We start from the raw sequence: 119836 nt of genomic DNA, 5'->3' as shown, positions 1-119836 counted from the left end.
CTTAAATACGAAATTTCCTTTGGAATATAATTACTTAAGAGCCCATGGTTTGCTGCCTTTTACGACTAAACCCCCAGGAGGAGATAGCCACACTGACCAACATCAAGGTAAGCAGAACGCTGAAGCTCTGTTTTTTGTTTTGTTTTGTTTTCTTTTAGTTAATTTTTATTCCTCGTATAATCTTTGTCTCTCAACCTTTAAGTGTTACCATAAAAAAGGAGAGATAGACGAAACCCGTCGATCTAACTTTCGACTTTTTCAGGTTTTTCTTTTGTATATTCAGATGGCTATTGATCAGCGCTGTGACAGTAAAACTATACTGACACTTTACTTTGTTCGATAATCTCTAAAAAACATGCTTTCAAAAAAGAAATGAAAGTGAACACGGAAAAGATATCCCAAAAATCCAGCCGTGGCATCTGGTTTGGTTCTTCCAAAAAAAGACAGCCATGATAAAAAGGTAATGGGTTGTGAAAAAAATGATAAAAAATAAAGACATACTGATGTCTCGTGGAGGAAATAATTGCGAGACTTAAATACGAAATTTCCTTTGGAATATGTTTACTCAGGAGCCCATGGTTTGCTACCTATTTCGGCTTAACCGCCAAGAGGAGATGGTTACGCTAACCAACATCAAGATAGGCAGAGCGCCGAAGTTCTGTTTTTTTGTTTCTTTGTTTTCTTAACCAATTTTTATTCCTTAGGCCCAGGTGGAACACATAGTTAACCCTGAATCAGAATTTGGCTTTTTTTTTTCCCTTTATAATATTTTTTTTTTCGAAATTACTCTGAAAGAACTGCGAAAGCTCTGAGTTAGAAATACTTTTAAACTGAGCGTGAAAAAAGCGTGACGTCACAACTGTTTAAATACTTTCATCTAAACTAATCAGTTGACCAATCAGAGTGCACGTACTATCAAAATTATTTAATACTTTAAAATCTCCTTTACTTACATGTATCAAGTAAATTGTAACCAACACACTAGCCTTAGAGGGTGCTGACGTATGATATCTTGGACGAATTAAAGCGAGAGTCTTAAAAAAAATGATTTATCGTTTCAAACGTAGCAAAAAAAACAGGAAAAATTCGGCTGACAGTTGAGCAGCATCGTCATGAAAAAGACGAATTCATCAATGTATTTAAGGCTCCCTCACATAAATTTCATCGTGAATATGACAGGTTGAAGCCTGAACATGCTTGGGTGCTTGTATGGAAAATATTGTAGCCGTTCACTTTAAGGGGTCTTCGATTTTTGCATTTTTATTTTATCATCATTATTTTGTGTGAATATTTGATTCATTTTCATTAAGCCCAGATTGAAAAGCGATGCACATGTCATTAACTCATTTTGTTTCTTTTTGACAGTTGAATGTAGAATCGACCTCCCCTCGTTTTTATGACACTAATTAGATTTTTCAATAATTAGATTTAATCCAAAAAAAAATAATGTATGTATGCTCATGCAGCAAGATTTTGATCGAACAATTTTCCAATCGCACCCGTTGAATATGCAACTGGTTATTTGCCATCTCGTTAGTGTTAGTACGATCCAACGCACGCTCAGAAAATAATTTCTAAAACGTGTGTGCGTGATTGCTGCAAGGTAGTCCGCTCTACAAGTTTTTGCTTGTTTGGCTCTTTGTTTGTTTGTTTTGTTGTTGATGTTTTGGTTAGTTAATTAATTGTTACGTTTAATTTTTCACTTCTATATTTGCAATTGGGTGTTGGTGACAGTGGGTGGAAAAGCTTCTTCGCAGTTTCTAAAATGTCAGACACAAATACATCCTTGCAACGAGTTCAGTGTCGGAGACAGCAACAAGCAAGACTGGGATGTAAAATTAAAGATAACAGAGGCACCTAGCATGACCTCTAAATGCTACAAATGCAGTAGGGGCGACCTCTCTCAGTAATGTAAGCTGACTCTCTTGGGTCAAGAATATGGTTGTAGTGATGCCTGCTATATTATCACCGATGATCAAGTTAAAAAAAGTTTGGAAAGCACATTAAGAACATGCTTGCCAAACGAAAAAGCCAAATTTGCAGGTACCACAAGGAAGAAAATTACATTGATTTCGGCGTATTTCTAGGGCTAACTATCGGTTTGAAATCAAATGGTTTTATATCAAGAATTTTGTGGATTTTCAAACCGAAAATAGCTTTCTCGGACCAGTTTGACCAATTTTTTTGGGAGGTTTGGCACAAAGAAAGGAAAGTTCTTTTCGATCCCATCTTCTTCCACTATCTCTGTCTCTGTTTAAAGGTCCGAGCGAAAAGATCATTTTTTTTTTAATTTGTGAGGAAATGCTTCGATAAGAGACACCCTCTAACAATCACTTTTTTTTCAGTTTTTTTTTTTCGTTTTTGCCTTTGGTTTTCTCTGATAAGGAAGGTATACGTGCTCGCTGAAGCCGCCGGAGCATTTTTTTATATGTTGTCGTTTCTAGAATTGAGGTGCCTTGGAATGCTTTTATGTTAAAAATTGCCCTGTTTACAAAGACTTCCAGCCCAGAGAAAATCCTCAATAGCTCAAGTGAAAATGAAGATATGACGTGTGTTTGATATCGTCAGTCTGTTGCTGACACGTCACTCGCCTTTCGCGCTAATGTGTCGGGTCATTGCATAAATGGCAAAGCCTTCACTGTTCTCATTTCAAGGTTGTTTGTCAAAATCGTGTCGGATTATGGCTCTTAAAAGCTCAATCATTTGAAAAGAGGTACTCTCAACTAAATAGCATACTTTGTGCTTTTCGTAGTTGAATTTTCGTTATCAAGTTCATCGCATCCTCGATAACATAGACAAAACGCAACGCAGCCATTTTAGCGCTACGGCTATAATCTCCCTGCGCGAGATGATTATAGGAAGATATGACGTATGCATCTCTCTAATCACCGGAAAAATTGTACTAATCTTCATTTATTGCCACTCGAAGAGAAATTGTACATTTTCATTTTCTAAAACTTACATATCTCTGCTATTTTGAGTGCATTGTAGAGCAAAGTTAAACATTTTGGTTAATTTTATCATCACCTGTTTAAAGGAAGGATTTTTTGGACTTGACGCTACCGTATATTTTTTCATTCATAAGTATTTTTAAGGGAAAAGGTGTCGATCAATCTATTTTCAACTAGATTAGAAGTTAACTTAAAAGACAGTCTGTATGTAAGCCACAGTTTTAATCTTTTGACGTTTTCTCAAATATTAATTTGTGGCCATAAATATCATCCGCAGCGTTACTATCATTACCGTTAGAGTCGCCATGAGTGTTAACAACAACAACAACAACAACAACAACAGCATTTATTTAAACAAGATAAAAAATTCAGCAAAAGCTGATGTGGTCGTGTACGGACAATAAAACTAAATTCCTAACTAAATCCAATAAAACTAAATTCCTAACTAATTATAAGAAGACTAATGTAAGATTTCTACATATTTTCAACAATAAAAATTCTACATAGTACATCATTATAACATACGTGGCTTAAAAATACACTTGAGTGACTTTTTAAAAGCGTCAACGTCTTGAATTGATCTCATTTGATTTTCCAGAGCGTTCCACCGAGTAATTGACTTGTATGAGCATGATTTCTTGACCATATCGGTCTTAGGTCTAGGTAACTTAAATGTCATTTTCCTCCTGAAGTCGTAGCTGCTTACATACTTTTCAAAGTGACGGCTCATAGGACGTGGCAAAAGATTATAATAAGCCTGATGCGCTAAGATTAGTAATCGTTTCTCATACATAATCTCTAAGGTATTCCATTTTACTGTGGCAAGAACCTCCTTGCTTGGAGTACACCAATCCAAGTTAAATATTATTTTCGCCGCTCTAACATGTATAGATTCTAAGCTTGAGAAAAATACTCGACCACAAGAGCCCCAAACTAACATACCATATGTCACAGACGGCAGAATAACCTTAAAATAGAAATCAATTCTTGCCTGTATAGGAAGGAAATACAAGGATTTAAGTAAATTCAACTTCTGCGTATATGACTTAGCTAATTCCGGTACATGATGATCCCATTTAAGAGCATTATCTATCTGAACACCTAGGCATCTTGCAGAAACAACCTCCCCGACAACATAATCACCCATCTTAATAGCTTGTTTTGGCCCAGTAAATTTTCCGCGTCCACCAAGCAATATACATTCCGTCTTGGTGGGATGTGGAGTGAGACAGTTCTCGCAACACCATGTATATAGCCTTGCTAGTACTTCATTCAACTTGGAGGCCACCAGATCATAGGTCGGAGCTGAGACATAGACGGTGGTATCGTCTGCGTACATGTGAAGCTGTGGGTCACCATCTATTCCCTCAGTAATATTGGGCAGATCATTACAGAAGATGGAAAACAGGGTAGGGCCCAGCACCGACCCTTGAGGTACACCAAAAGTAACTGGCATAGCTTGAGATTGACACCCATTAATCGTCGTTACTTGCGTTCTTCCAGAGAGGTAATCTCTTATCCAACACCACAAGTCCCCAGCTACACCAAGACTTTGAAGTTTTCGGAGCAGAATGGAGTGGGGAATTGCGTCAAACGCCTTACGAAAGTCTACAAAAACCACGCCTACAACATGTTTCTTGTCGATCGCTTGTCTCCAGTCATCCGTTATTTTCACTAACAACAGCTCGGTGGAATGACCTTTTTTATACGCCCACTGGTGAGGGTTCCCAAGTCCTTGTTCAGTGACATGCGTGGTAATAGTTGACGCCACCATAGACTCCATCAGTTTTCCTGGTACACTTAATAGCGAGATAGGCCTGTAATTTTGCTTAACGGTTTCATCGTCACTTTTGTAGAGAGCTGAGATGTTTGCAGCCTTCCAAGTAGCCGGTACACTGTTGCAGGTGGCGCTTATTTGAAAAACAGACAATAAAGATGGAATAATTGAGTCACCGGCAAACTTTAAAAGTTTTGGAGCAACTCTGTCGTGCCCAGAGGCTTTATCGGCTCTCAACTTAGCCATCGAACTAACAATAACCTCCTGCGATAAATTTATGTTCATAACACAAGGCGCGACGGTAGATACATGAACGTTACTTTGTGTCGAGTTGGTATTCGGCAATTCGTTGGCCAGTTTTTCGCCTATAGTTGAGAAATGTTCATTAAGTATGTTCGCTTTGTCCAGATCGGAGGTGACAACTTTTCCATCCGCATTCCTGATCCCTAATATCGGGGTAATCGATTTGCCGTTTGTCGCATTTTTTACCAGTCTCCAGTAGGATTTACAATCCTTCACTTCATTGAACAGTTCCAAATAGTATCTGCTCTTAGAAAGCCTCACTTCCCGTGTCACTCTATTCCGCAACTCCGAATACTCAGCCCACAGGTCTGGATCACCCAGACGTTGTGCCATTTTAAGCATTTTGAAACGTTTATTCATCAAGTGCCGTATTTGCGGTGTTATCCAAGGTACCGAGACGCTCCTAATTTTAACTTCCCTGTAAGGCGCATGCACCTGACAGATATCTTTGAATATGCGTAACCACGCCCAATAGCAATCGTCTGGATCGTTAAACACTGAACATACTGACCACGGGGCACTCTCGATATCCTTCACAAAAGTAGCTTGATCAAATCTTTTGAAGGTGCGGGCCCTGACTATCTTTGGAGGCGGCCTTTTTATTTTGGACCATATTGTAGCAAGAACCAGCTTATGATCTGAGATTCCCAACTCAGTTGTTTTAATAGTTCCTTTGATAATCTCCGGCTTGCTGGTAATAACCAAGTCAATCAGTGTTTTTGTCTCACTTGTAACTCTTGTTGGCTGGCTCCTATCGTTCATTACGCTATAGCTGAATTGCTGGAGTATATCTTGTAATCTTCTACCGGCGTATGATGTAACACCCTTGTAGCTACGAAAATAGTCCGAGTTAAAATCACCGACAAGCACCACATTCCTGTGCCTAAGCCACATTTTCTCCAGACAATCACAAAATCGTTCGTAGAACTGGAAGTCAGAAGGAGGTCGATAACAATTTCCTAATATCAACGCAGACGAATTATGCATAATTTTGATCCAGATTAATTCAACATCAGGGGGCTCTAGGGATTTGAGCCTTGAATAACAAATATGGCTCGCAATGTAAATCAAGCAGCCACCTCCATCCTGTCCCGTATTTCTGTCCCTTCTAACAATCTTATAGTTATCCACATGTAGTTGCTTGTTCGATATTCTCGCGTCTAGAAATGTTTCGGTAATTGCTAAAATGTCGAAACGACACACTTTAAGTAATAGCTTGATTTCATCCATCTTATTCCTCAAGCTTCGAACATTCAATTGTGCTATACTGAAATTATTTGAGCCACGGTTGATTTCACTCGCAAAGTTGAGTAAATAATCTTCACCTTCCGTAGATATGCCTCGCCATCCAGGATTTAGCTCTACATCACCAGAAAGTAAAAGTATCTGTGTAGTAGCCACAGAGTTTGCATAGTACAAAACTCTGCATGAACTCCAGGAACCCTTGCGTTTACAAAAACCGCCAGAAGTCGCGGGCTTGAAGTTGTTGTCGCCGGCAGGAGTCCGAAGACAAATAACGCCCTCAATTGCAGTACTTAGTGTTTCTGGTACAATCAAGGTAGTGTACTGATGAAGAGGATACTTAGCTGCATTATGGATGACATTTAGATGTGTTAAAACCAAGCCTAAAAGTAGAAAACCTCTTTGAACCTTGGAGCTACAGCAAAACGTGACCGCCATTATGCGACTATTATGCTAATTATATATATATCAACAGCAGCAGCATTATTACCCTTACATGCAGTGTCATCGCCACCAGTAATATTATCTGCAGCAAAATCGGCCCTAGTACCATCACCGGCACGGGTATCAACAACATCATCCATCCGAAGAGTATTATCGGCAGCAATATCATCAGACTGGCCTTCCTTCTGACTTTCAGGGAGATTGCATGAGTAACTGAATTATGACGGACAATGCAACTTAATTGAATGAATTAAGTTTGTTAATTTTACGATTCTGAATATCGATGTTACATTTATATTGAATATTTCCCTTTCTTTCGTAAGTCCTTGCTATTCAAAATGGTTACAGACGAAATGCAAGTGACTTCTATCTAGAGGAGCAAGAATGGCAAGCTTCTATCAATATTTCCTCAAGAAATTTTCGAGACAATGGTTTGTATACACCGCAGCTATCTTCCAACATTCAATACTCCTAGGTTCTTTGACTCGTCAGTATCTTATTGAAATGCAACTTGAAACACGATAAACAACTCATGGCAACTTTATACCATCTTCGATAGAACGCAATCATTTTAAATGTGAGTTAACTGACATCTAAGCTAAATGGTGTTTGCTTTGCTTCCTTTTAGGATCAGTGATAGTAGGATGTGTGTACAAGGATCTACATGATTATCTCCAAGCAAAGTCTGACAAAATATGGTACGTGAACGGCTTAAATATCTAACATTATATAGCTGCTGGTGCATTTGAGAATATTCAAGGATTCATTCGGATTTTTTACTCAGTCAGAGACTAGTTTTATCTATCCGATCAATCAAAGGACGTTTAGTCTTGAATAATATACCCTCCGTCCGTCTTATTAAAAAGCCCATCGATGAAAAATTGAAATAGTGGAACGTGCAGTGATAAGTAGACCCCACCATAAAAAGTACATTTAGCCTTACAGATCTTGTCTGTCTCGCTGAGATGGACAAGGATTCATTCGGTTTTTTTTCCCTAAAAAGAGATTACTTTTATGTATCGGATAAATAGTTTCAAAGGACGTTTAGTCTTCAATAACATACCCTCCGTTCGTCTTATTAAAATCCCCATCGATGAAAAAATTGAAATAGTAGAACGTGCAGTGGTAAGTAGACCCCACTATAAAAGTATATTTAGCCTTACGGATCTTGTCTGTCTCGCTGAGATGGACAAGCAAGAGTGAACGAAGTAAGGAAAACGATCAGTATTACTGCCTATTACCTGAACGTCAAACTTGAGGTAAGAACAGCCATTATAGGCGTTATGAACTTACCGAAGTTTCAGAATCCCTGTTAGAGCTTCCCCGAATTTGTATGTGTCTATAACATTTCAGAGATTTTAATTAAAACTGACTTTTATGCTAATAGCTCGTCATTGCCCACACAATTAATATAAAAGTGACCGTTGCTTTTTACTTTTTGATTGATATCTCATATAGAATATTTTGTTTAATTAGGCATGTGCAAACTAGGATTATGATGGCAGCTATGGATCCCAAACCTATAAAGTTACAGGAAAATGTAATTTTGACTTTTAAGAACCTGAAGGTAACGACGAAAGCAAAGTTATACTTAGTGGGTTCAGTTTAGATTAGTTTCAATTTCAATGAGATCAGGTTTAGTTGATGAATCATTTAAAAGAGATTAAACTTGCATCAACTTCCAGAATGATACAAGAGAGAAGCACTGCATGTTCTGGAGTGGCCTCAGCAAAAGGTAAAATGGGAAAGCAACTGACATCACCATTTGATATTATTGATCACACGATCACGCGTTCGTGTAACGGTCCAACTGGTAGGAGCGTTCTTGAAAAGAAGTCGACAGACTGTGGTTGTTGATAATAAATAACGTCTCATCAACCAGAGCAGGCGTCTGACCGATAAGTTTTTACTGGATATCAATGAAGGGAGTCTGCTTTATGAGTTTATCTCTATTTCCTTCGACCGTTATCACCCCATATTACCCTTCTTTCTGAGTGGTGAACTCAAAATATATCAAAGCCAAAAGCCAAGCGAGACGTTAAAAAGACACAAATGAGCCATGTCGCGAGTAGGCAAATTGATGCTACCTACTGGCTCTAAATCCAGTCTTCCAGTCCAGTCTGTCGTCAACTTATGACTTGATCTAGATATTTGTCACATTTCTGACGGCAATTAGAGTTGTAAGCTATGATCAGATTTTGCGATTCAATATCAAAACTATAACATTAGAATAAGATACTTGACCTATTTAATACACACAACCGTTGCTTCATTGTCGTTTTTTCTTTCTTTCCTTTTCGTTATGTTTATTTATTGATCTGGTTATATTTTGTTTTGCCTTGATTTTTTAGCTTAGCAGTTTTATACTCGCACGTGTCACAAGGAAGTTGACCGCAAACAGAAGCCAACAAGATTCAGCGAGTTCGGTTAGATGGAGCTTTATATTGTTCCTTTTTTTTTTCAAAAGGATTTTAATTGGGCGACTGTCCACTTCAGTAGCAGTTAACTTATCTTGCAGACTTATTTGCTGATAACATGATGAAAATTGGCATGTAGATATGCGAAATATTAAATGACATGTGAGATGTGGTTTAAAGGTTGATATTAGCTATGGGAGGATTCAAGCTTCTAAGTTGAAGTAGGGGGGTATAGTAGACTCACTATTTATTTTCTGATCGAGTCTTATTTTGTATTCTTCTGCCAAGTTTGATAATGATGGGCAAGCCAAAAACTGAAGTGCAAAAGTGAGAAATCTAAAAACGTGCACCATGTTAAATGGGGAATGGGGTCACTACCCTTTCCCCGCCCTGGCAGTGACATTTACATATGTATCCTATAATTTCAACATCATCTTGTAGACGACCCGACAGGCTATTTATGAAAAGTAAAGACTTTTCGAAGTAGCGTAAAGTAAGGGTTCAGTGTCCCCCCGCCTTCTTGTAACAAAGTTGGGGTAAGGTTGTGCCTGTACGTCCGAGGGTTAAGAGGGCACCATTTACATGATTTTCTGTTTGGTTATAACGATGAGAGCTAAAGTCATCTGAAAACTGGAATTAGCGATCATTTGTCCTCTTTTAGACTTGGCATCAAAGCATGTGTCCTGATGATTCCCCTTTGGTTTGGTCTTCTGTCACCACTGCACAAGGCTTTCGCCTACATCTTTACCATTCTCAACTCTACTTAGGTTTGCTATAAATTTCCTTTAGCTTTGCTGATAAAAGTTAGAGACTTGAACCCTCTTAACAAACGAAGTAATTCTATCTATCAGTCAATCAATGTAGCAATCAGGCCGTCCGTCTTTAGTCAGTCTTTGCTCCTACCCATCTATCAGTCATTCCTTCAATTTTTTTTATCATTTGATAGCTATTTTGCCGTTTAGCCGATGAATAATTTCATCAGTCCGTCAATCCCTCAACCATCTGTTTTCCTCCCTTCATAAACTTACAAATTAAGTTCTGATGAGTTAATAAAGACTCTGTTCCGCAAAGATCTCTTTACTTGTCATGATAATATGTTTAAAAAAAATAACTTATTATCCATAATTATATTTGTATTGTAGGGTGTCCTAATTTTCATCTTACACTGTATGAGAAATAGCGAGGTAAGATTAAAACTTTAAAAAAAATACCGTAACATTGTGCAAATCATGACGGAATACGGCCCACTTAAATAAGCGGATTTTAAAACTCAGCAACTGATTAATGCAAACCTTAAGTTTATTAACAGATTAGGGAGCGATTGGAGGGCAGCATTAAAACAGAGACCACTGGTCAGGTTAGAGCTCGAATGAAAGCTCGAACGAACGCTGTTTTCCCATCTCCGAACGACAGAAACTCACAACCAAAGAATGTAAAGATAAATCCAACTGATGATGGTGCAGTGTGGGCAACTAATTGCACCCATTCAGCGAATATGAATTGAAATAGGAATGTCATTAAGTAATGGATTCAATAGGCGGCGGATAAAAGCCGATTGATATGTATAATGATTTTTTAAGCCACGATCAGTTTCCATTGTCCTTCTGCTTGGTTGGATTATTTTTGTAAATTAGTAAAAAAGAAAATAAGTCTTTCATGAAGAGGTAGAGGCTGGTGACATTTATTTATCAGAGTAATTAAGTGATCCGGCCTATCGCAGTCTTAAACTGAAGCAAGTTTGAGGATTAGGTCTGAGTGAATAGAAAAGTTAACCACTTGGCAATTCAACATCGTTCATTTAGCTAAGTATGTGAAAGCTAGATACTTTACTTGTATATGAATCGCAGCCAGATGCTAGACTAGCTACATTTTAGGATAGACTTGTAGACATTATTATACAGAGCAAGACTCCACCACGCTTTGAAAATCTTTAGGTTATTATTATCGTTAGACAGGAAAATAAAATGCTACTAAATAGAGAAAAAATTGACGGTTGTCTGTAACAAGAGTTTACCCAGATGCATTTATTTCGTAAATGAAGCATGGTGTCGGTAGTTGTCGACTTCTCTAGAACACTGAACACTGAACACTGAGTAGCGTCGCGGTCTATAGTGTAGTTTCCCCTGTCGTGGATTTTATCAGGATAGGTGGGTATTTGTTTTTTCTTAAAAAACGTAATTTGAAGAAGGAAATAGTAATAAGAAGATTCCTTAAATAAAAATAAAAACGAAAAAAAAAAGAAAAACATTTGCCTTGCAATTAAAACCATTTGGGAATGAAGTAAAAGTCATGAAATCAATTGATGTGGTACTTTTTTTTTAAGTTGGTGATAACTCAAAAGTAACTTCTTTCCCCACTCAAACGGTATTCTTGTCACTAAGATGAATGAGTTGCACTAAATACGTCACAAACGAGACAAGTCAGTCGTTACACATTCCTTTTTATTGAAATCAAAGATCACCATCGCAATGCATGTGAAAAGCTTTCAATCTACTTGTTTAAGACTTTACAACTTCTTCATACCGATTCAAATAATTTCTGCGATAAGAAACAAAAATTGTTTTTTCCTCTAAATTAGATAATCCTTTTCGAGCCTGTGAAATAAAGATCCTATGCGTTAAACAATAATTTCGTTGAGAGTGATTACTAATTCTTAAAAAGCTTTTTTTCGAAAAGAAACGATTCTGAATGTTCTAGTAAGGTAACACCAGTGTAAAGTGATTTTTTTTCCTTTCGAGTCTGTATCTGGAAATTGTTTAGAGTTAAAAATAGAAGTAGTGATATGGTTTTTTTCTAAACACAGTTGAATGCTAGTGGCAATGCACAACATATTGGGATAGACACTTAAGGTGATAGATCATTTATGGCATCTGCTCCTAAACTTTGGAACAGATTGCCATCAAATATACGAGCAGTAAATGATCTTAATTGTTTTAAAACACTTCTTAAAACACATCTCTTTAGACAGGCATTTTCATGTTTGCTTTTATAGCTCGTTTTCATACTTTTTTTCTTAGTTGGTCAAATTGTATATTCTTAGCCTTTTATAGTTCGTTTTCATATTCTATTTTGTTTAGTCTTATTGTATAGCGCATTAGATCGAATTGCACAGCGTTCGCCCCCTATCGAGTTCGCCCCTTCGAGTTCGCCTCTACCTTATGCCGTGTTCGCCCCCACACTTTTCAAGTTCGACCCCATCAAGTCGAGTTCGCCCCTTGATTGAGTGATATCTAGATGAGTTGATTTGTGACGAAGGCACTAGCAGAATGTGCCAAATGTCACGTCAGCGACGACCATTTTGAATTTCGGCAATTGCGTGGAACCTGCTTGGGAACTGGCTTGACGGAATCAACCAAATACTCTGCGTGGGATCTGGGGTTACCAGAAATAACTGGATACACTGAACTTGTGATAAAGAGAACCACACGGTTTATCTAACGAACACGAAATGTGTTGATCGTAACAACCAGACTTGAGAAGATGCAAACCATGCTTTCATCGCGACAGCATTGCTTAAGTTGTTAGACTTGTACCCGTTTAGCTTTATTTATGAAATTAAGACTGAAGAATTTACTCATCAACTTACGAATCAACTCATGTGGATATCACTCAATCAAGGGGCGAACTCGACTTGATGGGGTCGAACTCGAAAAGTGTGGGGGCGAACACGGTATAAGGTAGGAGGGAACTCCAAGGGGCGAACTCGATAGGGGGCGAAAGCGGCGGATACCATTAGATCATATCCGCATGTATTTTGCGCTAGATAAGTAATAAATCACTGTTATTAAATTATGGGGCCGAACAAATAGCTTGAACCTCGCGAAATGTTATCGGAAATGATGTAGTTTTTATTAGAAATTAGAAAAACTGTAAATATTGTAATGTTCCCCTCACTTCTAGTGACTTGGATTGGAATGCTTTAGACGATGACTTCACTGAAAATATACCAGAGGTTGACGAAAGCGTTAGCCCGGATACTTATGACAATGTAGAAGACCCCAGACTACCACGTCTTCAAGGCGTTAGGAAAAGTCGCCGCCGCCGAAGTAGTTCACACCGTCGCCGTGGTTAGAAGCAAAGCTTAAGCATTTCAATCGGTATTTAACCAGAAAGCAAGTATTACTACGTAAAAATAGTATCCGCTGCTACCTCCGCAAAGTAATTTGTCGAGATGACTATGTTTAAAAACTCTAATAATCTGAGGAAATTGTCTTTGGTTATGTTTTGTGCGGATTTATGAACAAAAACAACATCAAACACAAGAAAGCGTTGGATTTTATTCGAACTCAACTTTGACACACGATTGGTAACCCAGAGTTCTTGGGCGTTAAAAGCGCAAAACAAATGTATCGGATCATTTGTCGGTTCTTCTAATTCTCAACGAATGTTCAACATTTCCTTCGCGAAATAAATATCTAGAAGGTTACTCGTTCTTTATTATTTTCCTTATCAATCTTTTCTCCTATTTTCCTTTTGCTTTTCACAGAATAACAAGGTCTATCAAGGGTGGCCCAGTTTAAAAGACTAATGGGAACTTCAGCTACATAAAACTATCCAAGTAATAATGTTCACGATGGAGTAATTTTCAGAAGTTAACTTTTATAGTACATGAACCGTTCGAACGTAAGTCAAAATCACCCTGGATTTGAATGTCAATAAAGCGCTAAGTTTTGCATTTTTTTAATATAAATTTGTGATCATCACTATACTGCTATACTGTTTGGTGGTCTTATATTTCTTGTCTTGGTTACCGAATCAAATGGCAGGTTCAAAATAACTTCACAGGAGAAGTAACTGAACAAAATTTTGAATGTCTGAAGAATTAGAGGAAGTCGGGATGTTTTTCGAGCGCGGTTCACACGCGATTCATGCTAATGCATTATCGGTCCAGCCATTTGATGATTCTTGCATCATTATTCGACATACTTTCCCAAGTGAGAGAAAGACTAAGTTTGATGTAGGAGAATCGCTCACTTGAAAAATTCTCGCCAGCATTGCTAAGCTTTCAATTGCAGTTTTGAAAGATTTTCTTACAACTTCATACTGTTCTACAACAAAGCCTTGGCTTCAAATGTGATCTGTTGTTTTCACTCTGTTTTCTCTTAAAGAAAAAAAATATGCATAATGAAGTATTGTCTTATTTGGTAATCTAGCCACACTTTGTTCATTCGCAAGGTCGAAGCAGGACGAAAGATCTCTCTCTGGAAGAAACTAAATTAACAGCCGAAACCTTTATTTGGGGTTATGGGATATAGACGATAGCTAGCGACTCTATGCTAGTGCACGAAACGTTCGTAATTTTTTATGTCAGTTGTTATATTTTCATGCTGTCATTCACATGTTCTTCTCATCACACTTCAGGTAATAGATCTACCAAACTATTATAGCCAGGATAGACATAAATTCAACCAATCCGGGCCGTAGACAGTTTTGTCTATGCCATGACGTCATGAAACATGACGTCACGAAATTTGTGTGATTTTTTTTGGAAAAAAAACAAATATTACCGTGAAACTCCATATATGTTCTTCCCATTTATGAAAACAGAAGTAGAGTGAAAGTTTGTTTAGTCGGCGTGCACGACCGTGGTTGTTGTGACAAGTTGTCTTATGTCGTTATGATGTCATGGCTTCCGCACCCGTTGAATACGCGATTGGTTATATGCCATTTCGATTGAGTGTTAGAACGATCCAATGCACCCTCAGGAAATAATTTCTAAAACGTTTGTGCATGAATGCTGCAAGGTAGTTCCGCTCTAAAAAAATTCGAGAAATATAATTTGTTCCCGTTATTTTAATTTGTTGCTTGTTTGTTTGTTTCTTCGTTTGCTTGTTCGTTTTTTTGTTGTTGTTGTTTTGGCATGATCCATGATTAATATTTCATTTCTGTATTTGCAACTGTTTTTGGTGCCAGCGGGTGAAAAAGCTTCTTCACAGTCTGTAAAATGCCACGGACAAGTATATCCTTGCGACGAGATTAATGAGCGAGACTGGGATGTAAAATGTACGATGAAAAAGACACCTAACAAGACTTTTGCGTACTACAAATGCAGCCTGGGTGAACACTCTCAGGGATGTAGGCTGACTTTCACGAGACAAGAATGTGATTGTGGTAATGCTTGGTATCGTATCACTGATAATCGAGATCAAAGCCGTTTGGAGTGCAGAAAATGCTAGCCAAACAGAAAAAGCCAAACTGGTGGATACCACAAGGATGATAATAAGATTGATTTCCGCGTATTTTTAGGGTTAAATATCAGCTTGAAATCAATACATAAGGATTTCGTGATTTTTAATACTGAAAATAGCTTTCTCGGAAAATTGGGCCCCAATTTGACCCAATGGTTGGAAATGGGAGGTTTGGCACAAAGAAAGGAAAGTTCTTTTCGATCCCTAAGCTATCCTCCGAGTATGCATTTGTCATTCACTTTTAACAATCATTTTCCTTTTTTCGTTGTTGTCGTTGTTGTTCTTGCTGTTTTCTTTTTTTCTCGCTTTCGCCTTTCCTTTTCCTTTGATAAGGACGTTTGTACGTGCTCGTTCGAGCCGCTGGAGCATTTTTTTACATCTTGTTGTCACTAGAATTGAAGTGACTTATAATCGTTTTATGTTATAAACTGCTGTGTTTTACATGGATTTCCATCCCTGAGAAAACCCTTAATAGCTCAAGTAAAGTTATGATATTTTTTTCAAGCGTGTTTGACCTCGTCAATCAGTTCCTGACACGCCACTCGCCTTTCGCGCTAATGTCTCGGGCCGTTGAATAAATGGCAAAGTGTTCGCTGTTCTCATTCCAAGGTTGTTTGTCAAAATTTTCTCGGATTATGGCTGCTCAATCATTTGGAAAGAGATACTCTCCACCAAATAGCATACTTTGTGCTTTTCAGAGTTGGATTTTGGTTATCACGTTCATCGCATATTCATTTGTGGCCATAAATACCATCCGCAGTGTTACCATCATTACCGTTAAAGTCGCCATCAGTGTTAACATCAACGGCAGCAGCATTATTACCCTTACATGCATTATCATCGCCATTAGTAACAATATGTACAGCAAAATCGGCCGTAGTACCATCCCCAGCACGGGCATTAACAAGATCATCCTTCCGAAAAGTGTTGTCGGCAGCAATATCATCACCGACATTTTCGTCATTAATATTAAAAGAGGAAGAAGCAACGTCTATATCAACTCCATCGTTATCCTTAGACACAGCAGATGTAGCATTTACACCGAAATATTAGTCGTCAACAGTATCAAAAACAACGACATTGACACCAACACCCTCGTCTTTTTTAGTATTATTGGTAGCATTATTATCAACAACTTTGTCATCGGTAGTATCATCAGCATCAAAGTTGTTGCCAAAACCATCTTTATCACCGGTATCATCATCACCAGAATTATTACCAACAACTCAGCCGTTGGTGGTATTATCGGTAGCAAGGTCGTTATCAACAGTATCAACGGCAGCAGCATTACCACCAACATCTCCTCTCTCCACGGTGTCAGCAACAGCAAGGTATCACCAACAACTCAGTCATCAATAACATTTTCAGTAGAAATGCTGTCAACAAAACCATCGTCATTAATAGTATCATCGTTAACGTTATTGTCGATAACATCCCCACCATTAAACATCTCAGTAGAAAGATCATCAACACCGCCCTCATCAGTACTAAAGTCTGCATCATCACCATCACCAACACCGACATTTTCTTAACTCCACCATCAACATCTTCTTCATCAGGGTTGATAGAAATTCAGAAGCTGGTAATATATATATTTTCTTATCTATATATCATAATATTCCCTTTTTTAATATTCTATATACAAGGCTAAAAGGTTAAAAAATTAAAATTTTCAATTCCTTTTTTATTTCATGGAATTTGTGGTTCATATACCTAACTACCGTTTTCTTTATTTTAGGCAAACGATTCTGTTTCAAAACTCAGCAGCCTAAATATCACCAGAGATAATTCCTTGCAGGTAGGTGATTTAAACAATAAGGTGTAAAAGCCATCAACTCTAAATGTGTAACAAAGAGCAACTGCTGGCCTCAAATCGATTTGCAGGTGTTATGAAATACCTATGTTATAAACGAACAAATTTGCACGCAACGACAGAAGCTCTTCTACCTATGGTTGCATAGTAATTTGTCCTCTGACTATTCCCGGCTGGTAGATTTTTTTCGCTTTTTCCATCGAGAGGACCTATGTTTTTTGTTTGTTTTGTTTTGTTTGGTTTTTTTGGGGGCTTTTTTTTCAGGGATAAAATTTGCTCAAAAGAGAACAGTAAGAGCTAATGCCAACATGCATCAGACAATCAGCGGCAAGTCGCCCGAATTCATTTTCTCTCCTACTCTCATACATTTTAACCCAATATATCCTAATAATTGTCGTGTAGTTTTCTTGGGAAAATATATTTTAGTTTTTGAGAAATGAGTTTTTTCGTTCGACCGCTCAAATATGCACATTTTCACCCTGAATATTACCCGAGTTTGTCCATCCCGGTTGCCACTTGATACCAGAGTAAAATTATTCAAAACGAGTCATTTCTGAATGAGTATATTGAGGTTTTAATTCCAGAATGAAGCACGTATTGTGGACGACCTTTTGTACCTATACAAAGTGAACGCGGTACGATACACATATCTGTATGAATCCTCTTTAGGAGCGAGGGAAGCATAGAAAAAAGCTAAATTATCTTGCATGTAAACGCGGTATGAAATTCATTTCGTTCCGGAACGAAACCCATTTTGGAATAATGTAAAAGGTACCTTAGGGACGGTCCATTAGATTTTTGACGCGGGGGGGGGGGGGGGGGTCTTTTGCCAATTGCACGATGTGTTTTCTTCCATTAAGCCTTTGCTCCATTTTTTCGGGGGTCCAACACCCCAACATCTCAACACCATCCCCCCGGTATCAAAAGTCTAATGGTCCGTCCCTAAGATGTTATCAGGTCAAGTAAGAAGCAGCAGCAAAAGGATTCCTATCAAAGCGAGGTGCCATTTTCAGTCATATCTGGTCGGACACCTTGAAAACAAAGGATGACACGCAAGCAGTTTACTACAAATTTGACATGAAAATAATTTTGACGCCTCTTTGAAAAGAAAAAAAGGCTTGAACAGTAGAAATCGCAAGATCTTTGGCTATGTTACAAAAATGAGAATACTTAATGCACTAGAAGTGCACATATCGAGTTCTGGACGCACTTGAATAGTATATTTAACAAATGCAGACGTACAGTTATTTTCATCCCTACCAAATTATGTCAAGAGGAACAAAACAAAAAAACCTATAGCCGTTCTGCCTCGAAGCAAGACAGATTTTGTCAGCAAAAAAATCTGACAGATCAGTGCCTAAAAGTTTTTATAAGTAAATAACCAGTTCACGTGAATTTTATGAGGTGAGACTGACAGCCCTGCTGACAGGGTTGGTGGTTGAAGGGGGGGGGGGGGGGTGGGGCCGGGGGAAGGGGGCGATCGGAAATGGGTAAGAATGCGCGTCGTGCCTTTCAGGGGTCAAAATCAGTGATCTGGTACCTTTTACGGTGTCTCAAACTTTAGTGGACTACCAGAGACCTAACTGGTACCTTTTAGGGTGTTTTTCGCTCAATAAAATACCTGAACTATGCATTACTAGGACGATTTTAATAATCTGACTTGAGCCTCTGGAGCACATCGTTAAAGGAGTTCTTATGTTACCAAAAGGACGTAAAGACAGCAGAGTGGCAATAATTCTTAATAAAGAAACCACAACTTTTAGTTTGCAAGACATGTTTCGACATTCTTATGTCATCTTCAGTTGTAAATGCGATTTTAACGGTTGTACATTTGAATTTATATGAAATTACGTTACAAATTACGTATTGTTTACGTACGATTTGAATATTAAATACGAAAAAACGTGACAAAGCACGTGCTAGATGGGGAAAGAAGGAGAAAAGAAAAATAATGATAATCATAAGAAAAATTATTATGATGACAGAATCAAAAGGAAAGAGACAGCTCTAGATGCTTCAATTGCTGATTAAGGATGGGTTTGTCCCACTTAATATGCAATGCCTCTTTGATCTTAATTTCGTATTTCGAAGCGGCAGAATCTAAAATGGTGAAACATTCTGTACCACAAGAGTCGAGACAGGCCTTTGATGATTGTAGGTGCTTGTAAATGTGTGAAGTTTTTTCAGACAAGAGGTGCTCACGAACCCGTGTACAGATGTGGCGAGTGGTCTCACCAATATAACTGGCATTACAGCCAGCACACGAAAATTTATAAACGACACGCGAACGTAGACCTGGTGGTACTGAATCTTTCACACTGAACAAGTTTCTGAGCTTAAACGTATTGAAGACTAACTTAATATCTAAATCAGGTCTACAATAACGTTTCAGTAGTTGCCTTAACTTGGTTTGAGCGATGTCAGAAAACCGCCCAACATAAGGAAGTTTAAAATAATGCGAAGAAGGTTTTCCGGAGTTTAATGTGGCGTTATGCGTGGGAGAAGGATTATAGCTCTTGGCCAGATGCCTGGAGATAATCCTGTCTATGACGCTGGAAGGGAAACAATTTTTCCGTAGCAAGAAAATAAGTTTTTGTACATCCTTGTGGAAACCAACCCAGGAATTATTGATCTTATATACTCTGTCAACCAAAGTTCTTATTAAACCTAATTTGTACATCATAGGAGTGAAGCTAAAATAATTCGTCAGAAGACCAGTAAACGTCTTCTTGCGGTAGACGCTAGTAATTATGGATGGATTACTGTTGTCAATCAATATGTCTAAGAACGATAATTTCTCATTAATTTCCTTTTCCATTGTGAAGCGAATACTAGGGTGTCTGGTGTTTAAATAATCAAAGAACAATACCGCGTCCTTCTCATTATTGAACAAACAGAAGGTGTCATCGACATAGCGTCTGTAGAAAACAACTTCAGATAATGAATAGTTGTCTAACCAGGTTTTTTCATGATGTCCCATAAAGAGATTTGCAAGTACTGGAGCAAGTGGGGACCCCATGGCAACTCCATCTATCTGATCGTAAAACACTCCCTCAAACAGAAAACCGGTTTCAGTTGTCGCAAAGGCAAAAAGCCTTCTTAGGTCAGCGGCGTTTATCTTAAGACCAGGGTTACCTTGATAAATGTACCTAATCGCAATATCTATGCACTCATCGAGAGGTATACTAGTGAATAAGCTCTCGACATCGAAAGATACCATGTGTTTTAAACATTTCGATTCATCCAAATATTTGACAACTTTGAGGTCAAATATCTCCCGTCGCCAGAAAGCTACAACACTAATCTTAATTACCCTTTATAACCCACTATTTTCATCTCTGAAAATCATCAAAAAAATATTTGGGCATTACCGTATTTTTCTTTTGGATACCTTTTAAAATCTGTGACTGTGACAAGTGTCTCTCAACTACACCTGTCGCGCAATTCTTGCTTTAGGCGGTCACTTGACAAAATAAACCTACATTTTTTAGCTCTTTATACAAGATAATTGATCAAGAAAGGTGAAAAATGGGAACAACATTCGATATTTTTTGTAGAATGGAAAATTGCACGTTCAGAGAGAAGCAAGCAGGAGAAAAATCGAATATAAAATCTTATAGAAAAGCGTTTCTTTATTCAGTCGTTTATTACTTTGGAGAGTTCCTAAAATCAGCAGGTATAGTTTTTGTACGGCATAAAATATTCATTAGTCTACAATTTGATTATTTATCATCATCATTGCTCTTTTTAGGAGATTTTAAAGTCAGATGCTGCCTGTTGGTTAACATTATTACAAGTTCTAGTGTGCTACAACTTCGGCTTTTACAGACGAGAAATTCTGCGCTCTCGCTAGAGAGCAAATATTAATAATTCTATCAGACTAAAAACTGTGCTTCTATCCCGAAAATAAAATTAAAAAAGAGTTTTCGTTGTCACTTACGGCCATCGAACATTTCCATGCAGAACTCCGCTAAGCTAACATCTTTTGCGTGACCCGAAGACTCTCCGTAGGAATTATTCAAACGCGTTGTTCATGCTGTCTGCTAGATATCAATTTCAGAATTTCAGAATAATCTCTATCATTATTTGCCTGCTTCGATCGTAAAATATCTAAATGTTTTTTTTTCAAGCATTCTACTACTACATATAAATCTACATCTCTCGAGTGTTGCCAGCATTTAATTGCGTGACTTGTAAAATTTATTAAGAATGAGCCAGCAGTATTTTGACCAGTAGGCTTCTTGCAAAATTCCCTTGATAAAATCCCAAGACATAGTCAGTTGTTTTCGTGAGCAAAGACAATAAATATGAAAGAAAAGTGAAATGCAAATGTCTTTCCTTTTTTTTTTAGCTTAATAGCAGCTGTACCCTCTCCTGCAGTCTTCGTCTAAATTTTGCAAGATCTCTCCTTATCTTCTGCCTTGTTCGGTCAGCTTCGACTTCTGAAGCTGGATCATCGGCATCAGCCTCTTCGTCCTCATACTCATAGGGGAGCTCGTCAATAAACCAATTGCCTTCCTAGTTTCCTCCCCTGTCCAGCACATGTCTAGGAGATAATTCTTTGCTCTCTGAGAAAAGGTGGCTGTTTTTTGTGTTTTCCAAAGAGCCCATCCAAAGTCCACTCGTAATCTCTAAGCTTCTTCTCGGACGAAACGCATATTACAAATAGTAAATAAGTTGTCTCTTTACTCTTTAAGCTAGTGGATAGAATTCGCCAGGTGCGCCTACGGTGTTACACATGCGGAACATTTTCCGGACGTTACATGTACGAGTACGTGATCCGTTTGAGGGTCACAGATTTAGTGTATATATTTGACCCCTCAACATCACGCAATTTCTCTAGTTTAGAGAGGTCTTAGAACGTTTCGTTACATGGATTTACAATATCACAATATCCCATGCCGATTAAAAAAAAAAGCCCCGATTATATCTCATGTACAAATATCACATTTATTTTGATCATTTTTCATTCTTTTTATTTTTTACGAGACAATTTTAAAGGTCACCCCAAAACTGCCCAATTTGCCTTTTGTGACCCCTATAATTAAGCTATAAATATCGAGCGCTACCCAATCCTTATTCTCCGATCTAGAAAGCTGATTATTTGACATATTTAAGAATGACTTTATTTCAATACTTCAAAGGTAAAATAATTGCATTCTACAAAATTTTTAACGAGTTATACAACTTTCAAAATACCTTATCGTGAGCATTGAAATTTGTGAGGAGTGAGGTACATGCGGTTGAGAGCTATTTTCTCTTACGTGGGACCTGATCTAGAGTCAAGTCAATTGCAGCTTAAAAGTACTTAGATACAGCAAGTTAAATATAGAATAAAACTTTTGGGCATTCCTTACCTGCGCCGTAGAGAGCTTTGTGAATTTCATAAGTATTCGCCATCTTGATCAAAACCAACGTTAAGGCGGTCCGACCTGCAGGCAGGTTTCTAAAGCGTAACAGCCCTAAAATACTTGAAGGTGCCGCAGCGATTATCTGATGGAGTATCAAGATCGATATAAATCATCGTTTTGGCCAAATTTTCTAGAAAAATGCTTCGTTAATAATTCCTATATGCAAATTAGCTTCATGTGGTCGTGTTATAATACACGTCAAAAATAGTTTCCGTAACAACATTTAGCCATTCAAAGAAGTGTTCCTATAAATGTGAAATTCATCTGTTGTATCATTTTTTGAAAGCTTTACGTAAAATTTCAAGAGCCATTTCCTTTGAACACAATGCGCTAAGGGAATCCAGTTTGTTTTGACAACTAAGCTGTTCATTTCGCTCAAGTGTTTTTATCTTGTGCATAATCTTTTCAGACCTCTTTTGCCGTTTTTCTTTAGGGAAATAATTCACTCTTACTTGGGGAAAAATCTTGTCTCACTTCCTGTGAAAGTTTTTAGATTGTGAGCTAGTAGGTTCTCGTGATTAACAAGAAGGTGGAGTTTTTTTCAGCGTGACTGTGGACTGCCGTGAACAAGCCTAGTCACGCAATACTAGCATTAAAAGATTGTCCCACGGCTGGTGAACTCAAATTAAAGAAACATTTAGTTCGGCATTTATATCGTGATATGTTGATGTTTCGCCATCGAGAGTATACAAATCTCCCCAGAAGAAGTTGAGAAGTTATGCAACCGATAGAAATTGGTATATTTAATTTAATAAGCGTTTCCAGAAGTAGGTGAGCGAATTTAGTAACTTAATTTAAAGGCATAAATCATTGAGAAACTATCGTGGAGGCACTAGAGAAAGTCTCTTATGTAAATGCTCGTACATGCTATAGAGTGAGGGTCAACATGACTCACGGTCACGGTAGGCTTGTGATTTTTTTGTTTTTTGATTAAAGGCACGAGTACAAAATAACAGGCGCAAATTTTAAAATTATTTTCACGGGTTTGCTTACATGTTAATGCTTTAAGCGCCTTTATTCATCGATATAGAACTGTACATCAGAATACTTAGAGGCGGTGCACATTGCTCTTCAACAAATTTACTCTAAATGTCCTATCATTGGTTTGCCAGGGCTCCATGCTTACAGTCGTCCCAACCGTGGCCCGTGTGTTACCCTTCATTAAAGCATTGACATTCTTGTATGAAGGACATCAGTTGTTCTATCGGGTCTTTTCTCCTGTCTCTTGATTTAAATAGTACTTCAAAAAAGCGCAAGATTTCTTTAAGCAGTGAAATATTAAAAAGACTCAGCTTATTGTCCCTCGCATATTCGCACAAGTTAAAGGTGTCGTAAGACAAAGGGTGTTGTGGCCTCGGTTCGTTAGAAACGTGCGCCATTAGCCGTTGTCTTTCAGCTTCTTTTTCCTCCAGAAATAGTTCCTTTGGATTGTGCTCGATTTCTGAGTGTGCTTGTTACCTTTTTCTGCTTGCTGCAGGGCGAGAAAAGAAACCCTGTAATTGGCTCTTGGTTAACCACTTGTCTCGTTCAAACAACCTTCTATTCTGCTCATCTCTTGTCTTGCGCATACCATTTGAGACTTTCTGAGGGTCAGCTTTCAGCCCTGATTGTTCCCCCAGGTCAACTTTGCAGTTAGATATTTCTTAACTTTACCGGTGAATCTAATGGATCCTGCTCGAGGCCTGTGTAAAGCCCAGCCCATAATGGAAGTGTGCAACGCGGCTATTGAGACATTTTCACTGATGATGTATCTTCTCCTCAGGCACTTGACTGGGACCTATCGTTCCTGTAATTGTCGCGTAGACAACTTTCCATATGGCGAGTGAAGTTTTTTTACTTAATTAATTTAAATTTTGTAAGCGGTCATCAGAAATTTCAACACATCATCGGCTTCTGCTGTCTCATCCTTTTCCCCACCTGGAGAAGACAAGGCGTGAAAGACGGTCTTGCCGCCGTTTGGGACTATAGAATCCGCCGCTTCCAAGTTGACTGAACCTTTGGTAGAACTGTGCCATCCCAAAACCAACAGTCACTCAGAATCCTTCTTCCGACAAGTGGTGCAAAGAACTATAAAATTGCATCAATACAACTGATAAATAATTCGTCGTCTTCATCATCGTCATCGTCATCATCTAGCTTAGTCTAAATCCTTACTAAGAGAAATACCAGGCGTTTCAAACACATCTAAGAGGCCTATAGTTTCTATCGTTTGGGTGTGAGATAAAGGAAAAGTGTTTTCGAACCATAGAGATGAGTAAAAGAGGGGCGACATCGCACGAGGCATGGGGAGGAGATGCCGATGCACCGCTCAAGAGTTTATTTGTTTCCTTCATTGCCACTAGCCAGGCTGGCCAGTAGTCTAAGTGCAGCAATAGCATAAAGGAATTAAAGAAATTTCCTTGGTTGATGATAAAAAACGCATTTTTGTATTTACGACTGCAACACCAATAATTAACCAAGGGAAATGGACATGTGACCAACAACAACAAAAACTTATAGGAGTATTGACAATCGAGGAAACAGAACTAGAGAGAGGCACAAAGCTATTGGTACTTACGTGATCCTACAGCGGCGATTTCTTTAAATATAAGTCTTACTTCGTCAGCTATTTGGAAGGTAATGACGTGGCTGCCCGCCACACTTGTAACTTTCCAGTATGGCCAGGGTATTGGCACGATCTTAGACCTCGCCAGACTCTTCGTAGTAAGTTTCTGTGCCTCGGGCAAATGTTTATTCCCTCGAGCTGAATTCTCGACAAATGCTGAATTCCCGCTCTTGCCGCGATTAACTTGGCTTCTGTAACTTCGATGCATTTTTACAAGTGGCAGCTAGCCAAATGGACGGATATATCTGCGTTACACTACTAGAACCGCACGAACCTTACAGTATTTCGTAAAGAGAACAATTTGAGGGACAGCTGAAGAAACACTCTCTCGGATTTGTCTGAAAATCTTGCCGAATCTTTTTGTTCCCGACAGATTTTAATTGAATTAGGAAGAAATAAGCAAGTTTGTCAAATATTATTTGGCAAAAAAATAGAAATGCCACACAGAAAAGTTAAAAAGTTTAATGCAGTTGCTGTCGAATTTCTTTATCAAAATTAATTAGTACTTAATTGAATTAGGTGAAGCAGAAACACACGGCTCTTTTTTAGCGCCTCATAGAAAATGAAAATGGTCATAAAAATATACTACAAAATTTTTGTCTTGAAAATACAAAAAAAAAAATTTACAATAAAAATAGAAACAACTCTTTGTCATCAAGAAAACACCAAAAAAAAATGTCCTGGACTACACATTGCATAACTTCTGTAGCTAATTTGTATAATAAACTAACCGTAAGAAAGCTCTCCCTCCTTGTTTGTTCTTCAGCACACCTATATCTCAAAACAACGGCCTAAACGTGATAGGATACTTATTTCCAATGTACAAACCAACCTCTCATTACTTATTATTTGATTTTAAGGTCGTTCTTGGTCCCGATATTAATAAACTGTCGGACAGTGTTTTATCGAGATAAAAACACTTGAGCGAAATGAACAACTTTATTCATCAAAACAAACTGGATTCCGTTAGCGCATTGTGTCTAAAGAAAATGGATCTTGAAATTTTACGTAATGCATTCAAGAAAGGATGCAACAATCGACTTTCCACATTCTTAAAAACACTTCTTTGAATGGCTAAATGTTGTTACGGAAACTGTTTGTGACGTGTATTGTGTTAGAATTGATTTCTCTAACACTCGTTTGTGGTCTGGTTAATCCTTCTTTATTTGCTTCTCTTCTCAAGTTGTTACAATGGGGACTAGCTTCAATATATCAGGGAAAACTAGAGTCTCCGCTTATAAAGGTGTCACTGCGGATGACATTTCTAAGCCGTCAATCTTCTTGTGTCTTCATCTTACCATCTCAACCAGCGAATCACGCTTGACTACGTATCATAGTTCCCACATACTGAGTAAGCACCTTAGGGTTGTCTACGCAGTTACAAAATAAATTTCTTCCCTAATTTTCATATCTTTACGGTTGAGATCGGCCAGAACAGAAACGAGATCGACAATATAAAAATTACAAATAACCTTGGTGTAGAGTGTTATTTATACCTAAAAGTGTATCTTAAGAGAAAATCACCTTTAAAGATTGTTACATAACAACCGCCCCCAAATTGCTTTTTGTTTTCGAAAACATGAGGGACATCACCTGTTTACCCTTAAATTACCTCTAGGAACACGAAGGTGTCGAACGCGACCTATTACCAGGGAGATTTACTCTTCCTGGACTAACAAATTAACTTGTTTAAGAGCACGGCCCATCACGAGTTCCATGTCAACTTCACGATCACAACGAAGAAAACGTGATTAAACTCACTAGGTGAACGTGGCCAAACTCACAAGAAGAACGTGATTAAACTCAACCTTTAAGATAAGACCACCAAGAAGGCGTACGAAGTAATCAACCTGCCCTTTTTATAATTTACATTAAATGACTTAGAATAATATAATATTTCCATTCCATTTATTTATAACACCAATACAGAAAACCCTTACGATATGATAGATTAACTATAATTGTAATTTTATCATTTAACAATTGTATATACACGACCGCTGCAGCCAGGAGGCTGCAGTTAATTTGTATATAGGAATTAAAAAGTATTTTCCGGAATATTTGAGCCATTTCGTTAAAAAAAGGCCAAAATGATGATCAATATCGATCTTGATACTCCATCAGATACTTGTTCCTGCACCTTTAAGTGTTTCAGGGCTATTAAGCTTTACAAACCGGTCTGTTAGTCGGACTGTGTTATCGTTGGTTTCGATCAAGACGGCGAATATTCCTGAAATTCACAAAGCTCTCTACAGCGCAGGATGAGGAATGCCCAAAAGTTTTATTCTATGTTTAACCTGCTGTATCTAAGTAATTTTTAGCTGCAATAGACTTGACTCTAGATCAGGTTCCACATAAGAGGATATAGCTTTCAACCGCATGTACCTCACTCCTCACAAATTTCAATGCTCACGATAAGGTATTTTGAACGTTTCATAACTCGGTTAAAATTTTACAGAATGCAATCGTTTCACCTTTGAAGTACTGAAATAAAGTCATTCTTAAATATGTAAAATAATCAGCTTTCTTGATTGAGAAATAAGGGTTGGGTAGCGCTCGATATTTATGGCTTAATTATAGGGGTCACAGAAGACAAATTGAGTAGTTTTGGGGTGACCTTTAAAATTGTATTACTACGTAAAAATAGTATCCGCTGCAACTTCCACACAGTAACTGGTCGAGATGACTAAGTTTAAGAACTCTAATAATCTGACAAAATTGTCTTTGGCTATCTTTTGCGCGGATTTATGAACAAAAACAACATTAAACACAAAAAAGCGTTGGATTTTATTCCAGCTCAACTTTGATACACAATTGGTTACTCAGAGTTCTTGGGCATTAACAATGCAAAACAAATCTATCGGATCATTTGTCAGTGCTCCTTATTCTCAACGAATGTTCAACAGTTCCTTCCCGAAATAAATATCTAGAAGGCTACTCGTTCTTTGTTATTTTCCTTATCAATCTTTTCGATTATTTCAAGCGGCTAAAGCTGGTCGAAGTGTGTTCCTCCAAATTTTTACCGCTTTTGATACAAGACATTTCTTTTAACATTCTTGTGGAAATTTCAGATGAGATTGCAGTAAATACGTTATTTGATCGGTCACTGCCTTCCATGAGGTGTCTCTTAGACATCTCACCAGAATGGGATAGAATTTAATAACAAACATTGCGCACAAAATACGTGTTCGTGCATCACGTAGCGAGGCGTGAGAATAGAGTTAACATGTCTATCGAAAATGGGATTTGCAGTACAGTAATATAGAAATGAATAACAGAAATAAAATAGACGATGACTCTTGATATTTTGAATTCTGTTCTGCCGTCTCCTTGGATCACTATTTGTTTCTGGGCAACCGAGCTCGATATCGATTTGTCGTACTCGATTACCATTCCTGCTCGATAAGCAAACTACGTAGTTGGATCACTATTTGTTTCTGGGCAACCGAGCTCGATATCGATTTGTCGTACTCGATTACCATTCCTGCTCGATAAGCAAACTAAACAGAAATTTTCCCAAAGCACGGAAACCCCAGGTCAGGTGTAGTCATTTCGGGTATAGAAGGATAAACTTAAACTTAAACTTAAACTTCGCTGGAATGGGACTTAATACAGACAAGAACAAACTTTTGGTAATCCTTAGTTTATTGTAAAATGTAAAATTTTTATGGTTAACTACGCAGGGGAATACTTGTGTCACTTTTAGATAAACTTGTGTCACTTTTAGATGAACGTTCAGTGATATATGTATACTTTTTTAAAAACAAATAAAACAACTTCTGGTTTAGAGCAAGATTTTATAAACCATTCAACCACTCTGCAACGCAATTCCTTTCCTTCTTACCGAACTAACCAAAAGTAGCAACCTTTTAAAGCAAACTTGTATCTCAAAAACCTCGAGCTGGAGGTAATACTTCTGAGCAAAGTAATATGGCTACTAAACTGTGTTTTTCAAACTCTCATTCCTAAAGACAAAACACTCAGCTGAATATTTAGGCTTGCAGCTTGGGAAAAGTACTTAATTGCTTGTAAACATGAGGATTTTTGTCTTTCACTGGATGTTCCTTTGGCCTTAGCGAGTTGCAAAATGTTGAGTTGTCTCACTATTAAATGTAGGCTTGGTGACATCTAGCCCATCTACACTGACAACTAACAAGGAATTCTGAGGCATCCAGAATTAGATCTTTACGGCTTAAGAGGCCATCTCTCTTATTTCCACCCTGCCAATTTCACCTTAAACTCTGTCAACAGAAAGACTATACTTAGGAAAGAACTAAGTTAGATTTGGTTTGATTTGAAATAATTTTCTGGCTGCATTAGGGGCCATAATTATTTCACCAGTTGGTAGGGACTATCACAACATCTCGGAAATTGAATAATACGCATATTTTGTAACATTGTAAAATATTTGATTTGCATAGTTAAGCCACGACATTTATATCAGATCCCTTAACAACCTTTCTAGTTTGCTAAGAAAGTTAGAATTTCCCTCTCCATATATTTGAAAAGGCAAACTTTAACATATTCTGACCCCTATATATCAGGGAAAATTATTTTTGACATGAAATTGACCGGGTGGAAATAAGAGAGACAACCTCTTAAGTATTTCAATTTTTTTTCTTTGTAAGAGATAGTGATGATCCTTTAGTCAAGATCTTAGCAGAAAATCCTTATAGCCTTATTGATAACTTTTTAACTCCCAGAAGTGATTGACATGTAACTTCTCCCTATTAGTAACACTTATACATCATTTAGCAAACAGGTGATGAGAATACTCAAACTTATCAGGTAGAAGTTGTCATCTTGATCAAAACACCAAATTCTTGTAACTAATACACAAGGAAATATGCAGCAGCTAGAAAGGAGAATTAACAATCAGATCTTGGGAGTCAAAGGGTTAAGATTCTGGACTCAGTCAACATACTTACTGCCTAAATATAACAGAGGCATTGTGTAATGGATCTTAACTGAACTGAATGAACACAACTTTATAGGGAATAACTTTCTTAAAAAACTTAAGGGCTATGATTAATCGTTTGACCCCTATGAGTGACTAGCATCAAACTTCTCCTTACAACATCACCCCTGAATTACACATTCAGGTAACAAAAACAAAGGAAATGTTCACCAGCTTAAGACACTCTTGATTGTTAAACTAATTTTTGTTGTTAACACTTGGGAAATGTATAAAGACTGGTATTGAGAATATCCCCTCCTGATGTTAGGGTGTAAAGGGTTAACAGTGCACTTTCTGAATGAATGTAGACATTGTTGTACTGTAGGCTGTGTTGTGTTCATTCAACATTAACCCTCTACACTCTAACATCAGTATGCACACTCTCCATACTGTACTTACACATTTACACAGGTGCTGACAAGGAGAGTTTGTTTAATAATTAAGAACTTCTCCAGTTGGTGATCATTTCCTAGACTCTCATGACCTTATGTGTGATTGAAGGATGATATTGTCAGGAGAAATTAGATTCTAGTCACTCTTAGGGATTAAAGGGTTAAGTAGGAAATAGTAAGTTAATGGTACAGTGGAACCTTGATTTAACGAACCTCTATACAACGAAGTTCTTGATATGACAAACAATACTTCTGTTTCAGCCCAGCTAAAGTTACAGTAATATAAATGCCACAGAACCTCGATATAACAAACCCTAAATATAGCCAACCAATGTCTCCAGCCCCTTGGCACTCTATTAAATCAAGTTTCTACTGTACATGTTATCTATTTCTATATACTACTTGAAATGAAAAGGTGGAGAATAAAGTTGTTTACCTTTACACATAGCCAGTATATCAAACAAACAAAAAACCCTTAAATTATAATAGAATATCATTTAATGGCTTACACTTGTGAACTTATGGTTAGGTGAGGTACATATAAAATGAATTTAGTAGTAATTTTGGATCTGCCTTTGTCTCGGTATGATCAAGTTTACTGGTAGTACTGATCACGAGTGATGGTATACAACTTATTTCTAGTGTTTGGCATCTTCCCTTTTTCTCTTTCCCTTTCGATTCCTGTGAGATCTTTGGTCCTTTCTCTTTTTTTTCTCCATCCTGGCTCCTTCATCTTTCTTTTCATGGTCTTCATCTTTTGTTTCCATGTGAAAAAAGGTGAAAAAATGAGAGATTAGTTGAATGTTGTAATGTGCTCACTGGAATAAAGGCAAAAATATGGGTTGGTCATGTGTAGATACTAACAACTGATGATAAAAATAACAAACTAAGGGGCTTGTTGGAAATATTTTGGGATGTACCCTCAAATAAAATTAACAAACAATTTAAATGTTTTTGGTAATTCACAGGAAGAAACAGGTACCTCACTGTGCTTCATCATGGCACAAACATTGCACAAGGAAGTTTGATAAAGAAGAAGAGTTATTATGAGTAAGAGTTATTAAGACTAATTATGAAGTTGGTGGTGTTAACATTGGTCATCATAATCTATTTACTTTTGTGTTTACCGTTCATTGTCTCTGAGAGTTCCAGTGTTCTCCACAGATTTTGGAGTAGTCAGCCCAATTTGTAAAGTAGCCGGCGGGTGTATGGCGAGTGCCCTTCGGGCACGAGCCCCTAGGGGGGTCCGGGGGCATGCTCCCCCGGAAAATTTTCTAAAAATAGGTCTCCGGAGATGCAATTTGAGGCATTTTGGGCACTCTGTGGCAGGAAAAAATGTGTAATTTTCCTGTCAGTTTTTGTTTATATTTGGAGTCTGTAGTGATAAAAGAAATTATTTATTTCACTTATTTGTCTCCCAATACCAATACAATCATTACTTATTAGTTCACAGCATTTATCCTTTTACTTCTCTCAGTGAATTCAAAGTGAAACTCGATTTACATAAGTTAAGTTGATAAAGTTTTGAGATAACTAATCATCTTCCATATCAAACTCAAAGTCTGAATCAACGCCAGATTCAACATCTCCCATATCCATGGCATCCAGTGCGTCATGACACAAATCAGTATTGCTGGCAACTGCCTGAGCTACAACCTGGACGTTAGCATCAAGTTCAGTTTCCACAGATACTTCGTTGTCTTCCTGGGCTGATCTAGAGGCCTGAAGGTCATCTGGAAATTCGACCTGTACTCCAATATCAGTCTTTGTGGCTGGATGGTAAAGACTGCCTTCATGGTCTGATCCTCCTACCATTGGGAGCTTCTTTAGTGATGGTAGATTTCTGAAGTGCGTCTTTCTCCAGACTTTGGTTGCTTCTACAAGCATCTCCTTGCACTCTTCGTCACCATGATCGGGACCATTTAGAGAAATGTGGAGCAGGCTGGCCATCATGTCATTCTTGAGTCGACTTCTCAACCTGCTCTTTACCCTCTTTACTGCACTTGCACCCCGTTCTACAACTGCATTGGACATGGGCTGGGTGAGGCAAATCTGAACCGCATCCACAATTTGTGGGAAGTTGATTCTGTGAGCCACCTGCTCTTTAACGACTTTTCTCAAAATGAACTCAGTTGGAGAGAGGTCATCTTTTCCCCTGAGAACAGCAGAGGGTACCTTCCATGATGACATCAGGTACTTGAAGTTGTACCACTGCGCAAGTGTGTGATCTTTGTCAAACTGGAACTGCTTGCACAGCACGTTTACTTCATCCACACCATACTTCTTGAAGGCTGGATCTTCTGGCTTTGGGAGGCAGGTCGGATCGAAGATGGAAAATGCTTCAAGAACGGGTGCAGCCTCTTGAAATCTTCTATCTAGGTTCCTCTCGAGGGCAGTTGTGTAGTTTATTACTAGATTTTTCAGGAATGCCTCTACCTGGCCATCATCTTTAAGCTCCAGTTCCAAAGAAGCATAGTCTCCACCTGGTTGAATGGCTGTTTGCAACTCTGGAACAAGGTCAAAAGAGGACCGGATTTCAGAAATTCTGGATTTGGTGCTATCAAGTGCAGGTCTGATGGAGGTGTAGCATGTGTGATCTTTTTGGAACAGCTTGCTAAGGGTATTAAGATGAGGTAGAACTGCATTCAATAGAAGCATCGTGCCAACAAACTTGGTGTTGTTCATTCTCTGGAGAAGACCTTGAGCTGTAGCATCAGCTTCCTTAAACTGCCTCAATGTCTGCATCAGGGCAACAAGATTTCGGCAGACGCTTGATACACTTTGGCCAGTTGAAAGCCACCGCGTCCTGCAAGCTTTCTGTATCTTGACTGCCAGAGACTTTGACAGTTTTTTCTGTTTTACAGGGTCATCATTAGCATTAGCCAGCTTTATTTTCTGAAGTGACACACAGACCTTCACAAATGCTGAGCAACGTTTTGGATACTCCAGCCACTTCCACAACTGACGAAGGGTAACTTCGATGGTCTGGATATACTTCACAGTGTCATTAGCATCACTGCATGCCAAGGCAAGCCTGTGATTAATGCAGTGACTGCGCACCATGATGCTACACACCTTTTGAAGCCTGGCACCAACACCATTATTTTTGCCAGTCATGACACTAGCACCATCTGAGCCAAAACCACAAACTAAAGCAAGGTTTGGACCACAGGCCTTCAGCTCCACAGTGATGATCCTTGTGAGAGTCTCAGAATCTGCGGATTCTGATGTCTCAAGAACATCTTTCACCTCAAGAAAATCAAAATGTGTCTTCCCTTCCTAATCAACATAACCAACATAGATCAACAGCTGCTCTAGGGTAGCACAATCCGTCACCTCGTCAACTAAGATACTAAACCACTTGGCATCCTTGACCCTTTGAATCAGTTTCTCCTTGATAAGCTGACCAAGGAGGAGGCGCATCTCCCGCTGACTTCGTTCACTTGTATTTTTGAATTCTCGCATTTCCGTGACACCAATGTGCTTTTCCAAATCAATCAGGGAGAGAAGTTTCTTGTTAGCCACTTCTTCTTTTCCAAGCCAATAAGAGCTCAGGAATGCATTGTAGGTTACTTTATCAGCCACCTCGTGAGCCACTTTATACTGGTTAGCCAAGGATGAATTCCTTCTCTCCAACTCACAGATTACTGTCGACGTATGTCCACTGGCTCTTGCATGGTCACTAACAGCACTATGCTTGTAGTTGGTGGATGGTGCTAAGTTGAATATGTTCTGTTTGTTATACTTGTTTTTGGTGTTATGAACACGGCACAGTAGGCAGAACATCCCTTCCCCTTCACAGTACACCAACCACCACATGCCTGAGATTAAAAAAAACAAAAACAAACAAAAAAAAAAACAGGCATTGTTTTTTGTAGTCATTGTAAAAAGCAGAACTGAATTTATAATAAAGTAAACATTTTTTTCAGAAAATGTTTTAATATTGACAAAACACTGTGTCATTTACCTGTTTTGTCGCAGAATGAAGTTTTTCTGTCAGTGAGCCATGAGTGTTTGAACATGTCCACTCCTTTCTTTTTCCCTTCTGTTGTTTTTTTCTGGCTTTGAATTCTGGCTCTTTCAACTTCAGATACGTCTGAGCATTTGCCACAACAGGTGTAGAAGCTATGAAGCTGCTTCTTTTCCATCGCATCTGAAAAATACTCTTCTAACAGAGAGATTGCTTCTGGAGTTGGTAACATGTCCGGCATTAGATTTGTGCTTTCTTCAAGAGAACTTGGCCTTTGCTCTCCGCCAGCACTGCAGGAACTTTGTATGCATTGCTGTTCAGAGGTAGTTGCATTTTCAAGAGAGAGCTGCTGAGTACTAGATGAAGCTAAAATGGAATGATTTAGAGTGGGGAAAAACAGATGACGTTTATTTTTTAACTCTATTTTACAAAAATTAAATTTGTTTCAAAATTGAAAGCTTTCAAATCGAAGTTTTTGATTCTCCTTCTTTTTAATTTTACTTGATTAACTTGAATTCTTTCGTCAGGCGCGAAAACCAAAACTCTGTAGATGCGAAGAGACTGGGTCCGACTTTCAACATGGCCGCCATTTCTTGATCGTGTGCACGTGTGCTTACTCTTTACCGACAAGGAAGGAAATGTAAACTCGTGAATATCTACCTTGGTTTTTGTAATATATTGTGTTTCTTAACCTATAAGAGTTTTCACATGCTTGCAAACCACCTCGGGATGAAGTTATCTCGAACGAACCTACAAGTTTAACATTGCGCGACCGAACAGCTGATCGGATGGCACATGGTAATGTATGAGGACTTAAACCTCCTTTTAATAAACTTACCGATTTCTCTTGGTTCCTTGGGAATAAGGAAACTTGTTATTTTTCCTCTTTTCCCACTCATTTGATTTTCCACGGATTTTCGCTTTGACATCTCCCTAAGACTCAATGTAAATTTTCTTGTCGTAATGACGGGATCGTACTGTCGATTTGTTCGCACCCACTCTTTCCGAAAAACGAACTGGAACGATGGAAATTACGAAATATTTTGACAGAATTGCGGCAAAAGTTGATGTTTAATTGACAGCTTCCGGCCAATGCACTTTAACACGATTATTTTCGGTGTAGATGTCTGTCTTCAGGTAAATAAAATAACATTTCCATTGTTATCTTCCTGGAGCGTACTAGACTAAGCTATTGTTTATCGTTTCCTTCGGAAATAACATGAACGCGTACTGTTTTTGGTACTTGACATTTTTAGCCGAAAACATGCAACGTGCGAAATTATTTTACAGAAACTAAAGGATAATTTTTCTTTGTTTTTGTTTAACGTGAGTAGCCGGCGCTTGATACACGAGTAGCCGGCGAAAACGCCGGCCGCCGGGGCTTCTGGAGAACACTGAGAGTTCCTCTTCATCTGAGGGGTAGTTTCCTTTGAATGACACCTGCAATGAAACATAGGCAGAGGGTAGTATGCCACTCATGGGATGAGTGGCATATCACCCTCGTGTAGGTGCCGCTAGGAAGTATTATCCAGAGAGTTTAAATAATCTAATGGCCCATTTATGAACACTTTCATACAATTTGGACTCCTTAGGGTTGAGGAGGTGGGAGGGGTTGGGTCCGAGACGAGTCTACAGAAAAATAATGGCTTTGAGGGGGAACCATCCCCCTAAATCAAATGTTGGAAGGAGGGAGGTCACACTAAATATCTCAGTAATTGTAGAGTTTTGTATCCTATTTATGTGAAACTACATGTTCAAAAATCAACAAAAAGTATATACATGACAGTTTCCATCCCAACAATTTTCAAAGTATCTGAGTAACTGTAGAGTTTACATGATTTTACACTATTTAGATAACACTACATCCCTTGCGAAATGGCTTTTGGAATTCCTAGGAATTCCTAGGAAAATCCTAGGAATTCCTAGGAATTTATTCCTAGGAATTCCTAGGAATTCCTAGGAATTCCTAGGAATAAAGGTGTGAATTTTCACGGTAAATTCGGACTGGGAATTCCTAGGAATTCCTAGGAATCCCCAACCATAACAACTCTGGTTCTAAAAACCTAGAAATTCCCAGAAATTCCCAGAAATTCCCAGAAATTCCCAGAAATTCCCAGAAATTCCCAGAAATTCCCAGAAATTCCAAGTTTATAGCCAACAGGACTTGGAATTCCTAGGAATTCCTAGGAATTCCTAGGAATTCTAACTCAGAGAACCAATGACTTTCCCTGAAAAGCTGTAAATCTAAAAAATTCCTAGGAATTTCTGGGAATTTCTGGGAATTTTTGGGAATTTTTAGGAATGTTTAAGAATTACTGGGAATTTTAAGCAAAAATTTGAGGCTATGATATAAAATAAATACTTTAAATTAAAAAAACCCAGCTAAAATTCAAGTATTCAATGAAATTTATTTAAAAGCTTGATTAAGGCGTACATGTAAAATATTTTTGATTAATTATTAACATCAATGTGTGGTAATATTAGGATGGAATTTGATTTATTTTTCTTTTCTTGAAAACTTCATACGGATTAATCCTCAATTATAGCTATTCGTATAAAATAGTTCTAATCAATCATTAAATTTGGTTTGACACAAATTGTGAATAAAATCTGTTGATTCTTTTCCAGAAAATACAATATCCTAAGTTATATTTATATAGTTATATTCTTGGGAGTGAAGGGGCTAATTACAGACAAATAAAATTGATTTTTTGATTAAAATCTTGTTATAACTGTAACAATAAATTAGAATGAAGTTATCCTAAACTGCAAACTTAGCTGCTGTTTGTACTGTTTGTATTTTTTTTCCTGAACTCACAATGAGTTGGCCTTGAATGAGGTTATCAACAAGAACCTTGACCATTTTGTATCTGGATTCCTTGACATCTGAATTTGAAAAAAAAAAAAAAATTAAAATATGTATGTTTAAAGCTCAGACCAGGCTTTTAAGATGGCTATGAGGAAAAGGGCATTCATTGGATTCTCAAATTGAGAAATCTGTGTTATATTGAGTGACTTTTATATTGGAGTTAGTACATCTCTCTCATGGATTTTACTAAAAAAGGGCTGAATACATTATTTTGTTTTTACCAAGGAGGGCTTCTTTATGTACTAAAGTTTGTTATGAATCTTGAATGTTCCCAAACGTGACTAGAGGAATCTTGAAACCTTACTGATAGGTTTATTTCATTGTAAAGCATAAGCTTAAGAAACTGCGGCATGCAAGTGACCGATTCGATTCTCAGAATTATTCTAGTTTCAGTTGCGCCGAGCGTTATGTAAGCTTAATTCAACCCGCTACATCTATTCTTTTATAAGATTTTGATCACAACGAATATCGCAATTTTTACTCACCACAAACTTTCAAAATCGTAGCTTTACAGATGGCCACTCGACCCTTGTTTGTACCGGTCCATATGTCAACTGTTGTCCCTACTTTTAACTCCACGGCGCCAACGACTTTCTTCTCTTTTACAACACTCATGCTATTCTCGTTTTCCCATTGAACCAGAATAAAAGCTATCTTTAGAAATGTTATATTAAGCAAAACAGTTGAGAAAAGCGATCAACCGATGAAAAGTACATTCAAAGATGAGCGCCAAATGGAGTCTTCTTTGTTTCCGATCACGGGCATGATCACGTGGATCTTTTAGGACTTGTCATTGGCTAGCAAAGTGAATCCGCTGGCTTGCCGATTGCAGTGTTAAGAGAAGCGCCGAACTTCATTTTGACTTCTCCGACCGGTTCTCTGCTTCTAGAAGATGGATAGCTTGGTGATATAAATAAAGATGTGAGCTCACTCTATGTAGAAATAATCGACAAGAATCGATCGTATTACAAAGGCACGATTTGTGGCCGAAAGTTGTCGAGGAAACAAAGACTCGAAACTCAATTTGAGTTGTGTTAATGGCAAAGGTGAGAAATAACACAAGCCAATCACAGTTTTGAATGCTACTACAAATCGTCTTTTACCCTCATATTTATAAAAGAAGGATAACACATTCGGAAGTGTAAGAGATACATAGATGATCCCAGTGTACCAGTACCTAAATCTACAAAGCTTGACCGTAGCAAGCGTTCAGCAACACGTTCCAACACCGCCATCTCGATTCCTCAGTCAGTCGTTTCCACTGAACTTAAAGCAGTATTGACAACAGAGTAGAGTGCGTCTTACAAAGGAGAAACATTTGTACAAGAGACAGGAGTAGCTATATGCGATTACAGAGGTGCGTTGGAACTCTGGTCCACAAATAGTTATGCACTGCCCGAAGTATAAAACAATTTTGTTGATAGCTGACAGACAGAGAAGAACAACAAGTAAACTTAAGAGCTGTTATTACTGAAGTGTGACTAGCATTCTTCATTTTTATATAAAGAAGGACTTGTAATTTGCACCAAAAATAAAAGGATGTAATATTTTTTTGGGAGATCCAGTGATTGGGACATTTAAGAAATTAAGTTATGAAAGGAAACTTGGTTGGTACTTCTCACTACTAACAAGTCTTGTTGACAAATATTTTCAGATCAGAGTTTCAAATAAAGTAAATTGAAGACGTCATATAAAAGGTGTTTTTCCTCAAAGGGTACATTGACTACCTCTGTCTTGTCTGCATGCCAAATGTTTGCAAAGTGTGTGGATGATCCACAAGTATTGGAACTCTTACAAAAATGTTTTGTGAGAATAAAAACAGGAAAACAAATTACAGCAATTAGTCATGAAGATAGAGCAAAAAACTGAAAAAAAGCAGCAACAACAATCATGAAAAAAGAAAGATTAATTAGGTGTTGAATTTGTTGGTCTAAGGCATGAAATTTCTACTAAAAGTATTGTCAACAAAAAGTCTCTGACAGCGTTTGAGGCAACTGAGCTTGACTGTTCCAAGGTTTTCTAACAAAGGCAACCAGTAATGTAGGTTAGGGAAGTAAGATAACAATGTAATTATTGTTAATTATTGTGGAAGTTGGCAATTTCCATTTAACATAACTGACAGCTGGTTCATGAGAAAATCCATATTAATATAAAGATTTACTAAAACTTAGTTTGAGTAATAAATTCCATGATCTTTAAGTTATAAACATGTACTTGTATGTATATCTCTTGGTAAGTTTTGTATAGCATACCTTTTATTGAGCCAAAGTTTTAAGCCTCTGAAATTACTCTTTTTCTTAAAACCTTCACATTCAAGGTATTGAGAATTTCTTAGAATTTATGTGGACCTCAGGGTATTAAAATTACCTCAAATTCAATTCCCAGCAATTCCCAAGAGTTCCACACTTCTTAAATTATAGGTAGTTAGTAAAGCTGAGAATTCTTAGGAATTCCTAGGGATTCCAAGTCCTCACAAAACTGGAGTCTTCCTTTCCCAGAAATTCCCAGTAATTCCAAGCTTTTTAAATCAGAGTTAATTTGCATAGATGGGAATTTTTGAGAATTCCTAGGAATTCCTAGGAATTCCCAGAAATTCTCAGAAAACTGGGAATTCAGTTTGCAAGGGTCATTTGCATAATTGGGAATTTTTGAGAATTCCTAGGAATTCCTAGGAATTCCTAGGAATTCCCAGAAAACTGGGAATTCAGTTCGCAAGGGATGTTCAAAAATAAACAAAAAGTATATGCACGACTGTTTCCATCCCAACAATTTTCAAAGTATCTGAGTAACTCTAGAGTTTACATGATTTTACACTATTTAGATAACACTACATGTTCAAAAATAAACAAAAAGTATATGCATGACTGTTTCCATCCCAACAATTTTCAAAGTATCTCAGTATTTGTAGAGTTTACATGATTTCATACTATTTTGATATATCTACATGTTCAGAAACAAACAAAAAGTATAGAAACATGCTTCTGCTCATATAATTATACATCCTCTGCATTTGCATGACTTTTCATCCCAACAATTTTTAAAGTATCTTAGCAATTGTGGATTTTACATGGATTTTGTACTGTTTTCCCAACAATTTTTAAAGTATCTTAGCAATTGTGGATTTTACATGGATTTTGTACTGTTTAGATAACACTACATGTACTATATGCTTTTGTCAGCTTAATAATATGTGTTCTGCACTTATATGGCTGTTTCCATCACAACAATTTTCAAAGCTAGGTACTCTTATTAAAAGACATTTTATCGGGTTAGATGTGCGCAATATCCCTCATCTTTAGCATTGTCGAGCTCTTCCTCACTGTTGTGCATCTGTGAGAGTTGCTTTTGTACTTCTCATCTATGCCATACTCTTCAGGATACATGAAGGAGTACTCTTAATCTCTGACTTCTTGAGGTTTGAGGTAGTTTGACCCTCTTGGCATTACTGAAATGGTATCTTCATAAGAGCTGTGTGAGGTATGTCACATCTTGAATTTACTGCTAAGTTCTTGCCTGATATTTGTGGTAGTTCTGCTTTCTTGGCATAACTGAAATGATATCTTCACAAGAGCTGTGCGAGGTATGTCACATCTTGACCAAACAGTAAGCAAAAAACTCTCAACATCTACTCTCTTTCAGGGACAGCAAGGCAAGGAGGGTGCAGTAAACATATTGGAAGATTATTACCCAGCAGGTTTCCGCCTCAATTACTTTGTTCTAGTAACATGTCGATTTCGAACCTTTTCTTTTTCCTTTCGATTTTCGATAGTTTTCTTTATTACTTCTTCTCTTTCTGATGTGATGTCTTCGCAGATTTCTTGAATATGCTTCAATAACTTTGGCTTCTCTCTCCAAGTGTCTGTATCCTGTGTTGCATTTAACATCCTGAACTCGACACACTTCATCCGCTCTGCAAGAAGTGAGGAAATTGTTATCCTTGCCTCAAAATTGAAAAGCAAGGGATCATGAAGGCAACATGTGTGGTTGATAGCCTCCAGCATATCAACGTAATGCAGTTCAATAAGAAGAAAAGAGCAGAGCAGCCAAAGGAGAACAAAAAAGAAACCACCACAAAAACACAGGAAAAAGTCTCCCTGATTATGCTGGGAAAGATTGGTTTGAAGAATGTACAAAGGTAAACAATTTTGCAAGAGGGGGTAAAGTGCCTCAAGAAACATTGACTTGACTAACATATCTACAACACTAAGAACTACACAGTGGAGGTTTTTGCAAGGTATTGGCTTTTCCAAATGAATCCTGAAGGCCCTGGTTTGCAAACACAACTGAAGGAAAGAGATTTAACATGTAAACAATCCTTGCAAGACAGTGAAAACCCCAACATAGCTGAAGATAAGTAGAGCAAAGTGAAAGCCATACAAATAGTAACAATGAGAATTACATCGATTCCATCAACTCTGGAGAGGAAGATAACTCCACAAATGATGTCCTTCTTGCTTTTATCAATAACTAGAGAACAAGTTGAAAGGCCAGCTGCAACACACCCAGGAAGATTAAAAGGACCCATAAGAAATTGAGTCATAAATCATTTGATTCTTAACTTTTTTAATCCTGGAACAGTGAAGAAATCTCACAGCTAACAAACCCAAATTACTTTTCAAATTAATGTCTGAAGAATGAGTTATGACCATCATTATAATGAACAAAAAATAAAAATAATAAAGCACACTGCAAAATACATGAGTGGACTAAGGGGACAAGGAAGGCTGGGGGGTGGGGCAATTCATCAGGAAAAAAGCTTTACATTGTAGGGAATAACCATAGCAAAAAATGACATTTGTCATGAAGTATCCGATTAAGTATTAATATTAACCACAAATTAAAAACATCAGGTTAGAGTTAAGGTTAGGGGATACTTCATAACAGTTTTTTGGGATGAGGAGAAGGGTAAGGGGACAACGTATAGAGCTTACTGTCTAGCTGGATTTTGAAAAAAAAAATTAAGAATACATAAGAAGAGCCTGGTCAAAGTATACCAGGATATCTAAGGATACCAGGTCGCACTGGACACTTCTCACGAAGAGCTGGTCAACAGTGGCCCCGGAGGGATTACAAAGGGGAATGATCTAAGGATACCAGGTCCAACTGGACACTTCTCACGAAGAGCTGGTCAACAGTGGCCTCGGAGGGATTACAAAGGGGAATGATCTAAGGATACCAGGTCGCACTGGACACTTCTCACGAAGAGCTGGTCAACAGTGGCCCCGGAGGGAATACAAAAGGGAAATGATCTAAGGATACCAGGTCGCACTGGACACTTCTCACGAAGAGCTGGTCAACAGTGGCCCCGGAGGGATTACGAAGGGGAATGATCTAAGGATACCAGGTCCAACTGGACACTTCTCACGAAGAGCTGGTCAACAGTGGCCCCGGAGGGATTACGAAGGGGAATGATCTAAGGATACCAGGTCCAACTGGACACTTCTCACGAAGAGCTGGTCAACAGTGGCCCTGGAGGGATTACAAAGGGGAATGATCTAAGGATACCGGGTCCAACTGGACACTTCTCACGAAGAGCTGGTCAACAGTGGTCCCGGAGGGATTACAAAGGGGAATGATCTAAGGATACCAGGTCCAACTGGACACTTCTCACGAAGAGCTGGTCAACAGTGGCCCCGGAGGGATTACTAAGGGGAATGATCTAAGGATACCAGGTCCAACTGGACACTTCTCACGAAGAGCTGGTCAACAGTGGCCCCGGAGGGATTACAAAGGGGAATGATCTAAGGATACCAGGTCGCACTGGACACTTCTCACGAAGAGCTGGTCAACAGTGGTCCCGGAGGGATTACAAAGGGGAGTGATCTAAGGATACCAGGTCCAACTGGACACTTCTCACGAAGAGCTGGTCAACAGTGGCCCCGGAGGGATTACAAACGGGAATAATCTAAGGATACCAGGTCCAACTGGACACTTCTCACGAAGAGCTGGTCAACAGTGGCCCGGAGGGATTACAAAGGGGAATGATCTAAGGATACCAGGTCCAACTGGACACTTCTCACGAAGAGCTGGTCAACAGTGGCCCGGAGGGATTACGAAGGGGAATGATCTAAGGATACCAGGTCCAACTGGACACTTCTCACGAAGAGCTGGTCAACAGTGGCCCCGGAGGGATTATGAAGGGGAATGATCTAAGGATACCGGGTCCAACTGGACACTTCTCACGAAGAGCTGGTCAACAGTGGCCCCGGAGGGAATACAAAAGGGAAATGATCTAAGGATACCAGGTCGCACTGGACACTTCTCACGAAGAGCTGGTCAACAGTGGCCCCGGAGGGATTACTAAGGGGAATGATCTAAGGATACCAGGTCCAACTGGACACTTCTCACGAAGAGCTGGTCAACAGTGGCCCGGAGGGATTACGAAGGGGAATGATCTAAGGATACCAGGTCCAACTGGACACTTCTCACGAAGAGCTGGTCAACAGTGGCCCCGGAGGGATTACAAAGGGGAATGATCTAAGGATACCAGGTCCAACTGGACACTTCTCACGAAGAGCTGGTCAACAGTGGCCCCGGAGGGATTACGAAGGGGAATGATCTAAGGATACCAGGTCCAACTGGACACTTCTCACGAAGAGCTGGTCAACAGTGGCCCCGGAGGGATTACAAAGGGGAATGATCTAAGGATACCAGAGGGGAATGATCTAAGGATACCAGGTCGCACTGGACACTTCTCACGAAGAGCTGGTCAACAGTGGCCCCGGAGGGATTACAAAGGGGAGTGATCTAAGGATACCAGGTCCAACTGGACACTTCTCACGAAGAGCTGGTCAACAGTGGCCCGGAGGGATTACGAAGGGGAATGATCTAAGGATACCAGGTCCAACTGGACACTTCTCACGAAGAGCTGGTCAACAGTGGCCCCGGAGGGATTACAAAGGGGAATGATCTAAGGATACCAGGTCCAACTGGACACTTCTCACGAAGAGCTGGTCAACAGTGGCCCGGAGGGATTACGAAGGGGAATGATCTAAGGATACCAGGTCCAACTGGACACTTCTCACGAAGAGCTGGTCAACAGTGGCCCCGGAGGGATTACAAAGGGGAATGATCTAAGGATACCAGGTCCAACTGGACACTTCTCACGAAGAGCTGGTCAACAGTGGCCCCGGAGGGATTACGAAGGGGAATGATCTAAGGATACCAGGTCCAACTGGACACTTCTCACGAAGAGCTGGTCAACAGTGGCCCCGGAGGGATTACAAAGGGGGAATGATCTAAGGATACCAGAGGGGAATGATCTAAGGATACCAGGTCCAACTGGACACTTCTCACGAAGAGCTGGTCAACAGTGGCCCCGGAGGGATTACGAAGGGGAATGATCTAAGGATACCAGGTCCAACTGGACACGGCTCACGAAGAGCTCGTCAACAGTGGCCCCAGAGGGATTACGAAGGGGAATGATCTAAGGATACCAGGTCACACTGGACAGGGCTTAGGAAGGGCTTGTCAACAGTGGCCCTGGAGGTATTAGGAAAGGGGAATATTGTAAGGATACCAGATCAATGTTAAAATAAGTACAGTTACAAATAAAAACAGAGGTCATCATTTAACTCTTTAACTCCCAGGAGTGATTAACCTCTAACTTCTCCCTATAATATTCCTTCATGATCTAGCTAACAAGTAATGAGAATACCTAAACTTATCAGGTAGATGTTGTTATGTTGATTTAAAAACACCAAATTCTCACAAGTGGTTTACAAGGAAATGTGTAGCAACGAGAGGGGAGAATTCGTAATCAGATCTCTGGAGTTAAAGGGTTCAGATCTGAAATCGAGAATTAAACCTCTATTTTTTAATTTATGACTTTTGCACCTACCAGTGACTGCTCCAAGTTAGTCATCTCTTCAGTGTTCTGAAAATTTGTCAAAAAAAAAAAACAAATTAGACCATAGCAATGAAAGTGTCTGTCACGAAGACACATAAAATAACTTATTATGCTACCGCAGCTCACGCTGTTTTTAAGTGTTTAATAATTTTAGAGAATTTACATAAGTAAGAGTTAAATGTGACCCTCCACGGGAAAACGGACACTAACGCTTTTCCGTTAAACGGTCTCGAAAAACGGTTGTAAACGGATAGTAAACGGTTAACTCGAGCGTTTAAACGGATGCCATAACCGCTTAACCGGATGGCAAAAAATTTAAACGGTTGACCAAAGTCCAAAAACGGATAGCTTAGGTCTTCAAACCGTTGACCAAAAATAAAAACGGATAGCACGAAACGTTAAACGGTTGACCAAAGTTCAAAAACGGATGGCTCACACTGTTAAACGGTTGACCAAAAATAAAAACGGTCAGCCCGAAACGTTAAACAGTTGACCAAAGTCCAAAAACGGATAGCTTAAACCGAGAAACGGTTGACCAAAATTGACAAACGATGAGCTTAAAATTAATGTTTAACGGCTGTGGTTGAGCTGGCGAGATCTTCTGCGGAAAAACTTTCAGAGTGACAACGGATAATTATCCTTTAAAGCGAAAATATTGAGCATGATAATTTGAAAAGTAATAACTAGCATATACTTGCGCATTTTATTTCTGGGTTAATTACTGCCGCTTTCGTGTGACATTCATGAAATAAGCGCAATTTACTGAGAATAGTTTCGCTGCTGAATATCCTGAACGGCTACCGCGAGAAACTCATAATCTTCTCCTTTGTTTATTCTTATTAGTATTGAAAATGAACTTCATTTCTTCCTGTTCGGAAGTTTCGCGAAACAAATTTGCATATGCAATGCCGCCACCTTGTCTGAAGCCGAGACCTTTCAAGGTCAAATAACGCAATGAAGTTCCAATGCAAATAAAAGGTCGAATCGGTGTCACGCACCAAGCGGGGCCGTTAAAATGATTGTCAATAAAACCAAGAATGATGAATCAAGATGATATAAACAGAAAGAGAGTAGCCGATTTAACTTGTTTGTCAAAGGATGCGACGGAAACTCGCTTACTATGATCACACAAAAGATAACTTGTAGTTATCGAGCTCGATTATCAAACGTCGTTTGCTTATCGAGCAGGAATGGTAATCGAGTACGACAAATCGATATCGAGCTCGGTTGTTAGTTGTCAGTGTAGATGGGCTATATGTCACCAAGGCTACATTTTAATAGTGAGACAACTCAACATTTTGCAACTCGCTAAGGCCAAAGGAACATCCAGTGACAGACAAAAATCCTCATGTTTACAAGCAATTAAGTACTTTTCCCAAGCTGCAAGCCTAAATATTCAGCTGAGTGTTTTGTCATTAGGAATGAGAGTTTGAAAAACACAGTTTAGTACCCATATTACTTTGCTCAGAAGTATTACCTCCAGCTCGAGGTTTTCGAGATACAAGTTTGCTTTAAAAGGTTGCTACTTTTGGTTAGTTCGGTAAGAAGGAAAGGAATTGCGTTGCACAGTGGTTGAATGGTTTATAAAATCTTGCTTGTTTTTCACCATACGGACCAACCCTTAGCCGGTAAATAACATATTTTTTTTTTAACTTGACGAAATTCTTTCCGAAAGAACCCGAATGATTTAGGGCTGTAAATACGGCAAGATCTTCCATAAATTGAACAATTTTTTAACGAGTAAATGGTAGTAAAAAAAGAGGTGATGCAAATTAAAGAGAGATGCCTTACCGAAACATTTTCATTTGCGTAATGATAAAGGTGATTTAAAAGGCTTCCAAACAAACTTTTAAACATCATTTTTACCAGTATCTGTCACTGTCAGACACCTGTCAATTAGAGAGGGCGTAAGAAAAGAAACAAAAAAAAAGTAAGAACATTTGAAAAACAACGGAACTAGTTTGGCAAGGACTGTCACGACAATGTTTCCTTCAAAAACATTCAATGACCTAAGGGAAAGTATTATTCACTGTCATCTACCATTCATTCATGTACGAAGATTTACCTCTGTTCATTAAGTAAACGGCGAGGAAGGTCATTGTGAGTAAATTCAAATTTTTTCTGTAACAGCGCCGGTGCTTGCCCTATTTTAGTCCTATTGAGCCGCTATGAACAAAATCCTTATTTACGCACGCCCGTGCGTAAATAAGATGACGTGAGCATTTTTTTTCAACCTGGCTTCAGAGTTTCCATCCTGTTAAGCTGCGGTGCAGTTTTCCTTCTCTTTGAAATATGGAAGAAACCAGAGAAGAACTGGCCAATTTTTCTATCGGCATTGACCGTTTGGGTCTTGATCCAACAAGCAACAGAAATAAAGCCGAAAAAAACTCCCAAGTTGCACGTTTCGCAAATTTGTCGTAAGACCAGCTGGAGCAAATTTTGGCCGAAAGACAGACATTCACTGGGAATAAAAAATAGTCACCAATTGGTCATAAACGACATTCAAAGGTAAAATTTCCGTTTTTTACTGTCGTTTTTAAATCTGTTCAACCTGGGAAATAAAATACACAGTTAATTGGAAATTTACCAAAACCAGAACAATCACAATTGCACTCTATCACAATAAAAGGTTTCTTTGCGCAGATTCTTGCTGTTGCTCTGTTATAAAAGAATTTGCTCATGCTTTTAGCTGTGTGTATATCAGTTGAGTTATGGATGCACTTGGGAAGTTTGGAGAGCACTCAAAGAGCTAGAGTTGCTCTTGGCTGCGCCTCGAGCTACTCACGCTCCGCATGAACAAATTCTTAAATTTTGAAGTTGTGCGAGTTATGGATGCACTTGGGAAGTTTGGAGAGCACTCAAAAAGCTAGAGTTGCTCTTGGCTGCGCCTCGAGCTACTCTTACGCATTTTTCGTGCTCTCCAAACTTCCCGCGTGTATCCATAACTCGATATACGCACGCTCAGCATGAACAAATTCTTAAATTTTGTAGTTGTGCGAGTTTGCTCATTTGTTTGCTGCAATGTCGTGTGTAAATCTGGTCTTTCCTCCACAATAACTAAATTCGAATGGCACACTCCAAGGGGATTTAATGCGCCATTCTCTCAATAAATTCCTTCAGTTTCTGTTGTGCAATTTACGGTACAAATGTCCAAATTGAACGGACCCGGGAAGACTCACAGAGAGCGTATATTTGTTGTAGAACTGAATGTAAAACTTCGCTCGCTCTTTCGCTACGAACAAATTGTTTGAGAAAATTCAAATATTAAATGAATGAAAATTCCACCGTTCAGTTTAACTGTAATCAAATACCTCACGTTTTAACGTTTTAGGTACTTTTTGTGAACGATTAAAATTAACTGCTGACGGTTTTTATGCCGCTTGTCAACCAACGTAATGACACTATTGCTTATACAAATTCATTCTGAAACCAATATTTTTCTGTCAACCAAACTGATTTGAGAGAGAGAAAAGAGAGGATTCATAAGTTATTTATCGGCTTGAGGTAGTGACCGACGTGTCTGCCTAAAAATACTACCCAGACGGAAAAGCGAGATATATTTATAAAAATGGCAACGAAATTTGGGATGTACTCAGCGATTCACGAATGCGTCACCGTGGCCCGTGGGCAGAGATAAGAAAATACTGACCGGGTAAAGAACCAATCAGACTGCAGGATTCGTTACCGTGCCCTCTGAAAAAAAAGTAAAGGAAAAGTTTAAATTTCAGAATTTCTTTTTTTTGGCTCGTGTAGCTGAGTGTGTCCGGGCCGGACGGGAAAATATTTGGCCCTCGATCATGAGACACGGACCTCGTTGCGTTCGGTCCGTACGTCATGACTTCGAGCTAAATATTTTCCCGTCTCACCATAATACTGATTTAGTTTTCGATTTTGGAGGCACGACTGGATGTGTCCTATGGTTTCCATGGTGACAATTTTTTTCTTTTTTTTTGTTTACTTTATTTTCTACACGTTCCCACAAGCTTGCAGCTTTAAACCTCACCATGTTTGAATAAGGTTTATTGTAGTGCACATGCATTGTATTTTTAAATTATCTGGGGAAAAATGATGTTATGGTGTTTCTTTTATTTCTGTGCCAAATTTTATACTAGTAGTATAGTTTACTACTATACTTATTACGAAGAGCCAAACTGTTTTGAGAAATAATTTGAAGCACTTTTCTCGAAAAAGGGCAATCTGTTTTGAGCTATCTTAAAATGAAACGCTGTAAACTCCGTTAAGAGAAAAATTTGCTTAAAAAAAACCTTTTAAAATACCTTAACCTTTTTCAGGGAGTTTGACATACGAATCGGTCCCTGAAGGTTAATATTGTTCACACTTTAACACTGACAAGAGCTAACCCCCCCTTTTTTTTTTACTGAACAGTGTTTTCAGTAAATCTGGCACCTGATACCCGGAGCTAAAATTGGTCACCGTAAAGGGTAAAAAAGATAACATTTCGAGCGTTAGCCCCTCGTCAGGGCGAAGGGCGAAGGGCTCACGCTCGAAACGTCAGCTTTTTTACCCTTTACGGTGGCTAATTTACGTTTTCAACTCAGTTGTTAACACTAAAGTACCTGCTATACTCTCCCACCGACGCAACACCACAGTTTCTCTAAAAACTTTCTCCCTGTATAACTTTATTCTGGTTTCTGTAAGAGATGTCTGAGCTCGCAAGGAAAGCCTCCTACTTGAAATCTTATAGAGCGTTACCACTCACGTTGCATACAAATTTATTGGAACTAAAGAAAGTGTTCACTGAAGAAAAAATTTCAACTCCCACGGGATTGGTTTGCTACACCAACATGGCCGCCGTTGGATTGTTTTGGAACACCGATATATGATAGGGTTGGGGGAGGGTTAGTCATTCTTAATACTTACTACTGTATTTAAAGATCAATACTAAAAGGCTTGTTCTTGTTGTGTTTATAGCACCTCGAGCATGGGAGGTAGCAGATAAGACGCCCGCGGCAGACACAAAAGAGACATCATGTTATCATCAACGGGTTTTTGGACTGGAAAAGCACTTCTACAAACTCAGCGGAACCTGTAGCAAACTAAACTGTAGAGACGTTTAGCCACCTAGGGTTTCATGAAATGACAAACAAGTTCAGAAACTTTGATCTTAAAGCGTTTTCTTGTAAAATAATCCTTTCTTCAAATAGATCTGTGCAAATTTTCTCATATTTGTTATCTTGGCTAAATTTGAGCATACGCCTGTCTGAAAAAAAATGTCTTATTAAATCCGCTTCAGGAGCTCTGTGCGTATTTGAAATCATGTTGTTTTTAAGAATAGTGTGCCTTAAAACCAATAACGTTATATTGGTATAGCTTTGGAGTACTTCAGGGTTGTCCAGTGATCTTTGAATTGACCGTATATCAATTTATTGTAGTCCAGTGTAAATCTTCAAAGGGCCGCTACTTTCGGAGGGGACGGTTACTTTCGGGGTTCAATAGAAAGGTAAAAAATTAACGTTACTTCGGGGAACAGTTATTTTCGGGGAGGGCGTTTCTTTTGGAATTCCGCGGTATCTTCGATTCATATGCAAATCGTTTTTGGAGTTCCTCCTACGGCCGTCCATCGAGCAGCAGCGCTTTGGATATGACCTTCTGTAAACGTACATGGGGGCTACGTTTTGGTTTTTTAGATTTTATTAAACATGGAATAGTCGTAAGTAAAACATTTAACAGTTACCGCTGGATCACTGGATATCATGATTGAGTTATGCGAAAATTGCTTTTTGAGTGACAATGAAAATCAAATTTATTACTTTGCGAAGACTCAAAAACGTAAATGAACAAACACAGTCTTTAGTAATATGATTTGACATTTTTCTTTCCCATTGGTCACAGGAAAGATGCGAAAACGTAATAAAATCAAATCTGACATAAGGAATCTCGTTCGAATTAAAAACAAGTCATAATATGTTGCCTACATTATTTTTGGTCCACCTACACTCAAATTGTATATGAAATCCTAAGGCGGAAATCTAGGGAGGCTGAAAGGCTAGTGTGTCGACCGTGAAATAAACGTAATTCTAAAAAATGCTTTTGGAAAGTTACTTACCACTGACCGATGTCAAATTTTGCAAATTTTAGCGATTATAACTTTTGGCAAACGTTGAATTGAAAAAATCCGCTTCCGTTTTGCTGATCGTTTTCATATAAAATCATCTGTCTAAACACGACATCCACAAACTCCCACCAGTCTGCTATGTCTGTAAAAGTTGAGCTCAGTCGCATCGAAAGTAGCCAAGTTATAGAAGTTTTGAAAGATTTAGCAAAAGAAAAATGGGATCAATATCAGTATCTGGGCAACTGCCCACCTACCCCTCCCTTAACCCAACATTCAACCCTGACTTGTTATCAATTGACTGTTGTTGAGTTAAACAAAGAAAAATGGGATCAATATCAGTATCTGGGCAACTGCCCACCTACCCCTCCCTTAACCCAACATTCAACCCTGACTTGTTATCAATTGACTGTTGTTGAGTTAAACAAAGAACGCAAACCCGAACAAAAAACTCAACACAATGAGGAACAGAAAAACAATAGCTCCAAAGGAAAGGAAAAAGTTATCACACCTTGTTTTGCATCATCTTTTGACTTATTCATTAACGTTACAAAGCAAAGAGAACAAGGCAAAGTCCGCGAAACTCTAAATGCAGCTGATATTAAAAAAAAAAACAAACAAACAAACGCGGAAAAAAGATCGCACTTTCCTTTCGACAAGCTTCTAATAAAGTAGTTAAATAAAAAATTCAGAAATAAACGTAGAACTTTTTCAGTTGGTTGAACGGCTTGTCACCTTCGTGAGAAAATCAGGCACCTTGTGGAATGCGCGCTTGTTGAGATTATATTACAGTTTGTTCTCTAAATTCTTGTAACATTTCTGGAGATCAAAACTTTAAGGCTGAACGTAATGATTTTAGACGGGTAGAGGGTTCTTTTTTTCGGTAGGCCGCGGTGTTAGGCGAAACGTCAGTAATATAATATGGCACAAAAAGGTGATTTTTTTAAACTCATTTATTCCTGTTATAAATGGTTGCCATAATTTTTGTGTGCCAATAGTGGGCAAGTTGCTCGGAGGCGATTAGCAAAGGATGTTCAAAGTTTGAGTGCAGGCCGAGTGCAGGCGATCTACGACGCTATTTCCCGTGTTAGTATATACTTGAAAAAATAGTGATTTTTAGCTTTGATTAGTTGTTGAATTTACTCTCGTCGCATCTTACACCAGTCCAAAGGGCGTGATTGGCCTGTCCTGAAGGTTTCTTGGGCAGCCATCCTGTAAGCGCCTACTAATTTTCTTACCAAGCTTATATTTAAATCCAGGTACCTGGAAATTCGTCGCTGGGAGTCCTCAGCAGAGAAGAAATAAACCTTCTGCAGGAGTTTACCAAGTGGCACTCTGGGGAACTCCTCGAAAAAACTGTTTGATCTCACACTTCTTCTTTTTATGCATCCTCAGCAGCGCCTGTACAGTATTGTTAAGGAAAGACCCTTTATCGTTTTTGAACAAATTAAAATGGCCGGTTTAAGCATTCTTCTCCACTGAATATATAGACGCGTATAGATGTGACTTTTATGGTGGATGCTCTTGCTTCTAGAAGTTTTGAATTAACATCAAAGAGGTCTTCTACATCGAATGGGAAAAGTGCGTTCTAAAACACCTTAAGTACGTCGATAATTATTATTGTAACCCACGGTACTTTTAGTGTTGTTTTGAGGTTTTTTTTCTTAAGTCGGTGTATTTATCACGTAGCAGTCAAGTGAAAATCCAAATTGTGCTATGAACACTTGCAACTTATATGACAGTTTTATGTAGCGGCATGCAGACGCATGTAAAAGTTGTTACTATATAAGTTGAAAAGGAGATAGATTAAAGGACGTTTGTGCCAATGCACACGCCCGATGAAAGAGGGACTAAAGCTAGTAATCGATAGCAATTTCCCTTATAGGTTATCTCCGAAAAGCGCCTTTTCCCCGTTGTTGTTCTTCAATTAAATACGAAATACATTTATGTCAGCCCCGCGCGTTAAGATGGTAGCTGCGTTAAAAAAAAAAAAAAAAAAAAAAAAAGATGACGTTTAATTAAAATTTACCGTGCCCACTAAAAAGGAGAAGTTGCAATATTTGTGCGCACAAACTAAAAATAATTCATTATAATTGAAATGGAAATGCGAATTTTGGGCATATACTCAGTTCTATAAGCGGAGAGGAATTGTACAAAATAATTACTTTACTATCTCGTGCGGTAAAAAAACGATACGTTCGTTCACAATTTATAGGCTGCCATCTTTGGATAACGCCTTCATTTTAATCTCTTCAATAGGCCAAGGTGATTACCGAATTAGTCCCATTTTAAGTGTGGGTTGGATTTTTATGGAGTTTAAACGATGACGCGTTAACTTCGTGCCGTTGCAACAGTGTTCGGCAACCGGCCTACCGGCGTTGATTGAGGTTGAACTTTCAAAAAGAAATAATAAATGAACAACAGTAATAAAAAGATGTACCAAATAGTGGAGGGTTCCAATGGGGTGATGGCTGGTAAGTTTAAAGGATAAAATTGTGGCCACTTTACGGCTAACGGTTAGGTTTTTTTCCCTTACGGTGGTTACCAAAAATATTTTTACTATTAACGTTTTTGACCACTACCGTTTAAAACTTTATCGTGAGGCCTTGCTCTAAAGCTGCATACTGACGTAAGGACTTATTATTTTCTTCTCCTTGTTGGAGTCTAGTCAGCTAGCAATAGCGAGAAACGGGTCTAAATTTCGATGATTTTGTGAGTTTCTTATTTTGTAATTGACTACATCACACTTATGCGAAGTATCTTTTTTTCACACGGTTGTTTAGAACAAATGAATAAAACCCCTTAGGGTGACCTCATCGTTAACAAAAGGAATTAAATCATTGCTAAGCGCAAGGTAAAACAGCCTATTGTTTAAACTTGCGACTTCCTCATCAGTGCCTTTTGTAAGGTAAGTGTGATTTTTTTTTCATCCTTTGTTATAATGGAGAAGTATGTTTGCCGTGGTCATAACAGACCAGAAACAAAGGGGGTAAGTTTCTAAAGAAACTCTGGTGCTGCGTCAGTGGGGGTAACAAGGTGATTTGATAATATTAACTAAAGATAGAGGGGCCGCAGCCAGGATAAAACATCTTGTAAAATTTAAAAAACGATCTCTGGCTAAAACTTTAAAAATACGAGCTTTCGGCTGTTTGCGCTACAGCCTTCAACGGGTAAAATGATAAAAAGGTAAGAAATACTAGGTGTGAAGTTATTAGCATTTTTAATTTCCTACTTTGTACTTCACACCTAGTATTTCTTACCTTTTTATCATTTTACCCGTTGAAGGCTGTAGCGCAAACAGCCGAAAGCTCGTATTTTTAAAGTTTTAGCCAGAGATCGTTTTTTAAATTTTACAAAATATTAACTAAGCTGAAATTGTAAATTGGCCACCTAAAAAGTTCGCCTCCGAGCAACTTGCCCACTATTAGCACACAAAAATTATGGCAACCATTTATAGCAGGAATAAATGAGTTTAAAAAAATCACCTTTTTGTGCCATATTATATTACTGATATAGTATATACTAGGCAAATGTTCACCTCCAATCATTTCAATATTTTTGAAATATATATATTTTCATAACCTTACTGTTCCTTAATTTTCTGGAACATGTGGTTCGCAAGCCGAAGTAGGTGGGAATGTGACAACAAAAAGCACTCAGGGCGCTTTAATATCAAAATTATTTCATACAGGTGAATGATAATTACACATAGCTGGGATAAAGCCTAAAGCAAAATATTAATGGGACAAAAATCATCCATCTGAAATATATATATTTTTTCATTATTTCAGAACAACTGGGGAAGACGTGCACAAAGGTACACATGGGTTTGTGGGATTGTTACGACACAACATTTACCTGCAAAAAGCTACTTCGATGAAGTGGAAAGACGAGATATGGCCACCCTCCATCCCATCATTTCAAGGTGTGTTCTCCCTGGAACCGAAGTGCACTCGGATGACTTGGCCTCCTACCGGCAGACGGACCAAAGAATTAACAACATAAGTGCACATCAAATGATTGTCCACCGACTCAACTTCGTTGACCCAGTCATTATGGGGTTGACACCCAAGAAATCGAATCCTGCTGGAACAGTTTAAAATTGGGCCAGAAAACACGCCGGAGGATAAGGAGGGAAGACTTGCAGTCCTACCTCGACGAGCAAATGTGGCGTCGGTGGAGAGCGGGAACCGCTCAGCAATCCATGCAGAACTTTTTGGCCGTTGTAGCCAATCAATATCTAGTTGATAATCCGGTTTTGTAAATACGCTACGGTTTTTACTTTCAGTTTTGGGAGAGACAGGTAAATAAACAATTAAGCTCTGTCCATGACTATGTTGAATAGGTTTTACATAGGTTAGGTCTACTGACCACACTGGTCCAGAAAGATTTTCTAACGAAACGACGTATTTTTAAAATATGCGATTTCAACTTGAATTTTAACTCATTATGAAAACCGACCTTTTCGAATTCCCCGATGTTGATTTTTCTTGTAACACTTTTTTTGACGGGATGATAAGGGCTTTACTATACACATCATCTAGCTGCATTTCTTTTTTTTTTTGCCGTAGATGACAATTATGATAATGCAAAAAAAAAAGAAAAAAACCAGTTTATTCATTTTCATAGATAGAGGCAAAGCTCTTTTTGGATTGTGAGAGAAAAATAACGTTTTTCAAAGCACCTGCGAAAGTGTGGTCGGGGCTTTGATCTTGGAAGTATTTAACGCACAACAATCACAGTGTTCAAAAATAAAACTTGTCCTGATCTTAGGGAAGAGAATCGCTTAAACAAAAACGGCAGCGTGGGAAAATTTATTTTCAATATTCTCCCCACTTACTTCATATCCTCTCTATGAATCCTGTCTCTGAATCTCCTAAAAAACTTATGAAGCATTTCGCCGTCGGTATCGAGGTTTTTTTGCACACTCCATCGCACTCCATAAGGTTGGACTCTCCACCAGTCTTTCTCGTCAGTACTGTAACCGAGCTCGATAAACGAATTTTGTCGAGCTCGATAACTAATCGAGCTCGATAACTAATCGAGCTCGATTAGTAATCGTACTCGATTAGCGATCGAGCTCGACTTGTAGTTATCGAGCTCGATTATCAAACGTCGTTTGCTTATCGAGCAGGAATGGTAATCGAGTACGACAAATCGATATCGAGCTCGGTTGCCCAGAAACAAATATTGATCGGACCACATTTGGTATCTGGGCAACCGAGCTCGATTCATGTTCACCGTACTCGAATAGCAATTCGAGTACCATTTCAAACCAACCTCGGTTCAACGAGCTCGAAATGCAGTCAATTCTATTCGAGCTCGATTCAACTATATCGTGCTCGATTAAAAAGACGAGCTCGACGAACTCAATCTGCTCTTATCGACCTCAGTTATTTTTATCGAGCTCGGTTTGCCACGTATTCTATCGAGCACGGTTTGCCTCGCATTCTATAGGTTTCATATCGAGCTCGATTTGGTATCGAGCTCGGTTTAATCTTTAATCTTCATTCAGCAAATGAGAGGTAATCTGGTACCAAGACTTGGGAGGGAGCATGGGACGAGCGAGAGTGGCCATGTTTCTGGCAAATTTGTCGAGTTTAGTTCGTGAATTCGGTACTTTTTAGGAGTATGTTTTCGGTCGAATTCGAAAGAAATTAAGAAGAGTGACAGAAGAAGAGCAAAGAATGATTTATACTGCTAAGGAGATGAAGGAAATGACACTAAGGTGAGCATTGGCTCTTTACGGGAGGGTGTTCCGAGTTGCTGGTTCATAGTTTGTAGTAACGTTTTGTTCAGTTTCAAACTTAAGCTCAATCCTGGAGTGAACGTTTCTCGGTTATTTTAAGTCTCAGTTGTGTAATAAGAAAGTGTCTCCCTCCATTTTACCAGCCCCAAAAACCCCACAAAAAAGTATACATAACAACATGCAACAGTACACACATTCTATTTTTATTATATGAGCTCAATACACTTTGATTCGTGTTTCTATTTTAATTCGTCTTTTGTAACAAGGAAAAGGAACAGAACTCTAATTAAATATGAAAATCTTTTGGAGAATATGACAAAAAAAAAGGGAAAAATTTCCGCACAGCCCCATACTTAATTATGCATGTTACTGGTGATACACTGAAAAATAAAGCCCCACATATGGATGTATAATGATGTATGAAATTTTTGCCAAAAAAAGTCTGAAAAGTAATGAATGTTCATCCCTTGCAATCAAATATTAAGAGCAAAGAGGTTTCCATTATTAACAGGTCTTAAAATGTTCAATCCAGTTATGAATGTGTTCATAGATCCACCAAAAAGCCATTAAACAACTGCAACAGTTCACTTTTAACAAAATAATCAATGCTTGTTGATTCTACCTTGGTTTTTAAACAGCCTGACCTAGCCCTCTTTATAGACTGCAAAAGCCATATCTTTAATTGGCAGTCATGACAAAAAATAAGCAAGAAATTTATGACTGTTAAGTAAGAGGTTAATAAAAATGCCAGTTGAATTTTTTTAATAACTGAATTGAACATTTTATGACCTGTTCATGAAATTAGTACAAGTTGAAGTAGTAAATAATAAATTTAACATCAAGGCTGCCATTTCCGTCCAGTAGACTGTCCACATTTGGTATTCTCCTACCCCACATTTCTCCTTCCTTCAGGGACACTATGTCCGAGTCTAGCACTTGCTCATTGTCACTTCCAGGGGCCATTACAATTCTTCAAAAAGAAAATAGAATATATATTTACATATCATAACATTGTTCCACTCAACAATCATTGTGTATTTTTATGCCAGATATCCGTATTGTCTCTCAGCTTAAACAGGAGTAGTACATGGGTGGGTTCGGCTTTGAACACATGTATTTTGTAGTTCTGGTTCTAGTTCTAGTTCTGGCACAGTCATATACAAATAGGTACAATGAAATGTTTTTTTCATGCAACACACAGACAGCAAATTTAGTGTTATGCATCATTTCTTCAAAAGCCCCCTTAGTTATAAAGGTGATTTTTTTCCAAACATAATATCAATTTCCCTTTGACAATCTATGAACAAATTCTCATAACCTTTTCTCCTGGTTTAGTATAATTCGATTTGTGATGAAAATAGTGTTGGTCACTCTTGGGACATGAAAGAAGGCAAAGGTAGCATTTTCCTTTAAGTGCACTCACAAACACTCTGCATGAAATAATTAAAGTTCTTACTGAATTTCCCCAGTAACTGGATGGGATGCTGAGAGCAGCTGCAGGAACAATTTTTGTTGTCCGGAGTACAGTCCTCTCCATCTGCAGTTGAAACAGAAATGGATTTTATGGATATTATGAAATGCACCAGAAAAAGATTTTCAATGTAAGATTTTGAAGGTAAATGCAACAGTTGCCATCCTTTTTTCCACTTACTTCGCTGGTTTTGGCATTTAAAAGAGTGCATGTTTTATTGATTTTTAGGTTGGTGAAAAGGCAGCTTACCTTGTAGTATATTATTCCTCGCAGTCGTTTGATTTCTCCTGATTGGAGCGCAAAATGCGAGGTACTTGCTTCCTTCAAATGGACATTCATGTCCTTCTTTTTCACAATTTTTTTGCAGCCAGGTACTTGGCACATTGAAGCCTTCTCTGGGCATTTGTGTAGATGTAGGTTGATGTTCATTCTAAAATTCAAAAAGAGGTATGTGTTAGTTCTAGATCTTCCATTTTGACTGGTATCATATATTCCAACAGTGGTTTGATAAAAAAAAAAAGTGGGAAGAACATGACACCTCAAGGGTCACGCCAATTGGCTCTGTAGATTAATTGACCTTGATATAAACTTTGGGGCTTTGGGGAGAGCGGTGGTCAGGGGGACTTAAAGTAATTGGAAGTATCACTAGGCCCCTCTCTTAGATCCCCACTGAAAAATAGGCATTATTTCTGTTTCTCAAATCGTTTCTTGCTTATGAAATTTAATTCCTCTCTGTCAGTTATTTTTAAGGAATGCAGCTGATCGCGTGGCACCAGACACAAGTTAGGACTGCTCGTAGTCCTCGATTTGGATAACAGAAGGATAAGTTTGTCACCTGCTATTGACGATTGAAATGATAAGAGAATACAGCAATACTGCAATTCATGCTAAAAATTACCGAAAAATACTTCACTTATGACAATCGCCTAACACCAAAATATCGCAATGCTGAATTATCCTAATTAATACAACATACCGTGGTAATGATGCTCCACATCTCAAGGGACATAGAACTGCAGAGTTTCTGCATAAAGATGTACGGTGGAATTGGAGTCTTTCCCTGGTTACGCTCAGTTGGCATCCTGAACATGCGATCCTTTCTTTTGGGCAAGCGTGTGCTGTCATTTCTTCCCGTGCCGCCACGTGCTGGCATCCTTCGTTGGGGCACCTCTCTCGTACTTTTGGGCAATGTCTGAGGTGATCGTTGGCATCGCTATAGTTGCCCTTCCACTGGCAGCCTTGGCTGTTACATTTAACAGGCAAATCTCGGGTCGCCTTATCCATTGCCACATTTAACCTCAGCTCTTCTTTTCGGAACGTTGCCCGACACTGGGGACACAACGGTGTGGCTGTCGATTCTGCCCAAGTTTCCATGCAATTTTTGCAGCCAGAGTGCCCGCAGGCAAGGGTAACGGGCCTTGACACGATGGTATAACTGAAAAGGAATGTGGCGGTATAATAGCACTGGAAATGAGCGGTAACAAAAACGATGGCAAAATATGACAGCTAGCAATGATATTCAACTCACCAAATACAGCATTCCAAATCCACTGTCCTCAGAAAAGTTAATTCGTTGGACTTGGAAACCACTTCGGTCTTTTGATGAGACATTGTTACGGACTAAAGGATTTTCGATCACGGTCTGCCGTAATAAAGTTTCCTTGTCAGTGTAAGCTGCTCAAATAACCTCTGATGACAACGGTGTGACTTTTAAAGGTCAATATTTCCGTTGTGCGGTTAATAAATTAATTTCCTTTGTTTAGGTGCTGGTATTGGCGGTAATTGGTACCCTTATTATTGAAATCTTCATTAAGGTCGTGAATTTAATGGGATGCTTTGTCTAGTCGGCTTAGTCCTTCATATTTAGGTCGTCACGTTAAGGGGTTCCTTAGTCTCTTACCTAAACCTGCTCCATTATTGATGTCTGTCCTTTGTAATAATAACATTTTCACGGAGGGGACACCACGCTAAAGGCTCGAAAGAGTTTCAGTCACGTGACGTCATCAAAATTAGAAAATAAGAAATTATCAATCCCTTTTGATAGGGCATTTTACGGAATATGAGATCTTCGATGACGTTTTTTCACAGTAAAAATTTCCTTCTTTATAGTATAAGCTGCTCAATTAACCTCAGATTACAACTAGAGTATGATTAGCTTTTAAAGGTCAACATTTCCGTTGTGCGGTTAATTAATGAATTTCCTTTGTTTAGGTCGTCTTCTAAAGGGGTTCCCAAGTCTCTTGCCAAGTCTCCTAGGACCTTTCTGAAAACCACAGTGATGTAATGAAATTTTCCTGATGAAAGATTGCTATTGTTATTATTAACCCACTCCATTATCGATGGCTGTCCTCTATAATGACATTCTCACTGAGGGGATGCCACGCTGAAGCCTATGAATAGTTTCAGTCGCGAGCGCGCTTTATCTGGTTTTCACGTCACGTCTTCAAAATTAGAAAATAAGGAATTATCAATCCCTTTGAGATTTTAGTTCGGTTAGTTATAAGAACTGTTGAAGACTTACTTTTTACAAATTTCCAGCTTGTTAGGGTTTTTCGTCTTGTGAGAAAGCAAGATTGAATTTCTAAGCTTTGGCGCGAAGCGACATTAAAATGGCGGCCAAGAATGCTGTCACGTAGGTTTAAAAAAAAGTGACATCCGCTTAGATTTCGCGATCTGAACAGTCCTAGTATGAGAATAAGTACTCATATAGATGATTATAAGTCCGCTGAAGACGGCTACAGGATTTTATGTCTTTTTGATTCTTGACTTTATTTGTTGTACGTTTTGATGATGGCGTGACAATGAAAACCGGCAACTTGTGATACAAATCTCGCGCGTGCAGTTGAGGCATATTCGTAATTATCGTATGACCCGTCTGGCCCCGCTCGCCTAATCCCCTAGAAAACCACAGTTAAAGCTGACGTGTACAGGGCCGGACGGGTTGACTTAAGCCGGTCAGGAAAAAGCCGTTTTTCAAGAAATTGGGAGTTTCTTGTTATGACTTGAAAAAATAAATAAATGTCAGTTTGCCGGCCGGAAGGTTTGTATGGTGAAAAACTATGATCGAGGTCTTGATGTATATGCAGCATTTTCATACGATGGCCCACAAGGGACTCGCTGCAAAGAAAAAGAAACGCTGCAAACAAAAAAGTGAACGCTGCAAACAAAAAAGTGAATGCTGCAAACAAAAAAGTGGTGTTTATATTTCAGCCATTCTGGGACATGTTGATTTCTGTCAAGGAAGCCTTTCCACTGTCCATATCTCAATAATCCCTTGGAATGCAAACTGACTGCTGTCCTTTCCCACTGTTTGTGGCTTTAGAAAATGTGATCTATAGAACAATATTGATAACCACAAATTTCAAGTAATGTTTATTTATTCATATGTGCAGATCAAAGCTTTTACATGCCAAAATGTTACACCTTGGTAGTATTGATTGTTAATACTGTAATAAAATTATCAAATTGAATGTAATTTTCAGACTTTGGATGGTGGCCTTAACATGCATGCTAACTGTTGTGTTGATGAAACATTAAAAAAGTTATGCCAATTTTACAACGTCATCTTTAGTTATTTGATTCAATAGACTGATAAGTGACAAGCCTTTGAATATCACATTCAATTCACACAGGAATTGCTTCGCTGTAGAAGAAATGTCCCAAGTCATTAATTTTTTTTTCAGTTAATCATTCTGCAATTCTGTTATGTGTTGATATAATCTTATGGCCTCTCTTGGTGTACTAGGGTAAACCCAGCCTTTAGTTTCCAAAATATATTCAAAGTATTCAAGGTAGATATTGTCTTCCCTCTCACTCTGGCAATGCACATCCATATCCTCCACTAGTTGTTCTGGCACAGAAACTAGACATTCTTCATGTCTATGATATTCTGGTAGGAAGTACATAACATCTGGTACCCCATGAACAGAACTATACGGAGACTTGGAAATCTTGTGACTATTCCAACGATCTTTCACTTTGTCCAAGTCATCCTGAAGAAGCTTTGAAAAACAGAACCACAAGCACTCCATATGAAGAGTGTTTCCCACACAACGCAATCCATAATCAACCATGTCCTTGAAAAGGCTTATCCACCAGCTTGATCTATTTCGCCTGAAAAAGGACCACCACCCTTCAATTCGTTGATTTGCAGGTGATGAGCAGTACCTATGAGACTTCACACCGGCCAGTTCATCTTGATCATTGGTACGAAACATGCACTGAATAGAAGCTGCAATACCGTTTTCTGAGCCACAATCAGTCACCAGGAGCAAAGGGCAACCACCTAGTTCCTTTACTTGTTTTAAGTAGAAGGCTGCAGCTACTTTAGGGTCATTGTTAGACCGGGTTACTTCTAACCATAAAATTCTTCTACTAAAGCCATCCACTGCACCATGAATAGGGAAACCATAAGGTTTTAGTTTGTCATATCCTAAAAAAGATAAAATTTGTAAATTAGAAATCTAAGTAAATAAGTCGTCTAACCAACTAATCTTGAAGTGGAAAGGGCATGAGGCTAGATGCAAGATTTTACATTCCTACATGTACATTTACAATACACCACTATGATTTACGAAGTAAAAAACAAATACCGTCTAAATGCCACGATGCATTGGCTCCTTTTGAGCTGAACGTTCTTCTCTTTAACCTTCGAGATCTCCTCTCCTCTACCCCATCAGGATCAATTTCCTTCATTATTTTTGCGACCAAATTACGTGGAACATGAACATGGTGCCGCAATCGCAGGGCGTGCCAAATACTTCTGTAACCTGATAAACTTCCGGGGCCTTCCATTTCTTCACGAATGACATTTCTTATCTCTGAATCGTCCATTATCTTTGCATTGCCCTTCCTTTTTAACCCGAGACATCTCAGACGTCTCTTCAGTGTTCGCACACACATTTGAAGTCCTTCTCGTTTCTTGAGAAGACCCACAATAGCGTCATAAGGATAGCCACGATGAAAATAGCGCTTTATCACTTCGTTTACATCTTTTTCTGTCACACAATTATCGCAGATACTCTCTTGAGCATCCCCAATGCCACAATGGCTACAAAACATTACGAATACTCTTTGATTAGTTTTTCAACGAGAACGGACGTTTGAAAAATGGAGGGAAATACTCGTAGGCTCTGGAGACGAGCAAAACTCTATCCAGTCCCTCGGGCATAATGCGCACGCATGATCTGTTCTTTTTTGTTTGCAGCGATCACTTTTTTGTTTGCAGCGTTCACTTTTTGTTTGCAGCATTCACTTTTTTGTCTGCAGCGTTCACTTTTTTGTTTGCAGCGTTCACTTTTTTGTTTGCAGCGTTCACTTTTTTGTTTGCAGCGTTCACTTTTTTGTTTGCAGCGTTCACTTTTTTGCTTGCAGCATTCACTTTTTTATTTGCAGCCATCACTTTTTTTTATTTGCAGCGATCACTTTTTTGTTTGCAGCATTCACTTTTTTGTTTGCAGCGTTCACTTTTTTGTTTGCAGCGTTTCTTTTTCTTTGCAGCGAGTCCCTTGTGGGCCATCGTATTTTCAAGACCGAGGTCACAGTTTTTCACCATAAGGACCAACCCTTAGCCGGTAAATAACATATTTTTTTTTTTAACTTGACGAAATTCTTTCCGAAAGAACCCGAATGATTTAGGGCTGTAAATACGGCAAGATCTTCCATAAATTGAACAATTTTTTAACGAGTAAATGGTAGTTAAAAAAGAGGTGATGCAAATTAAAGAGAGATGCCTTACCGAAACATTTTCATTTGCGTAATGATAAAGGTGATTAAAAAGGCTTCCAAACAAACTTTGAAACATTATTTTTACCAGTATCTGTCACTGTCAGACACCTGTCAATTAGAGAGGGCGTAAGAAAAGAAACAAAAAAAAAGTAAGAACATTTGAAAAACAACGGAACTATTTTGGCAAGGACTGTCACAACAATGTTTCCTTCAAAAACATTCAATGACCTAAGGGAAAGTATTATTCACTGTCATCGACCATTCATTCATGTACGAAGATTTACCTCTGTTCATTAAATAAACGGCGAGGAAGGTCATTGTGAGTAAATTCAATTTTTTTCTGTAACAGCGCCGGTGCTTGCCCTATTTTAGTCCTATTGAGCCGCTATGAACAAAATCCTTATTTACGCACGCCCGTGCGTAAATAAGATGACGTGAGCATTTTTTTTCAACCTGGCTTCAGAGTTTCCATCCTGTTAAGCTGCGGTGCAGTTTTCCTTCTCTTTGAAATATGGAAGAAACCAGAGAAGAACTGGCCAATTTTTCTATCGGCATTGACCGTTTGGGTCTTGATCCAACAAGCAACAGAAATAAAGCCGAAAATAACTCCCAAGTTGCACGTTTCGCAAATTTGTCGTAAGACCAGCTGGAGCAAATTTTGGCCGAAAGACAGACATTCACTGGGAATAAAAAATAGTCACCAATTGGTCATAAACGACATTCAAAGGTAAAATTTCCGTTTTTCACTGTCGTTTTTAAATTTGTTCAACCTGGGAAATAAAATACACAGTTAATTGGAACTTTACCAAAACCAGAACAATCACAATTGCACTCTATCACAATAAAAGGTTTCTTTGCGCAGATTCTTGCTGTTGCTCTGTTATAAAAGAATTTGCTCATGCTTTTAGCTGTGCGTATATCAGTTGAGTTATGGATGCACTTGGGAAGTTTGGAGAGCACTCAAAGAGCTAGAGTTGCTCTTGGCTGCGCCTCGAGCTACTCACGCTCCGCATGAACAAATTCTTAAATTTTGAAGTTGTGCGAGTTATGGATGCACTTGGGAAGTTTGGAGAGCACTCAAAAAGCTAGAGTTGCTCTTGGCTGCGCCTCGAGCTACTCTTACGCATTTTTCGTGCTCTCCAAACTTCCCGCGTGTATCCATAACTCGATATACGCACGCTCAGCATGAACAAATTCTTAAATTTTGTAGTTGTGCGAGTTTGCTCATTTGTTTGCTGCAATGTCGTGTGTAAATCTGGTCTTTCCTCCACAATAACTAAATTCGAATGGCACACTCCAAGGGGATTTAATGCGCCATTCTCTCAATAAATTCCTTCAGTTTCTGTTGTGCAATTTACGGTAAAAATGTCCAAATTGAACGGACCCGGAAAGAAACACAGAGAGCGTATATTTGTTGTAGAACTGAATGTAAAACTTCGCTCGCTCTTTCGCTACGAACAAATTGTTTGAGAAAATTCAAATATTAAATGAATGAAAATTCCACCGTTCAGTTTAACTGTAATCAAATACCTCACGTTTTAACTTTTTAGGTACTTTTTGTGAACGATTAAAATTAACTGCTGACGGTTTTTATGCCGCTTGTCAACCAACGTAATGACACTATTGCTTATACAAATTCATTCTGAAACCAATATTTTTCTGTCAACCAAAGTGATTTGAGAGAGAGAAAAGAGAGGATTCATAAGTTATTTATCGGCTTGAGGTAGTTACCGACGTGTCTGCCTAAAAATACTACCCAGACGGAAAAGCGAGATATATTTATAAAAATGGCAACGAAATTTGGGATGTACTCAGCGATTCACGAAGGCGTCACCGTGGCCCGTGGGCAGAGATAAGAAAATACTGACCGGGTAAAGAACCAATCAGACTGCAGGATTCGTTACCGTGCCCTCTAAAAAAAAAGTAAAGGAAAAGTTTAAATTTCAGAATTTCTTTTTTTTGGCTCGTGTAGCTGAGTGTGTCCGGGCCGGACGGGAAAATATTTGGCCCTCGATCATGAGACACGGACCTCGTTGCGTTCGGTCCGTACGTCATGACTTCGAGCTAAATATTTTCCTGTCCCACCATAATACTGATTTAGTTTTCGATTTTGGAGGCACGACTGGATGTGTCCTATGGTTTCCATGGTGACAATTTTTTTCTTTTTTTTTTGTTTACTTTATTTTCTACACGTTCCCACAAGCTTGCAGCTTTAAACCTCACCATGTTTGAATAAGGTTTATTGTAGTGCACATGCATTGTATTTTTAAATTATCTGGGGAAAAATGATGTTATGGTGTTTCTTTTATTTCTATGCCAAATTTTATAATAGTAGTATAGTTTACTACTATACTTATTACGAAGAGCCAAACTGTTTTGAGAAATAATTTGAAGAACTTTTCTCGAAAAAGGGCAATCTGTTTTGAGCTATCTTAAAATGAAACGCTGTAAACTCCGTTAAGAGAAAAATTTGCTTAAAAAAACCTTTTAAAATACCTTAACCTTTTTCAGGGAGTTTGACATACGAATCGGTCCCTGAAGGTTAATATTGTTCACACTTTAACACTGACAAGAGCTAACCCCCCCTTTTTTTTTTACTGAACAGTGTTTTCAGTAAATCTGGCACCTGATACCCGGAGCTAAAATTGGTCACCGTAAAGGGTAAAAAAGATAACATTTCGAGCGTTAGCCCCTCGTCAGGGCGAAGGGCGAAGAGCGAAGGGCTCACGCTCGAAACGTCAGCTTTTTTACCCTTTACGGTGGCTAATTTACGTTTTCAACTCAGTTGTTAACACTAAAGTACCTGCTATACTCTCCCACCGACGCAACACCACAGTTTCTCTAAAAACTTTCTCCCTGTATAACTTTATTCTGGTTTCTGTAAGAGATGTCTGAGCTCGCAAGGAAAGCCTCCTACTTGAAATCTTATAGAGCGTTACCACTCACGTTGCATACAAATTTATTGGAACTAAAGAAAGTGTTCACTGAAGAAAAAAGTTCAACTCCCACGGGATTGGTTTGCTACACCAACATGGCCGCCGTTGGATTGTTTTGGAACACCGATATATGATAGGGTTGGGGGAGGGTTAGTCATCCTTAATACTTACCACTGTATTTAAAGATCAATACTAAAAGGCTTGTTCTTGTTGTGTTTATAGCACCTCGAGCATGGGAGGTAGCAGATAAGACGCCCGCGGCAGACACAAAAGAGACATCATGTTATCATCAACGGGTTTTTGGACTGGAAAAGCACTTCTACAAACTCAGCGGAACCTGTAGCAAACTAAACTGTAGAGACGTTTAGCCACCTAGGGTTTCATGAAATGACAAACAAGTTCAGAAACTTTGATCTTAAAGCGTTTTCTTGTAAAATAATCCTTTCTTCAAATAGATCTGTGCAAATTTTCTCATATTTGTTATCTTGGCTAAATTTGAGCATACGCCTCTCTGAAAAAAAATGTCTTATTAAATCCGCTTCAGGAGCTCTGTGCGTATTTGAAATCATGTTGTTTTTAAGAATAGTGTGCCTTAAAACCAATAACGTTATATTGGTATAGCTTTGGGGCACTTCAGGGTTGTCCAGTGATCTTTGAATTGACCGTATATCAATTTATTGTAGTCGAGTGTAAATCTTCAAAGGGCCGCTACTTTCGGAGGGGACGGTTACTTTCGGGGTTCAATAGAAAGGTAAAAAATTAACGTTACTTCGGGGAACAGATATTTTCGGGGAGGGCGTTTCTTTTGGAATACCGCGGTATCTTCGATTCATATGCAAATCGTTTTTGGAGTTCCTCCTACGGCCGTCCATCGAGCAGCAGCGCTTTGGATATGACCTTCTGTAAACGTACATGGGGGCTACGTTTGGTTTTTTAGATTTTATTAAACATGGAATAGTCGTAAGTAAAACATTTAACAGTTACCGCTGGATCACTGGATATCATGATTGAGTTATGCGAAAATTGCTTTTTGAGTGACAATGAAAATCAAATTTATTAGTTTGCGAAGACTCAAAAACGTAAATGAACAAACACAGTCTTTAGTAATATGATTTGACATTTTTCTTTCCCATTGGTCACAGGAAAGATGCGAAAACGTAATAAAATCAAATCTGACATAAGGAATCTCGTTCGAATTAAAAACAAGTCATAATATGTCGCCTACATTATTTTTGGTCCACCTACACTCAAATTGTATATGAAATCCTAAGGCGGAAATCTAGGGAGGCTGAAAGGCTAGTGTGTCGACCGTGAAATAAACGTAATTCTAAAAAATGCTTTTGGAAAGTTACTTACCACTGACCGATGTCAAATTTTGCAAATTTTAGCGATTATAACTTTTGGCAAACGTTGAATTGAAAAAATCCGCTTCCGTTTTGCTGATCGTTTTCATATAAAATCATCTGTCTAAACACGACATCCACAAACTCCCACCAGTCTGCTATGTCTGTAAAAGTTGAGCTCAGTCGCATCGAAAGTAGCCAAGTTATAGAAGTTTTGAAAGATTTAGCAAAAGAAAAATGGGATCAATATCAGTATCTGGGCAACTGCCCACCTACCCCTCCCTTAACCCAACATTCAACCCTGACTTGTTATCAATTGACTGTTGTTGAGTTAAACAAAGAAAAATGGGATCAATATCAGTATCTGGGCAACTGCCCACCTACCCCTCCCTTAACCCAACATTCAACCCTGACTTGTTATCAATTGACTGTTGTTGAGTTAAACAAAGAACGCAAACCCGAACAAAAAACTCAACACAATGAGGAACAGAAAAACAATAGCTCTAAAGGAAAGGAAAAAGTTATCACACCTTGTTTTGCATCATCTTTTGACTTATTCATTAACGTTACAAAGCAAAGAGAACAAGGCAAAGTCCGCGAAACTCTAAATGCAGCTGATATTAAAAAAAAAAACAAACAAACGCGGAAAAAAGATCGCACTTTCCTTTCGACAAGCTTCTAATAAAGTAGTTAAATAAAAAATTCAGAAATAAACGTAGAACTTTTTCAGTTGGTTGAACGGCTTGTCACCTTCGTGAGAAAATCAGGCACCTTGTGGAATGCGCGCTTGTTGAGATTATATTACAGTTTGTTCTCTAAATTCTTGTAACATTTCTGGAGATCAAAACTTTAAGGCTGAACGTAATGATTTTAGACGGGTAGAGGGTTCTTTTTTTCGGTAGGCCGCGGTGTTAGGCGAAACGTCCGGTTACCGATGCATCATGCATCGAGCGTATTGCTCGTACGATTTCAGGACCAGATAACGCGAACGACTGTGCGACTTTTTATGCCGCGACTAAAACTAAAACTCATGGCAAATTTTGCATAACAAAAGGTAACTAAACAGGGTTACAACGGGTAATTTTCCGCCGTTCCGTGCTTTAGGATTTGGGGTCATTTTCCGCCGTTCCGTGCTTTAGGATTTGGAGTCATTTTCCGCCGTTCCGTGTTTTAGCATTTGGGGTCATTTTCCGCCATTCCGCCGTTCCGGCTTTTAGGGTCGCCCGTTTTCAGCACAGTTAATAAGTGACTTCATTCACTTACTTGCCATAAAAGTCTTTTGTAGTTTTGTCTTTTAAAACACCGCGCCGAAAATAACAAAAGGCGTTCAAGTTACTAATTAAGTGGCATCAGTTTTCTATATTCTCGCATACTGACCCCACGCTTTCAGAGCGTTGCCAGACACAGATTTCTCGTTGGGTTGTTTTGTCAGTCCTCCTGTGATTTACCAGGCAAGATCGGCAAGATCGTCAACATGAGCCACGCGACTCGTTCCCTTTCTAGAACTTTTGTCCTTTTAGAAAAAAGGTTGAATGCTGTACCGAGCAAAGCTGATTTGGGTCGAATGGTGACCACGGGAAAAGTAAGAGATATTTCTTTCTCAAAGAGCCAGGACGTAGATGTCATCGGCACCAACCTGACTGCCGCATTTCCTTCCTTAGCGGGGAAAGACTTAGCAAGGTACGTACAATTCTTCACAGTATTCTAGGAAACGTAGTTTGAAGATAGCAGTCGCATTAAGTAAAACACCATGGTTTGAGTTAAGAGTAAGCAGCTTTCTTGTAAACGACACAAACGCGAAATGACAAGACCTTAGCATGACGCCACAGCTCGTTTAGCAGAAACGCTACAGCTTTCTCGGCTTTTATGACAACAGCAAAATCACAGTTGCCGCTTACAGTTATAACCAAGGCAAAGGATGGTCAGCAAAATAAGGGGGAAAAAGCCTCAAAAAAGTTGAAGAAACTAAGCAGAATCGAGGATTTCCAAATCATTTATTTGACACCTTTAATGTAGCAGAAGTTGAATAATAATAAAGGGGTAAGTTTCTAAGGAAACTGTGGTGCTGCGTCGGTGGGAGAGTATAGCAGGTAATTTAGTGTTAACAACTGGGTTGAAAACGTAAATTAGCCACCGTAAAAGGTAAAAAAGCTGACGTTTCGAGCGTTAGCCCTTCGTCAGAGCGATTAGCATAATAGATTGCGGCTGCTTCGTTCCCTAGTCGTCTTCCAACTAGGTGCGCATGGTGAGATGGGTAGGACCCTTTGCTCACCTTGCCCATGATGCCTAATCTTTGCTGATGATATAGCTCTCATCAGATGTTGTTTTTTAACAGCATATACTTCCAAAATGTAAAAAGAGTTACTTCGACCCATTTACAGGTCTCATTATTCGACAGGCACCGCGCAGGTGGGCTACGGTTGACGCCCCGTTTTCGATTGATAAAATGTAAATTAAGTGTAGTTCGAAAGGATGTATGATTCCCTTGTCACTTCTTCATTTTCCATTTCGTTTTCCTTTTTTTTTCCCGAGACAGCTCGGATATTAACGAATCCCGGCAAATGTTTAAAACGGTCGTCTCATCTTGTCTCACCCTTTGTTTAGGAGATGCTATACTTGCAAGATTGACAAATTCTTTCTTTGCCAAGTTTGTTTCTGCATTTCTAAATATAGCAAACTTGAAATAAAGTAACAAGAAACCCCCTATAAAGTTATATTTTTCTAGACTCATAAGCATAAAGGAAATTTGCCTGTGAACTGCAACATTAAAAAAATCAAGGCCTTTTTCTTTACCTTTAAAGATGACAAGGACAAGGGAGAGCACAGAGATAAGGTTGAGGAGAACAAGACTTTAAGTGAGGGTACGATTTGACAAACACAATTTATTAAGTGTCCTGGCTAGTGAATTTCTTCAGCTTTCTAATTTGCTCAAAGCATTCCAAAATGGGAAATTCCACTCCCAGATGACCAATAGCAAAACCCTATAAACAACTCACCACAACAATTTCTTCTTACTATACCCACAGAACTAGAAAAGAAGAAAAAGAAGAAGACACGGAAGAGAAGAAAGAAGAAAAATATTGCATCTCTGCAAGAAGGCAACAAAGAAACTAGTGAAAGTGTAGAAGTTGTAAATGAGAGCAACAATTAGCCTTTAGTGACAGTGCAGTGCCTTGTACTTAGCCTTAAGTTTTCTTTTCATTCCTGTCATAAAGTTTTCTTTGTAAATATGATGAGAATAAATGATATCAAGTTTTCCAACATGTATTAGTTGTTTGGTATATTTGACAACATTTTCCAGAGGCAAAGAGATCATTGAGCTATAATAAATATGCTACAGATAATAACAATTTTTGTTTTGGTCATCATGGTCATTAACCAAATATATTCCCCTCATTATTTGTTTCTTAAAAACTATAACAAAATCATTTTATAAATCAAAGCTCTCTTTCTAAAACTATCCTTTTTTCTGTGTCGTGATAGAAAGATTGGTGATCCAAGACCAACCGAAGCAATCTCATCTCTGTAATAATCTGGAAAATTTTCTGAAACATTAACATGTAAGAACATTTTTTTGTAGCGAAGTTAGATTTCTCATTTTAATTTGTATTTATTTTGATTATATCCCTGAGATAAAAAGATGGTTTACGAGGAAAAACTCATTTTAAGAAAGAAATTATCATTCATGTCTTTAAGGAGGCAGTTAACCCTAAAATTCGAAAAAAATGTTAACTCCGGTCAAACTTGAAAGGAAGGCTTAGAAGGAAGTTCATAATATTGGCTTTTTAGTTCCGAGAGCGTTTTACAATATTTTTGAAAATCCCGCCTAAAAATTGATTTTTAATCAATGGAACTCATTAGAAACGGCCTTAGTTACCACTGTTTACACTTTGTTGATTTTGGTTGCTATGGGGCTTACAGATTTGGGTTTTTCGAGAAACGATCCAAATTTGTTCTCCCGTAATCCATAAGTCCTATACTCCGTGACTTAGTCCAAATTTTCCAGCCCAGAACCCTTTGCGCGTATTCCGGTCGATTTTCTCACCGAGTATTGCGAGCGAGTGCTGGAGTGTCCATATTGTCGAGGTTGTGTAATTTTAAATTTGTCAATGGAAGTCGAGGGAGAAACCGGTAATAAGAGAAAAGGGAAGTTTAGATCGTGTCGAAGGAAGAAAAGGAAAGGTTTTCACGGGAAAAAAGCGTGGGAAGTGCGAATGGAAGCCGAGGAAAATGACAGAAATGACACCAGCGTGGAATCACACGTGGAGCCACAACCGAGCACGTCCAAGGCTCAAAGTGAGTACGATGACTTTCTAGACCGTACTGCGCCGAAAAATATGTCGGAATTGAAACTTATGAACAGTTCTTTTGAGAACTTCGATCGCCAAGAAGCAGTTACCACTCGTTCTCAAAGTAGTTCAGCAGAAATTTGTGTTAACGAGGAGGCACATGGCTTCAAGCTACAAGATGCGAAGCTACTATCAGAGTGCTTTGCTGTATCAGCTATTTGCAGCTCGTGCCGAAATTCAAAGTCAAAACTGCAGCTATTTCAAGATAGCGCTAGTAGAAATGGCCTTGCTGAATTGATGTATTTGAAATGCTCGTATTGTGGTATCATAACTCCTCTGAATACAAGTACCAGACTAGGTGGCAAGGGTGGTGGGCCACATGAAGTGAACCGAAGGTCTGTGCTATCATCTCACCAATGGGGTCGTGCTGGCCTGGCAAAGTTTTGTGCTGGAATGGAACTTCAATGCAAAAATATTATGGAAGAGCCATACGTGAAAATGCAGGTGATTTACACCAAATGAAGAACAGTGTATGGGCAATCTATCATCACATGATGAAAGATGATTCATGTACCCTAGAGGAGCAGCATAAGCTATGCCCCAAAGGTGAAGGCACCTGGTGCAAATTTTGGAAGGCTCCAGAAGAATATAAAGAGGACAACCGCCTTCCTTGTGTTTTTATTGATGAACTGAAGCCAATTTTCATTAGGCTTACTAATGATGATTTATTGAAGAGGTGTTTGCAGGGACAAACCCAGAATCGAAATGAGAGCATTAATGGACAGTTATGGTCAAGATGCCCCAAGAGCCGTTATTGTGGAAAGAGACGAGTTGTCATAGCAGCTTGTGAGACTGTTGGGGTGTTTAACACAGGAGCTGCAAGTAAAGCATCCTTTCTGGAATCCTGTGGAATCTCTCCTGGCAGGAATATGTTAAAAGCATTGAAGAAGGAGGACCAGGAAAGAATTGCCTCAGCTGCTCACAAGATCAGCTCAAAATATCGAAAGCGGCGACAGACCATTCGGTCTATGAAAAATTCAAAGGCTGACAAGTTGGCTTATCAGGCTGGAGCATTTGGCACAAGTTTCAAACCAGAGACAGATGGAAGAAAGAAAAAGAAAAATCCTCCTAAGAAAAAGAAGTCAACAGTAGCTTTGCCTGCTCCATCTTCATCAAGTGGACTTGACATTGTATTTGTTGTCCCGGATGTGGAATTTGTAGCTAAAGAAAGAACTGAGCAAAAGTAATCTATTCAAACCAGTCTGTGCCCTATTTGGTTGAGAAAACATTCACACATCAAATGTGGACATGCTAGACCACTTGTATCCATTAAGACTATGCTTAGTGTTTTGTTGGAATCATTTTAGTGCTCTATCACTATGTGTTGAACTTTGTCTTGCATTTTCTTCAATTAGCATTTCTTTACACACTGAGTACTAAAACAGACATAGTTGGTTTGCTATTTACCTGTATTATACAAAATTTCCAGGGCTTGTTCCTGGAGTGATGTTCTATGCAATGAATTATAATTTTTTTAATTTGTCGCTTTCGATCACTGTTGCTATGGAAACAAATATGCCAAGCCTTAAATGGCGAGGATTTTTAAGAAACAAAAAGTTAGTAATTCATTGCATAGAGCACTGTGTTTTGATAATTTCCAGCAGTTTTTGAGTCAAATAAGTGAATATTCCTTGAGAAATACATGTCTTAAGGCACAACCTTCTCATTTGTTTATCGGAGTTGCTATGGAAACAACAGGTTGTTGCGACATAGAAAGTACATTTATTGATGCTGCTGTTGATGCAGCTTCCATTTGCCGAGTTTTATTAAGTTTGGTCGATTCTAAAATAAATTATGAATTTTTATCTGATTAGACTGATTTAGGGTTAACTGCCACCTTAAGATCGAATATCCTATAAATACAGTCTTCATTAAAGAAAAAAAAAACTAAAACAGCACAGTATGATAAAATATTCCTTGCATTGACACATGAAATTTCAGGAACATTTGACCTTTATTTTTCAAAATTTATATCTTTGAGATGGTTATAATTTCTGCCATCCCTCGTTGTGGAGGAATGAAGTAACTTTAGGGAAGTGGAAGCTTTGAACTTTATTCGATACATATATTCAATGCTTTTTTCTATGTGCTGAAATATATGCTACCAGCCATATAATAATATTGGTTAAGGCCTTCCCTACCCGTTTACCATACCAAGACATAGAAAATAGAACTTACCTTTACGTATTGTACGAATATCTCAGCGCTAACCTTCCGACCCTACAACAACCTTGGGAAAAAAAAATTAGACATCTACGCATGCGCCGAGAGCCGACGTTTGCCGAACGAATCTCGTTTCGTCAAACGAGTCTCGTTTCTTCAAACGAGTCTCGTTTCGTGAAATGAGTCTCATTTCGTCAAATGAGTCTCGTTGTGTCAAACGAGTCTCGTTTCGTGAAACGAGCCTCGCTTTGACTCGTTTCGATTCTCTCGAACAAACGAGTTTCGTTGAAAATCGTTTATCGAGTGACTCATAAATCGTGACGATTAAAAATCGAGTGGTTTCCCAGAAACCGTGAGTGATCCTTTGTGGATCACTCAAGGTTTCTGGTAAACCAGACCAAAAACTCTCGATCTAAAACGACCACGATATCTCGTTTTGCCACTCTGCGACAAACGAGGCTCGATTACGCAATCGAGCCTCGATTACGCAATCGAGCCTCGATTTTCCAATCGAGCCTCCATTTTTCAATCGAGCCTCCATTTTCCAATCGAGCCTCCATTTTCCAATCGAGCCTCCATTTTTCAATCGAGCCTCCATTTTCCAATCGAGCCTTCATTTTCCAATCGAGCCTCCATTTTCCAATTGAGCCTCCATTTTCCAATCGAGCCTCCATTTTTCAATCGAGCCTCGTTTCTTAATCGAGGCTCGTTTCTTCACCCGAGGCTTGTTTTTAAGAAAGAAAGAACGAAAAAAAGGAAGGAAAGAAGGAAGGAAAGAAGGAAGGAGGGAAGGAAGAAAGAAAGAAAGGAAGAATGGAGCGAAGAAAGAAAGAAAGAGAAAAAGAATACTGCAAATTAAAAAATTAATAATTTAAACCCATATGCTTTTGTAACGGCAAACTTAGAATCCCTAACATTGTGTGATCGACAGTATGCACCAAGCAGCAATAAATAAATAAATAAATAAAAACAAGAAAAATAACGAGAAAATGACAAAAAAGAAAAGAGTAAAAACACCAGGATTAATGAGAGTTTTTATCGTGGGCGCAACAGGTTATTTTCGGCACATTTGAAAAAAGGTATAGTCTGCCTTTAGAAGACTGTAAGCATTCCCTCTTCGTTTAAGAAAAAGTGAAAAGAAAAATAGAGGAACGAAAAATTGGCCTGGCAGCGAATCTGGGTTTCTGGGCGGTCATTTATAACACGCACTTTTTTTTTCACAGTTTAGGTATATTTGAGGGATTCAGTTTTCGTTCATCTTTCCTTTCTTTCAATAATCGTTATCACAGTTTATTTCATATTATATATCTACAAACTGGAATTTATATTATTTTAAGAACTTAACTAACTCGTGAAGCCCTAAGTCTAACAATCATAGAAATCCGTTTACAACACCGTAAAAAAAATTAAAAGTTTTTATCGTGGATAGAGTGAGTTCCATGAACGAGTTAAACTTTAGTGAGAACAGCAGCAACCTACCATCACTTACTTCGCCAATGTAGTTCTCTTTAGTGATCGCCGCGACATAAGCATAAGCCGACATAAGGACAATAACAAGAGCTAAAAATGTTCTTCTTGTGATTATGCTATGCTTGCCTTTCGGAAATCGTAAGAACATAAGAGAAATAAGCGTTTGTTCTTCTTTGTGCCTCTGCGCTAGTCAAAAGTAGCCCTAACTCTCAACAACCGTCCCTTGTGAGATCATTCAATTCTCGTTAAGGTTCCGTACGAGAAAGTTTTCCCATGTGAGTTGTCACTGGACGTCGAGGCTTTGCTTGTGCGTGCTAGGGAGAATTGGGAACTTTTCCTTCTCCAGACCTGTCGAGCTTCATTGCGAAAGAAAAAAGAAAAGCTGACGACAAGGGAAGAGTCAGTTTAACTCCAAGTTCGGCAAAAAAGAGAATACAGATCAATCGCTAAGAAGAAGCCCCAAAACAAGGGAAATTTATGGCAACTGTGTCCTGACCTCAAAACTCTAGCGACTTGGTTCAATGCGTGCGGTGCAAAGTATTTAGTGGAAGTGCATAAGAATTCCTATTCAAACCTTAATAAGAGTTTGAACAATTCACAGTTCACATTCTCTTTTGGCTTGTTAACTTGGCAATGATTCGTAGCTCATTTACGATTAAAATTGATCAGTTTGTTTTTTTTCCCTGGCGCTCACTACCGATTCCTTTTCCGAAAGCTTTCACCTTTAGTCCGGGTTAAGTTAAAAGACGCAGTAACCCAAGATGCGCCGATCTAAATTGTGCCATAAAGGCGGGAAAAGTCATTTCCTAGGCTCGTAAAAGTGTTACTTACATAAAAACAAACACTTCTCTGTCCATCATGAAACACTTAGCCCGGTGTTCTTTCTAGTCTAACCATATCTTTGAATTTTTACTCTGGTAATTTTAGTCGCGGGTCTGGTTGCTCAAGGCAGATTTACCATTACTTTTAGGGAGAATTTTGATCATCTTTTGTTAAATTCATGAAGTATCCAGCAAACATCTTGTGTTCTTTTGATTTTTGTGCTTCTTTCATATTGGGTTAGTGCTAGTCGGTTATCAAAAGACGCGATTCGGCTGATTACGGTAGCCAACGCTTGCGCTCATGTTTAGGTTTTTTGCATTTATGCGTAGGTCCCCGTTGCGGGGCATACGCTAGGTGCCACCCTTGACGGGATCTGATGCCAGTTGTGTGTTTATAAATATTTACGTGGATCGAAAGCTGTAAAATGAGTTCACGTATTTTTTGCTGATGGAATCCCGCTCTATTTTTTAGAACAGACCCGTGTCCTTATTGTGCGGACACAGTGGATGCCAAGAATGTATACATCAGCTTATTTCAAATCAATCCGGAGGTGGACGGGAAAAGGCGTGTGCAGTATGTCGGGAGCCAATCAACGAACACATGTTGAACATCAGCATACCCCTCAGTTCAGTCATTTCCAAATTGAATGTGAAATGCACAAACGTTGGCTGCTCGTGGGTCGGTGAGCATGGTTCTAAGGAGAGACATCAAGAGACCTGCTCATTCCTCCTTCTGGAATGCCCCAATGGCTGTCCTGGATCGCATTTGCGAGATTCACTTGAGCGTCACTTGGAGATCTGCCCTCAAGAGAAAGTACCTTGCAAGTACTGCACTGCTGAGGTGGAGAGGTATATACTAGATCAGCATGAACCAACCTGTCAAGAAAAGCCCGGACCATGTCCATTAAATTGTGGCCATAATTTGGCCAGGTCAGTTATCATTCAGTTATCGCCATGAATTGATTCACAAAATTTTGTCATCATTTTGTTAAAGAAAAGAGCATGGAAAAAAAAGTAATCAAAAGGACCAACACCCGGTTTTGCCCCAGTAGTAAAGCGCAGTTAAGGTAAAACTTTTTAAAATTTTTTTTGGCCTCTTAAAGGGTTAACCCGGTAATAGTAATAAAATTCCCAAAGAAGCCCGATAACGTAAGATCCATGTGTGTCTATTTCAGGTCCCATGTTCACCTTCATTTGGACGAATGTCCTAAAAGAATGATGAAATGCAGCGTGGCCGGTTGTAACAATTTCTACCAGTTAGGGATGGAAAATGCCCACAACGAACTTTATCAAGGAAGCCACCAGGCGCTACTTAAGAGTCAAGTTGAAAGTCTTCAGCGCGCGATTTATGACAAGGTTTGTTGATCTCATTTAGGAGACTCGTTTTCAAGTATAACAATTGAGATACTTTTCATTCAGTTAGAATTTCGATGTTTTCGTTTTTATTTGCTTTTGTTTCTTACTTTCAACAACAATAATAATAATAATAATAATAATAATAATAATATTGTTATTATTATTATTATTATTATTATTATTATTATCGTTGTTTTTCTAAATATTGTTATTATTATTATTTGCAGTCTCAAGTTGCCGTGAAAAGGGAGTTTTCTAAGCGAAAGTGCTACCGGTGGACAGTGCCGAAGTCGTCAATCCGAATTCCAAAGGATATTTCAAGTCCACTGTTTGGGTTTGAAAGTCACACATTTCGGTGCCTGTGGAAGAGGACCTCTGGCCAAAATAGGCTGTTTCTAAATGCAGTGTTTGGCTCTTCGCCAATCACAGTTCAAACAAGGTATGAAAGTCAAAAGGCACTCCTACCCTGACTGTTATTAAGTGAAATGGTAGTATGGTAAATCAACTTGTCATTCATGAATGCAGAACTTAACAATGACAGTATAGACATCTTTTAATTTAAATCGTTAATCCAAACCTTCATTTATAACTTTTCACATTTATCGACTGTTTATTTGCGATCTTTAAAACAGCATCATTCTATCAAATTCTAAACACTAATTAACCTACCCTTTTCTATCAGATTTGTTTTGTTAAACGAGGACGGAGTAATGAGAGTCTTTGATACCGAATGTGAAACCCTTATGGAGGATCAAATCATTGGGGCAAAGGAAGACTTGGGCCCGATTGAAAAAGAGCAAGATTTAATTATAAAACTAATTATAGCTATCTACAAACATACATAGAATACATTGTAAATTTTCTTCAGTAGTTTCTTTTCACTAACTTATTTACGAAGATGCTGTTTCTTTCGTCACGTGTTCAATTCAACTTACAGGGTGGCCAACGCACCACTAATTTTGCTGCCTTTTGTTACAATCGTTTCGTGTAGGTAAAACTGGAATGTCGCGCTGGTTGGTAAAGGGTTACACTCGAAGGTCGCTTTAATGTAACGCCGCTTAACATGAGCTTAGCGCAAATATTTAGCTCGCTTCAAACAAAAAAAAATGTCCGCTCATTTCACTAATCTATGTTCTGAGGATTTTTGGGTATTTTTAGATATAGATAGAGATATTTTTTTTCAAAGGATAAGTAAAATTGAGGTAAATAAGAAATGCTGATGATTTGATATAGTTTTTAAAAATTGGAATTTGGAAAACAGTCCCTACTTACCTGGGGTTAGACTACGAGCAGTCCCTCCTTTTCGGCGAAGTACGTCGCGTAAGTCAAAAAAGAAAATCGGTGAAAAAAAAATTGATGGTAGCGCTGAGGGGAACTCTTGGAGTAACTAGCCACATTTTTGACCGCCTCTCTTATAGAACTCCTGCGACGCATCGGTGTCACTCCGAGGGTTTCAGTGGCGCGCTAACAACAATTTTTTTTCATAATTTTTTTTGGGACTCGCGCTACGGACTTCGCCTAAAAGGAGGGACTGCTGGTAGTCAAACCTGAGCTGCGCTTTCGGTGGAGTCATCTTTCTGGTGGCGTTTAAACCATTTTTTTTCTTATCAGCCCCTTCTTCAAAACTTCTTAACTTTTCACTAAAATTTACGTATAGCACGCCTTAAGGAAACGTCAGGAAGCAAATTTGCGGTTGCAGCGCAAATTAAGAAATGCCTATAGACTGATCAAAACCTTCTAGAGGCTAGTCACGAAACAATGTCCATCATTCATTCACTCGCTTACTCTTAAATTCACCATCACATTCAAGAAAAGAGAAAGAGAGAGGGAAAGAAAGAATTATACATGGCGAACTTTGCACCGGGAATAAAAAAAATGGAAATTAGCTGTCTGGACATTCAATGTGCATAAGTAATTCAGCATATGCAGGGGTCGCACTAGTGCTTTTGGTGTTTACATTGGACATAGAATCTGTCATAGCATGCTTGCGACAAGTGCGACCCTTTTGTCGCGTCCAGACATAACTATGTCCGAAGGACCTAAAGATCACACAAGCCGATGTCCTGCCTCAAAGCAGGTCATATCTTGTCTAATGGCCTTAAAATAACAATTTTTTTATTTTTCTTCTGTCGTCAACGTCAATCAAATCTGAAATACGGGCAGAAATTGGAGTTTTGCAATTCTGCAAAGGCAACACGTGTGCACTGCTAGCTACAGCTATCGGGTTAAAATTTTAGTCATCGGTTTTCTCTTCAATGCGTACAAACCAATAAGGTTTTGTACATTGAACAAATTAAACAGAGATTGAAGAAATGTCGCTAATAAAACTAGCACCAGCCTCATGTCTAAAAATTATATTTGGCGCTCTTTTCGCGCGTGAAATATAAAGAGTTGACAGACTGGTTTCAAATATCATTTATGTCGCGCAAGTGCGACCTCCATGACTCCCGTGGTGTAAATGTCGCGACATATTTATGGGACAACTAATGACGCGACATAAGAAAAATAAGGCCACAGTGCGACCCCTGCCTAGTAGGTTTGGTAACTCTCGGTAGCATGAGGTGTTCGCTAAACACTCCAGGATATCCGATAATCGCCACAAAAAAGTAATTAAAGCTTCTCACGGCTGAAATGAAAGAAAACCGCAACTTCCGATACAACACTAATTTGGTCGCACATTTTCCAGAAACAATAGTCCAGGGAAATTTCGGGTCTAATTCGTAATAACCTAAAGGGCGGTTCACTGAGCTCATTTTCTTGGTCATTGCTCTCTTTTCGTATCAGACTACATTACGTTTGTTTTCTTGTCGGAAACTTCATATAGTGCTATGGACTTGAGTTATTTTACTACTCTAAGGCAGTACCCTGTATCAAGAATGATACGGTGGCTGCAGAATCGTTCGCTTCTAGCGAATCCTCTTCACTGCGGCGCTTGTCACGAGGACATGGTTATGGTTGGGAGAACCGATGGCCACATCGACGGTTATCAATGGTTAGTTGCTGCAATAAGTATATTATATGCGTACCATATATTTTATTCACGATTTCTCTTTTGGAAGGTCATATTTGGAGCTTTAGTTGCGCTATAAAGGAAGGCCGATAAGTGTTACCTTCAAAGTTCGCCTTATTACACTGCTCGGAGTTCAGAAAAACGCTTAATTTTACCTTATGTATGTTTTTGAGAGTTGATTTGGTACAAATGGTCGAAGATTACTTCAAATTCTGCATTACTGGGGCAAAATTTAAACTGATGGAGTAACATAAAAAATATCACAAGAATTAACAATGGAGTTGGACTGCCTAGGAGTTAAATTTTCACTAAAAGTTGATAACATCCCTCGCTTTGGAGGAGGCGCAAGACACGCGAGTTCGTGTGAACTTTGAAAAAATTAACTTACGCAAATATTTCCCTTTCTGCGTCCTCTAAAGGCTTTCGTGCGCGCTGAAGTCTGAATCGTTTCAGAAAAAAAAAAGTTTCAGTACAGGCTCGTAAGAAAAGGCAAAACGAAGGTTTTAAATTATAAAAGTAATTAATAATTTACACTTCCGTTATCTATTCTTTTTTTAACTTAAGGAGATGCAGGACATGCAAGAAAAAGCGAAGTTTAAGGGCCAATAGCTTTTTCGCTGAATTCCCCAAAATTCCTCTGGGGGAAATGATGATGACACTCTATTTTTGGTCCATCGATGAATCATGGCGAGGTCTAGACAATATCATTGGTAATTTTTTGCCTGTCTTAGCCTCGCAATATAGGGACAACGTAATTTAAGTTTGTAAATTGAATTGTGAGGCCACGAAATAAATAAATAATAATCACCAATCTCAACATTACAGAATCGCGTCCATTGAAAAATGTCGCACGGGAAAATGCAAATAAGCTAGAAAAGAGAAAGAGAGCATGCGTAACTTCACGCAGGCCTGTCAATCCGACTGTCAATCATGTAATCCCCCGTGTACGCAGTGTTCGAAAGTATTGTTTCTTGTGCAGACAACCGAAACGTAGCGCTTTTCATCGAAGAAGAATAGACGTAATTAGTGGCGTTATCTTGATTAGGTTATATTGTTTAAAAATCGGTCAGATGTAAAATTAAATTACCTTTCAAATGCCGGGTTTTCAATTTGTGTTAAGACTCAAATGCGGCAGATTTGCGAGGTTCGACCATCAACTTCGCCAAGAAAGCAAAACATCACAGAAATATTCCTTTTAGTAAAATTTCCGTACTGCCCCATACTATCGTAAAACAAATCTGTTTTCCCAATGGTAAAGTATTGTTTTTGTCACTCTATCCAAGAACTGAACGTATAATGTAGTGTGGGGCTGTGCGGAATTTTACCTTCCTTTTTGGCCCGTTATTGCCGTCAGTTTCAGATAACACGTCGGTAGTCTAATTACTTTTCGAAAAGCTTAAGTATACGTTGTAGATTTCCGCTCCACGTAGGTGCACGCTCACGCTCAGAAGCTTACGGATGAACACTTCACGCTCTTTTGATATGCAAACGCGGCCCTCGCTCTTTACCGACGAAAAGAGTATTTCGTCACTTTGAAACAATGCTAATTGCTCCAATTGTATCTCCATTGTCTCTAAATATTTGAGTTTCAATATTTGATTTTTTTCACCGTTTCGTTGTTGATTCGTGTAAACTTGAAGGTGAGAAAATTGTTTATGAATAGTTAGTTATTGATCAACCGATCGATAAAGGGCTTCAGTTTTCTTGTTCGGTGGGGTTCTTTTAACGATTCAGTAGGCGCGTGCAGCTGCAGTCCTTACATTGTGTTTTCCTGCTTTAGTAACATTCACTGTAAAGCTACATTATGAGCTACAGCAAGCGTGCTTTTCAGAGGACCGTGGTGTTATTGGAAAAGAAGAGGACTGCTGTTCCTGTGAACGCAGAAATGAGTCGGCTTATAAATGCCAGGCGGGTGATGGACATTGCCTTTACAAAAAACCACACCGCTTCTCAGATAGGCGATCTTCTTTGCGGCGCTTTTCCTTCTTTAGTTGGAAAAGACCTCGGTGGGTAAGTCTTGTTTCTCTTGTCACTCTCTTCTTCTGAACCAGTTCGCTTCAAGGTGTAAGTTACTTCGGACAAATTCGCTATATGAAGTTTCTGTCGAGTTGATGATACTTACTGATAATTGTCCTACATTTCCCATACGACAAAAAATTGAATTCAGTCGATTTAAATTGTTCAAGTGGAATTGGACTCTACTTGTCCATCTAATTTCTAATGAACCTAATAAATCTTTTTGTCTTCTCGCAAATTTCGTTTGGTTGTCTATAAAACAGAAAAACTAAAAATCTGTCAACCTCTAAAGTTGTAATTTGGTGCCTCATTCACTTCGGTAGACACAAAGCAGAAAATAATTTGTGAGTAGAAGGCACGTGCGGGATTCATGAGACGTCGCTTTTTCTCGCATAATCACTTTTGGCTTGAGATTTAAACTCTAAAGATTTCATTTTTGGCTGACTTTCGATGTATTTTCATGAAATTTGGAGATAACGTCCCCCAAAAAAAGGTTCCTTAACACTTCGCTCAAAAGCTCTAGTTCGGAGCGTAACCGCACAGTTGGCAGAAACTCTTTTCGAATTCAATGTGTTGACCACGTTCTCAATGAAAAACGAACGTCAAATAAACTAATCTTGTCAACAGTTCAGGCGTTTAAAAGCTCCCTTTCCGCTTAATGATAAAAATTTTAAAAGTAAATTATGTAACCCAAGTCATTAGTTTGTATGTTATTTCCGCTCATGCGCTAATTTTCCTTCTGTGATACCTTGGAACGCCGGATGTACTCTGCTAAATAGTAGACGCGCTTACTCAGCTATTTCAATGCTTGCACAATCATTGAAAATAACCAGTCATTCTTAACTTGCTTTTTAATACTGTTATCATAAACTTTGATGAAGAGGTTTGAAGAGTGAAAACCAAACTTTTCCAGGAGGAAAAAAAAAATTTCTCCAGTCATTTGTTACCCTTCCAGATAAAATGTAAATTTCACACTGGTCTTTTAAGAATATTGGCCCCTATGATTACAGTATGTTCTAGTGTCTTTAACTTTCTCTAACAAATGCCACCTATATGTAATTTCTGCAAGTGCCATGTTTTAAGAAAATTTCCAGTAAAATGAGGGAAATCAATTCAAAATTACAATATAATGAATTGTTATGATTGGTGATACTAATACCTAATATTTCCTTACTCTAGGTTAGAGTTATTCGCATCATACTGTAGAGGGCATGCCATGTCGAAGGTTGCGACTGGCCTCCAAGATGGTGTGAAGCTACTGGAATTATTCGGAGGATCAAGGAAAAAGAAAATTTTCCTGTGGCTTCCAAATCCAGGTAAGTGACTTAACTTTTATTACAAAAAACTATTAGCATGATGTCTTTCTTTCTCAGTCCTCTTCATTCCGCTGAACCTTTTTGGTCTCATGTCCTCCACTTCATGCCATTTCCAAAAATTTTTTTCATCACATGTTATAGTTCCTTACTGTTGACATCTATCCTCAAAATTGGCAACTTATAGAGTTTGAAACCCATCTACATTTTATATCCCAACTCTCAAAATATTTCACTGGTTACCAATAGACCCTTGGCAAACCAGTACAGATGTTTTCTTGCTGCTGTGAATTTTTAGCAAGTTACATTTGTGCACTGTTCTAAACTCTCTCATTGTCTAAAAAAATTAAAACTTTCAAAGAAAACATGTTCCTATTTAGGTAAACTATCGAAGCAATCAACGACCATGTTGAAGGCAATCAGTCAGAAATTCACAATTATGTCAAGAAAAATGTCCCTCAGTTGCAATATGTGATTGACCCCTCGTGACAAGAATCTCATTCTTGATTTCAGCCTCACATACCTCGACATCCATAGTATCAACTCCAGTACCTTCATCGACCCAACCTAACCCCATTCCTTCACTAGCCCAAACTAACCCCACCCCTCCACTAGCCCAACCTGACTCCACCCTTCCACTGGCCCAAAGTAGCCCCACTCCTCCACTAGCCCAACCTAACCCCAATCCTCCACTAGCCCAACCTAACCCCGCTCCTCATTCATCTCGGCCCAGCTTTGCTCCTCCATTGGCTCACCCCAACACCACATCATCCACTTCAGAAATTGGAGGTAAGGAATATTTTTTCCATACACACACTACGAAGGACAAAAAAAATAACAGTACTGAAGAAATACAAGCGCAATTGATTTGAATTGCAGTTCTTTAATTAGTGATATCCAGCATACACCTTAACAATATTTATGTTTATTATCACGAGAGATTATGACCAACTGCAGCAATCCATGCATGATGGTAAGTGGGTGTAAACATTTTGAGGCTGCAGCTTCTTAAATTTAATTGTCTAACATATTCCAGGTCATGAATGATTTATGAAAACTATTATGCTCATGGTCTGATACCAAGAACTTGTTTAAACATCCCTTACCGAAACATCACATCAAACTAAACAACCTGTAATGGTTGAGGTTGTTTCCTTGTTAAACTGTCCATTGCAATTTTCATTTGTGCTGATGTTCATACATTTCAACAGATGATGATTTACCTGAAATGTTATGGCTCGCAGATGATCAACCCCAAGGTATTACCAGTTGATACAACAACCCACTCGTCTGGGTTGTTGTCATTATTTGTTTTTAATTCTTTACGTTCAAAGAAAATTTACAATTTTAACATTCTTCCCACTTATTCTTTCAGTCAGAACAGATGCCCTTCAAACAGGTAAAAACTGTGATATCTTGCCATTGATTGGTTAAGATTAATTGCGAAGATTATGATTGGAGATAAATTGTACCATCATTATATATGTGTGCCATATTAACCGGACTTTATTTGTGGATAAGTATAAATATTTTAATTTTTATTGGTATATCATCTTTACTATCACTGATTGCTGCACTGGCTTTATGGTGACAATTATTTACAGTACAATACATCAATCATGGTCAAATTCAATGTTCTAATGGGAAAACATTTAAATGTAGTTGGTGTCCTTCGAGAAGACTTAAGCCCAGTGGGAGCTGTTCGTCAAAACCTCGGAAAAGGTACCATTAATTGTAAAGGTAGATTGGATACACAGGATGCATGCTTCAACACAGGTTTTACAGTAGTTTGCCAGGCTTCATTTTTTTTCATGTAGTTCAGATTGTAAAGAGAGTGGGCTTTACTACTTGCCCTGAGGGGCAAGCCATGACTAGCATGGTACTGGCCCTTGAGTGATTTTTACTGGCCCAAAATGATGTGATTTGAATGAATCTTGAAAAAATCTGCCTATCCATTGGGCAAGTGAGAGTAAGAATTCACTAGCCTAATCAGAAAATCCACTATTCCTGGGCTATCATACATAACTTTCTTTGCACACTGTAGTTGTAGAGTTGAGTCAAAGTATTCATAAAGGAATTTAAGACCACTGAAGCTTAATGTCTTTCTTTCATGTGTACCACTTAACAAATTCAATTGTGTTGGTTATTTGCTTCCCTAGTGGCATTAGGGAGACTGGACAGGGTGGAGGAGGTACTTCTATGTGAGAGGGAACTTTAACAAAACTATGCTGTGCTGGAGTCCCTACCTGTCTTCTTAAATCTCACCTTTGAAGAGGCTAGTATTGAATATTATAGCTCCACTATACATGGAAGTCTGTGTCTAACTAGTGTGCTAAACATATGCGAAAAATGCAAAGATATGTGTGGAAGGTTCCATACATGTACATTTTTGTCCACTTCCTTTGCATGTGGCTACAGAAAAGTGCTACACCATAACTACAAAACCTAGTGTGCATGTTAGAGTTGCGACTAATGTGGTTATAGGGGCTCCCTACTCTAAGCATACAAGGTATTTGAGTGAAACTACATAAAGCTCTAAGTAATGCTTCAATTTCCCTTTCACTGAGGGGGGGAAAAGAAGAAATAGGACTTAAATTTTAGTGATTTGGCTTTCAACAGGTTTCCATTAAGCTCCTACCCAATCAAAACACCCCAAAGAATACCCAAAAATAAATTGTCCAGCAACAACCCCTTCCTCTGCATTCTTAATAGCATTTGCAACAAGGACCACTATCATTACAAAGAAATTTCAAATCAAACTCTCCTTCCAAACACATTTCAATTCTGTTAAAGAACTGGAAAAGTAGATTTCTCTGAAAAAACCAAATTTTCCTCAATCAAATGCTTCTCTTGCTTGCTTTTTTGCAGATATGCTACCAGGCAAAGATGGATTTTAAAATGTTTACACTAATTATCATAAAACTGGGCGATAATTTTGATCCTGTGCGAAGGTTAGCTGCTTGCTGTTTGTTGTTATAAAATTAGGATCTTGTGCCTGTACAGCTACAGAGTAGTTATTAAGACAGCATTACCTTGAAGTTCAAATTTCATTGCCTAGTACTAGAAATTCAAATAAAGGCTAAGGGATTCCTGGTCAGAAACTGAGACAGGTCATATATCAGCCATTTCCAGAAGTCATAGCATTATGTTACTAAACATGACATGACACAACACTCCAACAACTAGAGTATGCACATGTTTTACAATTTCCCAACTTATATCAAATTCCATACTCAGGTTATCAAAGTGAGAATAATTCCCATTTGTCAACAAATCCTTAAAAGTAATCAGTTTTGTTTCTATTTTTAACTATCTGCAGAATTTGTAGCATGCTCCAAACATTATCAGTTGATCTGTACTACTGGATGGCATGTATGGAGAGTGCAAGTGGGAGAAGAGGTAAATCAATTATCCCAAAGCTGATTCTTGGTATAGATGGTGTACACTGAAGAGAATTAAGCAGTATAGCAATTCAAGAAGAAAGCCAGAAAAATTCTCCGTTTAGTCAGCTTTCATCTGATCATTGTCCATACATTTACACACAAACATGATAAAAGTATGACAGGTAAAAAAGGTTCCCTTCAGTAATTATAGACCTTACAGATAATGGATGCCCTCTGCAGCACTCAGCTGCACATAACTACATTGTGTTTTACTGGAAAGTTGTCATCGTTAAAACATTTTAAAATTGGATACTATGGTAAATGTAATAAAATAGAACAATAATGATATACTGTAAAAAGAGTTGGTGTTGTTCATTGTGGCGAGTATACTATGTTTTGATATATTATCACCAACAACTTCACTCAAAGATTTACCATTCAAAGCTGATTAAAAAATTTTTCTCTCAAGTTATTTATTGTTCAAGTAGTTTACATCAATTGCAGATGGATACTACTATTTTATCATAGAGAGTTTCGTAAAAATCTTTCTTTTTTCAGTGATATCAAAGTTTGGCCTAAATAATGACGAGAGTCAGATTTTTTTCCTGGCACCAACCTCTGGCAGGCCAGTCCTGGTTGAACGTTTTTCAGGTAGGTTTTCATATTTTAGAGTAACCTTCATACATACATTATTTACCATTTTCTGTAATCTGCACTTTTCAAACATACACAGTACAGCACTTACCCTTTCAATCATGCAATCACAATGAAAATACAATATGCACTTGACAGAAGGATGAAAATGATACACAAGATATTGGCAAGGAAAAAGAGGAAACATCTTTTGCAGTAGTTGAGATTACCTTCCTTGCCAACACCAAAAGTTGCAATGTTGAAAGACACTCTTCCTTGAAAGTTCATAACTTGTTTTGTTTAGGCCAGACCCTTGCCAACATCAACATGGGTGACATTGAAGATTGCATTCAGCAGGGCCAATTGGCCCTTCTGAATTTAAAGAAGAAATGGTAAGATAATCAGCTCAACAAAATTCCTTTATTATTAATCCCATAAAGTAGACACTTGTCATGACTCATATACGAGTCATAGAGAACCATATTAAATCAAACAGTGGCCCAAATTTGCTTGTAGCACCTAACTTACTTTCAGAAAAAACATGCTACATGTACCACTTTTACAGTCCAGGTTTCAAAGTGTACCTAACTGAGGCAAATTGTTCTATATTTTTCTGTCAGCAATAAAAAGGAGGATCAAACCACTAAGATGGATATGGAGGTGAATAGTATATTACATACCTCTAAAATGTCTCTAACATATCCTTACAATATGTTGCGTTCCACTAAAGCCAATTCATAAAGTTTTGACATTGATGAATGATAAAAGTATAAGTTTATGTCAACAGAAAAACCAGGCCAATGAACATAGAGAAGTATGTCCTGGAGTGTTCATCAAATATTTAATGTCATGCTAGTGTCTTTGGTGATGAGTAGGAGCAAAACTTTTCATTTTTTAAAAACAATAATTTCCAATATTGCCTACATACTACAAGACCAACCAGGAGATAAAAGAAAGAAAAAATCTTTCTATAACATTAGGTAAAAAGTTTACCTCACTATGAATAGAGAATATTGGAATCAAAAGAACGACTCCATAGATAGCAGCTCCAGCAATGCTTGTAAAGGTAACCTCTCAAAATTACTAGATAATTGCTGCAGTTATTTTCTGGCCGACAGACCTCTTTGGTGTTTTAATTCCCCCTCCTCTCTACTTGGAATGAAGTCAACAAAGTTCAGCAGAACAAAACATAAGAAATGTTTTTCCCTTTTAATTTCATAGTTAAGAAGGGTAAGGGGTCAGCGGGTACTGCCTGAGGACAAAGAGGGCATTACAATAATCCTACGGTATGGCAGTACCCGACTGAAACGCAAATTCAAAGCAACTGCTCTTTTCCAGGTATTTACAGTAACTTGTGTATGAGTGGTTGATATGAATACATTTAGGATCCATTATTGGAATGATAAACACAATGTTTCCGTCTCTCTCTTCTAGGGATTTACAATAATACATTTTATTCAAGATATTTAGATATTTTATATATGTACATGGTCACTTACTTAGAAATATTAATCTCCTCTTTTCATTGACAAATACTTCCTGATCAGAGGAAACAAAACTGAATTATATTGATTTACAGTTTAACTGAATATTTGAAGTACCCTCAATACATGACAAGAAAAAAGCTGCTCCAGACCCCTAATTCTAGTTTAAAAGGCAACCCACTTTCCAAATGAAAGGAGCACCCGCCCACTGCATGCTATTTTGTATTTTTCCTAGTTACAATTCGCATTAGAGACATTTTTGAAAGAAATTTATCTCTTAACAGGAGGTGTATGACTGGGCAGGGTCACAACAGAATGTGCCCCTAAATTTTACTCTGCAGAGACAAAAGCACGTGGTCAAACACCAAGATCCCCTTCTGGGCAAGGAGGTGCTAGATATCTGCGAGAGGGTACGTACATAAAGTTGTATCTATTATGTTGATTTTTTCTTACACAACAGGAGTCCCAGTAGAGTTCAAATTTTCCCCTCTTTGTTACTGAAATAACATCATAAGACAATAAAATATTATTGCAGCCGCCAAAACCTTTAAGAAAAATAAATAAACCCGTTGATTTAATTGAGTTCTTTCATTTTACTTCAGTTAAAACAACGTACCTTGTCTTTTTCGATTTATCAGAGTAAAAAATTCCGAAATTCTTGATTGGTGCTGGGCGATCTTACACCTCTTTCCACGGTACAGAATCGTCACGAAGTTATTTATCAAACGTTTCAAAGGCTGTTAGCGTCCGTAAAGACACCACAAAACTCCAGTAATGGCCACTACTGTTATTGTAGCTGTGAAAAGCAGTTATCTTTCATCTTCTTTGTCATGTATACGGCACAACGCATATCTTACTTCATATATTCCACACATTATGTAACATGGCTCGACAACTTCGAGATGCTTTGCAACTTCACGAGAAAAGAAGAAAATTTGGGCATGAGCAATCTGAGGAAACGAACGTTTTACTTAGGAATAATATGTATTCTCCGCAATTTCAATTACAGTACACGATATTCAATTAGTGCCTATACTTCAAATGGTGTTTTGCTAGATAGTTTAATAGACGAAACAATCATTTCAGCAGTAACATATCAATTACATCTTCACAAATCTATTTAGGATCCAGAGGAAGCCAAGGCTCTCCTAGATGACCAGGTAGGGAATCTTTTTTGGTTTTACACTGTGTTCTCAATTAAGAGCTTAGTTTGGAATTTATTATTAATTACATGCTGGAACAAGATAAGCATTACCTGACTGCATTTAAGGGCTTAGGTTGGAATTTATTATTGATTACATGCTGGAACAAGATAAGCATCACCTGACAACATTTAAATAAATCCTCACAATTAAAAATTGATTTGTCATTTTCTCCTGGAAAGGGAAATCTTGCAAATCCAACAACTTAGGCAGACAAACAAAACCTTACACTTGACAAATGACTATTGTTTCTCTCCTAAACCACAACACACTCAAGGGAGACTGACAAGGCCGGTTTCCCGACCAGGGATAATGCCTTACTGCCACGACACTTGTTGGGGGATAGGGACAAGACTATTCTCCTGACCAGGGATGAGGCCTTAGTGCCGTGACACTTGGGGGAGACTGACAAGACCGTTCTTCTCCTGACCAGGGACGAGGCCTCAGTGCCGCGACACTTGGGGGAGATGGACAAGACTGTTCTCCTGACCAGGGACGAGGCCTTAGTGCCGCGACACTTGGGGGAGACTGACTGGACTGTTCTTCTCCTGACCAGGGACGAGGCCTCAGTGCCGCAACACTTGGGGGAGATGGACAATACTGTTCTCCTGACCAGGGACGAGGCCTTAGTGCCGCGACACTTGGGGGAGACTGACTGGACTGTTCTTCTCCAGACCAGGGACAAGGCCTTTGTGCCGCGACACTTGGGGGAGACTGACAATACTGTTCTCCTGACCAGGGACGAGGCCTCAGTGCCGCGACACTTGGGGGAGATGGACAAGACTGTTCTCCTGACCAGGGACGAGGCCTTAGTGCCGCGACACTTGGGGGAGATGGACAATACTGTTCTCCTGACCAGGGACGAGGCCTCAGTGCCGCGACACTTGGGGGAGATTGACAATACTGTTCTCCTGACCAGGGACGAGGCCTTAGTGCCGCGACACTTGGGGGAGACTGACAAGACTGTTCTTCTCCTGACCAGGGACGAGGCCCTAGTGCCGCGACACTTGGGGGAGATGGACAAGACTGTTCTCCTGACCAGGGACGAGGCCTTAGTGCCGCGACACTTGGGGGAGATTGACAAGACTGTTCTCCTGACCAGGGACGAGGCCTTAGTGCCGCGACACTTGGGGGAGATTGACAAGACTGTTCTCCTGACCAGGGACGAGGCCTTAGTGCTGCGACACTTGGGGGAGATGGACAAGACTGTTTGTTCTCTTGACCAGGGATGAGGCCTTAGTGCCGTAACACCTGGGTGAGACTGACAAAGACTGTTTCACTCCTGACTATAAGATTGGCAAGAATGTTCCCCCTTCTGGTGAATGAATAGGCTCTTGTAGAGACAAGACAATCAGAGAGTTTGCCCAGACTTTTCCCCTTTGACAGGGAAAAGGCTCACAGGGAAATTCTCTTTTAGTTATTGAATTTCATTAATTCCTTCAACGCAATTATTATCAAGTGCTCCCAGAGATACTTGAATGAGCTGCATGGTAGGTATGAAAATTTAAGAAGAAAGGGATTTATTAAGTATGTTTGTTTTGAGTGGCAGGGAATTCCCCTAGAGTAATTTTGATACACCATTCCCTATGGAAGATGACACATTGGCATTGACTTGCGTAACACTGTTATAAAAGCTAACAATAACATTAACATTAACATGCAAGACAATGCAAATGGTATCTACTCTAGTGGAAATGTTTGAGGGAGGTATGCTGTACAGATGAATTTGCTTATAAGCTGAATTATTCATCACTATGTTATCCATTTTGTGCAGCATACTTCCCTTCCCTTCATTTCTTTGCAGGTCTGCTTCAAGGGAAATGTGCCACTAGGCAAACAGGAAATCCTGCAAACGACAGTCGAGGGTAAGAATTGTCTTTATGAGGTTTATGGTAGGTTTTCTAGCAAAACTTGTGAACAAAATTATTATCTTAGAAGACTTAAAATGCTCTTTATGGCATCACCTCAATAATGACGTGGTGGTAAAATCCATTACCAATGCCTGAGTTGATTGTTAAAGGGATTAAACCATCATCACTTTTACTGACAGATGAAGACCACCAAGACCATTGTAAAAAGGAAAGAAGAATGGAAAAAAGAAGAAAAAAGGAAAGGAAAGAGAAAAGGGAAAAAAAGAAGCAAAAGAGTGAAGAGAAAAAAGACGCAAGAGTAGATAAAGATGGAGAATGTAGAAGAGAAGATGCCAGCATGGAAGGTGGGGAAGGAGAAAAGGTAGAAAAAGAAGAAATAAAGGAAATCAATGCCAAAGGGGAAAAGAAAAAAAGGGAAAAAAGAACTGGCTGCCAAAGGAAGAAGTTGAAGAAGTAGTCAGATGGTGGATAATGTAAGGATATTATGGGTAGAAGTTACTTGTTAATCACTTATAGAAGTTAAAGGGTGAAAAAAATTAATGGAAGTTTTTAACCCTTTAACTCCCGGTGGTGATTCACATAAAACTTCTACCTACAATATCCATACATTCTCCAGCAAACAGGTAAAGAGAATATTAAAACTTATCAGGTAGAAGCTGCTATCTTGATCTAGCACCAAGTTCTCATAACTAATTCACAAGGAAATGTGTAGCAGCTACAGGGGAGGATTAACAATCAGATCTTGGGAGTTAAAGGGTTAAACTAGTTTGTAATTTAATTATGTGAATGTTTGTTATTCATTAAGTATTTAGTGGTTATGATTACTCAGTAAGTAATCATGCATGTTTATAAATTTGAGTATTCTTGTTGCCTATTTGTTGGATAACATAAGGATTTTATGGGAAGAAGTTGTTAACCTTTTAACTGCCACGAGTGACCCAGACAGAATTTCTCCCTACAATATTAATACAATATCAACCAGATAAGTGAAGAGACCAAAGAAGAATATCAATTTTGGGTTAATTAGTTGATCAATACTAAATTCTCTGACCTAACATCGTAAGAATTGTATGGTTGATAGTAAGGAGAATTAAAAATTCAATCTGGGAGTTAAAGGGTTAATCACTTCTAGGAGTCAAAGGGTGAAAAAATGAATGCAAGTTTTTAAACTAGTTTGTTGTTTAATTATGTTAATGTTTGTTATTCATTAAGTATTTAGTGGTTATAATTATTCACCAAGTAATCATGCATGTTTATAAATTTTGATCAAAGAAAAATATAAATTATTGTTGTTGTGCTGTATCACATTCAACAGATGTAGAGCAGTTGTTAATTAAAAGTTAACTCTCAATCTTTTGAAACTGTTTCTTAATTGTCCCCTCAAACTGCTACACAATTCCTTGTAGATAGCTTATGCAAATTGGGTATTAGATCAAGATGACAATTTCTACCTGATAAACATGAGTATTCTCATTACCTATTTGTTGGATTACGTAAGGATATTCTGGGGAGAAGTTTCATGTTTATCCCTTCTAGGGGTTAGAGGGTTAAAAAATTAATGCAAGTGTTTAAAATAGTTTGTATTCTAATTATGTTCATGTTTTTTTATCCATTAAGTATTTAGTGGTTATGATTAATCAGCTGGTAATCATGCGTATTTATCAATTATGAATTTTAATAAATTTTGCAAATAACATGTGCACTTTACAATGGCATGTTGAAAGTTATCTTTAAATATGTGGTAGAAAGGGAACGTCAAAGGAGGAGAGCATTTTGTTAGACACTAACATACACCTGTTTCAACAATAAAATGAATGTCCCATCCCTTACCATATCTCTTTTAAATATTCTGGATTATTCTCATATTAACGGGGAAGGGGTTGAGGGGAAGAGAGGTTAAGACCCAAAAAAGTTGCGTCATCATCTGGTCACGAAGTTTCGTAATTTTCGGTAGTTTAGCAGCCACGAAATAAGAAAGAATAGAGAACCCATTTATGGGCGATACACAAGTGTAAGAAAGCGTTCTTACCTAGTTCCTGCATTACAATGAGCTCGATAACGGTGTCGTAAGAAAAATGATACCGAATAGTTAACATTTTCAATTTTTACATTCGCCTGCTTCCCGAGATTTTTTTATAGTGGCAGCGAACTCAAATTTTTGCTTAAGTCCGTTAATCCCAAACTTCATTGACCAGTCGCGTCTTTGAGCTTCTGCAATAAAGTGTAGATGCGCTGCTCCTTGGATACCAGCCTCTCGGTCACTCCTCCGTGGAACAAGACTCGACCCACTCTAGCGATTGGACTCTTTAAAACTTTAGAAAACCCCCCCTTTTTTTTTTTCGTCTCACTCAAATTTTTGCTTAAGTCCGTTAATCACTTAAGTAACTTGTAAAAATGAACAATGTGAATCTTACGTGTAAATCTGGTGGTTAGAGTTTAACATTAAAAATTTGGTTGTTACAAGCTTTAATTCAATGTATAGTGTAAAAATTTTAGATCTTAAGGACTAGGACCACAAGAACCGTTCTACGTGCTCACTTCTTAATCTGTGTTTAAAACCTAGATTGAGTAACAAAGTTTAAAAGAATCGTCCAACTGGTTGCATGAGGAAACCATTCAATAATTAATTGTTCTCTGTCCAAATGCTGTTTTAAACTTAAGAAAAAAACATGAAACAGGAAAAACCAAAAGTTTTTTTAAATTTTTCTCTTCACCATAGTTTTTAATATTATCTCTTCCCCTTGATAGTCTTATATCGAGCATGATCTGCACTTTCCCCCCCCCCCCTCCCCCGGCCAGAAAAATATATATCTAGCTCAGTTGCCCGGGAACAAATATTATTCAGCTCGGTCGGACGCGAGCTCGATTTGATTCGAGCGCGATTACCAAATCGAGCTCGATTTGATTCGAGCTCGATTACAAAGGTTGTGACTCGAGCTCGGGTAGGCTTTCGAGCTCGAGTCACTTCTGTCGAGCTCGGTTGCTCAGGATCCTTCTCGTCGAGTTGTGACTCGAGCTCGGATAGGCTTTCGAGCTCGAGTCACCTATTTCGAGCTCGGTTGCCCAGAAACAAATATTGATCCCGCGCTCGAATCAAATCGAGCTCGTGTCCGACCGAGCTGAATAATATTTGTTCCTGGGCAACCGAGCTCGATATAGATTTTTCTGGCAGGGGGAGGGAGGAGGGGGAAGTGCGGATCATGCTCGATATAAGGGGAAGAGATAATATTAAAAACTATGGTGAAGAGAAAAATTTAAAAAAATATTAGTTTTTTCCTGTCTCATGTTTTTTCTTAAGTTTAAAACAGCATTTGGACAGAGAACAATTAATTATTGAATGGTTTCCTCATGCAACCAGTTGGACGATTCTTTTAAACTTTGTTACTCAATCTAGGTTTTAAACGCAGATTAAGAAGTGAGCACCTGGAACGGTTCTTGCGGTCCTAGTCCTTAAGCTTGCAATTGCCAGCTTTTTAGACATCTAGATCTAAAATTTTTACATTATACATTGAATTAAAGCTTGCAACAACCATATTTTTAATGTTAAACTCTAACCACCAGATTTACACGTAAGATTCACATTGTTCATTTTTACAAGTTACTTAAGTGATTAACGGACTTAAGCAAAAATTTGAGTGAGACGAAAAAAAAAGGGGGGTTTTCTAAAGTTTTAAAGAGTCCAATCGCTAGAGTGGGTCGTGTCTTGTTCCACGGAGGAGTGACCGAGAGGCTGGTATCCAAGGAGCAGCGCATCTACACTCTATTGCAGAAGCTCAAAGACGCGACTGGTTAATGAAGTTTGGGATTAACGGACTTAAGCAAAAATTTGAGTTCGCCGCCACTATAAAAAAATCCCGGGAAGCAGGCGAATGTAAAAATTGAAATGTTAACTATTCGGTATCAGTTTTCTTACGACACCGTTATCGAGCTCATTGTAATTAGATGGACAAGTAGAGTCCAATTCCACTTGAACAATTTAAATCGACTGAATTCAATTTTTTGTCGTATGGGAAATGTAGGACAATTATCAGTAAGTATCATCAACTCGACAGAAACTTCATATAGCGAATTTGTCCGAAGTAACTTACACCTTGAAGCGAACTGGTTCAGAAGAAGAGAGTGACAAGAGAAACAAGACTTACCCACCGAGGTCTTTTCCAACTAAAGAAGGAAAAACGCCGCAAAGAAGATCGCCTATCTGAGAAGCGGTGTGGTTTTTTGTAAAGGCAATGTCCATCACCCGCCTGGCATTTATAAGCCGACTCATTTCTGCGTTCACAGGAACAGCAGTCCTCTTCTTTTCCAATAACACCACGGTCCTCTGAAAAGCACGCTTGCTGTAGCTCATAATGTAGCTTTACAGTGAATGTTACTAAAGCAGGAAAACACAATGTAAGGACTGCAGCTGCACGCGCCTACTGAATCGTTAAAAGAACCCCACCGAACAAGAAAACTGAAGCCCTTTATCGATCGGTTGATCAATAACTAACTATTCATAAACAATTTTCTCACCTTCAAGTTTACACGAATCAACAACGAAACGGTGAAAAAAATCAAATATTGAAACTCAAATATTTAGAGACAATGGAGATACAATTGGAGCAATTAGCATTGTTTCAAAGTGACGAAATACTCTTTTCGTCGGTAAAGAGCGAGGGCCGCGTTTGCATATCAAAAGAGCGTGAAGTGTTCATCCGTAAGCTTCTGAGCGTGAGCGTGCACCTACGTGGAGCGGAAATCTACAACGTATACTTAAGCTTTTCGAAAAGTAATTAGACTACCGACGTGTTATCTGAAACTGACGGCAATAACGGGCCAAAAAGGAAGGTAAAATTCCGCACAGCCCCACACTACATTATACGTTCAGTTCTTGGATAGAGTGACAAAAACAATACTTTACCATTGGGAAAACAGATTTGTTTTACGATAGTATGGGGCAGTACGGAAATTTTACTAAAAGGAATATTTCTGTGATGTTTTGCTTTCTTGGCGAAGTTGATGGTCGAACCTCGCAAATCTGCCGCATTTGAGTCTTAACACAAATTGAAAACCCGGCATTTGAAAGGTAATTTAATTTTACATCTGACCGATTTTTAAACAATATAACCTAATCAAGATAACGCCACTAATTACGTCTATTCTTCTTCGATGAAAAGCGCTACGTTTCGGTTGTCTGCACAAGAAACAATACTTTCGAACACTGCGTACACGGGGGATTACATGATTGACAGTCGGATTGACAGGCCTGCGTGAAGTTACGCATGCTCTCTTTCTCTTTTCTAGCTTATTTGCATTTTCCCGTGCGACGTTTTTCAATGGACGCGATTCTGTAATGTTGAGATTGGTGATTATTATTTATTTATTTCGTGGCCTCACAATTCAATTTACAAACTTAAATTACGTTGTCCCTATATTGCGAGGCTAAGACAGGCAAAAAATTACCAATGATATTGTCTAGACCTCGCCATTGCCTCCACATCCTATCATCGAGATACGTCTGAACGTCATCACGTGAAATGCCACGTCGTGCTTTAATAGGAGCCTTCAAATTTGCCCACGCCGATTGTGCTTCCTGGGTGTGTACCCCTGTCGCTGGATCAACAAAATTGTCGGCGTGGACAACGACTCGATGCCGGGCTACGTGATTGGGAAGATGCTGCTCAAGGTTTTCATAGGCGCCCCAGTCGTCCGTGATAACCTCACTCCCAGGAAGGAGACACTTCTCGAGAATCGGTAAAAGAGTGTTGCGATCCCTTCTGGCAACCACTTCATAAAATCCCCTAGCAGGTCTCGTAGCTGTTGAGATGACTCCGAATACCCACACGTCTGGAGCACGTCTTCCTCTGTTGTACTACAGAATACGGCAATAATTAGCACTGCTAAAGTCTGGGTGCTTAATATCAGGCGGCTTCAAATTCACAGCATTTTTCTTTTTTTTTATTAAAATGAGCTTGTTTGTTGTTGTCGTAGCTATCATTGTTATTGTTACTATTGCTATTATTATTATTACTATTATTATTATCATTGTGTAATACTAACCTTCGCCTTATGATTGAATTTGCTTTCATCGCACTTCACCAATGCTGGGCCGCCAAAGGGGATGAACGGGTTGTCGGTGATGTCCTTGGAACACACACCCTCCAAACGTCTGAATATAGTGCATACCAGATTTCTGCTGATGGTCATCATTCTCGATGTTCGTGTTCGTGATTCATCGATGGACCAAAAATAGAGTGTCATCATCATTTCCCCCAGAGGAATTTTGGGGAATTCAGCGAAAAAGCTATTGGCCCTTAAACTTCGCTTTTTCTTGCATGTCCTGCATCTCCTTAAGTTAAAAAAAGAATAGATAACGGAAGTGTAAATTATTAATTACTTTTATAATTTAAAACCTTCGTTTTGCCTTTTCTTACGAGCCTGTACTGAAACAATATTTTTTTTTTCTGAAACGATTCAGACTTAAGCGCGCACGAAAGCCTTTAGAGGACGCAGAAAGGGAAATATTTGCGTAAGTTAATTTTTTCAAAGTTCACACGAACTCGCGTGTCTCGCGCCTCCTCCAAAGCGAGGGATGTTATCAACTTTTAGTGAAAATTTAACTCCTAGGCAGTCCAACCCCATTGGTAATTCTTGTGATATTTTTTATGCTACTCCATCAGTTTAAATTTTGCCCCAGTAATGCAGAATTTGAAGTAATCTTCGACCATTTGTACCAAATCAACTCTCAAAAACATACATAAGGTAAAATTAAGCGTTTTTCTGAACTCCGAGCAGTGTAATAAGGCGAACTTTGAAGGTAACACTTATCGGCCTTCCTTTATAGCGCAACTAAAGCTCCAAATATGACCTTCCAAAAGAGAAATCGTGAATAAAATATATGGTACACATATAATATACTTATTGCAGCAACTAACCATTGATAACCGTCGATGTGGCCATCGGTTCTCCCAACCATAACCATGTCCTCGTGACAAGCGCCGCAGTGAAGAGGATTCGCTAGAAGCGAACGATTCTGCAGCCACCGTATCATTCTTGATACAGGGTACTTAGAGTTTTAAAATAACTCAAGTCCATAGCACTATATGAAGTTTCCGACAAGAAAACAAACGTAATGTAGTCTGATCCGAAAAGAGAGCAATGACCAAGAAAATGAGCTCAGTGAACCGCCCTTTAGGTTATTACGAATTAGACCCGAAATTTCCCTGGACTATTGTTTCTGGAAAATGTGCGACCAAATTAGTGTTGTATCGGAAGTTGCGGTTTTCTTTCATTTCAGCCGTGAGAAGCTTTAATTACTTTTTTGTGGCGATTATCGGATATCCTGGAGTGTTTAGCGAACACCTCATGCTACCGAGAGTTACCAAACCTACTAGGCAGGGGTCGCACTGTGGCCTTATTTTTCTTATGTCGCGTCATAAGTTGTCCCATAAATATGTCGCGACCTCAATTTTACTTATCCTTTGAAAAAAAATATCTCTATCTATATCTAAAAATACCCAAAAATCCTCAGAACATAGATTAGTGAAATGAGCGGACATTTTTTTTTTGTTTGAAGCGAGCTAAATATTTGCGCTAAGCTCATGTTAAGCGGCGTTACATTAAAGCGACCTTCGAGTGTAACCCTTTACCAACCAGCGCGACATTCCAGTTTTACCTACACGAAACGATTGTAACAAAAGGCAGCAAAATTAGTGGTGCGTTGGCCACCCTGTAAGTTGAATTGAACACGTGACGAAAGAAACAGCATCTTCGTAAATAAGTTAGTGATAAATCTTGCTCTTTTTCAATCGGGCCCAAGTCTTCCTTTGCCCCAATGATTTGATCCTCCATAAGGGTTTCACATTAGGTATCAAAGACTCTCATTACTCCGTCCTCGTTTAACAAAACAAATCTGATAGAAAAGGGTAGATTAATTAGTGTTTAGAATTTGATAGGATGATGCTGTTTTAAAGATCGCAAATAAACAGTCGATAAATGTGAAAAGTTATAAATGAAGGTTTGGATTTGGTTTAAATTAAAAGATGTCTATACTGCCATTGCTAAGTTTTGCATTCATGAATGACAAGTTGATTTACCGTACTACCATTTCACTTAATGACAGTCAGGGTAGGAGTGCCTTTTGACTTTCATACCTTGTTTGAACTGTGATTGGCGAAGAGCCAAACGCTGCATTTAGAAACAGCCTATTTTGGCCAGAGGTCCTCTTCCACAGGCACCGAAATGTGTGACTTTCAAACCCAAACAGTGGACTTGAAATATCCTTTGGAATTCGGATTGACGACTTCGGCACTGTCCACCGGTAGCACTTTCGCTTAGAAAACTCCCTTTTCACGGCAACTTGAGACTGCAAATAATAATAACAACAATATTTAGAAAAACAACGATAATAATAATAATAGTAATAATAATAATAACAATATTATTATTATTATTATTATTGTTGTTGAAAGTAACAAACAAAAGCAAATAAAAACGAAAACATCGAAATTCTAACTGAATGAAAAGTATCTCAATTGTTATACTTGAAAACGAGTCTCCTAAATGAGATCAACAAACCTTGTCATAAATCGCGCGCTGAAGACTTTCAACTTGACTCTTAAGTAGCGCCTGGTGGCTTCCTCGATAAAATTCGTTGTGGGCATTTTCCATCCCTAACTGGTAGAAATTGTTACAACCGGCCACGCTGCATTTCATCATTCTTTTAGGACATTCGTCCAAATGAAGGTGAACATGGGACCTGAAATAGACACACATGGATCTTACGTTATCGGGCTTCTTTGGGAATTTTACTACTATTACCGGGTTAACCCTTTAAGAGGCCAAAAAAAATTTTAAAAAGTTTTACCTTAACTGCGCTTTACTACTGGGGCAAAACCGGGTGTTGGTCCTTTTGATTACTTTTTTTTCCATGCTCTTTTCTTTAACAAAATGATGACAAAATTTTGTGAATCAATTCATGGCGATAACTGAATGATAACTGACCTGGCCAAATTATGGCCACAATTTAATGGACATGGTCCGGGCTTTTCTTGACAGGTTGGTTCATGCTGATCTAGTATATACCTCTCCACCTCAGCAGTGCAGTACTTGCAAGGTACTTTCTCTTGAGGGCAGATCTCCAAGTGACGCTCAAGTGAATCTCGCAAATGCGATCCAGGACAGCCATTGGGGCATTCCAGAAGGAGGAATGAGCAGGTCTCTTGATGTCTCTCCTTAGAACCATGCTCACCGACCCACGAGCAGCCAACGTTTGTGCATTTCACATTCAATTTGGAAATGACTGAACTGAGGGGTATGCTGATGTTCAACATGTGTTCGTTGATTGGCTCCCGACATACTGCACACGCCTTTTCCCGTCCACCTCCGGATTGATTTGAAATAAGCTGATGTATACATTCTTGGCATCCACTGTGTCCGCACAATAAGGACACGGGTCTGTTCTAAAAAATAGAACGGGATTCCATCAGCAAAAAATACGTGAACTCATTTTACAGCTTTCGATCCACGTAAATATTTATAAACACACAACTGGCATCAGATCCCGTCAAGGGTGGCACCTAGCGTATGCCCCGCAACGGGGACCTACGCATAAATGCAAAAAACCTAAACATGAGCGCAAGCGTTGGCTACCGTAATCAGCCGAATCGCGTCTTTTGATAACCGACTAGCACTAACCCAATATGAAAGAAGCACAAAAATCAAAAGAACACAAGATGTTTGCTGGATACTTCATGAATTTAACAAAAGATGATCAAAATTCTCCCTAAAAGTAATGGTAAATCTGCCTTGAGCAACCAGACCCGCGACTAAAATTACCAGAGTAAAAATTCAAAGATATGGTTAGACTAGAAAGAACACCGGGCTAAGTGTTTCATGATGGACAGAGAAGTGTTTGTTTTTATGTAAGTAACACTTTTACGAGCCTAGGAAATGACTTTTCCCGCCTTTATGGCACAATTTAGATCGGCGCATCTTGGGTTACTGCGTCTTTTAACTTAACCCGGACTAAAGGTGAAAGCTTTCGGAAAAGGAATCGGTAGTGAGCGCCAGGGAAAAAAAACAAACTGATCAATTTTAATCGTAAATGAGCTACGAATCATTGCCAAGTTAACAAGCCAAAAGAGAATGTGAACTGTGAATTGTTCAAACTCTTATTAAGGTTTGAATAGGAATTCTTATGCACTTCCACTAAATACTTTGCACCGCACGCATTGAACCAAGTCGCTAGAGTTTTGAGGCCAGGACACAGTTGCCATAAATTTCCCTTGTTTTGGGGCTTCTTCTTAGCGATTGATCTGTATTCTCTTTTTTGCCGAACTTGGAGTTAAACTGACTCTTCCCTTGTCGTCAGCTTTTCTTTTTTCTTTCGCAATGAAGCTCGACAGGTCTGGAGAAGGAAAAGTTCCCAATTCTCCCTAGCACGCACAAGCAAAGCCTCGACGTCCAGTGACAACTCACATGGGAAAACTTTCTCGTACGGAACCTTAACGAGAATTGAATGATCTCACAAGGGACGGTTGTTGAGAGTTAGGGCTACTTTTGACTAGCGCAGAGGCACAAAGAAGAACAAACGCTTATTTCTCTTATGTTCTTACGATTTCCGAAAGGCAAGCATAGCATAAGCACAAGAAGAACATTTTTAGCTCTTGTTATTGTCCTTATATCGGCTTATGCTTATGTCGCGGCGATCACTAAAGAGAACTACATTGGCGAAGTAAGTGATGGTAGGTTGCTGCTGTTCTCACTAAAGTTTAACTCGTTCATGGAACTCACTCTATCCACGATAAAAACTTTTAATTTTTTTTACGGTGTTGTAAACGGATTTCTATGATTGTTAGACTTAGGGCTTCACGAGTTAGTTAAGTTCTTAAAATAATATAAATTCCAGTTTGTAGATATATAATATGAAATAAACTGTGATAACGATTATTGAAAGAAAGGAAAGATGAACGAAAACTGAATCCCTCAAATATACCTAAACTGTGAAAAAAAAAGTGCGTGTTATAAATGACCGCCCAGAAACCCAGATTCGCTGCCAGGCCAATTTTTCGTTCCTCTATTTTTCTTTTCACTTTTTCTTAAACGAAGAGGGAATGCTTACAGTCTTCTAAAGGCAGACTATACCTTTTTTCAAATGTGCCGAAAATAACCTGTTGCGCCCACGATAAAAACTCTCATTAATCCTGGTGTTTTTACTCTTTTCTTTTTTGTCATTTTCTCGTTATTTTTCTTGTTTTTATTTATTTATTTATTTATTGCTGCTTGGTGCATACTGTCGATCACACAATGTTAGGGATTCTAAGTTTGCCGTTACAAAAGCATATGGGTTTAAATTATTAATTTTTTAATTTGCAGTATTCTTTTTCTCTTTCTTTCTTTCTTCGCTCCATTCTTCCTTTCTTTCTTTCTTCCTTCCCTCCTTCCTTCTTTCCTTCCTTCTTTCCTTCCTTTTTTTCGTTCTTTCTTTCTTAAAAACAAGCCTCGGGTGAAGAAACGAGCCTCGATTAAGAAACGAGGCTCGATTGAAAAATGGAGGCTCGATTGGAAAATGGAGGCTCGATTGGAAAATGGAGGCTCGATTAGAAAATGAAGGCTCGATTGGAAAATGGAGGCTCGATTGAAAAATGGAGGCTCGATTGGAAAATGGAGGCTCGATTGAAAAATGGAGGCTCGATTGGAAAATCGAGGCTCGATTGCGTAATCGAGGCTCGATTGCGTAATCGAGCCTCGTTTGTCGCAGAGTGGCAAAACGAGATATCGTGGTCGTTTTAGATCGAGAGTTTTTGGTCTGGTTTACCAGAAACCTTGAGTGATCCCAGATCTCTACCTATTTATACTCTGGGAAAAGAGAAATCACATGGAGACATATCAGTCTGGCCTAAGCTATGTAACCTTTTTTTTAACTGAATGTAAAGCTTTGTCTCTGAGCAGATCTATAGGCTTCCTGACCATGAAAAACAAACTAAGGATATGGGGATGACGACGCTTGCATAACTTACACTCTGGTGGAAGTTTTGGGTGACAGAACCGCGCGAATGAGCGGCGAAGTAACGGAGAGAATGTAAAGGAATAAACTAAAGCTCGGCCGCATAAATCTTCCTTGAACGAAAAAAAACATTCAGTCACGCAAGCTATAGACATACAGAAATCCTTTTCAATTCAAGAAGTCATCATTTCAAACCCCCCCTTCCCTCTACCCGCCTCCACCACCCCCCCTTATTCCTTTTCCCCTCCCCCTTATTCCTTTCCCCACCCCCCCCCCCACCCCCATATTAGGCACACGGCTGGAAATCATGTCCTCGCTAGCTTTGAAACAGGAAAAACCAAATATTTTTAAAAATTTTTCTCTTCACCATAGTTTTTAATATTATCTCTTCCCCATGATAGTCTTATATCGAGCATGATCCGCACTTTTCCCCCCCCTCCCCCTGCCAGAAAAATATATATCGAGCTCAGTTGCCCGGGAACAAATATTATTCAGCTCGGTCGGACGCGAGCTCGATTTGATTCGAGCGCGATTACCAAATCGAGCTCGATTTGATTCGAGCTCGATTACAAAGGTTGTAACTCGAGCTCGGGTAGGCTTTCGAGCTCGAGTCACTTATATCGAGCTCCGTTGCTCAGGATCCTTCTAGTTGCGTTGTGACTCGAGCTCGGATAGGCTTTCGAGCTCGAGTCACCTATTTCGAGCTCGGTTGCCCAGAAACAAATAGTGATCCTCGATATCGAGCTCGGTTGCCCAGAAACAAATATTGATCTGTCTCCTTTTTAGTACAATAAGGCCGCTACGAGAAAGCTAGCAAGAAAAAGTATTGTCCCAATCCTCTCTCGGTCACATCAGTTTGTTTTGTTTTGTCAAGACCAATCATATCAAAGGTAATGTATAGACAAAACTTTTCATGGCCCGGACTGTTAACAATATTCTCCAAGAGCGGGAATCAGAGGGGAGGGGTGGGGACGGAAGGATAGGTAAACCCAGTAAAAACGTTTAGGCATCAAACTCTTGATGTTTTTCACGTTAATAACAAGGGTTGATTTTATCGTCAAGGCACGCACCTGATAACTTTCGTCTATGATACTGGGAGTTCAGGGGTAAAATTATAAAATCGCATGAACACTAGCATACGTTCAGCATTGCTAGACCCGTTCTTCGATCGAAATGATGGTTGAGACTTTTTCAGGACACCACGCTATTTTATATAGCAATTCATATCTTTCTTCCATTTTTGTTAGTTTTTGTGTTTCCCTCTTTCATTGTTGATGCCTTGAGGCATATTTTAACCAAATTACGTCCCAGCAGCCAATTTTGCCCTCAGGCGTTGCGTTCCAGGCGCAGAGTAATTAGTTTTTGTAGGCTAGCATTCCCGAAAATGTAGATAAAGTATAAAAAAGGATGCTCTAGTAAATGGTAGTCTGACTATGGTTGTAGATGAATTTTCAAATATTGACGAGACTTTTGCCGAGTGTTGACTTACTAGAAGTCATTTCAAAAGCTGGGAAAGATAACGAAACTTTAAGCCAGGCGGAAGGCTTTTGATGTGCGTTAACTGACAGTGTTTAACCTGAAGTTTCCGAAAAGAACAGATGGGAGACTTAAATTATCCTAGCATTTGCATAACACTACTGTCGTTTAGAGAAAGAGTTCCTAGCATTTTCAGTTTATTGTGATCAAAGGAAGTTATAATCTAATCTATAAAAGCGCACGAGTATTTTCTGCATTTTGACACCTAAAAAGCAATTTTCAAGCCGATTAATTTATCTTTGTTTTAGTCAAAACAATGCTTAACACCTGGTGCTGAGAGTCTTAGCTCTAACTGGTCCGTTATAAATAAACGTTTTCCAAGTTTTGTCGGTACGGTGACAATTTTTGGCCCCGAGATATGCATCGCTCTGTGCCTTTTCAGAAATTGTTTGGACATCCTTGGGAAGGATACCGCTCAGGGGCTCACTAATCGGGAACTAGAGAAAGGTTGGTCTAAGGTTGGTCAGGATGCTAAATGGAACTTTATATCTGGAAATGTTTGTTTCCCTGTTGGCAATTTTTGCGCTGAGTAAGTAAACCGCTATGTTTCCGTTTGTTGTTTGTTTTGTCTTTTGTCTGTGTTTTTTACCTTTCAACGATTCGCGAGTGAAAAAAAGTTACGCAGAATTCTATAGAATTGACTTTCCACTCTTTCAGAACTAATAAGCTGGTTATATTATTTCTTGAAGATCGTAGCGAAATGAAACTGTAAGGAAAAGTCATCTAGTGCTCAGTTGTTCAAAGGGTTGGTGCGATGTATAATTATTTTAAGAGAAATAAAATATCGCTTACACTTTGAGCTTAAAAGGTTTAAACTGCTGAGAATTTACCGAACGTGAACACAGGCGCTTGCCTCACACTTCCTTGCTCGAAAAAAAAAAAAAAAAAGGAAAAAAAAACGAAAAGGATGAATATAAAACATTTTAAACGGCTGTGGAGAGACTATAATTTCAGGTATCTGTATGAACATGCAAACGGGGGGCGACGGATTAAAGATGACGTCATAATTTGTCGAAAAATCTACAAACCCCTGCCAGAAGCTCGTTGGAAAATGTTCGGAAAGTTTCGAAAATTGCAAACAATGTTTCACTATTATTTTACAAAAGGTTCTCGGCTAACCGGAAACAGTTTACCTGGTACCTCAGGCTGTTGAACGGTCAGTTTGGATCATATAAACCAGGGCATGGAATACTACTAAATGAAAGATAACTGTTAGGCCCAGAAGCTCGAAGCAGATTACTTTACTTACTCTTTCCCTACCCTCCAAACTGAAATCTTAACACTATCCAGATCATGAGAAGAAAGCTGAGTCTGTCCCTACCCCGTCAGGTCCAAGGCATACTATGGATTATTAATTAACTGCCCTGAATTTGTTTCGGACATAAATGGAAGAAACTGGCATACAAGTTCACGAAGAAGAAAATCAAAGATTAAACGTGCTCAATAAATGAAATACGAAATATTTTTGAAATCTCCGAAATTTTCCGAACATTTTTCGACGTGTTTTTGGCAGTTATTGTAATATTTGTTTAACATTATCGTTAATGTTTAATTAATTATAGTTTTCTTCATGTTACTTTTATTGAGCGCCGTCCGTAGTCCTCCGTCCTCTTATACGAAATTCCATGGTAACATAATTTTATACTCATACTGTGCTAACGCAATTTATGCTCATAGGGCGTTAATTTTCAAAATAGATCTGTTTGATTTGTTTATTTTTTAGCATTTGAACATTTCATAAGTCCAAGTTCTTAATTTCTGATTAAAATTAAGTGCTTTTGCTCATTATTTCGATGGCTGTTATATTTTTTTATTCCTTCGCTGAGTATTTTAATAACTTGCCACGCACTCGTTTGCCACGACTCAGAAAGACATTATTTTATAACTGTGTACGAAGCTTCACTGCGAGCCTGATTTTTTAAACTCGAACAATTATCTCGTACGCGCCCGAAGGATTAAGGACTTTTAAGCCATCCTGGCGAAAGTTTAGTTGGTTTTGTTTTGCCTTTTTTTCAAGTGATTTATGATTGTGTCTCCAGCTCATTGCAATTTCTTTTCAGTGGCGTCCTCAACAGGTAAAAATCCTTCCTCGTCATGCTCTCTTGAGGTTCAGGTTCATCCTCAACAGAATGAAAGCTTCTATCAATGTCCTTGTCATCCGAATAACAACTACCATATTTGCTCGTCGAGTGACAATGACAAAAAGTGGCATTTAAGATGTACAAAATCCACAGCATGTTTACCTGAGAACGATACGTGCTACAAATGTGATCTGGAAAGCACGAAAAACACTTTATGTTACGTTTCACAAGTAACCAATGGTCAACCACCTTCCATATGTTCCTGCAAGAAGACAAGTTGTCTACCGAACTCCAAAAGCAAAGCAAATGTAGTCTAGAAACAGCATGTTTATTGAACCGAGCTAAAACCTAATAGAGGCTAGAAATTGTTTAATACGTACTACGCTAAAGCTAACGTTTCTTACGAAAAGAAAGTGAATTGTTAAAGAAATAATAAATTAAAATTTCCATAATCTGGTTTTCCAAGAAAAAAAAATTACCTACAGAAACTTAATTTACAGTCTGAAATGCTCCCTGACCCAGGATTCAAATAGCTAGGAAATCGATCTATTATTATAGAATAATAAATATTCAAAATGCCCTTCCGTGATCTTTCATAACACAGCTATATAGTTAGGTATAGTATTTAAGTCTCCCGGTGATAATAATTATACTTTGCAAGCTTTCTGAGTAACCTGAACTGAGCAACTCATGTCTACTTTTTCAAGTAAGTTATGCTTTAAAATATTTATCCGTCTTGACCTTGTTTGTTTAACACAATTTACTTTACTTGATGTTTATTTTTTAAAATCCCGACCAGGATCATCGTCATCAGAAGTATCATCAAAAGTACTATCGGCAGGAAAACTATTATCAACATCCTCGTCATCAGCAACATCGTCAGCAGCAGAAACAGTAGTTTCAAGGATAGCGACACTAATAACAACATCATCGTCATCAGCATTATTGTCTCCAGCAGGAGTAGTTTCTCCAACATCCTCTTTACCAATACTGTCAAAAGCAGCAACGCCGATGACAACATCATTGACATTAGCATTATCGTCGGAAGCAGAAATAGTTTCTTCAGAATCTTTGTCAGCAGCATTGTCATCCGTGGCAGGAACAGTTTTTCCTACATCTTCGTCATCAATATTATTATCAGTACAAAAATTATCCCCAGCATCATCTTCACAAATTGTATCACCAAAAGCAGTATTATCACTGACAACTTTGTCGTCAGTAGTATTATCGGCACCAAAGTTTTCACTTAAACCATCGTTATTAATAGTATCATCGGCCACAATGTTAGCGTCATCATCGATACCACAACCATCTTCAAACATTTCTTCAGGAAGATCATTATTATCAATACCATCCTCATCAGTTCTATCATCAACAGTATCATCATTTCTAGTGTCTTCGGGAGTAGCTGTAGAACCAACACCAACATCATCACCATCACCAACGCCAGCATTTTCTTCAGCACCATTTTTAGCATCATCGCCATCGCCATCACAAAAGCTGGTAATTTTTTCTTATCTATCTATTGTAATGTAATTTTTTTCTCGTTTTCCAAACCTTTTTATGGTTTACATATCTCACTGCCATTTCTTATTCTCAGGCAAATGATGCTGTTTCAGAGCTCAGTAGCCTAAATATCACCAGTAACAATTCCTTACAGGTATGTGGTTTCACCAGTGATATAAAAATGTCATCTTTTTAATCTAAAAGTGTGGCGAAAGAGCAGCTACAAGCTTCGAATCGATTTGAAGGTGGTATACAATATAATACGTAAGCACAAAAATTTCCACGCAAAGATTAGATATCTTCTACCATTAGTTGTAGAGTGATTAGTACTCGAAACGTTTTTCTAAGTGACCTTTTCCTTCCCTTATCTTAATGAAAAAAGCCTTACTCTCAGAGGAACAATTGAAAACATATATTTTATGACATATCAGAAAGACATATATATAGATTTGCCCAAAACGAGAAAATCCTCTGCGGTATCATTTTTGCGATAGTTGTTGCTTTTAAACCGAAAGCGCCTCTTGATGCCGCATTTGCCAGTTATCACAATGAATTGATTTACATCTCAATGTGATGAATCTTAGAAAAGGTAAAAAAAACTAAATGATGTGTACTTCATGGACTTACAGGAAGCTGCAAATGTGTTTGAAAACTTCACCACAAAATATCAAAAAGCGACCCCCGGAGAAGAACAGTCTGGAGTAGATGAACTCAGAACGGAGTCTATTTTTAAGGTGGCAGTCGCCTTCGAGAAAGTTGTTCTTAGCTATGGCAAACACCATCTAAGTGGAACAAAGAGTTCAAAAAAGATCGTTAGCGACAACATAAGTGAGTATTTGCATGGCTGTCTTTTCAGATTCGTGATAATTGATCATCTATTCAGTAGCTGTCTGACTAATCAAGAGAATGAGTGACTGAGTAAGTGACTAGTCGACTTACTGACTGACTGGCTGACAGTGACTGACTGTCTCTCTGAAGCTCTGGGAGATTGAATGACTACCTGATTTTATGACAGAAAAAAAGTCTGAATGAATTTGTTGGTTAATTTCATGAATCTGACCGTCGCTTATATTAATATTAATTTTTTTCCCTTTCTTTCGAAAGTCCTTGGTATTCAAAAAGTTTACAGACAAAATGCAAGTAACTTCTATCTGGAGAAACACGAATGGCAATCATCTATTAATATTTCCTCAGGGAATTTTGCCGACAATGGTTTGTATACATTGCCATTATATTTTTACATTCAATACCCGTTAATTCTTTGACTCATCAGTGTCTTATTGAATAATCATCAAAGTTATTTTGATTAACTCGTATCTGTATAGCATCTTCAAGAGAGTGCAATCATTGGAAACTTACATCAGCCCACATTTAACCTACCTGGAACTTTGTTCTGCTCTCTTTTAGGATCAGTAATAGTTGGGTGAGTGTACAAGGATCTACATGATTTAAGCTACACGGTGTTTGCTTTGCTCTCTTTTAGGATCAGTGATAGCAGGATGTGTATACAAGGATCTACATGATTTACTCCAAGCCAAGTCTTACAAAATAAGGTACGTGAATGGCTTAAATATCAAACATTATGTAGCTGTTAGTGCATTTAAGAATATTCAAGGATTCATTCGGTTTTTTTTTCCTTGTAAGAGATTACTTTTATGTTTCGGATAAATAGTTTCAAAGGACGTTTAGTCTTCAATAACGTACCCTCCGTCCGTCTTATTAAAAACCCCATCGATGAAAAAGTGAAATAGCAGAACGTGCAGTGGTAAGTAGACCCCACTATAAAAGTATATTTAGCCTTACGGATCTTGTCTGTCTCGCTGAGATGGACAAGCAAGAGTGAACGAAGTAAGGAAAACGATCAGTATTACTGCCTATCACCTGAACGTCACACTTGAGGTAAGAAGAACCATTATAGGCGTTATGAACTTACCGAAGTTTCAGAATCCCTGTTAGAGCTTCCCCGAATTTGTACATGTCTATAACATTTCGGAGATTTTAATTAGAAACTGGCTTTTATGCTACTAGCTCGTCATTGCCCACGAAATTAATATAAAAGTGTCCGTTGTTTTTTTAACTTTTGATTGATATCTCATATAGAATATTTTGTTTAATTAGGCATGTGCAAACTAGGATTATGATGGCAGCTATGGATCCCAAACCTGCAAAGTTACAAGAAAATGTAATTTTGACGTTCAAGAACCTGAAGGTAACGACGAAAGCAAAGTTATACTTAGTGGGTTCAGTTTAGATCAGTTTCAATTTCACTGAGATCAGGTTTAGTTGATGAATCATTTAAAAGAGATTAAACTTGCATCAACTTCCAGAATGATACAAGAGAGAAGCATTGCATGTTCTGGAGTGGCCTCAGCAAAAGGTAAAATGGGAAAACAACTGACATCACCATCACAAACAATATCCTTGCTTTTTTCTGAATTGATTGAATTTCGAATCGCAAGGAAGATTTGATATTATTGAGCACACGATCAGGCGTTCATATAACGGTCCAACTGGTAGGAGCGGTCTTGAAAAGAAGTCGACATTCTGTGGTTGTTGATAATAAATAACGTCTCCTCAACCAGAGCAGACGTCTGACCGATAAGTTTTTACTGGATATCAATGAAGGGACTGTGCTTTAAGAGTTTATCTCGATTTCCTTCGACCGTTATCACCCCAAATTACCTTTGTTTCTGAGTGGTGAACTCAAAACCTATCAAAGCCAAAAGCCAAGCGAGACGTTAAAAAGACATAAATGAGCCATGTCGCGAGCAGGCAAATTGATGCTGCCTACCGGCTCTGAATCCAGTCTTCGATATCCAACCGGCTTAAGTGAGTAATCCCCACTGAGTAGGATAAAAACTATTTAAGATTTCATCATAAAAATTGCCTATTACTTTTAGTATTTAATGGTTTAATTATCTCGTTCTATTTTTTAGTCAAGATGGATTTTCGGAAGATGGATGTCATGTAGTTACATCCCAAAGCAACTCAGAAGAAACTGTCTGCAGCTGCAATCATTTGACTCATTTTGCTGTCTTAGTTGATTACAGTGGTGCTAGCGTGGTATTACGTTTTTCAATATTGCTTTAAGCATTGCTCGTATGTTCACTAAGTTGATAAAGATGTTATTTCCTTTGTTTCTGATTTGTTACACAGCTGTCCCAGAAGGACGATGATTTTCTGGAGATTATCACCTACATAGGATTAAGCCTTTCCATTATCGGAATGATTCTAACTATAATCATGTATTCCTTGTTCACGTGAGTAATCAATATCAACTTTCTTATGAATTTGATTGGTTGATACTAACAAAGAAATATATAGAAATCACCGTGGTATATTTCCTCTTAAATTAGAGATGTTCATGAACCTCTCGCTCATATACGACTGAGTCTCGCCGCATCGCTCGCAGCTGGTCAAATAAGCTTTCTCGCTGGAATGCACGCCTTGGATAACCCAGTGAGTGACTTCTATTCACATTCCCAATAATTAATCTAATTACTAGCCTCATCATAAACATTATCATGTTTTTTTTTCAATTTTTTTGGCATCCATTTCGAATTTGAAATTTATTAAATGAAATTATTATTAAATTTTTAAAATTTATAAGGAACGGGAAAAGGAAAAGAGCAGGAAGACCTTTTTTTTCCCTTTTTTGCAGGCCATTTGCATCACAGTAGCAGTTCTTACGCAGTATTTCGTCATGGCCGCTTTCTGCTGGATGCTAGTGGAAGGAATCTACTTTTACTTGTTGATTGTGAAAGTTTACAACATCAGCAATAAGTTGATATTGTATCACGTCATGGCATGGGGTATTGTCCTTTAATCTCTGATGACTTTTATTATTGTTAGCGCTGATCTACCGTATTTTGAATAGGTTTATTGCTGATATGATTTCACACTAACTTTGACCTTCCCCTCTCTTTGTGTGTGAAGGTTTCCCCGTCATTATGGTCAGCACTTCTCTCAGCATCGCAATCGGAAAAGGAGGGATTCAAAGCTACACCAGCAATAAACAGTAAGAAACAAAGTTTACATTAACCTTACCTCCTATTTTGCTTTTTCTCCATGTCTTGGTTTTTCTCTGATTTGGGTGTCCTTTTTAAAAAGAAATATTCTTATATTTGTTTGTCGTTTCGCTCACTTCTGCCATTTTGCGTTTTTTGCTAAATTTCATTTCCTCCTTCGTTCTTTCACTTACACTCCTCTTCAGCCTTCAAATATCATCATCTATTTAATTTTCTTTTTCTTTTTTCGGTTTTTTTCTTAAGGCAGCAAAGCGCACTATTTGTCTATATCCCCCCTGATATTTGTTCGTCTTTCCCTTTTATTTTAGTATATCGCCATTTTATTTCTTCTCAATCATGAGCTTTGATTTGATTTTCATTTAATTTGATCGGAGATTATTTGCCAGTTTTTCAGCTTTGTCTTTCCTCTTCTCTTCTTTTTAAGTTGTTGGTTGTCGTCAACTTATGACTTGATCTGGATATTTGTCACATTTCTGACGGCAACTGGAGTTGTAAGCTACGATCATATTTTGCAATTCAATATCAAAACTATAGCATTAGAATAAGATACTTGACCTATTTAATTTTATTAGTTTTATTTAGTTTTTCTTTTCTTTTCTTTTCTTTATATTTATTTATTGATCTATTTATTTTTTGCTTTGCCTTGTTTTTTTAGCTTAGCAGTTTTATACTCGCACGTGTCACAAGGAAGTTGACTACAGTGCCGCAAACAGAACCCAACAAGATTCAGCGAGTCCGGTTAGATGGAGCTTTATATTGTTCCTTTTTTGTTTTTTTGTTTTTGTTTTTTTAAAAGGATTTTAATTGGGCGACTCTCCACTTCAGTAGCAGTTAACTTATCTTACAGACATATTTGCCAATAACTTGATGAAAATTGAAATGTAGATATGCAAAATATTAAATGACATGTGAGATGTAGTTTAAGGGTTGATATTAGCTACGGGTGGATTCAAGCTTCTAAGTTGAAGAAGGAGAGTTTAGTAAACTCATTATTTATTTTCTGATCGGGTCTTATTTTCTATTCTCCTTCCAAGTTTGATAATGATGGGTAAGTCAAAAATTAAAGTGCAAAAGTGAGAAATCTAAAAACGTGCTCTATGTTAAATGGGGAACGGGGTCACTACCCTTTCCCCGCCCTGGCAGCGGCATTTGCATATGTATCCTATAATTTCAACATCATCTTGTAGACGACCCGACGGGCTATTTATGTAAAGTAAAGACTTTTTGAAATAGCGTAAATTAAGGGTTCAGGGTTCCCCCCGCCTTCTCGTAACAAAGTTGGGGTAAGGTTGTGTCTGTACGTCCGAGGGTTAAGAGGGCACCATTTACATGATTTTCTGTTTGGTTATAACGATGAGAGCTAAAGTCATCTGAAAGCTGGAATTAGCTATCATTTGTCCTCTTTTAGACTTGGCATCAAAGCATGTGTCCTGATGATTCCCCTTCTTGGCATCACTTGGTTGTTTGGTCTTCTGTCACCACTGCACAAGGCTTTCACCTACATCTTTATCATTCTCAACTCTACTCAGGTTTGCTATAAATCTCATTTAGCTTTGCTAATAAAAGTTAGAGACTTGAACCCTCTTAACAAACGAAGTAATTCCATCTATCAGTCAATCAATGTACTAATCAGACCGTCCATTTTTAGTCGGTCTTTCTTCCTACCCATCTATCAATCATTCCTTCAGTTTTTTTATCATTTTGATAGCCATTTTGCCCTTTAGCCGATGAATAATTTCATCAGTCAGTCAATCCCTCAACCATCTGTTTTTCTCCCTTCATAAACTTACAAATTAAGTTCTGATGAGTTAATAACTGCTCTGGTCCGCAAAGATCTCTTTACTTGTCATGATATTGTGTTTTAAAAAAATGACTTATTACCCATAATTATATTTGTATTGTAGGGTGTCCTGATTTTCATCTTACACTGTATGCGAAATAGCGAGGTAAGATTAAAACTTAAAAAAATAAATACTGCAACATTGTGCAAACCATGACGGAATGCAGCCCACTTGAATAAGCGGATTTTAGAACTCAGCAACTGGTTAATGCAAACTTTATGTTTATTAACAGATTAGGGAGCGATTGGAGGGCAAAATTAAAACGGAGACCATTGGTCAGGTTAGAGCTCGAATGAAAGCTCGAACGAACGCTGTTTTCCCATCTCCGAACGACAGAAACTCATAACCAAAGAATGTAAAGATGGAGGTGCAGTTTGGGCAACTACATTGCACCCATTCAGCGAATATGAATTCAAATAGGAATATCATTAAGTAATATATTCAATAGGCGGCGGATAAAAGCCGATTGTTATGTACTGTGATTTTTTAGGCCACGATAATTCTCCGGTCGCAACTCATCAGTTTCCATTGTCCTTCTGCTTGGTTGGATTGTTTTTGCAAATTAGAAAAAGAAAATAAGTCTTTCATGGGGAGGTAGAGGCTAGTGACCTTTGTTTATCAGAATAATTAAGTGACCCAGCCTAGTGCAGTCTTAAGCTGAAGTAAGTTAGAGGATTAAGTCTGAGTCAGTAGAGCAGTTAACCATTCGGCAATTCAACATCATTTAATTAACTAAATATGTGAAAGCTAGATATTGTACTTTTATATAAATCGCAGCCAGATGCTAGATTACGTACATTTTGGGGTAGACTTGTAGACATTATTATACAGTGCAAGACTCCAACAAGCTCTGAAAAGGTTATACTGTTATCTATAGACAGGAAAATAAATAGAAAAAAAAAAAAAAAAGAAGGGACTAAGATTAGGCAAAAGAGGATTATGTAGGATCCGAATAAAATGCCATTAAAAAGAGAAAAAAAATTGACGGTTTTCTGTAACAAGAGTTTACTACCCAGACGCATTAGTGCGAAATAAAATTATTCCTGGTTCCCAATCCTTGACATCAAAAAAGTTATTGCATGGCTAAAGTTATATTGGGAAGAACAGTGCAAGGAGGGTATTAAATAATGGGGGCTGTTTCTCTAAGATACCATGCGACTGGGAACTCTATAACTCTATAAGTCAGGCGTTGCCAGAAACATTTGCTCATAAGATAAGGCGGAGAGAACGATGGAAAGGCCCCTTTTTTGTATGCATTCCAAGTCATCTCTTGCTTATTGAGGCGACAAGGTTTGAAAAACTGGAACAGCATATTCATTAGTTCACCTTATCCAGCTGGTGTTAAGCCTAACTAGGCAGGCCTTAAAACATTGGTGCATATTGTTTACCCGGGGAAATACGGTTGAGTAGAACCTTTCTTTACCACCATCCAAGGAAGGTGGCTGGTTGTAATGTTTCCAAGTAACTTAGGGTGACCCACAGCTCATGGCATTCTCCAATCCCGTGGTGTGGTTTAAATAGTTCTTATTGAAATATGTCTGTATTAATGATCCTTCAAATATTTCTGCTGGTGGTCAATTGGCCCAAACGCAGCACGCGACCGAGTATCCCCCAGCTGAAACTGGGCGATATTCCCCAATTTTCAAAGCCTACGTCCACCGCGATAAGTCTTCGTTTCAAAATTAATTCAAGATGAGTGAGGGTTTGTGGTTGATAAAGAAGAAGGGAAATCTTTTTTTTTTTTTCATTAAGTCGTACCTGAGAAAACCCAAAAGAAAACATCCTGCAGTAAGCAGGGAAAATATGTGCGGATATCGGAAGCTGTCCGCGGACATTACCTGTTCCAAGATGCAAACAATTCTCGAGAGCGAAGCTCTAGGAAAACTGTTTGCCGATTAGTCAAATTAAAAAAATGCTATTGTATATATATATACAAATATACCTTTGTCAAAGCAAAGCTAGAAATTTTTGTTCTGAAATCAGTTCCTTTCGGAACAACCTCTGATACCGTTGTATTTTGGATATATTTCCATAAGAGAGCATCATGAGGAGCTAAATCGGTAAACATAAGCTAGAGCCCCAATTTGGTGCTCTGAGGAAAGCCCGAACGGGAAAGGCCTCATGATAGAAACCAGCTGCCACGAGTTTAACTCCGTGGAAAAGGTCAGATAGTGCATCTGTTATCCAGTTTATAATACTAACTGGCGATTCTGAGGGTCTTTACCAACGAAATGAAACAGTTTTGTTCGCACAACAAACCAAACTCAATTCGTAAGTAGAATTCATGGAAATCCACTACATTTTATAACTGCCTGTATTCTTTAGGTCGAAACAGGAGGGAAGCAGCCACAAGAAAACAACTTTTGTCTTTGAAATAGCTTTTCAGTAAGTAGTTTTTGCCATAACCAGTTCGAATTGAGCTTATAACGATAATGTTTTGGAAAATAGAATCAAGGGGTTGTGCTATTCAGGAAAGGCAACAGCTCCAATCAAGCAATATGGATCAAAATTTGTTGCAGGGGCTATGACAGTGACACAGACGGTGAGAGTGACAGTGCTGTAATACTTATAATAATAATAATTTATTAATATAGCGTTATTTCTTTGGCTATCCAATAGCGCTTTACAACGACTGAAATCAACTAAAGTGCTTGAAAAAACCCAACTGGCAGGAGGCAGATCAGTTAGCCATTTACATAGTGCAGCCAAGGAGTTTAACTCGGGGCGACCGAGGAGGGTGGAGCACTTGAACTTAGGACCACAAGATTATAAGTCTAGCACCCAAACCACATAGCCATGCCGCCTGCCGTGGCATCATTGGCTTTGTGACCCAAGCAAAGTAGCTTAACGCTTATTGGTTAGGTCCCGACCCATCTGTAAATTCAGGTCCTTGAGCATGTTCCTTTTGCATTATTCATTTCATAAAGGAAGCATGGTGTCGGTAGTTGTGGACTTCTCTAGAACACTGAACACCGAGTAGAGTCGCGGTCTCTAGAGAGGTTCCTCCCGTCAGGGATTTTGTCAGGGTGGGTTGGTTTTTGAATGAAGTGAGAGTTTTGAAACCCAATTGATGTTGAACTTTTTTAAGTTGTTGATAGCTCAAAAGTGACTTCTTTCCCTACTGAAACGGTAATTTTGTTAACAAGAGGAATTAGGTGCACTGAATACGTCCCAAACGAGACAATCCAGTCATTACATATTCCTTTCTATTGAAATCAAAGATCACCCTGGCAATGCATGTTAAAAGCTTTCAATCTACTATTTTAAGACTTTACAACTTGTTCATGCCGATTCAAATAA

General features: G+C 38.5%; 9 protein-coding genes, 4 long non-coding RNA genes and 1 other non-coding gene across 23 annotated transcripts; 6 read left to right on the top strand and 8 right to left on the bottom strand.

Moving 5' to 3' along the window:
* Window positions 1-18864: 18864 nt before the first annotated feature.
* Window positions 18865-20355, bottom strand: LOC149039852 (uncharacterized). The gene has a single exon (XM_089183195.1). It carries the CDS (start codon window positions 20353-20355, stop codon window positions 19123-19125), a length of 1233 nt encoding a protein of 410 aa, XP_089039321.1. The 3' UTR covers window positions 18865-19122.
* An 8420-nt stretch (window positions 20356-28775) lies between these two features.
* LOC149039845 (uncharacterized) lies at window positions 28776-92123 on the bottom strand. Its single transcript, XR_016179934.1, has 2 exons — window positions 91102-92123; window positions 28776-31254 (listed from the first exon to the last, which is right to left on the bottom strand). It is a non-coding gene; the product is annotated as an uncharacterized LOC149039845 (long non-coding RNA).
* LOC149039851 (uncharacterized) lies at window positions 33780-35636 on the bottom strand. Its single transcript, XM_089183076.1, has 3 exons — window positions 35309-35636; window positions 34468-34836; window positions 33780-34321 (listed from the first exon to the last, which is right to left on the bottom strand). The coding sequence occupies exons 1-3, from the start codon at window positions 35397-35399 to the stop codon at window positions 33780-33782; spliced, it is 1002 nt and encodes a 333-aa protein (XP_089039202.1). The 5' UTR covers window positions 35400-35636.
* Window positions 36664-38449, bottom strand: LOC149039850 (uncharacterized). Its single transcript, XR_016179579.1, has 2 exons — window positions 37825-38449; window positions 36664-37356 (listed from the first exon to the last, which is right to left on the bottom strand). It is a non-coding gene; the product is annotated as an uncharacterized LOC149039850 (long non-coding RNA).
* Window positions 56457-67694, top strand: LOC149039848 (uncharacterized). Its single transcript, XR_016179936.1, has 2 exons — window positions 56457-56989; window positions 67367-67694. It is a non-coding gene; the product is annotated as an uncharacterized LOC149039848 (long non-coding RNA).
* Window positions 57193-60440, bottom strand: LOC113680030 (TNF receptor-associated factor 5). The gene is made up of 6 exons (XM_089183075.1): window positions 60382-60440; window positions 60010-60123; window positions 59458-59916; window positions 58594-58911; window positions 58467-58550; window positions 57193-57980 (listed from the first exon to the last, which is right to left on the bottom strand). Exons 2-6 carry the CDS (start codon window positions 60090-60092, stop codon window positions 57812-57814), a joined length of 1113 nt encoding a protein of 370 aa, XP_089039201.1. The 5' UTR covers window positions 60093-60123; window positions 60382-60440; the 3' UTR covers window positions 57193-57811.
* Window positions 61841-64152, bottom strand: LOC149039849 (uncharacterized). The gene is made up of 2 exons (XM_089183279.1): window positions 63074-64152; window positions 61841-62913 (listed from the first exon to the last, which is right to left on the bottom strand). The coding sequence occupies exons 1-2, from the start codon at window positions 63540-63542 to the stop codon at window positions 62165-62167; spliced, it is 1218 nt and encodes a 405-aa protein (XP_089039405.1). The 5' UTR covers window positions 63543-64152; the 3' UTR covers window positions 61841-62164.
* On the top strand, window positions 70886-71750 carry LOC149039847 (uncharacterized). Its single transcript, XR_016179935.1, has 2 exons — window positions 70886-71348; window positions 71514-71750. It is a non-coding gene; the product is annotated as an uncharacterized LOC149039847 (long non-coding RNA).
* On the top strand, window positions 72185-74641 carry LOC113673693 (uncharacterized). The gene has a single exon (XR_016179933.1). It is a non-coding gene; the product is annotated as an uncharacterized LOC113673693 (transcript).
* Window positions 77777-79860, top strand: LOC149039846 (TNF receptor-associated factor family protein DDB_G0285149-like). The gene is made up of 4 exons (XM_089183288.1): window positions 77777-78220; window positions 78466-78646; window positions 78874-79085; window positions 79329-79860. Exons 1-4 carry the CDS (start codon window positions 77892-77894, stop codon window positions 79489-79491), a joined length of 885 nt encoding a protein of 294 aa, XP_089039414.1. The 5' UTR covers window positions 77777-77891; the 3' UTR covers window positions 79492-79860.
* Window positions 83190-95254, top strand: LOC149039844 (uncharacterized). Of its 9 annotated transcripts, none has more exons than XM_089183280.1 (13): window positions 86078-86244; window positions 86361-86707; window positions 87145-87260; window positions 87854-87936; window positions 88305-88384; window positions 88927-89019; window positions 89306-89393; window positions 89622-89661; window positions 90223-90339; window positions 90770-90895; window positions 91610-91645; window positions 93492-93552; window positions 93738-95254. In XM_089183280.1, the coding sequence occupies exons 4-13, from the start codon at window positions 87872-87874 to the stop codon at window positions 94013-94015; spliced, it is 984 nt and encodes a 327-aa protein (XP_089039406.1). In that variant the 5' UTR covers window positions 86078-86244; window positions 86361-86707; window positions 87145-87260; window positions 87854-87871; the 3' UTR covers window positions 94016-95254. The 9 variants fall into 9 exon arrangements, 8 of the variants coding, with proteins under 8 accessions (XP_089039410.1, XP_089039409.1, XP_089039406.1 ...); XM_089183281.1 differs by lacking the exon at window positions 86078-86244 and having other exon boundaries at window positions 86316-86384; window positions 86648-86707; XM_089183286.1 differs by lacking the exons at window positions 86078-86244; window positions 86361-86707; window positions 87145-87260; window positions 93492-93552; window positions 93738-95254 and adding an exon at window positions 92121-92231 and having other exon boundaries at window positions 87360-87936.
* Window positions 95255-97741: 2487 nt separating this feature from the next.
* Window positions 97742-100594, bottom strand: LOC149039843 (male abnormal protein mab-31-like). Of its 2 annotated transcripts, XR_016179932.1 has the most exons (4): window positions 100473-100594; window positions 99598-99886; window positions 98071-99409; window positions 97742-97930 (listed from the first exon to the last, which is right to left on the bottom strand). XR_016179932.1 is itself a non-coding variant. In XM_089183289.1 (3 exons), exons 1-3 carry the CDS (start codon window positions 100586-100588, stop codon window positions 98951-98953), a joined length of 864 nt encoding a protein of 287 aa, XP_089039415.1. In that variant the 5' UTR covers window positions 100589-100594; the 3' UTR covers window positions 97742-98950. The 2 variants fall into 2 exon arrangements, 1 of the variants encoding a protein (XP_089039415.1); XM_089183289.1 differs by having other exon boundaries at window positions 97742-99409.
* A 404-nt stretch (window positions 100595-100998) lies between these two features.
* LOC149039842 (TNF receptor-associated factor 6-like) lies at window positions 100999-103175 on the bottom strand. The gene is made up of 4 exons (XM_089183290.1): window positions 102622-103175; window positions 102115-102295; window positions 101691-101902; window positions 100999-101449 (listed from the first exon to the last, which is right to left on the bottom strand). Exons 1-4 carry the CDS (start codon window positions 102867-102869, stop codon window positions 101401-101403), a joined length of 690 nt encoding a protein of 229 aa, XP_089039416.1. The 5' UTR covers window positions 102870-103175; the 3' UTR covers window positions 100999-101400.
* A 4168-nt stretch (window positions 103176-107343) lies between these two features.
* Window positions 107344-117517, top strand: LOC113668403 (adhesion G protein-coupled receptor D1-like). The gene is made up of 18 exons (XM_089183277.1): window positions 107344-107527; window positions 109961-110664; window positions 110762-110821; window positions 111297-111495; window positions 111772-111879; window positions 112151-112220; window positions 112786-112876; window positions 112995-113044; window positions 113604-113730; window positions 113824-113927; window positions 114024-114126; window positions 114329-114479; window positions 114604-114685; window positions 115120-115186; window positions 115351-115433; window positions 116104-116224; window positions 116600-116641; window positions 116769-117517. Exons 2-18 carry the CDS (start codon window positions 110173-110175, stop codon window positions 116880-116882), a joined length of 2064 nt encoding a protein of 687 aa, XP_089039403.1. The 5' UTR covers window positions 107344-107527; window positions 109961-110172; the 3' UTR covers window positions 116883-117517.
* Window positions 117518-119836: the final 2319 nt, after the last annotated feature.

This window comes from Pocillopora damicornis, chromosome 9 (genome assembly GCF_964200805.1).
Source record: "Pocillopora damicornis chromosome 9, jaPocDami1.2, whole genome shotgun sequence".
NCBI classification, from domain to species: domain Eukaryota; kingdom Metazoa; phylum Cnidaria; class Anthozoa; order Scleractinia; family Pocilloporidae; genus Pocillopora; species Pocillopora damicornis.
The sequence above is the reverse complement of the archived record's forward strand: the minus strand, read 5'-3'. Positions and strand labels throughout refer to the sequence as shown.

Excerpts from the sequence above, each read along its gene's own strand:
- LOC149039852 (XM_089183195.1), bottom strand. The coding sequence starts at position 20,355 with ATGGTATCTTTCGATGTCGAGAGCTTATTCACTAGTATACCTCTCGAT.
- LOC149039851 (XM_089183076.1), bottom strand. The coding sequence starts at position 35,399 with ATGTCAAAGCGAAAATCCGTGGAAAATCAAATGAGTGGGAAAAGAGGA. Across the intron at positions 34,837-35,308 it reads CAAGGAACCAAGAGAAATCG|CTTCATCTAGTACTCAGCAG; the intron begins GTAAGTTTATTA and ends ATTCCATTTTAG. Across the intron at positions 34,322-34,467 it reads TTCATTCTGCGACAAAACAG|GCATGTGGTGGTTGGTGTAC; the intron begins GTAAATGACACA and ends TTTTAATCTCAG.
- LOC113680030 (XM_089183075.1), bottom strand. The coding sequence starts at position 60,092 with ATGTCTCATCAAAAGACCGAAGTGGTTTCCAAGTCCAACGAATTAACT. Across the intron at positions 59,917-60,009 it reads GATTTGGAATGCTGTATTTG|TTATACCATCGTGTCAAGGC; the intron begins GTGAGTTGAATA and ends ATTCCTTTTCAG. Across the intron at positions 58,912-59,457 it reads TGTGGAGCATCATTACCACG|AATGAACATCAACCTACATC; the intron begins GTATGTTGTATT and ends TTTGAATTTTAG.
- LOC149039849 (XM_089183279.1), bottom strand. The coding sequence starts at position 63,542 with ATGTTTTGTAGCCATTGTGGCATTGGGGATGCTCAAGAGAGTATCTGC. Across the intron at positions 62,914-63,073 it reads TGCATCGTGGCATTTAGACG|GATATGACAAACTAAAACCT; the intron begins GTATTTGTTTTT and ends TATCTTTTTTAG.
- LOC149039846 (XM_089183288.1), top strand. The coding sequence starts at position 77,892 with ATGTTGAACATCAGCATACCCCTCAGTTCAGTCATTTCCAAATTGAAT. Across the intron at positions 78,221-78,465 it reads TGTGGCCATAATTTGGCCAG|GTCCCATGTTCACCTTCATT; the intron begins GTCAGTTATCAT and ends TGTCTATTTCAG. Across the intron at positions 78,647-78,873 it reads AGCGCGCGATTTATGACAAG|TCTCAAGTTGCCGTGAAAAG; the intron begins GTTTGTTGATCT and ends TATTATTTGCAG.
- LOC149039844 (XM_089183280.1), top strand. The coding sequence starts at position 87,872 with ATGGATTTTAAAATGTTTACACTAATTATCATAAAACTGGGCGATAAT. Across the intron at positions 87,937-88,304 it reads AATTTTGATCCTGTGCGAAG|AATTTGTAGCATGCTCCAAA; the intron begins GTTAGCTGCTTG and ends AACTATCTGCAG. Across the intron at positions 89,662-90,222 it reads CCACTAAGATGGATATGGAG|TTAAGAAGGGTAAGGGGTCA; the intron begins GTGAATAGTATA and ends TTAATTTCATAG.
- LOC149039843 (XM_089183289.1), bottom strand. The coding sequence starts at position 100,588 with ATGATACGGTGGCTGCAGAATCGTTCGCTTCTAGCGAATCCTCTTCAC. Across the intron at positions 99,887-100,472 it reads CACATCGACGGTTATCAATG|GAGATGCAGGACATGCAAGA; the intron begins GTTAGTTGCTGC and ends TTTTAACTTAAG. Across the intron at positions 99,410-99,597 it reads AATTCAATCATAAGGCGAAG|TACAACAGAGGAAGACGTGC; the intron begins GTTAGTATTACA and ends CGTATTCTGTAG.
- LOC149039842 (XM_089183290.1), bottom strand. The coding sequence starts at position 102,869 with ATGTTGAACATCAGCATACCCCTCAGTTCAGTCATTTCCAAATTGAAT. Across the intron at positions 102,296-102,621 it reads TGCACTGCTGAGGTGGAGAG|GTCCCATGTTCACCTTCATT; the intron begins GTATATACTAGA and ends TGTCTATTTCAG. Across the intron at positions 101,903-102,114 it reads AGCGCGCGATTTATGACAAG|TCTCAAGTTGCCGTGAAAAG; the intron begins GTTTGTTGATCT and ends TATTATTTGCAG.
- LOC113668403 (XM_089183277.1), top strand. The coding sequence starts at position 110,173 with ATGACAACATCATTGACATTAGCATTATCGTCGGAAGCAGAAATAGTT. Across the intron at positions 111,880-112,150 it reads AGGGAATTTTGCCGACAATG|GATCAGTGATAGCAGGATGT; the intron begins GTTTGTATACAT and ends GCTCTCTTTTAG. Across the intron at positions 113,045-113,603 it reads TGGAGTGGCCTCAGCAAAAG|TCAAGATGGATTTTCGGAAG; the intron begins GTAAAATGGGAA and ends TCTATTTTTTAG.